The 133,059-nt window shown below is 51.4% G+C and overlaps 2 protein-coding genes, 1 long non-coding RNA gene and 2 other non-coding genes across 8 annotated transcripts; 3 read left to right on the top strand and 2 right to left on the bottom strand.

The window, feature by feature from the left end:
• Positions 1-28,091: 28,091 nt before the first annotated feature.
• Positions 28,092-61,135, bottom strand: MDM4 (MDM4 regulator of p53). The gene is made up of 11 exons (XM_006273883.4): positions 61,004-61,135; positions 51,013-51,117; positions 47,217-47,291; positions 44,635-44,768; positions 43,841-43,890; positions 40,728-40,795; positions 39,845-39,941; positions 38,547-38,707; positions 37,832-37,966; positions 36,958-37,038; positions 28,092-35,160 (listed from the first exon to the last, which is right to left on the bottom strand). The coding sequence occupies exons 2-11, from the start codon at positions 51,082-51,084 to the stop codon at positions 34,609-34,611; spliced, it is 1,425 nt and encodes a 474-aa protein (XP_006273945.2). The 5' UTR covers positions 51,085-51,117; positions 61,004-61,135; the 3' UTR covers positions 28,092-34,608.
• LOC109280574 (uncharacterized) lies at positions 49,304-59,638 on the top strand. Its single transcript, XR_002086949.2, has 2 exons — positions 49,304-49,511; positions 59,131-59,638. It is a non-coding gene; the product is annotated as an uncharacterized LOC109280574 (long non-coding RNA).
• A 243-nt stretch (positions 61,136-61,378) lies between the features above and the next one.
• Positions 61,379-61,451, top strand: TRNAK-UUU (transfer RNA lysine (anticodon UUU)). The gene has a single exon. It is a non-coding gene; the product is annotated as a tRNA-Lys (tRNA).
• Positions 61,452-61,715: 264 nt separating this feature from the next.
• Positions 61,716-61,788, bottom strand: TRNAK-UUU (transfer RNA lysine (anticodon UUU)). Its single transcript has one exon. It is a non-coding gene; the product is annotated as a tRNA-Lys (tRNA).
• A 6,498-nt stretch (positions 61,789-68,286) lies between these two features.
• On the top strand, positions 68,287-131,151 carry PIK3C2B (phosphatidylinositol-4-phosphate 3-kinase catalytic subunit type 2 beta). Of its 4 annotated transcripts, XM_059717606.1 has the most exons (34): positions 68,287-68,594; positions 91,965-92,102; positions 92,468-93,496; positions 98,426-98,526; positions 99,571-99,725; positions 100,005-100,125; positions 105,433-105,544; positions 106,577-106,656; positions 106,856-106,919; positions 109,585-109,731; positions 110,397-110,430; positions 111,073-111,268; positions 113,892-114,014; positions 115,491-115,658; positions 115,992-116,103; positions 117,916-118,058; positions 119,948-120,136; positions 120,551-120,644; positions 120,763-120,857; positions 121,089-121,269; positions 121,776-121,883; positions 122,126-122,218; positions 122,983-123,112; positions 123,810-123,946; positions 124,466-124,635; positions 124,972-125,128; positions 125,649-125,758; positions 126,012-126,213; positions 126,820-126,944; positions 127,475-127,592; positions 127,969-128,050; positions 128,401-128,507; positions 128,613-128,741; positions 128,992-131,151. In XM_059717606.1, the coding sequence occupies exons 3-34, from the start codon at positions 92,555-92,557 to the stop codon at positions 129,178-129,180; spliced, it is 4,914 nt and encodes a 1,637-aa protein (XP_059573589.1). In that variant the 5' UTR covers positions 68,287-68,594; positions 91,965-92,102; positions 92,468-92,554; the 3' UTR covers positions 129,181-131,151. The 4 variants fall into 4 exon arrangements, with proteins under 4 accessions (XP_059573589.1, XP_014464631.1, XP_059573591.1 ...); XM_014609145.3 differs by lacking the exon at positions 91,965-92,102; XM_059717608.1 differs by lacking the exons at positions 68,287-68,594; positions 91,965-92,102 and adding an exon at positions 76,627-76,819.
• Positions 131,152-133,059: the final 1,908 nt, after the last annotated feature.

Here is a 133,059-nt window from a genome sequence, read left to right as displayed (position 1 = left end):
TACCCGCTTCCCTGGCTAGGCTAATAAACCCTTCTCATCTGAAACAAAATGTGTCATCCCAGCAAATAAATATGATCCGCAGACCAAAGCATACGAGGCTCAACCTTGCCTCTGCGTCTGTGAAGGTGATGGCCTCTTTCCTCACTGGAAGAGGCCTGGAGTTGATTAAAGGGAAGAAGGAAAAACTATTGCAAAGTGTCCTTCACTGGCTTTTGGGAGCCCTGGCCGAGGTGACAATAGCAGACAGCTGCTTTCTGTGCCGGGTGTGCATGAAGCAAGGCTCTCATCAAAAATTAAACCGGGAGGAGAGTCCCAGCCTCAGTACTGAGCCAGCCTGGTTGCAGCGAACAGCTGGGAGAGTTCGGAAAAGTAGCTGTTGTAAATGCGTACACATGCCCTCTTCTCACTCTCCCCTCTGTACGAACGCATCTGGTGGCGGTCAGGTTAAGGGGGTGCCCAGACTTTGCTGCATGTGGGTCATGGTTCATTTGCATATACATCTGCATATATTTGCATATGCAAAACTAAGCACGTGACATAACAAAACTCTGGAGCCTTGATGACCCTTGGTGCAGGGACAGAAACTGTGTGTCCCTGCCTGTTCACCTGCAGCTAGTTGGCTTTGTCCTTGCCCTGCAGTTATGGGGGACCCTTCAGAGCGTGCTCTACAGTGCTCTGCAATGCTCCCATATTCTCCCATATTCAATGAAGCAGCCAGTCAAATGGAGATGTCAAGACACCTCCTGATGCCAAGCCTCTCGCATTGACAGTTCCCTTTGTTGCAAACCTTAGGAGAGATGCCAAGGACTGAGTAGGCCAGTAAGACTGATCTCCCCTTCTCCAGCCTGGAGAAGCCTCCTGTCCTCCTGGCTGGGAGCGAGTGTCTTGAAGGGGGGTATGTTGGTGATGCTTATGGTGTCCACTGTTGCTAGATCCCTTGCAGAGAAAGACAGACTTCCACACATGCATTGGCTCTGCTGCTCTCTCCTGGAAAACGTCCATCCCTTCTGCAGCAAGACAGCCCTCCTCTGCCACTCCTCACTGCCGCTCTGACAGCTGCACAAGCACTGCCGTCCTTTCCGGAGCCACAGCTCCCTCGGGCTGTGCACGTCACAAGCACAAGGGGCTATTTGACCTGGTGAAAGCATACCAAAGAAGTTAGGTCCTTCCCATGTGGGGTCCCAAAGCCCTGTGCCCCATGCCCTGCCTGCCCCAGGGTCTTCAGTGCAGAGAAAATCCCAACACCTCTCCCTGACCCCGAATACCGCATCGTGTGAGCACCAGGTGCCACTCCCGTGACTCAGCCCCAGCTGTGTTTTAATGCTAGGGGGGCTGTTTTCTGGACTCCTCTCTTCCACACTGAACATCAAAATAACAGATTGTCCCCACCATGCACTCAAAGCTAACAATTACTGTGTCCCCTTTCCAGCTGGGAGCTGTGGGCAGACGTCTTCCCTGCAGTCCCAGAATAGCTCTTCTCACGCTAAGCATGACCCTTCTTGGGCTGGCACCGCTGTATCGAGGTTGCCTCCTTCTAGCTGACATAAATACCGAGCCATGCAAAGAGCGGGCAGGTTTGGCCAGACCTTGACATCACACCTTAGAAGTCTCTGAAGGGAATTATCCGGCCTCATTATCACAGGGATTTAGCGCCAGGACATGGGCCCCATGAAGATATGATTTATACCAGTGCAAAATGGTGTAAGAAGGGCTTTGACAATGCCATAAAAATGAGAGGCAGTAGAGATCTATTAGAGCTCCTCCCAGCCAACGCACGATCCCAGCCCTTGCTGGTGAGACAGTCGATCGGCACAGGAGGTTTGGCTGCCTCCATTGGGAGATTCTTCTGTAAGACATTAGCTGTCAGTTCATCAAGTCATCCCCTTCCACCAAACCAGTGCTTAGGACACCGGGGAGATTTCCCATGGACTTCAACACAGCCATAATCACACGCACCCAAAAAAATGCTCATGAGTGGAAATGTAAGTGCTTGTGTTAGGTCCAAGGCTGACAATGTCCCTTCTCTTTGGCCACTTTTACACTGGGAAACATGCCAAAAAAGCCTCTTTCCCACTGGCTCAGCTGGAATCAACATTCGAATCAGCTGAGATAGACTTGCTTATAAATTTCCCCAGTGTAAATATGTCCTTAATTTAGTCCCTTTCCTCCCTGGTACATAAGCAGCTTGCTCATTAATCACTCAAGTGGTGATATTTTCTTTCCTCAGTCTCCTCCGACATTTGAAATGAGCTTGCTCCCACTTCCTGCAGAAATGTAGCCAGCCCTCAAGCAAAAGAAACGCCAAGCGCTTTAAAAGGCTGTAATTTTGTAAGTGTAGAGGAAAGGCATCTGTGATCGGTATTATCATTACTGCTAATGTTACACCAGGCCCGGAGGTGAGGGTTTGGGCAATCACCTGGCTTGTTTGTTTTTAATCTAAAAGTGATTCCTGCCAACTGGAGATTGCACTGTCCTTCCTGTAGTTCTTCAATTGCCTCTGGAGCTCCTGTGATAGCTCAAGCGCTCTGGAATCTGAATTAATGCAAAAAAACACACCCTGCGATAATTGGCAGAGCTGACACTGAATTCTTAAGTCCTTTAGGAATGAGTCTCTCCCCACCCCTTCCTTATCTTTACTCTGAGATCACAGCTGCACTAGCTACAGTACAACCACACTCACTCCAGCTGTGTTTTAAGCGGCATTGTCTAATATCTACAGCAGGGCAAGGGAGCTGGACGGCCTGTTCTGGGCTGCCACTGACATACTATATGACCTTGGGCAAGTCACTTAGCCCCAAATTCCCCAAAGTGGCGGGTGGTTTTGGACACTGGAGGTCTCAGTCGCTCAACTGGCTCCTGTCTCTCTGAAATGGGAGCACTGATTTTACTCCTCCTCTCTGAAGGGCTTTGAGATGCTCCAACAGAGAGCATTAGTTGACAACATCACAGGCTCTCCCGAGCGTAGCAGCCCTCACGGCTGGTGCGTTTTCAGGCCACGCTGGTTTCTGTAACCAGCAGCACCCAGGGGAGCAATGTGGCTAACATCAAATCCAGCTGCATTTTGATTCCCCAGACAGTGCCCAGGAGCCCCCTTACAGCGAGGTGGCCTGGTGGCATGAAGCTGGCATAGAGCTCGAGCCCATATCTCAGGAGCTATAGGAAGAGGCCACTGGCCTGTGCCAAGAGGTTAATGGAATACACTAACCCTCATCATCACCATCACAGTTTTTCCAACCAGCGCCTTTTTTTTACTGATCACTATGCTAGATAAAGTGCATCCCAGACCTTGTCCATCCAAATGTTATAGGGCTTCAGCACGGCCTAAACTCAGCCACAGTAAAAGCCTGTTCTAACCAGATTTCACTCTCCAGTATAGCATGAACTGTTATTTCATACTGGTCCATCTAGCCAAGTATCCTGCCTCTTACCAAGCTAGAACAAACCCACAACAGCCGCCCAGACGGCTGTCCCGCCTCCTACTCAAATTCAAAGGATCCATCTGCTTTGGGCTCTTCTCCGATAAGATTCAGGCCTTTGGAGATGGATAGAAAACCAGACCGTTTTGCCTTCTGCTGCAGCATCTCACACAAAGGGAGCTGGGATTCCTTCTTGCAGGTGAGAGCAATCAGGCAGGTGTAGCAATCCTAGCTCATGCACCTACAGAAGATACTTTCCCAAAGGCAGAAGTCAACTCTGAACAGCAGGGCTACCGTGAAACCTCTGCACCACGTACAGGTTCTCGAGGGGGACCTACCTGCTTTTGTGCTGTCTCTTCTGCCCTCAATTCCTCCTAACCATCTCATGTCTTATTTGGGATCCTTCCTAAGCTCTTGGCTTCAGTTGCACCACCCAGGGGCACCGATTCACATGCCTGCTACATCCATGTTCTGTTTTCACCTTGCTCATAAATGCATTTCCCTTCCACCCCTTAAAATGCCTTTGCTTTTAACTTGGCAACCTGACTTTTTTTAGAAGACAGATGGGGGGGGGGGGGGGGGGGGGTAAACAGTGTAGCCAGATGGCCTTGCTTTCCCCTGTTCAGTATTTGACAGTCTTCAGCCCTTCTTGTCTCCTTCCTGGAGCAAATTTTCCTAGTCTCTTGCAGTGACTCACCTAGGAAGGGGCAGCTTGATTTATACGTGGGAAACCTTGAATCCGATACAGGCATTGCAGTGATTGCAATGGGACAACCAAAGCTGGTGCCTGTCTGACATGGGCTGAAGCACTAGCATCCGTGTTGCATCTGAGCATGACTCCAGCCTGTTCCCTCTCAATATCTAGCACCAGCAAGATTGTAACCCTAATTAGAGCAGAAATTAGGCATCACTCACCATGCAATGGGTTCTGCCAACACACTTGAATTTTGACTCGGCACATGCTGGAGCTCCCAGCTCAGCTCTGTCCAGGCACCTCTGAATTTCCAGTCCTGGATCCCCAGACACAGCTTTCCCTAGCATTGACTTACAGTCCTCCCTGATCTTTTAGCTATGGTTCCCCCATCCTGCTCTGATGCTCCTCGTTGCTGACCTGAAGAACACGCATCAGTTCCAGCTCTGGGGTCCCTTACTGGTGACCCAGAAAACTCTTTCAAGGTGCCTCATTCATAGACTCATAGGGCAATGAGGGTGGAAGGGACCTCTAGTCCAACCCACAGCTCAGAGTAGGACCATCCCCATCTAGATCATCTCAGCCATTCCAGGGTCTCAGAGAGTCAGGAGAAGGCAGAGCTCACTCCGCTTTGGATCCCCAGCGGAGAAGGCCCATGTGTGAGCGGTGGGGGGTCTAAAAGAGCCTTTCAAGCTCAGCTGTGCACAAGAGAACCAACTGAGCATGAATCTCTGAACCTGCCATTAAAACAGCCCAGCTCTGCTGCCATGAATCACTGCCTTGGAGGTGGATGGCAATAACTTTCCTAATCAGGAAGGAAGAGTCAGAAAATGAGCCTTGCTCGGTGAATTATAACAGCTGCAAAGTTTTATAGGGCCTCGTGATGGGGACTTATGGGTTCTCAGCCCCTCATAGGCTACATCCTGCGAATGAAGCAGTAATCCAGAGGTACTGGTGGGCGGGTGGAGGGGAGGGTGTTTTCTTCACTGCCAGGCATAAGTCATGGAGAGAGTAAATGGCTTTTCAGAGCCAAGGTCACCTGCTATTCCTCAACTTCCTTTGCAAAGCCCATCAGCTCCTGAGTGAGCCCATCAGAAGGGGGATATCTAATCCAAGTCCCTTGAACTCTGGGACATGCCAGATGTTAACACTAGGACTTGGACCTGGTCTCTAAAAAATGAGCCAGGTCAGGACATTATCTCCAGTCCTGCATTTGATTCCAGGGCTTGTTTGCAACCCCCGAGCTTGGCTCTGACCCCCGTAGTGGAATCCAAGCCCCTCCTGAAAAGTAATTAAACTGGATAGAAAACCCCCACAGCCATAAGTGCTGCTTGTATTTGCCTCTTCCCTGGCCTCATGGAGCACAAAGGACTTGGACTGGCCAGCAGGGAGATCCCATACGCTCTGTCCGCTCTGTCCTCCTCATCCTGAAGCTTTTGGGAATTTCACACCTGCGGTTAAGGTCTGGGCTGGCCACGTTGGTGGGCATATGTGACCATTGCCTCAAATCAGCTTTCTTGATTTATGCCTTAGCATGGGGCTGCTGCCAGCCATTCAAAGAGGGAAAAGGTGTCTCCGGTCCTAGTTCAGCCCTGGCATGCGAATGACACCCTCTGACTCCATTTCATGATCCTTTATTTCCAATGCAAGTATCAGAAACAGCGACCCCTTCCACAAATAATGCCTATGGGAATTTAGCTTACTCTGAATCTATATGGAGGCACACATAAGCAGCAAGAAGAGACTCTATGTGGCAGCAAAACCAACTTGCTTTGGCTGATTCCCTAGATTACTCGTTTCACAAGTGACTTAGGCACTGAAATTGCTCAAGTACTTTTGAAAATGTTTCCTCTGGCCTTTCTGGGAACTCTGAGCTCTTTGGAAAGTCTGGCTCCTTGTTGAATGCCTTTCTCTACATGAAAAGTCATCCTGGCTTTTAATTAAAGGTGTGATCCAATATTGATCTTCTTACCCGGGGCAAAAACTGTACGGGTACTCTCAAGCGATGTCCGCTTGATCTATATCGACTTAGGTTGACATTGATTAGGAACGGGTGCAAATTACACTGAAGCAAGCGCCTTTTAAACCTAACCAGAAATGTCTGTACAGGATTTGACACTCAAATGGCTTAAGACCTGATTTAGCGTCGCCTGATCTACCTTCTGTGCAGCGTTGTTCTCTAGGAAACACAGGATGTGGAAGGTCCTGTGACATAGTCTGCTGTGTAATTGCGCTGGCTGTATAAATGTCCCCATTGATTTCAAGTGGACTGGTTTGCAAGTAAGTATTAATAGATCAAATTCACCCCTGTGCCTTTGCACCGTTTAACTCCTACTGAAGCCCTTCTCCCCTCTAGGGGACATCCGACAGAGCGTGACACCATCAATAAACATCAAGCTGGTATCTTTACCAATTTTCCCCACACTAACCTTATTCAGAAGCATCCAAGGAAGGAACTGATGGAGCTGCATCCCCTTCCTGGAGACAAAACTCCCCCCGCTTTTACCTGTAGGCATTTCTTATATTAACGTTATGTTAGCTGAGGTCTTATTACTAAATGCAGAGAAAAGTTTAGGCACCGCAGATTCTAATTGCATCTTAAATCCATTTCAAGGTCATTCCCTCCTGACGGGAAAGCATCCACCCATTGAAAAATAAAATGAAGCCATACTTGTTCAACAAGACTTTATCCTCCTCATTTATTTGGGGGACCAAGGATTGCAGAATGAAACTGTTACCGAAGATATTTCCAAAAAAGAGGGAGATTTGCTGAATAAGCATCTTGATACATGAGGGCTCTTTCATAAAGCACACAAAGGCATGGCAAGATGCAGACACTGGGGGATGAAGGAAAAAACTGGAAACAAGGTGCACGGTTTTCAGAGAGAGGGTAATTAACTGCTGAAATAGCTGCCAAGGGATGCGGGGGAGGTTTCCATCACTTGAAATCTTTTACGTTTGGTCTCAATGTCTTTCTAAAAGAGATCCAGTGGGGTGCAGGATTTTCTGGGTGATGCTGTCTGGCGGGTATTATCAGGAGGTGAAACTAGATGGTCTGAATGGCTACTCTTGGCTTTCGAATCCCTGAAGACAATGGGAGAAAGTCTTTGAGTCTGTCTAAGGGAGCACAGGCGGAGCAAGGAGGGAGGGGTCCATCTGTGAAAGGAGCAAGGATTTCCTATTCCACCTACAAGTTCATTGGCGAGGTACAAGGCTTGTTCGGAAACAGTTTCTCCCCCAGTCAGGCCGACCAGCTGTGCTGTGATTCCTTTCCCGGGACCCCTAAGTCCTTTGCTGCTCTTCAGGTTGATTTTATTTTTTTAAATCTCTCTTTTTAAGTCCATTTGCTTTGAGAATACCAGCGAGGCACCCGGCCCCATTTATTCTGCCCTCCTTCTCCTCTCGCTCCTTCTCAGTGTAAACAGCATTTGTGGATTCATCTGCACTCGGCTTCCCGACCAATCCAACCGAGAACATCGTGTGCCAGATTCTATTTTAAGCACCTAATAAAGCTGGTTTTGGAATGACTCCGTTGTCGTGCCACTTCTGTTGCGAGAGCCTTGCTGTTGTTTGCATTGCCGAGACCCCCCCGAGAGCTAACATGGAGATTGGGGGTCCTGTCGGCGCTGGAGGCTTTATAGGCCCCTAGTCGGAGCCCCAGCAGCTTGCAGGGTAAACACACAGAAGGGCGAAGGAAGGGCAGTGGATCAGAGGAGGTGAAAAGGGCGGTCTGTGGCAGTGTCAGGGACAGCAGCCAGGTCTCTGGCTTTCCAAGGCAGTGCCCTACCCACTGAGCCAGGCTGCCACTCGCAATAGTGATGCTTCATGAGCCAGGGGTGAGGCCTGATTCAGTACTAAGACACATTCTTCCAGTCTTGGCTTCATCAGGGCCTGGTTTTGAATCTCTCCAGGCATTAGATGATCCCCCACCTTCCTTTTTATGCATCTTGATGGTGAACTCCTGTGCGCCTAGGGGCAGCGACTCTCCCTTGCACTTGGATCTCAGCTGGGGGCTCCGTGAGTGACCCAGAGGCTGTCTGGCATAGCACAGGGGACGCTGTCATGGGACCAAGGCCTGTTTGCAAACCTGCTGTGATGGGAAGCCGTGCCATTAGCAGTGACTTACATGCACCAGTGTGCTCAGCTCTCCAGTTTAAGCTTAAAGGGCTTGAAGGGTTCAAGCTAGCCCCAAAGCACTACACAACAGGATTCCCTACAGACGAGTTTCCCAGGGGTGTTTCAGAAGCTGCCTGCCTACAGAGCCGTGAGCTGCGCTGGCACCCTGGGGTCTAAGCAGAGCGGGGTGCAGGAGGTTTACCTTGCAAGTACTGAGAGAACCGTATCCCCTCCCTGGAGACAAAACTTCCCCCTTTTTACCTGTAGGCTTTTCTCATATTGGTGTTACATTAGCTGCAGCCTATTACTAAACGCAGAGAAAAGTTTAGGCACTGCAGATTGTAACTGCCTCTTAAATTCAAAATGCTAATTGCATCCTACTGTGTAGTGCTCCGGGGTTACTTTGAACCATCCAAGCCCTTTCAGCCTAAGCGGCAGAGCTGAGCACACCGAGGCAGCTTAGTCGCAGCTAATGGCACGGCTGTGAGCCTCCCAGGATAAACGCTTGAGGAGCAGTGCTGGGGATGCAGAGACAGGCCACTGCCCACAGCTGCACCTGGGGGTAACTGTGGGCAGGCTGAGAGGCAGGGTTGCCCTTTGCAAAGAAGCCCTGTGGGTGACATTGAACCAGCTGCGGGTGGTTCATTGAACAAGCTCGGATTTGCAATGAACCACTGCGAGTGACATCGAACCAGCCATCCACTCCCCGAGGCCTCATCCAGGCCCCTCTTAGGGAGCATCCATGCAGAGTGATGATAGGCAGCACGGGGTGAGGAGAGGCCTCTCTGGGTAGCAGCCTCCCGAAGGAAGGACGACTCCTTTTTATGAGTCCAGCCTTCTACCTAATGTTAGGGGCAACAGGCTGGGATTGCAGTGTGCCCATTAAGGACTCTTCTGGATGCTGCCAGGCAGCTCGGAAAGGATGGTGGGGAAGAGGCTGGACTCTCCACTGAACTGGTGGGGCCAGGGGCCGATCCAGGGGTTACTGCCAAGAGCGCCGGTCTCAACCGGCAGATGCACATGCAGTGATATGGCAGCTGCCACCACACCCCTCTTTGCAGCGTCCTGCATCCTTCTACCTCACAGCAAAGAGGGCCCAAAGCAATGCTCCCACGGCAGACATCCCGGCCACATTTGTCCCAAAGGGCTTGACCTGGCCCCAGCCAAAACCCCAGGTCCATTAGTGCATGGAGTGGGGCTGATAGGTCAGGGCCAAGCCTTCATAGCACTTATTTACTAGGTAAAACAGAATCAGGTATAATTAAAGCACTACCCCCCCACGTCCCAGCTCTGAGCAACTTCCTGTAGTGCGATTTAAATAAAGACAGCCGATCCCTTCGTGAAACGTCCGCAGCATTATGCTTGGGTTCGATGACATGCTGGTGAAGCAGGTGCGGCTTCAAACAACCTTTGGAAGAGCCATCGATTAACTTTTGTCTCCAATGTGCTTCAGAAGCCTCACCTGATGCTCCTCTTCTGCACCTGCACGGTGATCTCCAGTTTACAGGGGGGCGTGGGGAGGCTGAAGCACAGGGGTCCAGTGACTTGCCGTGTTCACACAGCCAGTCTAGATCACCCCCGGGGCCAGAACCCAGGAGTTCATGACCTCCATCTCCCCCATCAGCTGCATCCTCAAGCCACTTAATAACCATTTCTCTAGTTTTCCATGCAGAAATTACTGAAAAAGATGTGAAATGGGAAATGAAGGGGAAATCATTTTAATGCACTTGTTTCCTTTTAGGGCTTTAAAGCTAAAATAGCATCTGTTCTCCACTGGAAGGCAGGCTTTCTCCAGCTTGTCCCAATTAAGTGGATGCTCTTGCATTTGAGTGGGTGATTTACCTTGAAATCAAGCTGCTGGAAAGCCAGGCAAGGGGCACAGGGGGAGTTGTCTGTGGCTGGGGATGACAACCCCCTCCCAAGCTCGGATTTGCAATGAACCGCTTGACACCTTTCCAACTGCACTGGTCTTGACTCTGCGAAAACCAGCCTGTCAACTCTTCTGTGTCCAGCTAACTGTGTGCCAGGCTGTTTCATGCCCAGAGGGTATCACAGCTCCCAGACTTTGCCATGCTACGTGTTTGCTCTGCGCCCCAGGGCTGAGGTTCGACATGTGGGTGAGTACCGCAGCGTGTGACATGCTTCAGCCTTTAGTACAATAGCTCTGTAGGGATGACTGCAACCACAGGCAGTCATGCAGCCAGCTCTGCAAGGGCCTTTCAGGAGAACTGCCGTGATTTTCATTTCAGTGGCACCTTACAAAGCTCCAAAGCTGGCGCAGGGCCGGGGGGCAGCATTTGGACCCATACAAAAGGTCCTGAAAAGGAAGATGCATAGATACACAGACCCCTGAGAGCTATTCAGAGGAGACAGACCATTTTCTAGCAAGAGCAAGTGCTCACAGAGCAACCTTCCAGCGAAAGGGCTTTACCGCTCACCTGTGGAGCACATGCCCCACCCCTCCAGATGCAGCCACCTCTGGGGAGGAGCATAACACCCTGCTGGCCTCCTGGCAGGAGCAGGGAAGGGGTACTTTTTACCAGGGGCAGGAGAATACAAAGCCTCCCTGGGATCTTCAGCAGAGCTGAGGTCTGAGGACATGAAAGACTCCGCACAGGGTGAGCTGCAGAGACTTCCCTCCCCTGCCTTGAAAGACAAAGGATTACGGCTACCTGTGCTGCAAGCTGCATTGCTGTTCAGGGTCCAGATACAGAGGCCATGGCTATGAGCCAGCAATGACCTTCCCACATGGAGCCCTGACAAGTGTCATGGCCCCCCAGCACTGAGATGAGGCCCTGTCTCTAGTGCAGGTGGCAACTGGAACCTGTGCATCCGTGTCACCTGTTCCCTCCTCTAGCTGGAGCAGCTCAGCTCTTCAGGCGCACACTTATTCCTCTGCCAAGCACATGCCCTGCGTGCTGATGAGCTGTCGCTTGCCTGTTTTTGCCTAGCAGACATGGAGCAGGGCTGGAGCATGGGAACAGCGGGAACTTCAGAGTTTGCAGCAAGCTTTGGCGGGGGCAGAGGGGGGAAAGGCAGAGAAGTGCTGCTCCCCTTCCATGGGAGCATGTGTGTCCAGACGGGCTTGGGGAGATGTCTGCTCAGGTGCAGAATGAGCTGGGGGTGGGGTGGGTACATATACAGGTGAGTGTTGGTGTGCACAGCCTCCAGGGCACTTGAGTGTGGGTCCTTTGGCCACTGGCATCCTGCTGTGGTCATCCCTGCCCTGTGAGTGTCCAGCCAAGGGCAAAAAGGACTGGGTGACCCCCACGACTCCCCCACACTGTGTCACTGCCATGGTTATAGTCAGAATTTGCACTATCCAAGCTCCTTTCTGGTAGCGTTACAGAGACAGTATAGCCATGAGGGCCCAGGAATGATGTGAGAAGCAAGGATTTCTTAGGGCGATACCTTTTATTGGACCAAACGCCTAATTGGGATGGAGTTAGGCGAGCTTAGGGACACAAGACGTTCTTCATCAGGTCACCTTTGGGCACCCTGCAGCCTGCTCTTTGTGGCAAATGCTGAACTCTGCAGGGGATAACTTAGTGATTAACTGCAACGATCTTTGCTAGCCTGGAGCCTGCCCCAGGTTGTGTTCCTGAGCTCAGTGCCAAGATTTGTCCATGACAGCAGAAATGTCTCTGGGCTTCTGCCATGAGCCTCCATGCAGAGCAGTGCTGTCTCTAGGCTATAGTGACTGTCAGGGGGAGGGCACCTTGCAGAGTTGGCAAGTGCCCCATCACTCAGACGGAGACCTCATCAGCCCTCAAACACGAGGCGGGCAGGGCCTGCTGGCAACAAGACTCCTAAACTTTGAGAATAAGCCCCATGCACTGAGCACACAGGACTTTTCCTCCTGCCTCGAAAAAGAGGAGCGAGACAGATGCCAGGACGCCGTCTGTCAGCGCAGCGCGGGCATCTCCTGTGGAATTATGCTGCATCTCCCAGGATTACAGAGCCCGCTGACAGATCACCTCAGCAGGCAATTTTCAAGCTCTTGCTAGGAGCTGACAAATGACAACATAATCCAGGACATATTTCTCCAGGGGGTCATCTGACTTGCTTTCCCACCAGGGAAAGCACGAGGCATTGGAAGTTCTGCTCCGGGGGTGGGGACCGAGACAGGGCTGCCTACGCAATGCGTCCCCGATACCGAGGTCTGCAGGCGCGATGCCTGCTTCCTTTCCAATTGAATTAACCCAGGGGCTCCTGGGAAGCTCAGGGTCAGGGTGGCTCTGTGTAGCCAGGGTCACTGGGACTCTGACCTCCATGCAATACACTGTTTCTCTCTCTAGCCAAGTGCAATGGCATGGTGAAATCCCCCGTCCAAACCGGCCTTCCGTGCAATTCAGAGCAGGCATGCCCGCAGGCTGATTTACAATGTGAACAACCCCCTTGTGTGAAGTAAAAAGGGAAAAAAAATCCTTGTCTACAGCAGGGAAGACTCCCCCAGGTGCACTCACCCTGCTAGCTGGGGAGACGCATGGGCTGGTGCCTCTGTGCTAGTCTCCCCATCCTGAGCATAGCCCACTAGTGTCCTGAGTGTCAGCTCTGAGTGCAGGGGGATAGTACCTCGTCCCAGTGAGTCGGGAGGAGATGCAGAGGGACATCCTCAGCTGAAGTCCCCTCCTTACTCACTCACATCAATCCGCTTACCTGCCCCTCACCTCCCACTTGTGACCAGTCACGTTCCTGGTACATCACTTCTGTACATCCCTGCTGGTCTGGTCGCTGGTCCACTCAACAGGGCTCTTATCTGCCATAGGAATTATCTCTTGCATCTTGCAGCCGCTGAATTCCAGTGACATGGAAGATGATTAATAATATATAATGCCACAGCCCCCAAGCTCTCCAGTGAGAGCTGTAGTGTGTAGCTGGCCCCTCCTGCCCCATGGCAGTATTGCTGCTTGGCCCACAGCTGGGTCTGAATCATTTATGACCCGGCTCTCTCCATCAGCCGTCCGGAGCTGATCCCACCATAGATGCTTGAGGCATGTTCTGCCTCACTGGTGTTTCCAGAGGAAAACTATTTCAGCAGAAAAACTTGCCTCAGGGATAGCTGGAGCTGGGCGCTAGCCAGACAGAGGGAATCTCCACAGCGGGGCACGGGCCCCAAAAGTCAGAGCAGTTGCTCTGTCTGCTTTTTCCCAGGCTCACAACCCCCCTGCCTCAGCCATGCCATGCTGTTTCCCATGCCATTTTTCTCCCCCGGTGCTGCCTGGGACTCCAAGTCAAGAGCAAGGGGCATTGGCAGACCGGCGTGGAGGACCTCAACTGGAGTGTCCTAGGGTGGCTGGGCCCAGCTTTGTGGGTGACAAAGACACTGCCTCCCAGGAGAGAGCTGGGAGATCTCCTCGTCCTCTTCAAAGCCAGCGAGTAGCTCAGTGGAGGGGGAAAGCTCGAGGGAGCGGGTGGGCACAATCCTGCGGAGACCTTGGAGGAAGGGACAAGAACCGGATAGATGACGCTCAGGGGAGGGGGCTGCAGAGCAAAATCCCCCCAGGCAGCATGCCTTGAAGTGTAATCCTGTGGGACGGCAGGGGTCTGTGGCTGCAGCAGGAAGGACGAGGATTGTGTTAAGCTGTTTATGGATGTCAATGGCTGAAGGGACGGGATTGGCATGCCATGGCAGGGCGCACGGCTTGGCGAGCCAGCCCGCTGGCTTACAAGGGGGTCAAGACATTGGCCCAGCTGCCTTGGTCCCCAGCACCTGTTTCCACGCTGCCTTGGCGCTCCCTGGACATGGAGAGCAGTGGCCGGCATGGTGGGACTGAGCTGCCGGGATGGAGGTTGCCTTGCAGGCTCTTTCTCCTGGATCTGCTCTCAGGGTGCTGATGTCATGAATCCCCGCTGCACTTTGTTCAGTGCTCGGCTGGCACTAAAAAGGGAAAGTAAAAGCAAAGGCACAAAGAAACCGGAGTCAGGAGCTGTCTGCTCCGGTGGAAATTGCACTGTCACACGCGTAGCAAGAACTCGCTGGTCCTGCCTAACCCCCCTCCCCGAAAGCCGGTGATCTCCAGCGCGAATACTAAACAGCTTTGATCTTTACCAATCCCTTCTAAATCGCGAGCGGTGTCTTGTAAATCTTTAATTACAAGAAAATTGCAACCTTAACAGTGAACACACAAACTGCGCTGATAAATATTTAAAATTGCTACAGCGACAGATCTGAGGGGATTAAGAAAAGATATATTGGAGTGACAGTTATTAAACACTAAATCCCAGTAAATGTTACAGAGTGGATAAATAATGCAGGCCTCTGACAGCCATTCCACTGCTGACAAACAGGTAGAGACATCTGCTTTGGGGGGAAAAGAGAGAGGGCTTGGTGTGTGCTAAATGATTGGCAAGCTCCAGGAAGCATAAATCTGGGGGTATTGGAGAGGATAAAGAGAGCTGGGGGAGTAGTAATAACCTGTAGGTTCCCATATGGAGCAAGGGGTTTGAAGGCATCTCTTATCCCCTTAGGCACATGGGGTAAAGCTGGAAATCTAGCAAGATCTCACCCCTTTGGAAAGGTTTCTGAGACTCGTGGGTAGACTGAGACCAAATGTGGCCTGGCTTCTCAAGGCGGTGGGGACTGTGGGCTGTAATTATAGCGATAGTTGTTCCTACAGGGCTCTGCAGTGTAGCGAACCAAGATGGAGTAAGTACCAATGGCTGGGAGAGAGGCAGCTGAGCTGCAAAATGGAAATACAATGCACGTGTTCAACGGCCAGAGTTATCAACCATTGGAACAACTTCCCCAGGGCACTGCGACTTCTCCATCACCTGCAATCCCTGCCTCCAGGCTGGAGAAGAGACACTGTGGTTTGCTCATGAGTTACTGGGCTGGATTCAGGCATCGCTAGGTGAAAGTCTCTATCCTGTGTTATGCAGGAGTCCTGAAGGAGGATAAAATCCAGCTTTAAAATCCATCTGCGCATCAAAGAAATCACCTGCCCGAGCTTTCAACTGTCTCCTCCTCTCAGTCTCCTTTACCCAAAGTTGCCTCTCACCCTGAACAACTCCCAGCCCTTCACACAGCCCTTTGCACAGATCCTCAGTGACTCCTGCTATGCTGGGCACCCCAAGGCCAGCGGTCCTAAATCCCAAAGGTCCTGCTTTGCTTCATGCCAGCTGCCCAGGGTAGAAAGGACACCTTCTCCTGGTTGCACGTGTGCACTATGCCTGGCACGAAGGGGCCTCGTCTCCAGGTGCAGTTGTGATATAAGTGATCATTATAATAACCCATCCTGGTGGAGAGAAGCAGATTTCAGTGGTTCCAATTGTGTCCCGAATCTAGACGTTCAGAGGCTAAAAACTAATCAGAGAGAAAAGCAGAAGAACAAGATCTGAAACATCCTGCCACGCTGGGTTTGCCTGGAGAGCTGGGTGGAAAGACTGTTTGCACGGAGGGCTATTCTTCCCGTAGCAATTCTCCCATCTTTAATTAAAGCACATACCGAGCAACCGGAGAAGGACCAAAGTATGCTCCAAGCAGATTGGAGGACATGCTGACCTCTTTGTGTTTAGCTTTCGAGTGTATTTAGCACTGCTGAGAGATCCCAGCCTCTCTGATCCCTGGAAGATCAAACATAGAAACAGCACAAAGCCAATCCCCAGTGAAAGATGTAAGGGAGAGAGGAAGCTGCAAATGAATTGGCATCAACTAGTTATGGGGAGCAAGGAAGAGGGAAGGTCATGGGTAAGAAGAAATTAGGGAACCAGGGAAGGAGGGAGAGAAGACTCGGTGGAGATGACCCAACGGTCTGATAAAGCATGTGCCCTGTGGAGGCCTCTGGGGTGGCTTTCCCTACCAGTATGGGCAGGAATGGGTTTTTTTCTTTTGAGCACTGTGCCTTGCCTAGGCAGTGGCCCAGCTGGGTGGCAGACTGTCCCCCTGCCCACGCTGGCCTGAAGCCGACGTGGAAGTCAGGACCTTGGATGTGGCTGGGAATATACTTAAAGAAGGGGAGCAGGAGTGCTCCAGACAGGGTTCGCTTACAAGTTGGCAGCCAGACCCCTTCTCCACCAGGCACACAGCTCTCTGGGGGTTCAGAGCCATTCGCCGTGCCCCCAGGAAGGACTACACCTGGAGCTGGGGCTCCTGGAGGAAGCACGACTGCATGGGTAAGGCACCAGGCTATGACTCAAGAGATCTGAAGTCTCCACTTGGCCAAGATCATGTGGGGAGATTTTTGGCAAAGTCACATAGCTCCTCCGTAGCACAGTCCTGCCTCTGCAGCTTGCCTGGATGGGAGCTCTTTGGGGCAGGGACTCTCAAGTCCCTAGATGGGGACTAGTTGGCGCTGGTCCTGCTTGGAGCAGGGGGTTGGACAAGATGTGACCTCCCGAGGTCCCTTCAACCCTCATTTTCTGTGACTCTTTCAGTATAAGCCCAGCCCCTGGACTCAGCTGGGGCCTGAAGTGCGTCTTCACTACAAGCATCAATAGGCCTGGGTTTTATTCCTCAGTCTGCGGTGACTGATATGAGATCAGCTGACTGCTTGGCACGTGGGTTCAGAAGCAAAGCCCTTCTCTTTTGCAGTGGGGAACATTTACCCAAAACACACACCTCCAAAACCACTAGCTTCCTCCTCTCCCTTACCTCCACACTTACAATTAGCAAACTTTTTTGAAAAGAAAAAGAGTTTCTGGATCAATATTTTATTAGGCAGGTAGCGGGGGTAATTTTTGCTTATGGCATCGTTGCTTCACATGGCTGCAGTCTGGGCTATTAAGAATAATTAACTTTTTGCTAGTTACCTTCAGTGAACTAATGAATCTTTAATGTTAGCTGGGAATTTAATAATGGAGATCTAGTCAATGACCTCAAAACTTAAAAGGAAATGTTTCGGGGGGGGGAAGAGAGGAGAAGTGGGAACAGAACGGCAGACAGGCTGATGTTTGGGGCTAAGAAGTAATGAAATTCGACCAAGGGTGCTTGTGTGATGAGAAACATTTATATAGGAATGGAAAATAAGTCCTGCTGATGAATGACAAGGGAGTCTGGGTGTCTAATAGTTCGATGTCTTCTCTTCACTCTCTTGCACTAATTAGCAATCATTAATAATAATATAAATTAAAAGTGATCACTTAATAAAGGCAAATGGATTGCCAGGCCCCACTGAGAAGCAGCACAATCGGGTAGTGACCCCAGTGACCCAGTAGGCTGGTAGGGGGTTTGATCTCAGATGAAATGAGCACTGCATTGAAGTCTGGTTTGGGGGCCACTTGTGACCGACTGGAGGAGTCTGGCTCTGATTTGAATAAAGAGCCTTCAAAGGACACTGCAATGTGATGCAAACCAGCATATGTAGGATTTGAGGAGAAGGGGCACCAATTGCTCACAGCTCAAATGTGAAAGGAAAATTCTTCCCGATATTAAAAAGGAGGTGGTGAAAATGTTTGTGTTCCAGCTTTTCCCTGCAACCCTGGGAACCTGCGCGCAGCTAACATCCGGACCGGGCAGGCCAGGGGACAAGTGCCTGAGGGCGCCAAGGATGGAGAGACCAGCAGAGTGTCCCCATCCCAAGCCCAGCCCAGTGCAACTATGAGCAGTGCTGTCTCTTTAAAATGATCCTCCCCTGATAAATCTCTTATCATGAAATGACCCTGCGCCTGGAGGAGGAGGACTCTCTGCAGTAGGACAGGAGGGATTTTAAAGGACCGGTCCTGGAGTGAGAAGTGCATTAACTGTAATAACCCCAGGAGCTCTGCAACACTGCACAGGATGGAGCCCGCGAGCCCTCTCCTGCATAAATTATTGATGTGCCCTTTTACCGCACAGTAAAAGGAGTCCAGGGGATAATGATAATGACCCTGATGAGGGGGGAAGTCAGGGAGCCAAGCAACCCTTGAACCGAGCTTCTGGCTCTGGGTCTGTGAAAGCATCAGAGCGAAGGAGATGCGGCAGCTTCTCCATACTTGCTCACGGCAGCAGGGACAGCGCCAAGGCCTCCGGAAAGCTGCGGTGGACCCCTCACTTGGCTTGATCTTCCTATCGGTGTGTGTCCAGAGGCAGATTGTATGGTCCAGACGTACTGTGGAGGGGTAGGAAAAGGATGTCCACCTCCAGCTTGGGGCCTGTGTCTAAGCTCCTGTATGAAGACCTGGTCTCTCCCAGACTAGAGAACTGACTGGGAAATATTTCCACCCCTCACTACCACCTTCAAAATATTTTCAGCGAAGAATCGGTAGGAATCCAAAAACCCTGTTTTCTTCATTAAGCCCATTCTTCTTCCCTGGACGTGACTCAGTTAGCTGGGACCCACATGCTGGGAGCAGTCATTTGACCTTGGGATGTCCAAGATGTAGTTTCTCTTCCTGGCTCCCTTGCAGAGTCGCTGCATGGACCCGAAAAACCATGGATGCGGGGTGCTGGGGGAGGCAGTGCACGTGCAGAGCTTTCGGGCTGCGGCTGCACCTTGGCCTTGTTGCTGGGTGTTGCCTTGGAGCAGCGGGGTGCCAGGCCCGCCCCTCTTAGGGGTTGCCAGGGACAGAGGGAGCCAAGAGCTGGGAGATAAAGGGGGAAAACCTGGGTGATGCCTGCAGCTGTGCAATAGGTGTGGGGAGGTGGCGGGGTCTGTGCCCCTGATTTAGGCCCTTGCAGCCTATGGTAATTATTCAGATGAGGGGTTGGGTAATTATTCAGATGAGGTGCTGGGTGCAGTGTCCTTCGTTGCCATGGCAATGAGTCCGGTCCAGGGGAAGCTCAGGGTAGCAGCACCACCTCCTGGCTGAGCCGGAGACCAGGGCAGGGCGGATGCTGGCAGGGATTGCGCCAAGCCGCAGCAACTCCAAAGCCGGTGACTGCATCCAAACTGGGGCTGAGCCCGAACAGATCTGGGCATCCTACGTGGGACTTGGCTGAGGCCCCAAATACAACAGGCGGGGGTGGAAGAGAGGCCAGCCAGCACCCCCAGCACAACCCCCAACCGTCCAGTCCAGCTGTCCTGGGCTGCATATACCTCCCCTTTCCCCCACCTGACTCCCAGGCATCCCAGCAGGCAGTAGCTCCCAGGGGGCTTCCAACCACCGAAAACAGGACATCCAGCTCATGCTCTGGAGCAGATCACAGCTTGTCCTGGCCCCCAGGGAGGCAGAAAGCATACAACAACCAGGACTGCTGCGGTTCATGCCACATCACGGCGGTCCCAATCCCAGCACTGACCCCCTGCATGCACCCCCTCCCTTGCACACAGGCCTGCGTTGGGAGGACGCTTGTGACCACTGAACCCTCTTTGGGGAGAAACACAATCCAGAGCTGTGCCTGCAGCGGGGTAGACGTGAGATCGTGAGCCCATAGCAGCATCGCCAGGCAGCAGGGAGCTTGGCCACTGCTCAGCAGCTGTGCTGGGCTCTCCAGCATACCCAGCTACGAACTGCGCAGCTAACATGCAACCTGAGGGCAGGGGAACCTGGCTCCCTGCCTCCCTGGAGGCTCACGGCTGCCTCCCCAACCCTGCTGTTCCTCAACAGGGGTTCGTTTCCCTTGTAATTCATTCCTGCTCCTCTCCATCCATGCACGCATACAGGTGTTAGCCTGCAGAGCCCTGCTTCATGCCTTTGCCGGGGTCTCAGTCTTGGCAGAGCCCTGCCTTTGCTGGTTCATGTGATTCAGATGTTCACAGGCTTGCGTGGCGTCAGCAAGGCTGCGTAGGTATGTGTGTGTTAGGCCTAATTTACGGCTTGCCCTGTCAAACTCGGATAACAAAGTGCTTCAAGAAGGAGAAAGGCCGGTTGGAAAGTTCCCCCTCCCCGAGAAGTGCCAGTGCCCACGTCGTAAATCTTTAATTAAAAGAGGAAGAGATCAGGAGAAGCAGGAGTAGAAACAAAATGTTGTAAATATTTAATCGGGAGGCAGTGATTACACTGCGGAGAGGGGGTGGAAGATGGAGGAAATGGCACCTATAGGACACAACGTCCTGATAAAGTCACCAAGGAGATAAATGCAACATCCCGCCAGCAGCCAAGGCAGGAGGAAACGGCTTTCTCTCAGGCAATTGAGTGCAGCTGTCTGTGCAGCTGTGTGTAGGGGAAGAGTTTGCCACCACTCCTGCCCCTATCCTCTCTTCAAAGGGGATGGACTTTTGCTAGCAGCAAGGGCTTGGAGCTCACACTAAAACAATGGACCTGTGCTCTGATCTGCCTCTCTCCTGGCCCCAGCTTGCAAATAGATTTAGAGCCAGGGAGATGCTGGTAAAGGGAACAGAGTGTGGGGGGGGGACAATGGGGTCTTATTTGTGTCGCACCTGGCTCCCTGCAGTTTCGTTTCCCCCTGGAAATGGGTGCACGCACCGCACTGCCCAAAGGACCAGCTGGGAGCAGGGGCCCCTGGCACCAGACATTGCACATGCACAAAGTGAGACAGTCCCACCCCATCAGGCACACAAAGGGTCATTGTCCCCCTTCTGCAGGTGGGAAGAAAGACAGAGAATCGTAGAAAAATCAGGTGGGAAGGGACCTCAGGTCACATCTAGTCCAACCCTCTGCTCCAAGCAGGACCAGCCCCAACTAGAAGTGATGGGGTTTGCCTGAGCTCTCAGTGGGAACGTGTGGCAGAGGCCAAAATGAGCTCCAGATCTCCAGGGTCCCAGCCTGGTCTCGCGAAGCTCCTCGGGGCAGGTGTCTATCACCAGACAGTGCCAGGCCCCAGAGGCCCCAATCTCAACGGGCGACTGGATGTACCATCCCAGCATCAACACTGGAGTTGGTGACACATCAACGAAGTGCGGTGGGATGTGGCTCTCAGCAAGACAGCCAAAGAAATGCCAGGAGGAACTCAGCCAGGAAAGCAGCAGCCAAGCAAAAGGCATTGGCCCAGGTTCACTGGAAACCTGGAGGACCATTATGCATCCAGCTCTGACGCTTTTTAAGGCAGGGCAAACCAGCTGAGCCCCGGCTGGGGCGAGACTCCTACCCTGATGAGCCTTGCTGGAGATGGCTGCCTCCACCCCGGGGCAGAAGCAGCATTTGATCAGCCCCAACAACTGCTCCATTTTGAGATGCTGGAGCACTGGGGGCGTTGAGGAGCAACTGGGGGGGGGGGGGAGAGCTCACCTGCCCCCACCCCCCGGCTTCTGCATGCTGATAGCAGTCTATTGTCCACACCGATGCACACGCGTGGATCCCAGAGCCTCGCACTAGGGCGCATGCTCCCACCTGTGGGTTCTGGTTCCTCGCACACCCACCCCTTTCCACACTCACGCAGTCGTATGGGGGGTGAAATCCTTGATTTGCTCAGTCTGGGGCCCTGTGAAGCTGACCGCCTGGTGTTTAAGGCAGAGGCGAGGCCACATGTCTGCATGCAGCTTCAGACCAGTCTCTCCCCTTGCTGGGCCTGGTCTCTCCCTTTTACCATCCTGCGTGTGTCTAGTCTAACTGGATTGCAGAGGCATAACTGAATGGGGGATGCAACCAAGGCAGCAGCCCGAGGCACTGGCTTTGCTGAGGGTGTGCAAATATAACGCCTGCCTCAGTAGCACCCCCTGCTAGCCCTTCAGGCCAGTGCCTGTCTTATCCTGTCCAGTGTATCTGGGGCCCCTGGGATCCAACAGCTCCCCTCCCAACCCTTCGCGGCTCCCCCCTACTCATTCTGCTATGGGATTCAGGCGGTATCGCTGGCTACAGTGAAAATCACTCACCAGCTGATTAGGAAAGGTCAGTGCGCCAGGGAGAGTTGTGATGGAGAGGAAAGCGCGTTCCACCCGCGGTCTCCAATTAGCCCGTCCCTGCGGTGGCAGCCTGCTCCGCGCTTGTGCCCCGAGCCGTCACACAAGTCTTTTCCCGGGGTGCCCAGCTCTGCTATCCTTTATCCACAGAGAGACTGGGGGCTTTGCTGCTGGCTGAGATTAGGTATAATACCCAAATCCTCCGTTTTTGTTTGGGCTCTGGAGGGGAGCCCTCCTTGCTACCTGCGAGCCTGCATGCAAATATTACCTACACATTCCTAGATGTTTGGGTCGGAAGAGACCTTAGCCCTGGGCAGGAAAGAGCGCTGGGGTCACGTTTGCCCTGTCTTACCCAGGCCAGCTGAATAGACATTACCCACTGGAAATGGCTAGCCATGGTTTAAAACCAGAGGCAACCAGCTTCCAGCACACACCACACATACGGGGGAATGGAGGGGAAGGCCTCCAGATCCAGCATGCCAGACCCATATGTTGCAATGTGGTTATGCTCCACTGCCAGCGAAAGCATTAATCTGAACGTCACAACCGTTCTTCAGCCATGGAAGGAAATCTTCCACCTGTGAAATATTAGCATTCGAAGGCAATGTTTCAGCTCATTGCACAGGCGCTGGATTCAATCCTCACTCATCCCTTCCCCCATTGATATTATCAACACCAAACACAAGAGCGTAACATGGGATCCTTGGAGATAGAGATCCTAACCTGCATCCAGCCAGGGCTGAGAAGTCAGACAGGAGCTGCAGCTCTCGACAGCAGGCGGGTGGAAATGTCTCTGAAAAGACCAAGGCCTGAATTCAGCAGAGCGTTGAAGCCGGTAGTAAACTTCCACCGCAGTGGTTGGGAGGCGCGCAGGCTGAATCCGGGCCAAAGACGGCCCTTTCAAACATCATCCGTCAAACCCGGTTAAGGTTGCTAAGTGACAACAACAGTTACCGATTCCAGTCTTTACACCAAATCGAATAATTAAGCACACAAATCCTGCACAACCCACATAATGAACACACGCCCTGTTCAGTTCATAAATGCTGCTGATTGATGGCAAAATTATGGATGCGGACTTGCCTTTGCGGCTGATCGATGAGTTCTTTGTGTGCTGGGATATCATGATTAGGTTTCTTTTTCAGAAGGTTTGCATGTGGCGTGTTCGTGTCTGACAGTGTTTGTGAAAAATAACGTTTTGTGTTTGGGGTCAGAGTTAAGGGTACCGTGCCCTGATGCAGACAAGCATTTGTCCTAAATGAATAACCTGCGCACGTAACGGAGTGGCTGTGTCTGAACAGATTATGTTTTTTTGCTCTGAAAGCAATAATCAGAGGATCACAGTAAGTGAATTACGTGGTTCATAGCATTATTGTGGGATGGTTTAGTCAGGGCTGATCCTGCCTTGAGCCAGGGGGCTGAATTAGATGACCTTGTGAGGTCCCTTCCAGCCCAACGTCTCTATGATCCTGTGATTCTTTGTTGATTTAAATAAAAACTGAATTTCCAAAGAAATCCCTGGGTTTTTGGTCGTAGCTGTGTTGGTCTAAGGCAGAGGTGGGCAAAATGTGGCCCACGGGCCGCGTGTGACCCACCAGGCCATTCTATCCGGCACGTGGGGCCCCTAAAAAATTTAGAAAATTAACATTTATCTGCCCTGAACTGCCTGTCATGCAGCCCTCAACGGCTTGCCGAAACTCAGTAAGCGGCCCTCCGCCCAAAATAATTGCCCGCCCCTCGTCTAAGGACACAGACAGGCAAGGCTCTTTGGGTAGATGTGGTATCTTTTATTAGACCAACTAAATAGCTGAAAAAAAGTTCTTGGCAAGCTTTCGGGCACTATCACCCTTCTTTAGGCATTGGGAGTCTCTGCTGTTCTGAGACTCTAAGACATGAAAAAAGCTAGAAGCGTGACAAAGAAATCCGTGGTGTTTATAAAATGTTGCATGTGCTCAAAGCGCTGTACAGCATCTCTTCAGCCACCCCAGTGCCTGGCAAGCTTCGCCAGTGCATGCACTCCCCAGGTCATAGCGAGATATACAGCAGAGCACAGAGGTGGGGTGACCTGCAACAGTCCCCAGCGCTCCCATGGGGGAGCCAGGCAAAATCCTGGGGTTCCTACCCTTGAGTCTGGGTCTCCAAACCGCAGAGGCAGGGTGTATTGGAGACCAAACTGGAATCTGGGGCTAATGCTATAACCCCGTTCACATGCAGCTCCCAAAGCAGAGCAGGCAGCTCTCTGTCCTGGGGGAAGGTACTGCACAGGCCTTTCCCACCCAGGGCTCCCCCTTGCCTTGGAGAATCCCTTGTGATACCTCTGTTCCCTCTTCCCACCCTTTCAGGCCTCTGCTGTCTGGCAAAGATTACAGTACTGATGACAGCCATTGCAGCGTGGGCTGAGCCAGCCCACCAGAGCCCTTCCTGCTGGCACACCCACCACGGGCAGCTCTGCCAAGGCACCAGTCGCCTGGAAGGCAGTTTCCTTCCCACCAGTGCTGCACTGTTCTCAGGACTTGTGTTGAAGGGCAGAGGACAGGAAAGACCCCTACAGAAATTTCGCCCCTTGTCTCACTACCTGGAGGACAGGGCTAAGAGAGGCGTGACCTGGTGGCGTTACGCCAGGCCTTCCCTGGGTCTTGGGGTAAGCGTCATGAAAAAGGTCCAAGATCAGCTTTCAGCGGCCTCCTTGGTTTGTGGAGCAGGTGGCAACGCATTCATTGTACCAGCACAGCCCCTTCCAGCAGTGCCCCACTACAGTGAGTGGCCTGCGCTCTGCTCTCAGTTCATCCTGCGTGGATCAGAAGCAAAAGTCCCTTGACTTACTAGCACAACTGGCTTCTCACCAGGGCACTTAAAAGCCAGCTTTTAAGCGATCTTTATTGCTTTGCTTAGTTATATGCATTAACCTAGAGGCCCCAGTGTAACCAGCACTTCATTGTGCTAGCAATGGCACGTGCAGGCCCAGGACATACAAGCAAGATGTCCTGATGCAACTTGCAATGTGATCAGGACTACCCTGCAGTAGCTCACCTGATGGGCAGCGATTACCGTGCCTCATTGCTAGGCAGCAGGGGAACAAGCAGTAGCCCCGTTGCAAGGCTAGCCTGAGTTGGATGTGGACAGACGTAACCTAAACTGGTGTCATTCGAAACCAGTACAGTTTTACCACTGATTCGTTCAGGGTAATTCTCCACTGGCTTGGGCAAAGTCACTGCTGTTCATGGCTTTGCATCTACTGCTTTTTTTTCCCACTCCAGTCTGAAGCAAATTATGCAAGGGTTCATCTTATACAAGGGTTGTATAACCCTTGTATAATCTGAACCCTTGTATAAGGGTTCAGATTCTGCAAGGGTAAATGTTCGACCTGTGCCATAATCTGGACCATGCAGGAAGCCGGTTTTGTTTGGTAAGATCTTTTATTGGACCAAGTACACGGATGAGATTTGGGGAACAAAATGCCCTTCCTCAAATCTGGGAAAGGCAGAATAAACTCAGGGTAGAACAAGAACGCTGATTTAACCCCGTTGCGTAAGTGGAAGTGGTCAGTTAAGGGAAGAGGACAGTAAACCTGTGGAACAATGGAAGTTAACAGGAGTATTCACAGACCAAGAGAAGCACAATTGCAATAGCTAAAGCTACTAATGCAGAAGAATAACACTGTTCAAGAGAGAAGAGAGTTGTTGTCAGGGGCGGGCCAGGGAGGTTAGCAGAGGGCCATGAAATGTGAAGTGGGTGGGTTTTAGTGACCAGTAAAATTGGGAATTTTATTCCATTGAGGTAGAGCAGCCCTTTCCCTAAAGAGTTTACAATGGGTGCGTCTACACAGTGCACATTAGTCTATTTTAATGCGCATTAAAGCATCACAAAAAGACCCAGGGTCTGTAGCTAATGCACATTAAAATAGGCTAATGCACCTTTTTCTAGTGCCTCACAATGGAGGTACTAGACTTAATGTGCGTTAAAGTGCATTAATGAACAATGCACCCAGTCTTAAAGAGGCAAGGGGCAGAGGAATACAAGGCCTTGTCCAAAGCTGCACAAGACGCCCGAATCTAGGCCTCTCAGTGGGATGAACTCCCCATTCTTTTGCTAAGCTGCAAAATAACTGCTTTTTCCCAAGGGGACAGAGCCCTGGCTGCAGCTGAGAAGGCATCAGATGCAAGCTGTTCCCCTTCCCTAATGCAAGTGAGCGCCACGAGGAACTGGCCGTCTCTTTACCAAGCTCCCCCTCGAGAAGTCGGATGCAAAGGTGAAGGGCTCCAGCTTGTTTTAATAAATCTCCTCCTTTATTCAAAATGAAGAGAACTCATCTAGTCCGTGGGGCTCTCTGGTGACAGATGGCTGCTATTCAACCAGGGGCATGTAGAGAAGGGAAGGAAATCTTACCCGCAGTGCATAGCTGCCAGGGAACAAGACTGACGCAAGTGCTCTGAAGCAGTCTCCCTGCCTCTGGCCAGCCTGCACCAAACATCTGGACAGCTGTAGACACAAGAAGGGCAAAAGCAGCACTATGGCACAGCTCCTTGCCAGGAAATGGGATGCAACAAAGAGGATGCCTAAGGAATAGCTGGGCTTGTTTTAAAAGCGGTTGAGATGGCTGGGCTCTGCTGTGGAGGGGCCACAGGGAGGGGATGTGCCTGGGCCAGGGAACACAATCCTGCAGTAGGGACATGTTTAGGAGCTTTCTGCTGTGATTTGCAGGGACAAAGGGGTGTTGAAGCAATAGTAGTACATGGGGAAAGAGAGTTTCTCCTTAAGGATGGTCTCCCATCGTTTTCTGGGCTCGTTGCACACAGCTACCATCCCTCCTGCAGAATCCTTCTCCACGTTCAGGGATGCTCTGCACACCCAATAAGGAGAGGAGGTTATCTAGCGTGCCCAGGACACGGGGCATTGAAATGGGCAAAACTACCTTGCCTGTATGTAAGGCAACCATTTCTCTGGACTAGATGTGCGTGCGGGGCTCTTGGTGACTCATCCCCTTGACCTTGGACCCTGACGTGGGTGGGAAAGATCTCTGTGGAGGACGTGTGGATTTTGCCTACCTTCTCTCTGCTGCAAGCATGGCTGTTACACATTTTTTGGCAGGTTGCAGAAAGAGCCTCATTAGAGAGACCATGGAAATGGATCCAGCGGCTCTCCTATATAAATCACCAGCTTGAATTTGGCCGAGACCAGCCATGAGCTTAATTACCAGTCTTTGAAAGCTGTCTAGGGGCAGCGCTGAAATGGCTGGTGGTGGTTGTAGCCCAGATGCTAACCAACAGGTGTTCATCAGGAAGCCATCACCATAAACAAGATGTTCTTCTGGCAATGGCTGAGGGATAAATGGCAGCACTGCATCTGAACTCTCATTCCAACACCATGGAGTGGCCTTCTAGCAGGGAGAAGGCAGGTTAGATTTGCATCCTATGGAATAAGAAAATTGGAGAGGTATAGCATAACCCCCCTAAGCAGGAGGCTTCATCAGATGCTCTGCAAGGACAAGATTCTGTCTTTGCACCATGGAGAAGCAATTCCCCCTCCAGGTTTCATATTCCTCAAACGCTGGCAGCTTGTTTTCTATAGAGAAAAAAAAAGTGTTGTTTGTCATGAAGTAGCGCCCCAGGTGACAAATCACTCTGAGTTTTTTACGATGCATGTGTAGCTCACAACCCACTGCTTGCACCCTGCTATTTTGTGAAGCTGCTCTCGATTTCCCTTTCCTGACCTGGCTGCCCTTGGACTGCGAGCACATCACAACAGGGGCCTGCCCTTGCTTGAATGTCCAGAAAGCACAACAGGGATTGTGCTACCACCAGCAATGCGGTGCAGTGAAAAGCTCAGTGTGTGCTACTGCCGGGTTAACAAGCATGGCTTTAATCAAGTACACGGCATGCCCCTCTGGTCAGACTCTGGCAGCGGTAGATTGATGATTCCCAAGTACATCCCCTAAAGTCCGTGAGACAGCTGTGCCATGAAGTTGGACACTGGGCTTTCTACAAGTTTGAGTGTGAGTTACTAGTGCCCTCTAGTGAGCAGCTCAGCAGCAGAACCCACCCTGCAATGTTCCCCAGAGAGGCACCCCCCCACCCCCTGGCAAAGGGTAGGGACAATACTAATAACCCAGTTCCAACCATGCACTCTCCCACTCCCTCCTTAGTCCCAAAGTGCCACTCAGGTCCCATCCCTGACCCACACGCTGAGCAGAAATCAGAATCAGTAGCATGGTTCTTTAGGTAAATTTAGAATCTTTTATTAAAACAACTCAAATAGCTGTTAAAATTCTAGTTTGCAAACTTACAGGTACAAATCGTCACGCTGAGGAAGCACGGCTACAATCTATACCCTTGAACTGGCAGCACTGCATTTGCTGGAGAAGGGGAACTGGGGTACGAGCTGGACCTTCTGGCCCTCATATTCTGCACTAACAGCCATAATAGTCTGTTTCTAAGTAATACTCTGTATTGCACATGGTAGTACCAAGTCTTGGTGACTTCTAGATCAAGATCTCAGAAGCAATTGGATTATACTAGAGCTGTCTCCTACAATCACAAGCAAATAAGCTAGTCTGAGGATGTGTCTGACTGCAGTCAGAACTGGGACTACTGTATAGGCTCAAGACAGCTTGCACAGATCTGGCTTGGGTATTAGGAACAACGAGAATGGAGCAGGGTGAGGACTGAACTAGCTTTGGAAGTACTGAGGCAGCTGAATGCTGTGCTACTAGGCCCTCCCTGCTGTTACCCACGGCAGCTCAAGGAGAGCTAGTGTGGGTACATGTATGCACGCTACAACTGTCCCTTTGCAAACACTGTACAATCATCCCCACGGGGCAATGGGTGGCAGCTTTTTCTGAGAGAAATGACCCAGCCCAGGCACTGGGACCTGGTCACTGCTACCACTTCCCCCCAGACAGCCTGGCTGTGTAAGAGGCAAAGCCCCCTGACTCCACCAGCCAGATCCAATGGGCTCCATAGGTTGCCAACCCCTGCTAGAGGACAAGGGAAGACAAAGAAAGGAGGGAGATGCCTTGCTGGCAATAAAGGCTCTATTCAGTTTTCACAAACCTTGTGCAGAGTTAAAGTTTCTGTATCACACACTCAACTGAGTTAATTTCAGTGCAAATACAAAGAGATTTGGCTTACAATAATAGCACAGGGGCAGGGAAAAGTGTCTGAAGAGATTTAAGGAATGACCCTTTTTATTCATCGCTGTCCAAGAGCACAAAACATTTCCATCATTTTCAAGCCTCCAGTAAGAGAGAAGTGTGACGTGTTTGTGCCTACCCCAGGGTCTGAACACAGAATTTCCAGGTGTAGCTTTCCTAGAGTCAGGCTTAGGACACATGTGAGACCACACACGTGTGCTAGGGAAGTGTCTAGATCTTTACTGTGTAACGGGAGAGAACCTATGGCTGCACCCACAGATAGCACTTACTGGTGCTGATCAGGAAGTAGGATATTGCCCAGTTTCACTAGAAGTGTAACCCACAGACTGGCACTGGGGTATTTTGCTGGTCAACCAGGAAATCACAATGTCCTGGTGTTGGGTTCTGCCGCCTTCCACTTTCAAAAGAGGTAAAGTAAATTCTAGCTTCTGCTATTAAATGGCAAGGATGTGCACCACAGAATTCTCCAGGACAGAGAAGCAATTGTCCCAATACTTCCAAGGCTCCTGAAAATACCATCAGCATAGGCAGGTCCTTTCCACTCTGAGATCTGGCTGCAATTAATTCACATCTTTTCCCCTTACTCCAGGGAGCTGCTTGACAGAAGCTGCCGAGTGTCTTCCTCTCTAGGATCCTGGTGCTCTTCAGACACGAATGTAGCCATTGAGCATGCCTGAGTTAGGGCAGGGCTGCAACCCCTCCTTTACAAAACCATAACAAGAAAAGGAAGTGGCTTGCTCAAAACAGTGAGCCAGGGCCAAGGCCAAGAAACAGAACCCAGGTCTCCTGTGAAGACCTGTCTTTAGTCATGTTTCTTTCCCCTATGTGAAACGTTTAATGCAAATAACTGGCACAGAGATTTGTCCCCTACTGGATAGGAAAAGCCAGAAGCAGAAGAGGCCAGCTGCAAGGTGGGAAGCAGGGTACTGCATTCTGCTGGGATGTGTTTTTCAGGTGAGGGCTGGAGAAGCCAGGCCCAGCTCAGGTCTACAGCAAAACTGTGATCTGTCCAATCTCTTTCCCTTCAAAGGGAGCTTTGCAGTGGTGGGCACCACCCACCGCCATGGGTAGATGCTGTGAGAAAGCCAGGTTGGAAAAAAATCATGGCTAAACTGCACCTCTTTTTTAACACCCCAGAACTATGCAGCAGCATGGTGAGCACTGAGTGCAGACTGAGGCAGAAGGGACAGGGCATTCTGCTGGAGAAAAGACATCCTGCCCTGTCCCCGCGTAGGGAAGGAAGCTTTCTGGAGTGTTTCCAACAGCTGGGATAGAGCCAGGCTCTGAGGGACAATTTTTAAAGTTCCTTCACCTTGAATGGGTGGCAATGAAGTCTGGCTTGGGAGGGATGCTGAGCTGTGGGACACAGGAGGGAAGAGATTAATGCGCAGCAATATGGTTCAAGTGGTACTGCCAGCTTAGCAAAGAGGCATCAACCCCATGGGTAAGGACAGAGGGGAGGCACTCAAGCAAGGCTGCACTTGCACTTCTATACCTCTGGCTACCCCAGTATCAGGAACACACTCTGATAATACGTGCACAGACCTGGCTCTGTAATGCACAAGCCACTGTGGGGAAGCATTCATTTGACTAAAGCTGCATTGAAGAGCTGGTGGCTACAATAATGCATTTAAGTATCAGTCAAGATAAAAAACTTTCCTCTCCTATGTGGGCTTTGAATGCAAAGCGCTCTGGCTGGAGGGTTAGCAAATACATTACATATAAACTACTTGTCACCACTGATGCTCCTAGCATGTTCCACAACTGCACAGAACAACTCTGGTGAAGAACACCTAAGGATAGGTACAAACCTTTCTGATAGTAATAACGCTGGGAGCAGAAATAGTAATTTAAATGTTTGCACCGCATCTTTGCTCTCATATTGCACGTCGTAATAAGATAACCATAGAGAAAGAGGCATCTTCAGTATCTTAGAAGTAGTCTTATAGGCTGTCACAGCAAAGGTAGCATGCCGTGGCAGTCAAATTGAACCTCCAAGGCACAGGTCCAACACAAGATCCCATATGCTGCTTGGCGACATTTTTTTTTCCCCTTGTGTTCCCAAAGGGAGACAGCTACACCAGTGCCTTCATTTTTTCAGAAATGTTGAGCATCTGCAACTTGTACTTGTAGTCTATGCGGGACTCATGCCACTTAGCTTTTACTTGACTAGTACAGTTAATGTGCCCCCAGCAGAAGCATTTATAGTCTAAAAGTGCTGGAGTAATGATTTCAACAAAAAAATCTCTGTCCCAACAGAAGTAACCATATCAGCACGCTAGAGCAGGCCTCATATCAGCACCTGCCTCAGGCAGGGAGAGAGCAGAAAGCCAACTAGCAACCCCCCAAAAGCGTTTCTGTAGACATATTTTATCGCTTTAATATTACACTAGCAACTCGGTGCAAACCTCCGTCATTCACAGGAAAACCAAGAAACTCATAAAAACAGAAGAGAGGCAAATACAGCAACTTAAGTGTGAACTGAGCTTAACAGAGTTTCAGTCAGGATATTCCAATCCCAAATGACTCAGAACTTTTGTTAGCAGTATTATAGTCAGTGGTGTGCGCGCAAAAGTTATGGGCACAGCGGCTAAGTGCCTTTTTTTTTCCCCTTTTTTTTTTTTTCTTTTTTGTTGCTTTTAATTTTGTTTTCTGGTTAGCAAGAACCGCACGCTGAACACACCAGCACCTAGCACCTACCAAACTCAAAGAGAAGTCTTAACATAGGTTTTATAAGCAACAGGATGGGGGGAACAATTCACAGTATCAGGACGAGCACTTGCAGGCTCCTCCCCAAGATCACCTCACCAAGCGCACAACTGTTCAAAGGGACAGTGACAAGAGTTCCCCTCTTGTGCTGCCAGGAGCTGACACTGTTCTGCTTCTGTATCTCGGGAGCTACGGCACATCATCTTCATTTTAACAACATTACGTCAAAGAAAGAAGAATCACACCTCAAAGATGTATCCAACTTCAACAGAATAAAGGCCAGCCACCATCTGGCATGTATCTGCTACAGAGAAAAATGACATTTTAAAATGGTATCTCAAGTAGAACTCGGGAACTTTGCAAACAAACACTGACACAGAGCAAATAAAAACCAACACAGTAAATATAACAACACATGTGGAAAATAAAAAAATACTCTGGGCAGTGATAGCTCTGAGTCCACATAATCCGGTGTCCCGGCAAAGAAATTAAGTTCGAAGAAGCTACTGTCGCTGTGGTTGGTGGTCTTCCATTATTGAGTTACATATAAGGTAGCTGAATAGGACTGGGTGTGGGAGACTTTACATAATGAAATTCAAGTTCAGTTAAACTGTGTGTCCTTGGTAGCTGCACAAATGGCACGAGCTGCAATGATTAGTAGTGATGGCTCCGAAGAGGGCAGTGAAACCTTTGAGATGATGACTGGTAGACACACGTTCTACGCACCTACAACTGGCTTCCCAGTGGATTGAGCCCATGCAGCGGGTATACTTTTGTACATAAAGAAAGGCAGTGGTGGAAGAAAAGCAGTTATTAAACCATCCTTATCAACGCCCAGGCAGGCTGCTGGGAGCACTACTACACAGGCGACAGACTAGGCAAAATAGCACCTACATCACACTCTGACGCTGTTATTTTCAAAAAATCAAAATCCTAAAGTGCAAGTTGCTTCCCAATTTCAGGGAATCGATGGGAAATGAAAAAAAAACTGTGGGCAGTATTTAACTGCTTTAGAGGGAGGAGGAGGTGGCAGGGAAACAGATTCCCTTTAAGCACTCAGCCATGTTACCAACTCTTGTTTAGCAAAGGAGAAGTTGGCTGCAGGTTGGAAGGGGCTATTTACCTGCCTTTATAGTTTAGCAAGTAGCTAGATCACACTCAGACCAGCATAACCCGGAAGGTATTTTTCAGCTGTGGGTCCTCGCTGGCGAGATCAGCTGCTTCTCCAGCACAGCCTCTTTCCTCACACTAGGTGTGCAGTGTGCGGTCCATGCTGCAGAAGCCAGAAGAGAATTTGAGCAAGGCTGACCCACTGTCATGCCAAATGCTCCGTGGAAGCCATTCAGACCCTCTGGGGTTCTCAGGCTAGCTGTGATGAGACAGGGCAGGAGGGTGGATCTAACGAAGCTGCATGTCAGTAGTGCGGTGCCACCAGAGGCTAGTACCCCCAGGAATATTCTTTCCTTCCCACAGATTCCTCCACAGCTTTCACCACAAGGGCAAGGCTAGAGCAGCCTCCATGGGAGACAGGCTGTGATGCTCTCTGAGAGGGAAGGGCACTCGCAAAGCTTCGTTTTTTCAAATTCCATGGTCGAGTCCTTAACAAATGTCTGTGGCACTCTAAACAGACTGAAATGAGGGGCCGGGGCCAGGTTCAACAAGGCAGGTATGTAGCTGTTATACGATTTAAGCACAAATGACAGGTTAAAATCATCAAAATGTTCAGATACAAGCAACAGCACCCGCCTCACTTAGTCATATAGCCAGGGCCAGATGGGTGTCTGGCTGCACTAACTGACTTGGACAAAGCTATGGCAAGGGACAGAAACTAAGTCAGACTCCTGATCCCGGTATTACAATTGAAGAGGGCTCAATATGGATTGATAATGGATAAAAGATATGCTGTACACTACTTTCATAGCACCTTAGGCATACTTCTTGATTGAAAAGTGGATTTGGGATGTTCTTTTGTTTGCTTTACTGGGAACTGGGGGAAGGAAGAGAAGGGGGAAACTCAAGCTAATCTTTACCAAACTACTACAGTGTTAGAAAAGCCAGGATACCTCATTCCTCCCTGCTCTTAACTGATTCTTACAGAAACTGTCCATCCATACACAACTCTGCACTGCACAAGGTTTTCCTTATCACAGAGCAAGATTTTGCTTTTCGTAGAACTGCAGTTGTTTCTGCAAGGACCAGTTCAAAAAACCTGAGGAACCTTGTGACCATCCTCATATCCAAAGCTCTGAAAGTAAAGGGCTTAGAAACTAGGAAGCCCAGAGCACACGCTACCGACAGGCCTCTGGACTTTAAACCAACACTAACAACAGAATATCACTTCATTCTATTTAGGGGATTATTCAATTTCCTTTGGCAAATGTTTGGATGCCACCTCTTTGGCATTTCCCAGATGAGCTGCAAAGTTAGATTGCCTTCCATCTTCACAAAGCCCAGAATGAAGTCTTTTGTCAGTAACCCTCCAACTAGTATGCATGTCCTTGCAGCACCTTAATATTACAGCAGGTGCTGAAAAACACACACACACACACACACACACACACACACACACACACACACACGACGACTAAACACGTATGTTGATTTTACCACGCTCCCCCAAGTCTGTATAGATCAGGCACTTCAGCAGGGCTTTTTGGTGCTTTTATCTAATGCACTTTCAATCAGTTGTTAGATAAAAGCGCCAAAAAGCCCTGCTGAAGGGCCTGATCTATACAGATATATATTAAATCTACACAAATCTAATATGATGCTTCTTCTGGGCATGCACTGCACTCAGCACAGGGGTGTCCAGATCTGAAAGTAAAAAAACCCAAAAACCTATGCTTTGTCTGTAAACAGCCAGCATAGTTATGCCATAAAGACTTTGATCACTCCATGGATCTCTTTCTTGCAAACTGGACAAGGTGATCTCCCTTTTCTCAGCATTTTTGCACATTTGAAACAGGCCACTAGGTGAGCAGACTTGCCATGGACAATATTCCCATTTCGTGGTCTCTTCTGGCATAAGAGGCAGGGATCCAAGAGTTGTTTGATATTGTCAAACGATTCTTTTTCCTTCTCTTCATGCTTGCCAAAACTCACCAATGTCTCTTGGCTACTGCAATCCTCTGCTAACTCCATGGATTTGATGGAACTGCAGGGATCCATGTGAGACTTGCCTTCTACTACAAATGGGTGTTTGGCTTGGCCAGCTGGAGCAGAAACAGTCCTCCTGCAGTCTGGAACATCAATCCCCTTGTCATCATTTTTATCTTGCATAGCATCAATATTGGACGTGGATAAAGAGTGAACCAGTTTGGGACAATCCGAGTACCAGTTCTTCCGTAAGGCCCAGCAGCGGTAACAGTACCGTTTGACTGGAGAGTTAAACTTCTTGCACTTGCTGCACTGCCAACACTCCTGAGAAATGATGGAGGCAGACAAAAACAGCGGCATGTTAGGGCATTTGTGCACGTGGCTGACTCCCTCTACATTGGGGAAACAGCAAGGGGCCTCCATCCAAAGTGGCATAGTATCCCCAAGTCGAGGCCAGCAGTTGCATGGCATGTAGCCTGATCAGTGGTTAATACGGAAAGCTTCAGATACTCCACTTGACCCACACCCCCTTCTGCACTCGGGCCTTCTCAGGTGTTTAACTCTGTCCTCCCTCTCAACCTTTGTATTGTAAAACGAAAGTAATGGTCTTATTCTGAGCAGTTTGCTGAAATTTAAATGCCTCAATCTAAATTCAAGGTGGATACCCTCTTTGAATTGGTTAGGAGTGTATTCTTAGAATCAGTAATCATTTAGCATCTGGTGGATCTACACAATTGATAGTGGCTTACTTGATTACCCTGAGATACCAAGGACAATGGCTGCCCAAGTTTAGAGTTATAATTCAGTTGTCCAGGGACAACCTAATTTGTCAAGCCAGCATAGTCTAGAAACAACACTCAAAGAGTTTTGGCTCTGCCAGTTCCATGGAGCAGCATAATGTTATTTCTTCTGACATACACCAAAAGGAAGCCTGGAAGGGTTGGTGGAGGTGAGGGCAGGGAACACAGATGAAAGAATGCAAATCTGATGTTCCTCAAGATGTACTGCAAGAACATCTCTCTGGGAAAAGTCAAAGACAATTGTTCAGAAACAGAGGGGGTTAATGGGAGGGAAGGACAGGCTAGCAGTTAAGTGCCAGCCTGAGTTGTGGGAAACTCAGGCTGAATCTCTGTTTTGTCACAAGCAACCTGTGTGCCCTTGGATGGGTCACTTCAAGGCCCAGATCCACAAAGGCTCCCAAATACTTAGGTGGATCTGGGCCTTAATCTTTCTGCCTCAGTTCCCCTTTTGCACAATGGAGGAACAGCACTGCCTCCCCACAAGAGACTGGTGTAAGGCAAATGTTATATGTCAGGAGCTCAGATACTGTAGTGATGAGGACCATACAAGTACCTCAGCCAAAGGGGAGTGAGAATTGGATGCTCTCACCATTTTGGAGACCACCAGAGGCATCCAGCAGTTTAAGAGTTGGCTTGGAGCCTGGTTGACATTTCCAAATCACCATCAAAGATTAAATCCCAGAATTCCTCTCAAACTGCAGTTCAGAACTGGGTCTAAGAATGCGTGCAGACATATCCACGCTTTTTTACTTAATTTTTTTTTAAATGATTATATTAATTCAGTGTTGAGTAGAGGGCACTGGAAAATGAGGGCCTGGTCCTCATTCCATGGGGTTCAAGCAGCATAAAGGGACCTCTAATCGCACATAAATATAGTTCACGCTCATCCATTTTATACTGTCTGCAAGGGGACTTTTGTGTGAAGAATAAAGCCTTTAATCTTTTAGACAAAGAGCAGCGGAGGCAGGTGCAAATTCTCCCACTGCCCAGCCCTGAAGGAGCAACTATGGGACAAGCAGGGTGTTTACTCTCCTTGGTCCGCTCAATACCTGACCATCCTCAGGCTGCCAAAAGTAGGTTGTTGATGCTAATTCTTGTGTTGGTATTTAAACAGACCCCTGTCGAAAGCAAATTCAACTGAGACAGAACTGCTCTTCCAAACCTCTTTGTGTAGGTCCCAAAGAAAGGAAGCGCACTTTCTTTGGGTTAGAAGAATCCATGGGAAGTGTTCTGTATCACAACCTACAGTGTACATTGTAGTTGCTAAACCTAGGGCTGACGTGTACTCAGGGCATGGAGTGCTGAGCTCAAGGATGCATACCTCAGAGGGAATTTCTGTATCCATGTCATCATCTAAGCACTGAAAATCTTCAGGGTCATCAGAATATGTAGTCTCGGTCCCCTAGAAAAATTCAACGAGTTAGTAGAACTGTATGCAAGGAATCCATATTCCAAAGTGCCCAGCCTTGTACCTTGACATTAAAATGGCCCCATCAATTTGCAACTTCATCCACTTCCAGAAAGGAGTAAGAAGTGGTTTAAAGTATGGCAGCTGCCCCCTGAATCCTCCTGACAAGTGCTACGTTCTCTTCACTGGTGTGTGACAAATTCAGGAAACTAAAGCCAAATCCTGCAAACCCCTGCTCACCTGAGGAGACTTACAAATGTCAGTGAAAGACCCATCCACTTAATCCTTCAAATGTACAAAGGGTAGCTTTACTTATGTAGTTAATCTGGCTGTCTACTGCTTACGCGGGTAGGACCAGGTCCAAACTGTAGCACTGATGGTAAAATAACATACTCGCCAAAGTACAGATAAAGTAATCTCAGTTCACCCTCCCAATTATTTTCATTTATTAACCTTAAGGTGATGCTGTAGTGACAGTAAAAACAAAACACTGACGAGACGTCACCCTTCACTCAGTTGTGTGCCTTTAAAAACTACCTCAGCGTGGAAAAAAGACAGGCAGATTACTCCTTGCAGCAACAAAGAGAATACGAAGTAGAAAAGGTCTGTCAATTAAAAGGGAGACGACCTTTACCAAGCAAAAGTTTCAAATCCTGGTTGGTCACTGGACTGGCTAATGCAGGAAAGCGCAGGAGAGATGAATGGTGAAGGGGTCTGCAAGTAAAATCTGATCAGCTGACACAGCCAACCTGCATATCGTGTGCAATGTGGTTCTTTTGACAAGTACCTTTTTGTCACCCTCTTTCCCTTCTTCACAGTCAGCTGTCTCTACTTCGGCTATGACATTTAGCTGGTCCGGCGCAGGTTCATTAAGGAACCACAAATCATCAGTAGTATCTGAAACAATGGCAGTGTCTATGTCCTGGCAGAGAGGAGATGGGAGAAAATACTTATGCATCGGCATATTGGCGACCGTGGAGGATTAAGCTTGCTAGATCCTGGTGTCTGAGTGACTGCAGCTGCAGCCATAACTTATGCTCTCCCCTTCTCTTAAAACAGACTCCTCCCCACTTAAAAGATCCTTCAGTTCCAGTGAAGTACAATTCAATAGACCAGGCTGGAAAACAGACCTATTTTCTCTAAAGCATCTCTTTTTTCTGACAGGTTCTACAATTCAGTCTTCTTGTTAATGGTTCTCACAAAGGCCACCATCATACTACATTCATCTTATCCTGAAAAATTCCAATGAACTTCATAAACTATGCACGTGGCACCACAGAAATACAAACAATCACTGCTCTGGCATGGAGAAGGACACCCACTTAGAAAATGGGATAGTCTGTCCAGAAACACCAAGCTTAACCCACAAAAAAAAAAAAAGACTTTTGATGGGGAAAACTGGATAGAGCGCTTAAGTCTTGAATGGAAGCCAGAGCAGTATTTCGCTGGTACACAAGAGAAGAGAAGAAGAAAAAAATCAAGCGTGTCAAATGTCTGCATACCTGGTTATTCTGTATGTCTGTTGATCCACTACTTCTGGCCCCGTAGTTGTTTTTTAGATTGCCTATAAACCACCATGGAAGACCAGCTACATCCCATTCCTCAAACACCAAGTCAGGTTTAGGGCTCCTACTTTTTAGGCTGCTTTCTAGTAAGTCTTTTTCTGCAGAACCAAGTGAAATCTAGGTCATGACATGTCTCTAACTTGAAAAGAAACCAATCCCAAAGTTCAACACGCTGTGTATTATTTAAACACTTACATCTATACCTTTCTGCTCAGTTATGCTAATGAACCCTTGTGTATGCTTGTCACAGAAAGACACCAAAATACTGCGCTGTTGGACTTTCACGTTAATTTGCAAAGCAGTTGATGAGTGTTATTTAAAAGTTGCCACACAAACGCAGAATACAGCAGACATCCCAATGCCTCCCCAACGTCACCAACTGCTTTTGCCATTCCCTTGACTCCAGTACTGCATTCCAAGACTCAATCTAATGCTCCTCTAAGGGCCAGGTTTAATTTTGCCTAGCCCTAGCACACTAATATACTTTGGCTCCCTTTTCACGTCAACAGCTCCAAAGACACAGACAAGGGGGCTCTACCTACTGTGGCTATGTGATCTGAAAAATATCTGTCTATCCTCATTTGATATGACAGCTATTTGGGCCTGCAAAGAAGCACCAGTTTTAAGAATCTGACTCATCTATAGCAAGACAGAGAAAAACATAGGAAAACCCTCCAAAACACACAACTTGTATGCAACTGACTTATCTTTTAATGTTGCTAGGGATTTCTTGCTAGAAATGTCTAGCTACAAAGGAGATGGAAGAAAAAGTAGAACTGAACTTAAGAAAAGAGCTGTTGGCTTGCGGGGAATGAGTGAAGACAGCTCAGTCTGTATTCTATGTAATCAAAGGACAAAGTCCATAGAAGGATAAATTGATACAAGAATAATTTCGGTACTTCAAATATCCTTCAGGAAGGTCTGCAAGATTTTTGGTGGCATTGCTTTATGATAGATGTGCTGTTTGGGCTTACCCTGTCGTTGCATCCAAGTGTTTGTTTATTTATGAAGCCAAATATACAGGCTTTCTAGCCTGGATACCATAAAATACCTTTGGCAGATATTTATGGTCCTCTAAATCCTTGCCGTAAAATCATGACTTCGGAAGATTATTTTCCACAATAGGATTTTTATTAGTCTCCCAGCATCCTAGCCTGATTGTTTCGTGCCAGGCAGGGCCCCCGAGTGTCATGAATGCCCAGGTGGATTTGTTTGCCCCCACAACTTTTACTCACCTTCACAACTGCCAGATTTGTGCTCTGAGGTAGACAAAGCAGGAGCATTGCTTTCACCCTCTGTACTCCCAGCGTCAGAAACTCCCTCTGTGCTGCTCTGCTTGAAGAAAAGGAAACGAGAGCCATTAGCCCAATCAGAGCTGATAGGGACAAGGGGATGTAGCACTTCCACTCTGAGTCACCAGCTGCAGTGCAACACTGAGGAGTTACACACTGAAATAAAGGTTTACTGAACACATACCACACACTATTAACCGCTCAAGAAAGCTGCTATGGATCTGTTATCAGCACACGTGACTTACTTTCAACCCAGGAAAAATCTTCAGGTTGGCAACAGTTCAAAAGAGTTGCCATCTTAACATTGCAATACTGTGAACCTTGTCACCCCCCACTCCTCCCGGCTCCAAAATGTATAGTCACCTCGCAGATCGGATTGTGTTAATCCCAATCTACATGTCTGAAATAAGCTAAGACTGCCACAAGATTTTTCCTGGGTTTCCAGATTCTGCCTGAAAGCTTCTGAAAATGATCCTACTAAGCAAAACCAGTTTAATCTTTTAGGAAGGTCAATTTTTTTGCTAACTCCATTGTACAAGAAGGCAAAGGGGATTAAAAAAAATACCACACAAAAAGACAGTGCAAGCTGGTGAGACTGAGGACAAGAAGTGCTACACCCCAGAGAAACGCGCTCAGAGAATGGAACTCTGTAATGAAGAGAACAGAGAAGGGTCACTCTGTCCCTGGTCCGTGGACTCCCAAGAACTTTTTAGGAAGGTGAAGACCTGCCAGCCAAGCCGCAAAAAAGTTCTGGCAGTCCACTACGCACAGGTACAGAGAAGGGGCACTCTGTACAACAAAAGAAACCACCAGGCAGTGGGTTTACCTTCGGCTGGTCTTGGCTTGCGTTATCGATGCTCTGATCCTTTGCGTGAACAAGAGTCTGTGCAGCATCTAGATGGCAGGTAAAACAAAAGAAAACACCTTCCCTGGTAATAGCCATTCTCACAACACAGAAGGCCCTCAGCACGCAACCAACGAGCCAGGCTTGGCAGACAGGCTTGTGCTACTTTAAGGAGAAACCAGAATCTTTTCTTCTTTAGGGAGGTGGCCAGTTACCGATGGCTAATACAGGCAGACGAGGGTTGTTTCCTTGGTTTTGGCATAGATGCAAGAGGCAAGGTCCTGCAGAGTAAGTAACCAGGGTCTGTGGCCACTGAGAGACAAGGCTTGATGGAATCTCATTGTGGGGCAGAAACCTGGCTCTTCCCAATGCCAAAACCTATCCCTCCAGCTCCCATTGCAAGTTTCCTTCATGCCTTACACAGGAAGCCTGCTTGAGGATAGGAAGCTCAGAGCAGCAGCAGAAGTGGTTAACACTGAACTGGAACCAAAAGCAGTTCCCTGTTGAAGACTAAGGCAACAGAGGAGAGAGTGGGATTCCTTAAGTGCTCTTTTAGTGGCCCAAGAGACACTGAAGAAATGTCATTTTGAAGAGGGAAGAACAGAAACTAGACTGAAGTGGGGAGGAACATGGTATAGGCAGGTGCCTCCATAGGCATCTTGAATCGGTGTCTCTTCTATACAATTTATTGCAGACAAGTACACCATACATAAAGGTTAGGAGAGTCCCATCTAAGTAGCTAGAGCAACCAGCTTAACAAAAGCTGATCCTGCCTAACCACGGAGACAGATTTTAGAAGAGACTGCACTCTGTGCAGGAAGGCTTGTAATAGAAACAAGAACACGAAGTGTTCCTTCCCTCTTTTCATTTCAGTAGAAAACTCCCCCTGCTTTCTGTGAGCGCAGGAATGGAGTTTTATGCCCGGTACACTTCACAGCACAAAGACGACGTGAACTATAGTTGTAGCGTGAAAAGTGGCTGCAATGTGACCTTGCTGGGTTCCACATTCTTTTCTACTCGGGTCGGCATTGAACATTTTTAGTTTAAAACTAACTGTGCTTTTTTTTTTTTATAACTTCTCAACAAAGCAACTTTGAAAAATCCAGCTATTTCCATCATCTCTACTAGTAAATATTCTGCAGCCACTGATTAGCTTACGCCTGAAGGAAAAGAATCTGTCTAGCTCATCTTTAATTGCTTTGGCTCTCCGCTGGCAAAGCGGAGGAGAAAAGGGGCTTTATGATTAAGACGTACTCCCTCCCTGTCTTTTAACATTATATAAATAGCACGCACTATTCTTGGAATAAGTGAAAATATACCTGTCATATTGGATTTTTTTTCTGAGTATAGAAATGAAAAAAAAAAACCCAACATTTTTCAAGAAAGAAACGTACTCCTAAAGAGATGCTGTATGACTCATCTGTGTGGTGAACAGCTGGGCAAGGACAGCACCTGATAAAAAACACTATGTACGAGCCAGGCATTATTACTACGATGTGTTCTTGTAACAGACACTTTCCTTTCTAGGAGTGTGTGTACTATAAAGAAGAAGTGACCAGAATACCTTGCGAAGTGATATGTCGGTAAGGACTGCGGCCACTGAATATTGCTGTTACTAAACCTCAAGCATGACAAGTTTTTGAGCACTACAGGATTTATAGTTACCCCCTACATGGAAGAAGGAAAAAAAAATCCACAGCCACTTTTCTTAAACATGTTTCAATTTAACATTAATTGGAGGTACATCTTCAGAACCTGGTCTGCCAAGCTTGTTCCGCTTTGTAGTCATATGCACACAAACACACACACGCTCAACACTGGTATAACCCATTGATCCAACTCACTAAAGGAATAGTATTTCCTTTGGCAGGTTTAAAAATAGTTACACCATGTCTGTCACACACACAAGCACACAGATGTACACCACATACTCACACCACAAGTAGAGGGAAGGAAAGTAAGGGACTAGAGGCTGTCCTTGAGGTCCTTTGTTTTCCACATATGCTGCTCATGGGTAAGTCAGGGAACTGCCAACAGACGTTAGCATTCACACAGTCATTTTGTGGGAACAGGAAGGCATACAGACAAGAAAGGGCTCAAGCAGGTTCTCCATGACAAATGGGAAAGGGTGATCTTTGGAAGCACTGAACAATGCCACATCCTGCTAAGAGCAGAGAACCTGGCAGTGTGGGACCACATATTCTGAAACGCCCTCTGATTTTGCAAACATTACTACTGGCTTAAGCAAAGTTAGACTAGATTCTCCTGAAAACCGTGCCCTTTGTAGCTGCTTAGGGCCTTGAGGAAGCACGATGTAACCCCACAACTACCACCACCCTGCACCCATACTTGTTGCAGTGCAAGTTTTCTTTTAAGTGGAGACTAACAGCTACACAAACTGAGCAGGCTTCCAGGAAGCCAGCAGCAGAGATTAGATTAGAAATGAGATTTGTTTCAATTTGAGATCTTTTGATGTACAGGGATTTCACAGCTTTCCTAAGGGGGCAACAAAGAGGGACTTTCAAAAGTTTCAGAGATTTGATTACATGTGAATGATTAGTATTTGAATGGCAGAACTGGGCTGGATATTCAGGGAAAAGTTTATCCAGCATTTTCTATACTTGGTCCTAGCTAAGAACATGAAAGCACAGAACCAAGTGAGAATGGGGAATCACTCAAATACAAAAAAAATCCATGAAGGTTATGAATGTAAGAAGATACTGAACAGATGGGGAAAGGTTTCAACAGGGTATTTTTAGCCAAACCAGCTCACATACAACTAGAATGTAATCCTGTCCAAGTTGTGCCTCTACATACATTCTGTCACCTATCCTACTCTAAGGTACAGCCACAGCCACACACAGGTGTATCAGGCAAAGAGATAATTGATTTCAAACCACTGCTAGTTTGCCAGCGCACACAACTTGACATGTTTTCAAAAGACTATGACATCTTGAAGCCTTCAACAAGAGTTTATTTAAACTGGAGAAATGCATTTTCCTGGATACTGTTACTTACCCAAATCAAATTGTACTGTACTGAATATATTTGTACAACACTACTGAATATATTTGGCCATACTGAGAGACACCTACCTGTAACAGTAGCTGAAAGCAGGTTCCTTCTCAACATGTCATAAACTGGGCTGCAGGAAAAAAGAAGACCGATAAATGTGATTGCAGGGATAAATAAAACAAAACAGCCTTGCGCCTTTTGATATGAGCAGCCAGAATTCCAGGCTCTAGCTAACTGATCCCATTTCGGAGAAATCAGTGATGGAGTCAAGTATCCATTACTTGCATCCTGATGGATCACAAAGTTTCTGTTTCTTTCCACAATGAAGGAATCAAAGAGTAGAGTCTCCTTGCTCACAGTCAGTACCCTATCCCAATAAATCATCTCACTGCTCCCATTCCTCCCCTAACCTGTTTCTTCAGGGTGATATTGCCAGGGCTTGTGTTCCCAAATTACCTGATGCCTCATAAAGACTTCTGTATTTCCCCTTTGTGAAAGCCCGAAAGCTTGCAACTGTGAAGCAACAAGCCCTCATCTCTACCACCCAGAAATGTGGTCTCCGCAGTGACCCGAAAAAACAGATTGGGAAATCACAGAGCCTAAGCATCACAGCAGCTGGTCCACTGCCTCAACAGTGCAGTGGGGAAATTGTGTTAAGGCACTGCCTTAACACAGATGAAATAAAGATCAAGTCTGACCAATGGAATTCCACAGCACTAGTGAACCCACCTCTCTATAGAGATCTTCACAGAGGTCTCATCTCCTCTGAAAATAGGAACACTATACTTGGGTGACCTGCCAAAGCAATCTCTTTAATACAGACGCACCATCCCCCCCTTTAAGGCCTGCACAGCAAAGTCCCATCCCTTCCTACCGTGGATTTGTCACTGAAAAGCTGTCCAGTCCCATCAGTTCTCTCAGCGGATCCCCTCCACAGTGCACTATGTGTTGTTCTTGCTTATCGTATAGCTCCCTCACCATGATATACTGTCCTAGGTAATGCATGACCTGTGGATACATAAGATAATATTAGTCACGTCTGCAGTTGATACTAAGCCAGCAAGGACTCTAGGGTTTGTTCTGGTAATGTTTGCAATGGAGGCACAATCAAATACTCCCTTACCAACCTTACAACATATTTTCCTAGTGCTTTCTACCCATACTCTCAACCATCATCAGCGAACGCATCTTGTGGCAGCTCTGCAAAGCGCTTAGATGTTAATGCTTTTACAGATGGGGAAACTGAGACAGAGGGGTCAAGTGCTTTGCCTGCAGTGTTACAGGTAGTCAGCAGCACAGCCAGTACTAGAGCCCTGGTTTCCCAGCTCCCAGTCCAGGTCCTGCTTTTCCAGATCCTTGATCACTATGGTCATTTTCCAAGCATGCTTTGAAAACATTTTGTCAGGCCTATGCTTAAAGATCACATATCCCTTCTCTTGTACCACCCTTGAGACCCCTGGAGCGAGTGTACTCAGAGTTCCCAAAATGAGATGCTGTTTCATTGTTGAAAGGGAAGTTTGTTCTGCTCTGGCATTAAACCAAACTACTAGGTTTCATGCAGCCCATCCAAAAACAGAAAATGGAACCGTGGCCAATTTACAATAATTCCAAGTTCTGCAGTTAGTTAAAAATCTTTCCATTTAATTAACTGATACTCTTTCATTAATTCCAGCCACTTAGGAGGTCAGCAAATAAAACAGAACTCTCTTTGCTGTCTGAGATTACAACAGGGAACAGGACAAGGTTGAAATTATTTACAATCTATACACAGGCCCCTTTCTCAGTCAAATGGAAGCCAGCTGGCTGAATCAGTCTGTTGAGGTACTACGCAGTAACCTAAGATCTACTCAGAATAACCCTGGTTTTGACTCCTGGTAGTTTGAGGCAATGCAGCGGGCCCGAAGCAGTGTCTGTTGGTACCACTCTGCAAGTATCCAAGTGAAAGAGGGAAGGCAATCTGGTGAACAAAGGAAGCAGGGCAGGAAGCACTACTCATCAGGGAGGACGAGCTCAGTCATGCTCTTGGGTCTGATGAGGAGACACTTTGCTCGGCAAAGGCAAGAATAAAGATAATAAATGCAGGATAACTTGCACTGGAACCATGGAGAAGTGCAGAAAGAAAACAACGTTCCTTAAGGGCTAAGGCCATAGAACAACAATCATATCGAGATGAACCCAAGTGAGACGCTCCGAGGATAAGATAGTCAAGTGTGTATGTGCCATGCAGGCAGGATTTCTTCCACGATTAGCAGAAAAATGGATACTCTTGAACAAAGATGTATACAACCTAAAAACTTGCCAACAGTGCGTGCTTCTGTTCACTGGAAAAAGATTGACTCCACTTTGTTAAAATGTCAATCCGCAGTAGTAGCTTGCATTTACCACTGAACCCCCTTCCATTTGAACCATCCAATTTGTTTTTGCAAAAATTTTAGAAGCTAAATAAGTTATTTAAATGCATAAGTGTTTAAACTAAGTCACGCGGCTCTGCAGGGGTATCTGACACATTCATAATGAAAAAGCACTGCATTTAATTCTTTGCAGACAGGACACCCCTGTAAATCACAGGCAGTGTCATTTTTTTAATCTTGTACACATTTTGCATTTTAATCTTAAAATAAATGAATTCAGAGTCTCTCGGGTTTAGCTGACAAGTCATTTCAAAGAAAACTTAAGAGAAAAATATCAAATGGAGTACAATTTTTTTAAAAAACCTTCCGAGTGTGGCAGAGACAGCAAGACAATCACAAAGTGTCTTCTACAATCTTACAGGTGTGCAACGATCTATTAGATCTTTCCTCTCTCTCAAGCAGTTGCTGAATTCCCCAAATAAATGATTTCCATTCATATTTTGCACTCCTATAGCAATTCCCACAGAGGCTCTCTCATAAAGCAATTTATGATCAATCAAGTCTCAACATCCCTGCATGTAAGGTTCCCCGTTTCACAGGTGGGGCACCGAAGCGCAGACAGATCCAGGGCCTGATTCTGCACCCCCAGGAGCTACGAGGCCTGGAAATCATTCTTGGAAAATAATCTCCCCCGGCGAGTCCAAGTCCACAAGGAACCCCGATTACTTGAATGGAGGCTACACTCCAAAGGAACAGCTTAAAAAAACAAAGATTAAGCGATGCATGGCCTGGCCATGCATCACTGACCAAATTGGTCAGAAAAGCTACTTTTGCCACCTCCTAAACCCCAAACATTTTAGTGACTAGAACAGTTTACACACAAATAGCTTCAAAATTTCCTGTAGCATGATAGAGATCAGGCTATCTGTTCCTGTTCGTGCAGCACCTAAAACAACGGAGCGGCTAATTCAAAGAGCGGCAAAATGATTTTCCACCTTTCAAGTTTCTGAATTTAAAATCACACAGTGGCACTCTGATCATCTCCCAAGGGAGCACTCCAGCTCCTCCTTTAAATTTAACCAGAAAATGGGAATCATGGGCTCACCTCCTTCAATGTGAAGGTTTCACCTTGTGCACCTGCAGCTTGCAGAATCCTCAAGAACGGCAGTCTTGGTCGTACCTAGGATGCAAAATGCAGTTTGGAGTGAGCGCTATGGTGTGGTGAGCTTCCAAGAAGACACAAGCATTTGTGAGATTCATTTATGGGCCCCAAGTGCATAGCTAATAAACGCCTCTGAGAGTGCCTTGTACCAGGGTATCACATTTAATCAGTAGAGCAAAATGAGAAAAGTGGCTCTGCAATCCGAGTTGCCAGCCAAGGGGAACATTGCTGGCCTTTCAATACCTTCCTGATGGCACGTTCACATTTTTCTAGAATCAACCTGCATTTGATGAATGCCTAAAGAGAAGCTAAATCCTGACTATAGCCTCAAGCATATCTATCAGCTCCACGCAAGTAGACCCCTGTTCAGATGGCTCCACAGCAAACAACATGGGGCCATCCCAGCACATCTCATTGCAGGACTGCAGACTCAGTCAGGATGCTTCACTAGTTAGAAGAGCTGAACTCAGTCTGTGCAGCTGCTTTACCATTCTGAATCCGGCACAAACTAAGCACAGCCACCAAACTAGGAAATCCAAACTTAGAGCCCTTAATCATCTATATTGCTCCATTAACTTTAATAGAATTATTCATGTGAGCAAGGACTACAGAATTAGACCCTTGGTGAGGGGAATCCTAGATGGTGAATAACTCCACACATTAGTTGTAAGGTCTCAAGTGATAATGGAGTGGCTATGTCATTAACTTCAATTATGCCAAGTCTGAATCTGGGTCACTGAATGGAATGAATAGATGGGAGTCCATTAGACCAAGCTGGTGCTTGGCTACAGCAATTTGTGAATGGAGACAGTATCACAAGAATGCAGCATATCAGCATTCTTCTGTAAGTAACTGTTGCTGAGGGTCTGATCCTGTAATCTTTGCAGCCGCTGAACTTCCACAGGCTATAATGTATCATGGGCACGCACATGAGAAGGCAGAACACAATAATTCCAGTTTTACTCACACTACACACAAAATCAATGGTCAAAAGCAGTTAAGATAGTTAATGGTACACGAGAGCAGCAGACGGTTCTAAAACAGCCCTGATACCACTTCAGCTAACCTACATGCACCACAGAAAAGTAACGAACAATCCCAGGCAGAAGTGCTGCTGTGCAAATCAATGTCCTTTCTCCATAAAAATGTCAAGATGCCCCACTCTTATTATGCTCGGGCTGGAAGCTGAATGTTACGGTGCTTTATTAGTATAACAAATATGTGCTGCACTAAACCTTTCCCTTGGATCTCCTCCTGCATCCTTCAGAACTTAATACCAGGAAGCCAGAGGTGATAGATTTAAACGAGGCGTTATGTGAGGGCTAGATACAAGGGCACCGTGGCATTTTTCTCAATGCATATTGATCGAGTCCAGGGTCAATTCCTGAACTTGGACACACACAATGCTTCGCTGAATCTCAGATCAAAAAATCGTTCGTGTAGAATTCAGCACTATCTGCAGGCAGACCCTGGCTCTTAGCATGCAAGCTCTGTCAGAGCTTCCTTACCACTCATTAACAAAACCCCAATTAGGGCTACAATGATGCTACAAGTTTCAGTTTCATAGAAGGCTTATAAGAAGCTGAGGCCAATTTTAGCTGTCACTTCTGAAGTGGCTTCATAAGACATGAAAAGGTCTGAAAAAGACAGGCAAGATACACCTTTTCCAGCCTGGCTTGTTTCTTCTCATAGAAGCAAGCTGGAAGCATTGATTCTGTCAGGCTGGTATTAATGTTGAAAGAAAATAAAGGATTCATATGAGAAGAGAACCAATGGCTCAGCTACATCCTCATGAGGCTAATAGCATCATGCTTCTTAGCTGGAAGTAGCAGGGTAGGATACAGATTGGTTGCACCTGTTACACACATGCTCTGTTTCATATTAGGGTTGGGGAAGAGATCACTCATTGGTTTTAAAGGCATCACTCAGCAAGATGCTTCAACTGACCATGAGGCAAGAAACATTTCCCCTGTGCATTTATATAATGCTCCTTGCTGTTGCTCTAGTGTTTATAAAGAGCAGGCAGCTGAGTTCCCTTCCTGCTAAAAATGGCCCTTGATGGCTTCCCTCAAATACTAAGTGAACTCAGCTGTACCACAGCAATCTTACTTTATAAATGTAATTGCAAGAAGCTTCTCTTTCCCTGGAGGACAAGGCTACCCAGAATCCCAGGCTTCACTATAAACCATGGCATGTCTTCGGAAGCCTTGCTACCACCTTTGTTTTTTCCTGCTGGAGGTAAGCGGAGTTTTACTACTTGTCACCCAGCCATTAGTCAGGTAGTGGGTTCCCAGACAATACCCAAACAGGGATTTGTTCTCCTCTGTGTATTTTTCTCAGGTTCAAAAAATCTATTCATCTTTGCTTTGAACCAACTTACTCGCACACTGCTAGATGCAATTTTAGAAGACCAAGATGTCAAGTAGAGCAAAGAATTTCCAACCTCAAACCACAACTCTACTTCCCTGTGTTAACCATTTAGTTCATATTAGCCCACACCCAATAGGTGTACTTCTTCAAATTAAGGATTATGGGCAAAGTCCTTTGTGTAGATGTGATATCTTTTATTAGACCAACTGAGTAGCTGGAAAAAAGTTCTTAGCAAGCTTTTGGGTGCAGTCACTCTTCTTCCAGCACAGGGAGTCTCTGCTGGTTGCTCGGTGTTTATAAATGGCTCCTTACCCAAGTGCCCATCTGTGCCTGTTTCTTTAAAAACAAGAACCAAAAAAAAGAGGTGCCCAAGTTAACTTGGAAATGTTTAAGCCTCAGCTAACATAATGAAGTCAAATGGGGGTAGGGTGGGGAGGAGTCATGGCTCATTCCTTATTCTGTGTCTCCCCTGGATAGCTGTGTTGACAGGAAATATTTTGGTACTGACATCAAAGTCTGCTTATTTATTTATAACTCTTTTCAGCAGAGTGAGTTGAATAAATAAGCATGCTAATCAATTCTGCATGGCACTGGGATGGAATTTACAATTTATAAATTAAGCTGAGTGAGTTGCTTTAGAAGCTAATTTCCACTTCTGCCCACTCCCTCGACACACAGATACAATCTTCCCAGTGAAATTAGCCTGAACAATATGGCATCATTCTTGTCCAAGAGAACCCACTTGTCTTCATTTCTAAACTGGATGTTTTTAACCACAGCCCATATTTTCAGTTGTTTTTCTGACTGGCAGCCAGCATGTTGATTCAATGCTGGTCCTCCAGATTTCCACATGCTACTGAACTACCATGCTGGCCTTGGAGGGATGAAAGTCTATGACATATTGGCACTCATTACCACTTTATTCCCAGGACAAGCTGAAAAGGGAGTGCTGAGTGTTCACTGGTTCCTTGGGCAAATGCCAATGGAAACAGAAGGTGCAATTACTGACTCTATAAAGTAAGCTAAACTTTCCAGAAGTGAGTTTCTTCTGGGAAGCTGTCTGGTGGACGTATCCCATGCTGTTCAGAATTTTTCAAATGAACCCTTTAGTATGGGATGTGATCCCTGGGAATGAAAAGATTAGGTACTTTCACATGTGGCTATTTTAAATAACCTTTTCCCACTGCTTCAAATATCAGTCTGTTACCGACTTACTATCCATCCAAGTGGCACTGCTTGTTAAAGTTCGCAAGCTGCCGACTGGATGAGAGATTATTCATTCTCTGCAGTACAAAAGGCCACATGTCGTGAAATCAAAGCTGACCTGCTTGCTCTTTTGTCCTACTAATTTTTAAGGAAAGAAGAGTACCTGTTGGGGCTGTTCATGTGCAATTCTGCTGGCATTTTCAAATGCTGGATATTGTGTTGAGGTTGAAGACATTGTGGCAGTGAAGTAGCTGTCAATGGTACAAACCTAAAAAAAAAAATTAATAAAAAAAATTCAGTGTCTAGGCTGATGCAACTGGTGCTGACTTCAACACCTTCTAAGAAGAGGAAGTGGCTAAAGTTGCTTTTAAAAATAAGTCCCAAGTGCTCATCTTGAACACAGAGAATCTAAATGTGTGCCTACTCGGGCACCTGTCTGCTAGGGAACAACTTGCATAGTCCAATGCCAATTCTTTTCCATATAAATTACACTTGTCTGCTCATTCACTTGGAGAAGCAGATGTTTAACAGCAGCTGGGGAAAAACACTTCAGTGACCAAGAACTGTTTACATTTTGATTTTTACAGAATTTCTAGGCTGTTCACTAGACAACTCGGTCATCAGTGCAAATTGATCTGGCCCCTTTTTTACTCTAGAAAGCCTTGCAAATCGTTTTGAAAAGAGGCATGCCAGGCTGAGGTATTCCCATGCTAGGCTGTGAATCCTAACTAGCTCAGAGAGCCATTAGTCCCCTGTGACATACTGAGGCAAATGCTTCTAACTCTGAAGTTAATGAGTCAGATTGTACTGTAAGAATTGACTCATGGTTAACCCCAATGGAATTTCCTTTAGACAATAGCAATCTCTTCCATGGAAAAAGAACAGGACAGTGGGTTGTTGATGATCACGCCAGCTCCTGGAAGAGGTGAAAACTTGTTAACCAGCACATAGATCACTGGAAGCCTCATTTCACACCACACCAAATTCCAAATCTCCTCTGTATGAGCAGCGGCCTTGCAGCTGCACTGTCATTGGGAAGAAATTATTCTACTCTTTGGTGCCTTCAGATGCTTGGAAAAATTATACGGCAGGCCTCTGAATGCTAAAGCAGGAATTTCATAGTGAGGAGTAATAGGGCAGTCCCTGAAGTTATCTGTCTGGTGCTATCTCTGTTTCAATCTCTGCTCAAAGCTCTCTGATATTTTTCCATATGAAGCTGTAATCAGACTTCACCACCATACTGCAGCTCTGTCAGTGCATATGGAATAGGCTATTGCAAACTGGATGCTTTTTCAAGAAGTAAAAGGCTTTTATTTTCAAGTCAATGGCCAGTTCAGCATTAGTTGCTCAGATCTGTATTGGAATATTTATGCTCCTTGGTCTCTCTTCTGTCTTATTCTTTTGCCCTTGTACATTAATGAAGTCCAAGTCCCTTGAGCTGGAGTCCTGCCTACACCAGCAGAAACAAGCTGTTCCCAGACCCAGTTACAATGCAGTTAGCCTTCATGATTTAAACACTGGTCACATTTCTTAAGGCATGACCAAACCACATTACTGAATCTTGCTATAATCTTGCCAGGTCTAGGACTCTGCATCCTCTTTGCCACTTTATTTCGCTTCCAGTATTTTTTAACAGGACTAGGGAATTCTGTGTTAAGACTTGACCACTGTAGAAACACGTGGACCATCTGTACACTACAAATTCCCTCGCTGCTACCCAGCAGTGGAGAAACCTGGATCCTGCAACTGCCGGAGCAGATGCAGCCATGAAATGGCCTCTACTGTGTGGACTCTGGAATGGATGGATGTCCTTGTTTCATCTGCTGCTGATGCCAAGTGCAGATCACTGAAAACTGAAGGTTTTAAAACTCTTCAGCAGCTTTCCAATTAGAAGCCTTAAAATGACTGCTATTTTCTCAGACTATGGCATAGATGCATTCACTGAAGTTTTCCCTTATTACTGTACAGTTGGAAAGAGTAAGTCAATAGTAGGATAACCAGATCACTGCCTAACAAGCATAACCAAATGCCCAGAAAGAGCAAAAACCAGTTAATTCTAGATGTACTTTTCCAGGAATAAACTACAAAAATGATCCCTGAAAATACTCTGAGACAGACTCACTGTGATCTTCTTGGGTGATTCACACTCTGCTCAAATTACCCATCTTCTAAAGGGGAATACCTACTAACCTCCCTCATGTGGAAGGGATTTCTGATCTTGCTCTTATGAACCAAGTTTCTCAAGTAAGGCAACCCAGAATTAAAACTTACTGAAAATCAGATGCAACAAAACAGTTGAAGCAAAACATGGGTATTTAATGTGAATTAAGCAATCGCCATGTAGGCTGATTCATTATCAGAGCTGGTCTCTTGTTTGCAAGTAAGTTTATACCCTGCTGGTGGACAAATCTCAATCATCAGCATCTGAGGCTGCTTTTCACCAATACACTGCCCATATTTGCCATGTGTATGCTAAAGAGTCCCTATGTTCTTTGACATGCTGTACCTAGACAAGCAACAGATTAACCTGCTAGCATTACTTAATCTAAAGGCATGGTCTCACCTTTCCTCCTCAGGTTTAATTGGTATTTTTGGTCTCAGCAGATGGCCTGAGTTCTGGCTAGGAAGAACCTGCAAGTCCTTGCAAACAGCAGCTTCCAGCAAGTCCCTCCAGCTGCACACAGGCAATACTGTAGTTGCCCGTTTCTGGGCTTCTGAAGTGATGTCTAGATTTCTTGATTTGTCAGATCTGACTCACGGCTTCAGTGATGCTAACATTTCCTTCAAAACCCTGTGGCTGTTCCAGGCAGCAGCACTGTCACTACTGATGACTTCCCTGCTCTTAACTATTCTTCTAGTCCTCAGAAGAGGGAGTATCTGGAAAGAATACCTTGTGATGTTAATGTCTGATTGATTGGTATGAAAGAAGGCAGACTAAGAACAGAGGAAAGCAGTGTTTTTTCTTTTTACAGTCCTGAAAAGGGGCAGGTCTCCAAGCTCTCTCAAGGGTATGTTAAAGATGTGTGGACAGCTTGGGATTTAATCATTTCAACAGTCTTTAGTTGCGTAACCCTGGTTACAGAAAGCAGTGGATCACCTCCTGCCTGTCTGCACCCAACATAAATTCACTTTTGGATAGACTTGTGAAGAGGTCCTCTGTTGTTTGGAATCAGATCTGTACCTTAAACCCTTTGATTAAGGGCTTGTCCATGTGAGCAATTCAGACTAATTAAAACAGGGACATTAACACATTAAACCATCATGTAGGCTCCCAGGCAGAAGGAGAGTGAGCTTACCACTGCAGCTTTTGTCTCAAGCCTTCCCAAGTGTTCTTGCAAAGACTAGCTGTAAGCTGTTTTTAATAGGGAAGGTTCAAGATTTAATGATAAACCAGGTGTAGGAGAACTGACTTAAGAACCAACTCTCTCAGTACTTCTAGGAAGCAGATTTTAAGAGCTTGTTTGCATGGGAATTTATTGCCCACTAAGGTTGGGTATGAATTTACAGTGCGTTAGCTATTTTCCACTGAGTCTTTCATTGTTGCGTGCCAGAAAGCTCACTCCACTCTGACAAGCCTGTAGTGCTTGCTGCACAGAAAAGTTATCCTAAAATAATCTATGGAGTGAATTTACAGTGCAGTAGGACAAGCTTCAACTGTGAAGCTCCCTCATACTTGCAGAGTGCAAGGCAATTACTTCAACTAAGAGCAGAATAGCTGGCGCACTGTAAATTTACACTGATGCTCATGTTGTGTTAACTCCCTTCCACAGACAGGCCTTAAGATAGTTTAGACTAGGAATGCTAATAGAGCTAAAATATTCTGCCCCAGCACAGACAACGCCTGATGGCTCATCTGCATTTGTACCCCTGACGGTGGGAAACTTCAGAGACAGCCTTTTCAGTGTAGACATAACTAAGATTATGGGCTGCCCCCATAACAATCTTTTCTCCCTGTAGGAAGTCCTGTGTGCCCATTTACACTGCACAGCTGTCAGATCAGTATGCTTGTAAGGTCCTAAACTCGAGACTTCTCATTTCCTTTTTGAATTGCCCAATGCAAAGGATCAGTGATTCAGAGTGATTTCCCTCTACAGCTATCATCTGAAACAGCACATAGGAGGAAAGAAATGGTTATTTTTGGACTGTTCTGATTCATGTCCCCCTTAGAAGCCTCAATACAGTTCCTGCTCTGAACACTTAATATGGTCATTTCTAGAAGACAGGATCTCTTGTGACATACCAGCCTTGTGAGGCAGCAAGTTCTTTTGCTTTACAGACCCAATAGATCAAAGCCCAGCTGCCATTACTGGGGGAAGGCAGAAAACTCCCCCCATGGCTAAGTGTGAAACTAAGTACCTGATTAAAACTCCAATTTTAAATAGATAATCTCTTTAATGTATTTCACATTAAAGAATGTGGTTTCTGTTTGCAAGGGAAGATAATTTTTGGAATGCAAACTCCATGACAGTTCAGCTCCGTGGCCTGTTAATGAAGCTTAACAGGCCCCATCTCCAAATAAATTGTTTCTTTCCATCCCTTTTTTTTTTTTTTCTCTTCCTCAACTTCTTAACAAGCATTACTTGGAACAGGTAAACTCCTAGGAAAGGCAAAGCAGCTAGGAGCTTTTATCTGTGTGGGTTGTTTTTTGTTTAGTTAGCAGTAACTCCAGTACAGCAATCAAGGTGGGGGGCCAATCCTATTCAACTCCATCAGTGCAAGTCCCTACATGCCTCTGCACTTCGTCAGAAGCGATGCAGGATGAATGGGAGATATTCCCAAAAGTGTACCCATCTATTTATGCCTGATCACATGCCAGCCAGGTAACTCCCAACTCCTACTTCCTCCTCCAGCACTAAGTACCTTCCACCATTATCCCAGAGCTCAGGGCTGCAAACAGAAGAGCGGGCAGTGGGGGGCATGCAGTCCACTTATCTACATGTAGACGGTGTTGCTGATATAGCTACACGGGCAACCCCCTCTTACAGGAGAAGCAGATGGGTGTCAAGGCTCTTACTGATGCATCCTATGTTGTCTCCTGCCAGAGATCAATGGGACCTGTAGAAGCAAAGACTATCACACTCTGGAAATGAAATGCCTGCCTGCTCTCAGCATTTTGATGCTGGCTGTAGCATTTTGTTGGTTCAGGAACATATGAACACTACAGAGCCTGCAGGACAATGCATGTTACCCTGGTCCCCTAACTGGATGTAGACAAGACTCTTGTTGCGTACAGCTTCTGCTTAGCTGACTTGCATGCAGAAGTCCTAAGATGCTTGGAGAAAATGCTACCAAGTCTTTGGTGTTGGAAGAGGAGGGGGGGGGAGGGGGAAGCTGTCCTGCTACATCTGACCCCATTTGATAAAGAGCATCCAGTGTTTTCCATTATACAATGGTAAACTGACCATTTGCATTTTTTTTTTTTATTTTATTTTATTTTTTTTTTAATCTTGCTTGCCTTCAGGTTGGTTAATTTTTGCTCTTCTGTTCTCGCTTAGAGTTGCACACTAATGCTGGCTTGATATTCCCCCAAGAACAGTGTACAATTGCAGAGCAACATTTGTAGTGCACAGAAGCCTTGTATTGCCTACCGCAATAAAGGTGGCGGTACTACATTGAAGACTTATTTTATGTGCTTCAAAAAAAAAAAATCTATTTTGCAAATTGTAGCGTGGAAAATTCAGAACCTCCATTTAAAAAATCCATTTTAATGGGTCCAACTTCATTTGCAGAAGTTTTATTTTTCACTTGTGATATATCTGCCATGTTATAGGAGCGTTCATTCAGTCTTTGGAGATACTCAAAGAACTGCCAATAATGAAACAAAAACAAGCCAAACTTTGAGAGATAAATGTTAACAATTAACACTTGCAAAAAAAGTATGCAACATTCTTTTATTGCAAAACCAATTTAAAGGGGGGGGGTGGAAATCCATTTCTAGTTTTAAATTGATTGCTTCAATTTAAAAAGAAAAAAAAATGGATCATTGGCAAATTGCTCTGTAAACCTCCTTAAATCAACCATTGATGGCAGTGTATTTGTCACAGCTGATGTGTCTAGAATCCTGGTGCAGACAAACTTATTTGCAATGGGCCCATCTTAATGGGCTTTTCCTTTTCAAAGGCATGCACTGCATAAGGTGAGCTTCTACTGATAAACTACTCCTTACAATTTACTGGATTTTTTTTTTTTTTTTTTATTTCAGAAACTTTCCTTCCACAACAGAATTGATTTTTGGATTCTAACTGTTAAAGGGAGGGGAAAACACAAAACAGGGTACCACAGAAATCATAGCAAGTTCAGGTTGGAAGGGACTTCAGGAGGTTGCATGTAGTCCAAACCCCTGCTCCAAGCAGGACTAGATCATCCCAGCCAAGGCTTTGTCTAGCTGGGCCCTGAAAACCTCCGAAGGTGGACAGTCCTTCACCTCTCTGGATAAACCTGTTCCATAATCCAATACCACACTACACTAGTAATGCCTCCACCCAACTTGTCAGCTGTTAGATTAGCATCAGAAAAACACCTGCTTTCTCTTGTGTCTATCGACCAATTTCTTTCCACTGAAGAAATTCAATCTTATTTCTTACTGTACAGTAGCTGAATCTGAATTGGCACTTGGGATCTCACCTGACTTTTAGGGAAAGATTTGGGCAAACCAAGATAAAAGGGTCTAAGAGCTGCTAAATAAGAAGTAAAGATATTTAAGACCCTTTGAACTTCTTGGCTTTACTCCTGCTGCAGAACACTGTAAAGGTATGTTCATCTTAGAGTGATATATTGTGTGCAAATGTCAGAGTAGGGATAGGGCTGGAAATCTCAAGCTACAATGGTGCAAATCTACCCTAACTAAATCACAGCTGCACAGCATCAGCAAAGGGGTTGCTTCATCATCAGCAGAAGCTGTGAAGGGGCAGATATCCCAAACAAGTTTGTGGGGAAGGGAAGCTCTGTTTTAATATAAACCGAGCACAAATAAGAATATAAGCAATGCCATAGGGGGTCAACTCACAGGTTGATCATCTACCAGGTAGCCTGTTTCACAATGGCAGAAAGAGGCCCTGCTCTTGGCCTTTTATAAACTAACCCAACCTCTGACCCAAGCCCCTGACAGCTTCCAGCATTTTGGAGGCCAGGGAAGGATACCTTTTATCTTACAACACCTATTACAAAAGCTGATATTGATTGAGGGGCTTTTGTATGGGCAGAGGCATCCAGTTCCTTATGATTCAGAGGAACTGTCCGTGTAGTGTCCGGCAGCCCCAAATAAAAGGATGCAAGGCATAGAAAGAATGAAATCTAGTCCCTACCCTGAATTGGCTGCAACCCAGATAAGGTTGTACAGAAGGGGAAGTGCCTCGCCCAAAGCCAGCAGGCACAGCAGATCAGTGCCTGAGCTAGGAAAAAAAAGCCACCGCCCAGTGTCTTATCCACTAGTCCCTGCTGCACCCCCACTTCCAACAACAAGGCAATTTACCAAGAGAGAAAAATGTTTTGTAGAAACTTATGCTGAGGCTCTTGCCAATCAGCTACTCAGTGGCAGAACAAGGAACAGAGCAATGGGCAGTTGTGTGCTTTGCACACTAAACACTGCCTCCCTTTGTAAGGACAGCAAACAAGACTTATCAAGAGTATCCAAGTTTCACTTTCACAACCAGCCTGTCTTTAGCTGGCTGTTTTTGGCTGGCATGCATAATATTTGTTTGCTTTTAGATTCTAGGCCTGTTTTTCCTGTTTCTTAAAAATCATAAGCAAGCTTTCTTCTGCTTTTGCTACAGGACTCAATTTCTCTTTGCCACTTGTTTCCCTGACAATTGGCTCTAAAGCATTTGGAGCATTTCTTCAGGGAAAGAATGATGAGACCTGCAGTAAAAGATATCTAGATTTGTTTTTTCTTAACAAGTCTGTCTTCATCAGTTAAGGGGTTCTTGTGGAGTAAGGTGACTGAATGACAATAGTTGTTTTGGGTTTAGAGAGGCTGTTGGCTATGTTAGCCTTAAGTTGGGCAGAAGGCAAGACGAGGTGGCACCAACTTGTTCAGAGTCGCATGAGCTTTCATAGGTGACAACCTACTTTTCTTGGGTTGTATAGCTTTTGTTACGGTGGTTTCATAGTGTCCCCCTCCGGTGCAGTGCCAGAGTATTTAATGTATAAGCTAAAGCAGTGGTTTTCAACCTCTTTCATTTGCAGACCCCTAACAAATTTGCATGGAGCTACGGACGAACCCCTCTGAATTGCAAGCGTGGGTATTCACATGCTTGTGATTTCTCACTGTCATCTTTTGCAGATCCCTTAGACATGTTCTATGGACCCCTGGAGGTCTGCCAGACCACACATTTAAAACCACAGATCTAAAGGAACCTGAGACGGAGAATGACACACATCCTGGCAGCAGCGATACAGAGCAGTACAAGAAAGCCTGTTCTGCTGTAGGCATGACTACCGCTTGCATAAGGATGAGAATCTGCACGCCCCATTACTAAGGGCTTTTTGTCCAGACTCTGGAACAGTAATGCAGTTTATCAATAAACCCCCAAGCACATTCACCAGTACATCCCACCTACCAAGCCCAAATACACTACCTTTAACAGATTTCCGAAAAATGGTGCTGCAATCGGGCTGTCAACACAATTTCTACTAAAAATTTCCACAATGCAGCTTCAATGCTGACCGCTCTAGTACAGCTGTTACTCAGCTACTGAGCAGGTCTGCACAAGAATGGCTTAAATGCCAGCTGTCACCTGAAAACTGCATTAGCAACTGGGGAGATGCTATCCCTGGCAGAGCTGCACAGGCAGTAAGATTTAGCACGTTAACCAATTCCAGAACAGAGATGCTTGGACCAAAAAACAAAGCCCTTAACTAGGAACAGCTTGCCCTCAGACCCCCGAAATCCGTACAACACAACAGCATTCCTTACTTCCTAGCAACGTGTCCCTAACCCTTCCCTGAAGAAGACGCAGGGTTCAAGTTTTAAATTTGATCTCTGCTTCATCAGCCTGAAGCACAATTATCTGGATATCTGCAAAGCAGTCTTTTCCAGTTCTGTTTTAACTAACCTCAATGCGCAACACAGCTTCTTGCCAAGTTGGCACCAGTTTACCCATGCCAACCACTTTGGGGAAGTAAGTGAATCTCTGGAAAATGAGATCACGCTATGCCGAGGAGTGCGCTTCTTCTAATAAAAATGTTTGGACCCGCACTCTTCTGTTGCTCCCGAACACGGGAGCTGCTACTCCAGCCGGGGCTCAGCCAGCATTTGGTCCTGGGCGGGCGCGCTGGCTTCTGGCGTCAGACTATTGGTGCCGCAGATGACGTACGGACCCACGCGCCTCCTATCCTAATGCTCCCTCCTAAGAGGCAGTCGCAGGCTCCTCTCAGTGCAGTCCAAGGCACCAAGTAGCGTTTTAAACTCTCAAGTAAGCGCACAAAAAGCGTAAAGAAAGAGGAAAAAATGTGCTCTCCAAAACAAGAGTACAGGCATATGAAACACTTGTCAACGCATCATCTTTTATTAATGGGACAGGCACCGTACCTGTCCGCTAGCTGAACACCATGTGCTGCCAGATGACTGTGAAGTACACCCCAAAACATATCCGAAAACTAATCTAACCAGAGAGCTGGGGGAGGGGGAAACCCAGGAAGACACCGTCACCGCCACCACCGCTTTCATGGCAAGGCCTCGGGTTGCAGAGTCGACCGCAGCTTCCAGCCCGGCCGGAGAAGCGCGCCGAGGGGCTGCGGGAGGGGAAACCGTGGCAGCCCAGACATGCTACTGCTTCCTTTCTGAAATGACTGTGCTGACAGCAGGAAGGATACAGAAGTATGAAATGAGTGTGCGCGCACCTGCATGCATGCACGCACTTCCTATATATTATGCACACACGCAAGTGCGCATACCTGCACGCATGCACGCACGCACACATGCACGCACACCCCCGGACATGCACACGCACGTGTGTGTGTGTACAATCTAGAGAAGGAGAGAGGGGCCTAGCTATCGCGAGACGCCGCGTGCGCGGATCGCGAGCCCGGGCCAGCTCCGCGCGGAGCTCTCTGTCCCGCGGCGGTTCCGTCTCTTGTACTCCCCGCCCGCCCGCCCGCACGGACCCAGTGCTCCGCCCGCGCCGTGCGGGGAGACACGGGCCGGCCCCGCTCACCCTAGTGCCGCTGCATGGCCCCGGCTGGGCCCGCGGCCGCACGGCCCCTCACCCCCGGCGGGCGCCGCTCCTCCATCTTAGGGGGCTCTGGGCCGCCGCTTCCCCCGCGGCCAACATGGCCGCCGGCCACTTCCGGCGGGGAGTCCTCCCGCAGTTGCCCGGACCATAGAGGAGACCGGAAGGCAGGTCTAGAAAGGACTCGTCGGAAAGCGGGGAGGAGGAGGTGGAGCATCGAGACGGCGCACGGAAAGGGACAACGGAGCATCGAGAAGGCGTGGAGAGAGCGCCTCACTGCGCTCACTGCGTGGAAGACTGTACAGAAGGGCGACGCGCAGTGCACTGCCTAGAGCGCTGGCAGGCAAACTGCAGTACGGAGCCCGGATAGCTCAGTCGGTAGAGCATCAGACTTTTAATCTGAGGGTCCAGGGTTCAAGTCCCTGTTCGGGCGGCTCCTTCGTTTTCTTTTTTGTATTTCCATCATCATAATATTCCTCTTTTCTATCATTATTTTTCTTCTTTTGATTTATTTATAATTTTATTTTTTGCATTTTTGCCTTTCGTCTTTTCCCCTCTTTTGCCTTGCAGCGCACCCCACCTGGCCCCTGCCCCTCCTCTCCCTGCACTCATTCAAGAGGGATGCAAAAAAGAAAAGAAAAAGCTCTTGTCAATTGAAAACCACACATCCCACCCCCTGCGCCAGGAAAAAGCGACCCGCCCGAACAGGGACTTGAACCCTGGACCCTCAGATTAAAAGTCTGATGCTCTACCGACTGAGCTATCCGGGCGCTCTGCAAAGCTGTCTTGCTCTCCCATTCATGGCTCTGTGCAATCACCCAAGGACATCCCTGCCGGAGGCTCCTGGAGGGGAGAGGGGCTCCCAGATGCTCCCTCTTTCTACCCTGATCCTCCTCTGCCCTGCACTCTCCCTTGCTCCGCATGGACAAGCCCCTGGTGCACCCCAGGCTCTGCCCCCTGCCATGAAGGACCCTGGTCCTGCCCCTCCTTGCACCCCCTTGCAGTGGGTTGAATGTCCAGGGCAGGAAGTAAAAGGGCAGGTGCTGAGAAGCAGGCAAGGAACCGGTGTCTATGGGTGCATCTACACATCTTTATTTAATGCGTATTAAATCTAGTACCTCTGTTGGAAAATGCACGTTCGCCTACCTTCATGCACGTTAAATAAAGATGTGTGTGTGTTTTTGAATGATGATTAATGCACATTAGCCTATTTTAATACGCGTTAGCAAAAGCACATGGGGTATTTTTACGCGGTGCTTGCAGTTGTATCAGCTGTGAAATGTGTGTCGGTGCCCAGAAAATGGCAGCGGTGCGCATTTGAACTAAAACGCATCAGAGGTGTTTTAGTTCAAAAGCATACCGCTGCCATTTTCTCCACACCGGCACTTATACAAGTGGAAGCATCACAGCGCGGTACGCATCGGCTCGCCTGCAGAGCAGACTCAATTAATCGAGTCCGCTCCGATGTGTCAGCAATGCAAAAAAGTATGCATATAAATGCCCGTGGTTTTTAAATGATACTTTAAAATAGGACACGTGGACACACGTGCTTTAATGCACGTTAGCCTACGTAGGCATACTTCTGCGCTCCCCTAGTTATAGGGGAGTGTGAGTCTGAGGCCCCTGCTATACGTTACATGTATTACACAACTCACTGGGGGATCACGCAATAAATTCAGGCCTGCCAGGGCTGCAAAGTAAGGCAGGCCGATGATCACATGATAAAGAGGACTCTGCAGCAATAGAGAGCTGACCAGCTCTGAAGTGAATGCTTGAGGGTGTGTAGCAGCTCTACAGTGGGTTTCTATCAGCTTTCATCTGAATAGGTAGCAGGGCCCTCAGGGGCCCTGGGGATCAGATGGGCTGGCACTTGTTGCTGGGTCGGGGCCTGGGTCAACACGGTGTTTTGACTATGAAAATGACAGCCTAGCAAGTGCTTGGCCTTAATGAACCATTGCAACGGAAATCCAGCCTCGCTTGCTTTGAATGGGCATTGGTGATGACGAGAAGGGCTTGGCCCTGTGCAGGGGACCTGGTCCTGTGGCCTGTCCCCAGTAGAAGCTAGCTCCACCTGCTTCAGAGGAATGGGCCAGAAACCTCCCCAGAGGCCGTTGTGGGTTGCTGTGGCCCCAAAAAGTCTCCCCCATCTGCTTTGCATTCATTTCCAGCAGTAGGTACAGGGAAAGCCCTGGGGAGGAAGATGCAAAGCGTCCCTGATGGCGATGAATGCCTCTAACAAAGCTATGCAAACTGCCTTCATTTCCCCAGCAGCTCATGCCACTCATAGTTTCATAGTTGGCAGGGTCAGAAGGGACCTGAGCAGGTCATCAAGTCCGACCCCCTGCCATCAAGTCCAACCTTTGCATGTTTAAAACCATGGCAGCCCTGGGTAAGGCTTTGCTAGGGCTCTTTGGGGCAACAACCAGATGCTAACTGTTCATGACGGAGGGGCATAGACAGGCATAGACACCATGTGGCTGCACCTGGGTACAAGGTTGCCTATGGGGGCTGCTGCTTCTTTCGGATGCCTGACTTGGAGCAACAAATTCTAAGTCCAGGTGAAGGTTAGCCAGTCTAATGCTCTTGCGGAAAGGGAATGTATCTCTGCAATGTCACCATCAAATTTGTATAGAGGGCAGAGTGTTGTCACGTGGTCCATAGTTTGATCAGGATTGCCACAGCCACATGGAAGATGACAGCCTGCTCATGGCCCACCCTGCTTCGTGGAAATCCAGAACAGGAAAATCCACAATTAATGTCATCACAAAGGTGACCGAATGCCCAATGGCCTCCCCGTCGATGGAGCAACAACCATAGACAAAGTGCTTAATGCGCACCGGTCATTTTAAGAGATGAAGCTGCAGTGAGGGCTCAGGTGACAACCAGGGGAGTTACCTGATCAGCAAGGGGCCAGGCTAGTAGCATATAAACCCAGGGCCTGAGCTGCCCAGGCAGTCTTACCATGAAAGCAGCAGAGAGAGGAGCTCCTGGGCAGTAGGGCCCCCAGGTAACAGCTGAGCTGGGGTAAGTAGCACTGGGGGCTTATGGAAGGGGCTATGGGGCCAAGGAGGTCTTAACTGCCCTGGGGGCAAGCCTGGAGCCTGGGAACAGGGTAAAGAAACCTGGGGATTGGAGTAAAGGAGCCCAGAGATTGCAGCCTGGTAGAGTGGGACTCAGTGCTTGGGAGTAGCCCATGTAGGAGAAGCACCTGGCTGGGGAGTACAGGCAGGGAGGCTGCACTCAAGGGTAGTTATAAGAGGTAAAGTGCCTGGGAGGAGCATGGGTGCGGTACAAGGGGCAGTCAGACATAATTAGCCCTTAAGGCAATGAGTGCAAACACCTGTCACTAACATAAGAGGAGATGTGGCTTGGGAAGCCCTCACATCAAGGGAGTGATGGGGAGTGCCCACAGAGGCAGGCCAGGCAAGGGTGGGGCAGCCACCCTTGGGAGGAGGGCTTGTTGCAGGTGCAATGGTGTTCTGCAAGTCTCCTGCCTGCTCTGCGGGTTCTGGCAATTCTGCACTGCTAGACAAGGCAAGGAAGTGTAATTTCCCTGCTGCAAGGGGATGGGGACGGGGTGCCCCAAGCAGCAGTTGCATTTATGCTGCTGACAGCTTGGAGGATGGGGAAGTGCCATCTGGCACCACAAACATAGCTAAAATCCTGGCTATGCCCCTGACCCCCACCATCGATTATGCATCTCTTTTACTAGGAATCGGCTGATGTTGAATGAGGCTGGATGACATGGTTAAAGGAGGCACAAGATGGGTACAGCCGGACTAGGGCCAAGCTGAGCTTTCCTAGCCTGTCTCCTCCACAGCTCGGGAACAGCCCTCCAGCATGAGATGGGAAATTGGGCTCAGTAAAACGGGATGGGGGCTGGCAGGGAAGGCAGAGCAGGCCCCCCCCCCCCCCACCCTTTTTTTTTTTTTTAGTGTCAGTAGTGCAACTTGCTGCCTGCAAGACCCTCCGGTATCTGCTTTCCATGTCTCTTCAGAGGAGGAAGCCCCAATGCTGCTGGCAAGGTTACTTGCTCGATGCTGTTGCCCACAGGCCCGGTGAAAGTGGGACACTATTGCTCTGAAAGGAGTCGTCTTGCACTAACTGCGTATCTCATTACACCCACCTTTGCTTAGGCAAGTGTGCTATCATCAGGGTTATGCTGGTGTCACTCAGGCCTGCCCGGCTCAGGGGCTGCATGACCAGGATTAACCATGAACCTGGACAACAGTCCTGGTGCAGCTGTCACCCAGCGCACCACCCTCCTCCTCACGAGTGATGGCACATTAACCATCACTGACACTGATGGCTTCCATGTCATGTTAGTCAGGGAAGACAGATTCAGAATATGCGGGGAAAAACCTCCAACTCTGATGATCATTTTCAAGCAAGGCCTGCAGGTCAAAAGCTGAAGTGATGCTTGTGGCTTGAGCTGCTGCTTGAATACCAATACTGATGCCCTATATTGACACTTTCCTCCTCCAAAGCCCTAGGTTGAGGTCTGGGGTGGGTGGACCAGGACACTGACAAAAGGAGACACATATGGCTATTTGGGACTTGCCTGCTACAATCCTGTGATGTTTTTACCCAGCCCCTTCTAGGCTAAAGAGGTACCTGAGAGTGATTTTTCTTTTTTTAAGAAAAGGGAAAAAGACAACCTGACTGTCAATAAAGAGATCTCTCAGGCTGGGGAACAGCCTTCCCGAGGGCAGTAGCTGGTGATATTTCAAATAAATGAGATGCTAGGAAATAATCTGCTGGAAAGGATTTCTCCCCCCGGCCCCCCAATAAGGATGGGCAATGAGACCCTTTCTAGGCAACATTGTTTCTCTGGCTTTGTGGCTTCTGTACTGGAGCGCTGACTCGTGCAATCCAGGTGACTCTAGCAGTGTGACACGAATTAATCCAAAACCAGCCCTGGAAGCAGACCTGTCCTGCAAAACCTGTTATGGGTATTTCTTTCCCCAAATGCAGTTGTGATTTTTCTCCATTAGAGGGCAGGTCTTACCAGCAAATTTGGGGATTTTTAACTGCTTGGAAGCAAGATCCCCTTATAAAAAAGGGCCTTGTAATGACTGGGGCAACTACTTGACATGCAGATGTCTAATCCAAGACGGTAGCACTGCTTCTAGAAATACAGAGCATGTGGAAACCCCAAGGAAGTCCATGGTGGCTGTGGGTGCTCAGCATCTCTGAGAGCACGAGGGGCCACAGCAACACAGGAGGTGGCAATTTGGAGGCAAGGAGGTGCAGGTACGTGATGAGTTTGGCATTGGGGAGAGGAGTTCAGAGGAGCGAGGGGTTTTGACTGATCTCATGGGGATGCAGTGTTGGGTGTGGATTGGCCCATAAATCTATCAGAGTGGTGACAGCAGCCTCAGCTGGCCTGGAGTAAGATCAGGGAAATAAATGCCCCACTTCTTCCGAGCGCAGGCTGGGAGCGGAGCACATCACTTCCTAGCACGCAGGATGCTTGGGGACTCTCTCTCATTCCCCTATCATTTGTCTCTAGTTCTTCTCTAGCATCAAGGGGGGGTTGATCTCTGTGGTCTGTTCAGTCCTTGGCCTTGTTGCTAGAGAAGGGCAGATCCATGCCAATGGGGGTTGGCTCTGTTGCCATGTGGGCCCTGTTCCACCCATCTGGACAATACTTCTGTCATGTAAACTTACAGATCCGGTTGTATCCTGCAGCAACATCTTTATGGGTAACATCTTGACCGCCGGAGCCGTGGCTGGCATGCTAAGGACAGCTGGCTCTTCAAACGCCGGGGAGAAAAGCCAAGGCTCCCCAGGGTGGGGATCTGGGAGGGTCACTGGGTTTTAATGAGAAAAAGGATGCACACCAGGAAAACACAAGGGCACGGTTCATGTTTCGGGAACAGCAGCCCACGGGGTTTTAATCGTGCATGGTACTGAAGCACACATCAATGTTGAAGCACTAGCCCCAGCATGAATGATGATCACTGCAGAACCAAGTGGCAGACCATGGTAGTGTTGTTTAATGTGCTCTGATTCTGTGAGAGGGGCAGTGTAAAGCCTACAGAGACCAGAATACCGTACATACACAACAGAGGACGCTAAGACTACTTTGTTAGTCTTGTAGCATCTGGGGTTTTTCCTAAGCTGCAGCTCCTGGGGTCTTATGAATACAAGTGCCACTCAGTTTGCCTTTGCAGAGCAGAGTAAGTTTCTAGCCCTCGTGGGCAGAAAGGAAAGGGTAAAGCTCAGAGTTGCAGACCACCTCGAAGCTAAGAAGATGCACGAAGGGAACCCAGAGTGTGATGGGTTTTTTGTTCGTGGTGTTTTTTTGTTTGTTTGTTTTAAAGACTAGGCTTTTTAGATGAGCCTCGTGATTAATTTTTTTGGGTCTGATTCGTGGTTTCTGAGCTCCTGTGCTCGGCACCGTGGCTCTGACGTTGGCTTGCACTATGGACCAGAACTTCAGCTCCTTGGAACAGGCACATCCTTGCATCCTATTTACACAGCACTTTGCACAGTGGGAGCTAGGGGAACCAAGGCATTGCAGTTATCAAGATGAATGCTGCCAATAACCTCCGCAAAAGGCACTGTCAATGCGCTTGTTTTACTGTTTTTCCAGACCCCGCTTCTATTGCTGCATCCCAGGATTGGATCTCTTAGGATACTACCTTAGATGTGACATGGGCCCTGCTTTTGATCAGAGCGTGGCTCACGGGGTGCTGTACAGAGCCATCTGGTGACACAGACCTGATGGGCTTCCCAAGAGTGAGGCTAGGAACCTGCACAGGTTTCCATCATCCTCGGTGGGGTATCTCTGGGGCAAAGCATGGAGCTCCTGGCAATCCCCGTGATAAGGCTCAGATCCTCACAGGTGTTTAGGCACCCTGCACCCATCTGTTTCAGCTGGGCATCTACATCCCATGGCGAGGGTGGGGCACAGCACTTTCTGTCTAGTCCATCAAGCACTTCACAGGGCACCTTACAAAAGTCACAAGAGGAAGCAGATGCTGGTGCCCCTGGCCAGGCAGGAGTTTTGCAAAGGGGCAAAAAGAAACTAGAGTTTCTTTTTTGCAAGGATCCCTGCAAAGCCTGGTGGTTGCTTGGATTTCATTGCACCCCAGCCAGGTTTCAGCCAAGGAAGGGTTGACATCCCTGCTCTGTGCTGCCGGTAAAGAGCCTCTCTCCTCTTGGTGCAGGAGGGGGAGCAGAAGGCTGGTTTGCTTGGGGCTCCTTCAGGCCCTGGCAGCCTCTTTACCGGGAAGAGTGCAATGCAATGCCCGAAATCTCCAGGAGATGGCACGTCCCCTTTCTCCTCCTCTGCCCTATTGTCTCCCCAGCTGCATCGCTTTCTCTCCCTGCCTAGTTCGCTTTGCTCTGGGGCTGCTGCAAGCCGATGGCTTCACCCCTTCCTGCTGCCGGCCACCCCAGGGACCTTCCCCTGCCTGTCCGCCTATGATTGCACACGCGGCAGTCGCACAGGCACGAGGGTTGGTTTTGGGCGAGGATTTTGTTTTGGAGGAGCCCCCCTGATCCCATCACGGGAGGTGGAGCGGGGAAGGCACCCGCACCCCCCTGGAAATCCCGGTGCACCCGGCAGGTAAGAGCCCGGGCGGCTGCTGCAGGGGGGCGAGGGGAAACTGACGGGGGGGGGTGAAATTGACCAGGGGGGGCTTGAAATTGACGAGCCCGCGATTGCCCTTGAATGCGCCGCGGTGCAGAGCTGCGCTGCCCCGCACCCGCACCCTCGCCCGGGATCGGGCAGCGGGATGCCGGTGCAAGGAGGATGCCCCGGTGCAGGGGGCCTGGGGTGGCCTTGGAGGCGTTTGCTTTGCACCCCTGCTCTCTGCGGAGCCGAGGGGCTGGAGGCAGAGCGGAGCAGCTGGGGAGGGGTCCCCTCTGGGCCCCCCCTGTGGGCTGGGGGGCATCTCGGCTCCCATCTGCTGGGGTTTCTTCCTCCCTCCAGTTCCCAAGGAAGCAGAGGGGTCTCCAAGGGGTGGAGAAGGGCTTGGTGCACTCCAGGGAGTTCAGCCTGGGGGGGGGTTGCCTCTGTATTGGGGGAATGTGGGGGCAGATAGAGAAATTTGCACGCACATACACATATGCACACTTTCACACACATGCACGCACAGACTCATGCATCCACACATGACAGACTCATACACGCACACATACACACAGAGACTCATACACACACACAGATGCATATGCACACACACACACACGCTCGCACACACAGACTCATGCACACACACACTGTTAGGGGGACTGGTGCAGTTCACCTCCAGGCTGGAGCATCCCCAGGGTCAGCCCCACTCCTTCCCTTTGTCTGCTTTCACCCTGCCCCTCTCATTCATGCAACAAGATTAAAAAGCGGGGGCCCTTTCTCTGTTGCATTGCAGGGGCCCACCAGGCTCTCATATGCCCTGTCTGGAGTGGGGTTGCTCTGTAATTGGTCGGGGTCCTCCTATAGCCCCAGTTCCAGTGATGTTCAAGAGGCACAATCCCTAATTAAAGCAAGTCTCCTGTTTTCTCTCTCCCTCCCTCTCTCCAAAATTTGACCTAGTGAAGAAAGAAAGTGCTGGTGCTCCATTGGACCCTGGACAGGAGCATTGTGACTCATTTCCTGTGTGCGGTCCAAAAATCAGGCCCAGCCTTGTTTTTTCCAGAACTGAAAACCCTAAATATAATAGCGAAGCAAAGCGGGGTTTGGGGAAAGTTGGGCAAGGCACTCCCTGGCCTGATCTAATGAAAACAAAGTGCTGGAATGCTTGTCTCTCTACCAAGTACAGTCGGCTCCACAGACCTGCATTATTTTTATTAGAGCAATAAAACAGTCCACATGAAACTGCAGAGCGGCCTGTCAGCAAAGCCTTTGCTGGAGAAAGGGATCCAACTCTAGATTTGTTGCTCTCTTCCATGATGTCAAACTCCTGCTGCTCCAGATCTCTGCTGGCTTGGAGCAGGAAGGAGGGCAGATCAGAGATCGGCAGTGTGGAGGCTGCTTGCCTAGGCTCTGCATCCTACCCTGCACATATAAAAAGAAAGCTCATGTGATACTGACTGTGATCATGCCCTGGTGCATTGAGATGTTTCTGTTCTCAGAAAGGAATATCCAAAGCCTTGGTATTGCAGAGAGAGAGGCTTATCCAGTAAGCACAGGAATTTGAGTTTAAGCCAAGTGGGTGAATGTAAGCATGTGCTCAGCTGTTTGTAGGATCTGGGCTATGGGGAGCTAACACTGCTGTGATCACTAGATCCAACCTTAAAAGTGAACCGTGAAATAGCTCGAGCAGAGAGAAAGTGCGTGTTGGAAAGAGAGCAAGCTGACTGGCAAACAGGGCTGTCCACCAGCCCTTCTGGGATCTGTACAGGGAAGGCTCCCACCTGCCTGATAGCGTGTGTGTGGTGCAAAGGAGAAAGCAAGCTCAGGAACAGCATCCACAATTGTTCTGGAATCTCCTTGGCATACCCCTGCTGTCCTGGGGCCCAAGGCTGTCTGCTGGTGACCCATCCCATGGACCTGGTCCTGTGGCAAGCGTGTAGTATAGCTTATAGGGCCTGTGGTTCTGGGTTTCCCCTTCTCATACCAGGGCATCCCTAAGGGGAGAGTCCATTCTGCTGAGCACAGTCGGCTTGGGAGTGTGAGGAGCTGCGTCTAGGATGGATGGATTCATCTCTGGCTTATCCTGATAGGAACTGGTATGTAGCATCACAGCCAGTGCAGTCATAGGCAGGGGACACAGCCTCTAGAGACATCTAGCAGCCCCTAGGTCCACCCCTAGGCACAGCACTGCTGGGCTGGGTACCACGCTGTGCCCAGGATGCTTGCCATGATTTGGGCCTGGGGGGCGGTGGCAGGGAGACAAGCAAAGGGCTCTTTTCTCTGCAGCCACCGCCAAATCCGGGAGCAGGAGGGATGGATGTAATGGTTGGGAGTTCTCCAGAACATCCTGCTGAGGTCAGCTGCGGGAGTGACTGTGCCAGGGAGAGCCCGTCCAGCATGCCTGGCAACGTCGCTGAAGGGGGGGGTGGGGGTGGGAAGGGAGCTGATGGGTCTGGCTCCATTTCCCTGTGTCTGTGGGGTTGAGCTTGCCCTCTGCTTTTTTTTTTTTTCCCCCTGCTCTTGCGTTGCTCAGTTCAGTCCAGGGCCTGTCATCCAGCCTCACAATTCCTGTGCCTCAGCTCTTTCCTTGGCTCGATGTTGATTGTGCCCTGCATGCATCAGGGGAGCAGAGGGGGAGAGGAGCAAGGGGCTGTGCTGTTAGCTGACACTTGGAGGGGGGAGAAGGAGGGGACCAAGACTGGCCGAGTCCCGCGTCCCTTTTCATGGTACTTGTTGCATGTGACGTTGCAGCCTGATCTGTGATGCAATAGTGTGATGCAGGTAGAGAAGATGACCCTATCATTTTACTGGCACTGGGCTTGCACACAGTGTGGGGAAGGGGAATTTGCTGGTACGCCTTTCCTGTAGGAAAGGGGGATTCTCCATGGCGGAGTGGAGAACTCCACCCACCTGAAGTGGAGAGGATGGAGGACATGCTGGGCTGGTAATGTTTTGGCTCTTGTTCGATGCCTGTTCTTAACTGTTAGGTCCTGCGATCTTGCACAGAATTTCACCTACGCTGGCGTAGCCCAGATAGCTCATGTGCAGCTGACCTAATGCTGCTGCTGATTACATAGCTAATGGACTGCGGGAGGTTTGGCCTTCCTCTGTAGCAGGGGGGCACGGATCTCTTGCTTGGATCTCTCAGCTCTGTTTTAACCATCTGGCAGTGTTGGGGCATTGACAGTGCCCTCCACCCCTGCTTTATCTGTCACCAAGAGTGGATCCAGAGTTGTGCAAAGCGGGGTGCATACGCAGCAGCCATCTCTCTCCACATGTCTGCTGGCTGAGACTGGAGCTGTCAGGAGTGAAGGATGTGTGACTGTGCCACTGCACCCACCTGGGTCCACCCTGTCTGTGGCCATTTAGGGTGCCAGTGGTGTTTCAGAGTAATGTGTCTTGTGCAGTTTCAGGTTTAGCTTCAACAAGCGCTTGTCTGGGGATGGTTTGGATAGGACTGACCCTGCCTCGAGCAGGGGGTTGGATAAGATGTGACCTCCCAAGGGCCCCACCAGCCCTGCTTTCTTATGAGTTTAAGACTTTATGTTGTATGCACCTCCTGAATATACAAGGACCCAGATATTTCACTATCCCAAGGGGCTATGGGAGCAGTTACCATGCTATGGAGATACAGCTGGCTTGTGTGTGCCCTGATACAGGTCCATGCCGAGATCTGCTTGCTCTTTGGAGTCAGAGGAGAGGCTGATCATATATTTCTTGATGGTTTTCTAAGCTGCAAAGGCCCCATTTGCATAGGAACCCAGAACCGAGCATGCTGAGCTGCCGATCTGGCTGTGCGTGCCATGAGTGGCTTTGAAAACCTGGCCTCAGTTTTATGCAGCGATCGCTTGAGAAGACGGCACTGAGTGATTCTGATACCTGACCGCAGCTGTGCCCTTGGTCTGGGCCCCAGGGAAGTCGAAGGTGCCTTCCCCTGCTGTCTAAATTGACACGCGCCGCTGAGCTGCAGCGCCCAAACAGGAAACGGAAGGCTTTTTCTTCTGCAGAAAGTTCCTGCATCGTGCAGGCTTGCACAGCCCATGGCATCACCGCACCGGTGCTCCTGAGAGCAAGCATGTGAGAGCGCTGGCGTATGCGATGCTCTGGGCTGGCTGCAGAGTGAGCACTGCCTTGGTGCTGCTTTGGGAGAAGTGGATGCTGGGCCAGGTTTTAAGTCTTTGCTTCTTGATCTGTGCAGATAGGCATGGGAGAAGGTCACACCCCAGCCTCCTCGGAAAGGGGGAAGAGCAAGGTGTAGCCCCTGCTCAGAGCAGTGAGCCATGAGCACCAGCTGCACCTGCTTCCTTCCTTGCAAGACAGCACAGTATGTGCTGCCTCTTGGGTGGGGTACAGGGAGGATACGGCTATTTCTCCAGCCTGGTTCCCTTTTCCCTGTGGTCCCCTCCGGCTGGAGGCAGCAGGGCCCTGATCACCCTGCTGGCTCAGATCCCCTGTGCTCCCCGCCCGACTCATGTGCTTTACCTTGCCCCTGGCTGTGCAGCGTTCTGCACCTGCGTGGTAAGAGGACATCCAGCGCTTCCTGGGAGCTGACAGCCAGCTGACCCTTATTGACTTTTAAGGGCTGCTAGGGACCATCGTCATCCTGCAGCCTGGGGTCCTGCGAGGCATGGGCCAGAGACCCTCTTCCTGCACTGAGCCCCCTTCTCCGAGTTGGGCTTGAGCACATGCTTTGGGACTGCCTGAGCTCTGGCCCCCCAGCAGCAGGCAGCATTAGTTGCCCTCGACCTTGCAAAGTTGGCTGAGCCCATTGCTAGGACATAGCAAGGTCTCACATCCGTGGCCTGAAGAACACACCTGCACCAGGGCTCCTGGGACATGGCCTCATGGGAGGAGTAGCCAAGAACTGGGCTATAGCATGAAAGAAGCCGAGGCTTTGGTGCCCTGCAAGGCCCCTGGCTGCACAAGCCCAACTCCATTGCAGCTGTTTGACCTGTGGGGGTTTCCCGTCCTGGCCTGCTCCACCTTCCCGTGGCAGGATTTCCTCCCAGAGTGGAAGTGCGCAGGGGAGTAAAGAGCTTCTGGCACCAGCAGCTTTGCATCCTGCCTTTTCCACAGGGCCTTGGATGAAGCTGGACTTAGCTCTGCTATTAATAGGAAACTCGTTGGCTTCCAGAGGAAGAAAGCTTCATGCATCTGTAGGGACCTGAGAGCTCCCGGCTGTCCTGAGGGTGCCTTAAGGTGTGTGTATCAATTAGTGTCGGGTGGGAGATGCTGAACTGATTGGCGTAACACTTCCCAGGCTGAGATCCAGGCAGTATGACCCTAGTACCTGGGTCCTTAGATGATGCTGGTCCTTTTCCTCTTCCGGTGACATGATTGATAAGAAGCTTGAAGGGTTGCTCTAAGCAGTTTGGGACTCTTCAGCTGGGTGTCACTTTGTCTTTAGCTCCAGTTCTCATCCTGCGAGGGACTGAGCAGTCGTGATGCTTGTCAGGATTCCTGGCAGATTACTGCCTTTCTGGCCTAGCCACATAGCTCCCTAGATTCCTGCAGGTAGTGGGAGGCAGTAGCACCAAATTGGCTGAGATTCTCAAGTGATCTTGGATGCTTTCATATGTGGGTGCCAGAGCAGAGACCCTCTTACTACAGCGTGATATTCAGATGGTATCCATGTGCCTAGAGCAGAGGGAAACAGTGCCAGGGGCATGGATCAGAGAAAGGAGGGTTGTTGAAACTGGCTCTGTTTTGCACTGATACAAGTCTTGGAAATGCTGTCATTCTTCTCCACTAGCAATTAGCACTTTGACACTGATAAATACCTCCGATTTGCAGATCCTGTGGTTGATTTCCCTGTTGTCAGGGGCCGAGCTGTGCGAGGCCTTTACAGATCTACACCCATGCACTGCTCTGCGGATTTAGTAAGCGTGGGGAGGGGAATTGGTTGTAGCTGTGTTGGTCTAAGGACATAAGCAGACAAGGTTCTTTGCGTAAATGTGATATCTTTTATTAGACCAGGGAGGAAAAATGTCCAGCACACCTACTGCCTAGGGAATGACCTGCTGGGTGGCACGGAGGTGGAAAGGGATCTTGGAGTCCTAGTGGACTCCAAGATGAACATGAGCCGGCAGTGTGACGAAGCCATCAGAAAAGCCAATGGCACTTTATCGTGCATCAGCAGATGCATGACGAATAGGTCCAAGGAGGTGATACTTCCCCTCTATCGGGCGCTGGTCAGACCGCAGTTGGAGTACTGCGTGCAATTCTGGGCGCCGCACTTCAAGAGGGAAGCGGATAACCTGGAGAGGGTCCAGAGAAGGGCCACTCGTATGGTTAGGGGCTTGCAGACCAAGCCCTATGAGGAGAGACTAGGGCACCTAGACCCCTTCAGCCTCCACAAGAGAAGGTTGAGAGGTGACCTTGTGGCTGCCTATAAGTTCATCACGGGGGCACAGAAGGGAATTGGTGAGGTTTTATTCACCAAGGCGCCCCCGGGGGTTACAAGAAATAATGGCCACAAGCTAGCAGAGAGTAGATTTAGACTGGACATTAGGAAGAACTTCTTCACAGTTCGAGTGGCCAAGGTCTGGAACGGGCTCCCAAGGGAGGTGGTGCTCTCCCCTACCCTGGGGGTCTTCAAGAGGAGGTTAGATGAGTATCTAGCTGGGGTCATCTAGACCCAGCACTCTTTCCTGCCTATGCAGGGGGTCGGACTCGATGATCTATTGAGAGCCCTTCCGACCCTAACATCTATGAATCTAGACCAGCTAAATAGTTGGAAAAATTGTTCTTTGCAAGCTTTTGGGTACAAACACCCTTTTTCAGGCATAGGAAGAGTCTGGGGACTGGGGCACTGTCTGGTACCTGGGGGCCAACCTCTTAGAATTGCCTACACTGGTCAGAATAGAGCAGGGGATAGCAGAGCTCCCACTCTACCTGCCTTTGGTGTAGGTGGGAGCTGTAGTTTGGCCAGTGGGGCTTTTATCAGCACAATAGCCCTCTGCAAGGAAGGGAAGCCAGGTAGCACCAGTGCCATCTAAATCTGGTTGCAGCTGGCGTGTCTCTGAGCCCATCAGAGCAGAGCTGGATGGGGCTGGAGCTGTGCAGTTCATTGTGGGGTGAGTTGGTTGGGACACTTGTTTTCCCTGTTAAAGCTCTGGATACAAAGGGAGAACTTTCTCCATTCCCCTCCAACTTCTGGGTTTTCACCAGAAGCTCATTTGAAAACCGTCATGCACTGGAAACCAAATGAAACCCTCGGGTTTTGCTTTTCTGATGCAAAAGCTGGGGATTGTCAACAAAACCCAGAAGGTTCAGATCTTCCAGTTTTGTGGCAAAAGCCTCTTTCAGTCCACGATCAGATCAGAGCCTCCGCACGCTGCCCTCCCCCACGCTGTCCTCTGTCTGGTCCGCGCTGCTTGTTCTGTTGGATGTCACCCTTCCCATTCAGGGCATGACCGTAACCCACGGATGGGAGCCTTTCCTCTGTCTTCAACAGGCTTTGAGTCCAGCCCATTCATCCCCCACTTGCTCACTCTGTCGCTCTCTCCCCACATACACAATACACCTCTTGTTGAGCCAGTGATGCAGCTTTTCCATGTGGCACTAAAACAAAACACATCTTGCCCTTGCTCCCAGATAAAATGCAGGCGGTGCAGAAGCCGAGGCTGCCTGGGTGCTGTGCAGTTGCTCTGCGAAGCCGGGCTCCTCTCGAGCTGCCTGTGTCGGCCTCCTCTCCAAACACTGCTGCTTCTCATTGATGTGGTTGTTTCTCTCGGGGGTCTGGGAGCTGCTCTCTCTGTTGCAGGAGGAAATACACCTTTCTACCACGCTGCCCCTGCCCCACAATCTCTCATTTTGGAACCATGCTGGGTTTGAGTCCTGTCTCTGCCACAGATTGTCTCTGTGACCTCAGGCAAGTCGCTTGACCTTCCCATGTTTCCTCTCCCCTCTGTAACACAGGAAGAATAATCCTTCCTTTCTCAGCTTGTCTAGCTAGATTGTTCTCTGTATGAAACAGGGACTGTTTCTTTCTTTATATTTGTACAGAGCCTGACACAGCGAGGCCTTGATCTCAGCTGGGCTTCCTGTGCACTGCCGTATGCAGAGAGCAACTAACAGTGCTGGTCTGTCTCATGGGAACCCAGGTTTATCACCTGTTCCTAAATCTACTCGTCCGGTCAGGAGAATGAGAGTGTGGAAAACACAGCTTCTTCTGGAGGAATGAGTCACGGCACAACTTTTTCGGCCCTTCACTGGAGGTATCAAATGGAACTGGGTGGAGATTTTCCCATCAAAATGGACGGGGGATAGAGAAAAAGTCATTTTCATGTCAAGCAAAGCACTTCCCCAAAGTTTCAAGGCACTTTTGATGGAAAAGGAAGCATTTTGCTAACAGTGGCACAACCTGCTTCCGCAGTTTCAGCCTGTGCTTTGCCTGGAAACACCTTTCAGAGTGAAATTCACTGTTTTGATATTCAGGAGGGAGAATTAGTAGAGTGAAAGGTCCGTCAATATGGGAATGAAATCCTGATTCTGATGGTGTTGTGATGGACCCAAACCAAAGTGGGGAGTTCATGGACTTTCATTTCATGGGAAATATCAGCGGGGTTTTGCTTTAGTTCTGTTTTCAGTATTTAAAGAAAAAATGGCAATAGCTGAATTTCCCACAACACTGGGAACTATCAGAGCACCTAGGACTTGGTGAGACTTGGTAGCTGATCTACGTGGCTGTGGCCCCAGTAGTCTTGCCCCCAGTAGTTTTGTGGCAGGTGAAGGCATGGTGCTGTCTGGGACAGAGGAGCTCGATTTATTTTTCCAACCGTCTTCCAATTAGGGATATTAATTGGCCTCCAGTGGAACCTAGAGACCAGAACCTCGCTGCGCTAGGCGCTGCACACAGGAAGAGATAGGTCATGCCCTGCAGAGCTTGAACCTGGCACAGATCAGATGGGGAGCAGAGAGGCGAATCCCTTGCCCACGATCAGTCAGTAAGTCAATGGCAGAGCTAGAAACCGTTCCCAGGACTTTGGGCCCGTATCTGATACCCTATTCAGGACCCTCGCAGGCCCTGGGAAGGACCTTTAGAGATGCAGAGGCAGCTTGTTGAGACAGACGTGGCCAGCCCCTGGTTCTGGGCTGGGAAGGCGGCTGCTTGTACCTAGTTCATTGGGGTGGTGTGAGGATGGATGGGACCTGCAACCCATGGGGTGAAAGCTGGTGCTTTGTCCTGCTCAGGCCGGCCCCTCCCTCTGCCTGATTTTCAATGGGTGGGAATTGTCTCCCCTTTATAGGCATAGCCCCCGTCTCCCTGGCTTGCACAGCACTGGGAGGTGCCTCCACGGCCTCTGTTTGATGCCCTCCCAGATGCTTCAGACCATTTCTAGCTGCCTCTGAAAAGCAGCTGGGCAGGGGGAGGGGAGCAAGCCCAGACCCACACCCATGCTTCAATTCCCTCTACAAGGCTGTCTTGGCTCCCCTCTTCCTAGCCAAGCTCCATCGGCAGCAGCTTCATGACAGAGCCTGGCGCTGCCTCCAGTTCAGAGCCAGGGCTGGGGCGAGCAAGGGATGGGGAGGGGAGAGTTTGCTCTGCTGTGAATTCCCGCAGACTGGAGCACGATTTTCTGCTTGGCTTCCCTAGTTGCTCCCCAGAGTGGAGCAGGTGGCACTCAGCTGTCGGGAGCAGAGCGGCATGCAGCAGGCTGCTCGCGTTTGGGGTGGGGTAACTCCTCGCGCATGCAGACGCAGGTCCTCCTGGCGCGATGGGTCACCCATCCTCATCCTCCCCCAACCCCTCCTGGTAACTTCTTTGGCTTCTCTCTAAGCTTTGTGTTCACGCTGCTGTCCCTGGTTCCCTGCCAGACAGCGGTGAGCCAGGGAGATCAGATCTGCCATGTGGAATGCTGCCTCTGTTCTTGTGGCTTTGCTGCTGTTATAGGGGCATAGGAGTGCTTCCAATCCCCCCATGTCCTCTAAGGAGCACACAATGCAGTCCTGGGCACAGCCAGTGCAGCTCGCCGGTGGTTGCTGAAGGCCTGTGGATGAACACAAGCTGTCGCCAGTGCTTCCCAGTTGTACCTGGCTCCAGGCACTGGAGTGATCAAATTGTGACCAGAGCTTGTGGGCTTGACATGTGGAGAAACAGCTCTGGTTTGGTTGTAGCACTAGCTAGAAAGGGGAGCAGGGAGTGACTTCTGAATAGCCCCTGGGTTCCCAGAACCTGGTTGGAGCTGAGGCTGGTTTTGGGGGAGCCTTGGGCCGTACTCGTCTGTGTCTGAGGATCGCCAGGGCAGTGCTGTGCTCCTCAGACGTGAGGCTTCTCGCTGTCAGGGGCTCTCTCTGCCAGTTGCTTTGGGAAGGGAGATTGTGTGAGAAGCCCCAGAGGCAGAGACAGGGAGGACAGGCCCTGATAGTGCCCTCAGCCAGGTCGGGATGGATTTGGGTGACAGGGCAATGTGCCTGGTAACCTGGGTCCATGGGGCAGGGGGTGCAGAGGTGAGCAGTTCCATGCAGGCCTTGCTGCTCCACGCCATGGGGCAGCCCCACTGCATGCATCCCTACATCGGTCCAGCCACACATGACTAAGAGAAGAGGAGCTTGGAAGGGCCAAGCCAGGCCTTGGTGCCTGTCCTCCTGCAGATTTGCAGCCGGCTTGGTCTGCCTGGCTGCCTGCCGCTCTGGCTGTGACCCCAGTCACCCCTCGACTGCATCTGGCTGCTAATGGGGAGCATTGTGTGGGCTCCTACAGAAGCCTATCTGCATGGGGGGGAAGTGGATGTTCTGTGGCACAGAGCCACTGCCAAGCCAGGTTGGAGACCTGGGTGAGTGACTAGCACCAAGCTCTTCATTACCGAATTCGCCGGCCTTTTGGTCTGTTTGCTGATTATCCCCAAATGGACGTGGACCAGATCTTCCTACGAGCTCAGCCCTTCTCATGAACAGCGTTGGAAAATTCCCCCCCATCCCTGCAAGGGGGAGCAATGGGAGCTACTAAGTTCTTCCAAAAACCCGCCTGCGTCATGCTGATGGCTGCATCCCTCCATGGGGGGTGCCCCTCATGTGTCTTAGCCCCTGAGCCATCATCGCAGTATCATCTCTTCCAGTCTCCTCCCTCTGGCTTACATTTCCGTGAATAAAGGCAATCTCCACCATCACGTGGGGCAGCCCTTGCCTATCTCTTCTTTCGTCAACCCCATGCTTCAGGGCTCAGCTGGCCACAAAGTGACTGAGGGATCAGGCACCACTTTCCCCTATTCCATAATTGCTCATAAAGCGGTTTCGGGAGCAGCAGATGCTGGAGACAGGATATTGGATTTGAGTCAGCCTTTATCGGTGTGGGCAGCGCAGGGCTCATCTGTTAATGGAGAGACTTCACTGGCTGTGTAATCAGGTTGTAGTTAAGCAGCAGCCCTGCTGGGAGAACTTAACTCACGAGAGAGAGTCCAGTAACAATAAAGCACACCTGGAGCACTCCGTAATGGCCATGGTCAGCCCAGATGTGGGAGGTGACCTTGTGTTTTGTGGCTGGCAGCCAGGGCTGCCTTGTTTTTAGAGGATCACCTGGGCTGCCAGGCTAAAGTCCCTGATAACAGTGAGCTAGCTGCAGCACTCCACTTCCTGTCACTCCTAAAGCAGTCACCAGAGGCTGATCTCCCTTCCTTCAAGCATTCATGACTTCCTCCTTCATTAAATCAAGGGTAATTTTTCTATGGACTTGAACAGGCTTCAGATCAAACCCTCGTTTTTCCTAACTTCACAGCGGAGATGCGGAGTTGGGAGGGTGTCAGGTACGTTCGTGCAGGCAGCTCTATATCACTTATTGCTGGTCAAAGAATAGCTACTGGGAAGCAGTGCCTGGGTGTTGGGTCAGGACCTACCAATTTTCAGTGCAATGCAAGGCGCACAAAATAATAGAGCAATTCAAAGTGGGGTCTTTCAGGTATCACAGCCCACTCACAAACTGTCCTTAAAAGAACAGTAAACCTGCTTTCTCTGAGTCTGCTGGGACTTAATAACTAGCATCTGGTCTCTCTAACCCAAATGAGAGCCTTGGACCTGGTCTGCTCGCAGACTTTGTGCTGATGGAGCCATTTCATTTAAGGCTGTGATTTTTTTTCCCCCACCTCTGGAATTATACTCCTACAACCCCTAAGGGTAGATGCGGTTATACCAGAATAAAGATTCCTTATACTGGTTTAGTTTATTGCCCTTCCCATAGAGGAGGGGAACCTGTTAACGCTCTTCTGTACCAGCATAACTGAGGGGAAGTGGCAGAGGGGGTAAGGCAATCCAGGGGGGGTGAGTTTGAGCCTTGGGCTGGACTTGTGCTATAAGCTGTCCCCGCTCAACTACCCTGGGTCCCTGGTCACTCCCTGGCCACTGGTCATTCTAGCTGGAGGATGTCAAAGGCAACTGGGGTAATGGTGACATCACGCCCTTGTGTGTGCTGTTGGCTGCAGAAACTGGTGTGCTAGTGTGATGGGCTATTGAGGCTCAGGCAGCCCATCATACCAGTATAGCTACATTCATGCAAGGGGGGTTGTATTGCTTAATCTGTGCTGGAAGGTGAAAGTGGAACAGGTTTTGTGCGCAGTCACACCCTTAGATGGGTTTCACTTAAAGCTCCTGGGAATCAATTCTGAACCTGAAGGGCTGTGGCCAACCAGGCTACAAATAAACAGAACTGCACAGCTCCCCTGTTTACTCCAGGATCGGATTTGGCCCCAAATATCTAAACCCAAGTAAGGCCAGTTGACAACAGCTCAGGCTTTGTTGCTGATCAGTTGAAAGCCCAGCTGTTTGTCTCAGACCGAGAGCTGCTGTGGATTGTTTGCAGCCATGGGAGGTTGTGGGCGAACCAACCGCTCTGGTATGTGAAAAATAAAGTCTGTGGGTACTACCAAAATCCAGAGCTTTTCGAGACGGCGTATTGAAAGTCCTTCCCAAAAGCTCCCCTTCTCCTCATCCTTTGTGTTTAATTCTGAGTCTTTCCAAGGAGCGGGGTATAATTTTCTGTAAAAACGTCATTGGACACCCTCTGAGACAAACCCACAGAGAAACCCTGGCATGATTGACTGCGTTGTGCTAGCTGTATAGCTATATACTGGACTCAAGTGACTTAAAAGAGGGAAAAAGCAAAAAAATATTGTCAAAGGGGAGTTCTGGTTCAGGGATAGGAATGTCGATATTTGGTTTCTCCAGACGTCCTGGGATGTCTCTGTTGTCACGCCCCAGCCCTTCTGTGTGCTTTTAATTGAGCAGATTTGCATTGTTGCTGACCACAAATGTTCTAAAACTCATAAGATTGGCTGAAAAGTCATGTTCCAATTTCTTTAAAAAAATCAGCGTTAGTTCCTTTGATTGGCCTCACTGTAGCAGGAGGCTCAGGTTTTGTGTTCTTCAGATCCAGCTCACGCACAGGAGCAGAAGCTGCTGCTTTTTTTTCCCTTCCTAAATGGACACTGAGATTTTTCACCTAAATCACATGACTCCAGGCCCTGGAGCTCTAAGGAAGGCATCAGCTGTTCTGAGAGTTTACAGTAAAATCAGGAGAGCTGGCAACATTGGGCTGGGCTGAAAGTGGATGGAGAGACCTCAGGCTAAGGATATCAGTTGCCGGATTTGCAAAGTACTTAAGCATGCATTTAATTTATAATCCTGTGAATGGTCCAGCTGAAGTCACAGGGCTCCTCATTGCTCTTGAGTGTTTTGCAGCTTCTCAGTCCAACTCCTGTTAGCAGGTTTGGTTTCAGTGTCTTTTGGGCATGGCATGTTGGATGTGGCTTCTTGCTTGCAGCAAAGTGTCTTTCCCAGGTGGTCCAGGAGACCCTGTGTGAAATCTCTGCCTGTCTGTGCATGACCCCCTTGCTGTTTAGTGCAGGGCCTGGCAGGAGGGGAACATGCCTGGAAAGAGGGAAGGGAGTTAAGGAGCAAACCTCCTGTCTCGGCAGGGGATGATCCTCCAGAGCCCACCACCTTCATGATGGATGTTCCTCACTGAGGGGCCTCAGGTCAGTTCTGAGCCCCATGGACATCAGAGCCTCTGCTTGTAGGGGGACCTCCACACCCAAGGGCACCCAAGGGTGCATTGTCATCATCTTCCTCCTCATTGTGGTTGCCTTTGTTGGGGACCAGGATCCATTGCGCTGGAACAAAAAGGGACAGTCAACACCTGTCTCACTGGCTTGATGAATATTTGTGCTCTGCATTGACCATGGGAAACGCTGAGCAGCAGCATCCTCTTTCGGCCTGTGCTTCCCTATAGTTGTTGGCCAGTGCAAACCGAGAGCCAAACGCCAGCGGGACATCTCGGTGACCGAGCACTCACGCTGCTGCTACAGATAAGAGCTCAACTGGCTTGTTGGGCTCTCTCTCTCCCTCCTTGGACTGACAATACCACGTGGGAGATGGGGTTAAACTTTAACCCCTGGGAACTTCAATGAGTCTCAGTTCCCTCTCACCGAACCTCCTGCTTGCAGATTAATAGATGAGCAAAGGGAAGAAGTCCTCTGAAAGCGGGGCAGAAAATGCTCATTTCACGGCTCTGCCGTGACCCTGACAAATTGCCAGGAAATTCTAAGTCAGAAAATCCTTTCTATATGTATTGGAGACTTTTTTTTTTTTTTTAAGGAGGAAAATATTATTCTCATTTTTGGAATCTGGTTCCAGCCTCTTCAGCTCCTGGGCTGGGCTCTCCTCAGCCGAACGTCAGCCCTATGTCACCTTTTTAGTAGTCTGTTGGGAAGAGAGGGGTGTTTCAATGGAAAGACAGGCGGGTGCTTAGCTAATGCTCCAAGCATGGCCGGAGCAAAGGAGGAGGCAGGTGTTTGCAGCACTGCGGAGATGGGAGGACAGACAGCCTATGGAAACTGGAGGTGCATCCTAAGTCGGGCGCAGGGAAGCTCAAAAGCTTGTAACCAGTATGTTGCAGCCTCGCCATAGGGAGCCTGGAAGACCTGAGGGCAGCAGTAGAGTCCCTACTCCCATCTTCAAGGTGGTGAGCCTGGGAGCCATAGCACGGCCGGTGGTCCAACAGTCCACCATGAATCCAGGCTGGCTTCCATGAGAGCCCTGCCTTTGGCTTGCCCAAAGGTCCTCACACCTGAGATGTTCTGGACAGGGAGTCTGTTTTGCCAGCCTATTTCTGCCCAGTTCCAGTGCCCGGACCCCGCGCTGGCCCTCTGCACAGTAGTGGACTTCACCCCTTGTGCTTGGCTTTTGAAAATTGCCCTTGTACATGGCATTCTGCTGCCTGGACATTGGATGTGCCACCTGAGTCGCCTGGTGAAACAGGAGCAGGGACTGTGCCAGGCCATGCTGGGCACCTGCTGGGATGGCAGGCATGAGGGAGGGGCGCAGGTCTTGCTTTTTCCTTTTTGCAAGGTCCCTGAAGGCCTGATCCAAAGCCCACTGGAGTTGATGGGAGCCTTTCCGCTATGCCCAGCGGGCTTTCGATCCATCCCACGCTGCTTGGGCCAGGTTGGAAACATCCAGGTAAATGCTAGAGGCTGCTGCAGATGCGGTCTGGAGGGTGATTGGACCACACGCCAGGGTAGCCACGATTCATGTAGAGCTTGAACAGTCTTTCATGTGGCTTTGCCTCTGCCTTTGATCTTCCTCTGCTGCCTACGCACGAGCCCTCACTGGCTCGCCAGCCTCTGGAGACGGATGGCAGCTCTTATACTAAGTGAGGCGCAGCCAACTAGGCCAATTTTTGCCTCCACTCTGAGTTTGCCTGGCAAAGGCACCAAGACAGCCAGAAAGCCACTCGGTCCCCACTTCAGTCTGTGCACTGGTCAAGACCCAGGCATCACACAGGCATCCTGCATAACCGGACTGCTCCAAAACCACTGGCTTGAGGAGAGAGCAGGCGTCCTTCGTCATGGTAGAACATGCCGTCCTCCCTGCTATGTGGTGGCTAGGGTGGTTTGCTCAATTCTCCATCCACCCAGGCTACAAACATGTTTCAGATTAGTATCCAGGTTATGCCTGCTCATGTGAACCACCTGAGTTGGGCTTGCTCGCTGTTTCAGAGCTGTTCAGCTAGAACTGGCTGCAGAAATATTTTCCCCATCCATAAAAAAAAAAAACAACCCAACCCTACCACCCTGAGCACTTTATTTTGTTATTTTTTCCTTCATATTCTTGGGATTATTGTCCAAAGACCCAAACTGATGATTTTTTTGTGTGTAATATTGGGAGTCTCTTTTTTCAGTTGCCAAAGGCCCCAAATTTTCAGCCGAAATGGAAACGGAGTCCATTGAAAATGTCCACATTGTTGCAAAGCCACTTTCAATTTAAAAATATGTCTTGACTGAAAAGCAGCATGGTATTGGCGGAGAGGAGGGGTGGAGTGTGTTGGGGGCAGAGGGGATAAATGACCTCTTGGAAATAGAAGTGATGGAGGGTTAATCTAGTGCCCATGTGTTGTGGGGGGGGCAATCCTGAGTGTGGGGCAGGCTGGGACTAGCCCTGCATTGCTGACTAATTGGCTTGGTTTGGACGGCTCGCTGCAGCATTGGCAATAGTGTGGCCAGAATATTGCTGCTGTCTTTGGTTCTGCTACTTGCTTGACTTTGATAAACCTCCCTAGTTCCCCTGGTTAGCGCTGTCTGGAGGCATTGGCCGTCACTGCCTGTAGACTGAGTTGTTTTTGGCAGGGAACTGGCTGGTTTGGGTGCCTGGGAAAGGGCTAGGAAGTCATCGTCTCTGGATTACTGTCTGAATGGAGTGCCTGGTGGTGGTGACTGAAAGCGTTCCCTTTAGAAGGCTGTTGGGTGTCTACATGTGGAGTGACTTTGGCAGGTCTCAGTCCAGTTCCTAGTGGACTGGTGTCCCTGTCCCTCTCCAGGGTCTCAACAGACAGTCTGCATTGGTCATGGGGATTGAAGTCCCCTCAGATACCTTCAGGGCATCCTTCCAGACCACTGTTGACCCACACAGGGCCAGCAGCACATGCAAAGGAGTCTTCCCCTGATGCCCTTGCAGTACGTGAGCCCTGCAGCAGCCCGGGTACGGAGCTAAGCCGGGCTGTGAGGCAGCACTGCAGTCTCCCGCTGTGGCCATGTTTCTGTGGGTTTCTTTGTTTAGGCCGCGCAGAAGTCTGGCCAAGCTGGGTCAGCCTAGCCCTCGGTGTGGTGACAGCAGGCCACCGATCAGCCGGCGGAAATCCTGCTGGTGCTGCACTAACCACAGCAAGCAAACTTGTGGGAAGCCGGGTCTGCTGCCCAGGGGGACAGCTTCGGCATTCCCACAGGAAACTGCTTCCCGGGCCTGGAGTGATGAGAAGCAGGGCTGGATGAGGAAGGAGCCCCTCCGTGCAGCTCTGTATGGACGGAGGTGCACATGTGCACACATGCACGCACGTGCACACTTTACCTGCAAGTTTGCCCACGCACGTCCCACTCTATCTTTCTCTTTTGCTTTTTACTCCTGTGTTGTTTCCTTTCTTTTCTTTCTCTCCCTTTTTTTTTCCCCCTTTCTCTCTCTCTTGCATCCCAGCCCATCCCACAGGACAGCACAGTCTATATTAAATTACCACTGGGGCAGGTTTTCCCACCCGCACGCCATTTCTTTGCTGTCCTGCTGGAACAGGAGAGTTTGTAGCGCCAGAAATTTGGGCCATGTCCTCAGGCTTCTTTGGTACCTTAAGGACATTGTGGCAGCTGGTCTTACCCCTCCCCTCCCCGCTTCCCTTGCCTTAGCGCAGCCTCTCCCTCTCCCCATTGCCCTTAAGGAGGTGTTAGAAGTTCAAGGTGGACCATTTCCAGAAAGGTGACATCACTGCTGCGCTGGGTCATCTATGGGGGCACATCTCCAAGCCTCCCCCTTCCCGAGCAGACCAGACACAGCTTGAACAGGGTGTGATACCGCTCCTCTTCAGTCCATGCTTTCCATTTTCCTTCTGGCTCTAGCAGGTGTTTGCCTCGCTTTTCTCCTAGCTGTTGATCCCGGGCTGGCTGGGTTTCTCTGGGCAGAGGCTGCGCTGAGGTTTTATTGCCTGGTATATGTGCGTTCAGAGTTTGGCACCCGCAGAATTATGGTTACTGTATTTCCAGTGCAGATGGTCGCCCGCCTCTTTGCTCAGCCCTGTCTGCTAATGTCAAGGTGCCTGGGGCTGTGGGCAGCTGGAGAAACAGGCTCTGGAGGGTGCAGCTCAGCCATTTCTAATGGAATAAGAGCTCTCAGTTGCATGGGGAACAGCACCTGTGCTGGGACATGGGACTCCCAAGGCCCATCCTTTTCTCATTGACAGTGGTAACTCAGGAGTGACTTTCTCTGAGGTGACCGGAGAGGCACAAGTATAAGCAAGCAGAGAATTAAGCCCCTTACACCATTAGAAATCATATCCACATGAAATTATCTGAATTATACTGTGTGATGCTGCCCCCTAGTCTTTCAGACTTGCTTTCAGCATCCGGTTTGGAGGCCTGGATGCAACAAGGTGTGTCGATGCAAAAAGGACAGGTCGGGGAAGAAAGGGGGGGGGGGGGGGTTGCACTTTGTCAGTGAGCAATATACATCAACCCTCATCAAAACAGAAACCGAGGTTGAGGAAGTAGAAGGATTGTGGGTTAGGCTACATGGGGGGCAAGGAGAAAGGGATTTGGTGGTAGGGGTCTGCTATAGACCCCCACACCAAGGGGAAGAAATAGATGCGGGGCTCCTGAGGCAACTCTCGGAGACCATAAAAGCTAAAGAGGCGGTAGTCATGGGGGACCTAAACTACCCAGACATCTGCTGGGAGACGCAGACAGCAAGGTCCCACTGCTCACGCAGGTTTCTAACTTGTGTACAGGACCTCCACCTGACACAGGAGGTGCATGGTCCCACTAGGGGGAATGCCATACTGGATCTGGTATTGGCGACGGGAGATGACATGATAGGGGACCTCCAGATCGGTAGCCATTTGGGAGACAGTGATCACCTTATATTAGAATTCAACATAAGACGGCGAGTGGGTAAGGTAACTAGTAGGGTGAAAGTGCTAGACTTTAGGAAAGCTGATCTCAATGCATTCAGGCGATTAGTCAAGGATGCACTGCAGAGTAGGAGTTTTGATGGGATGGGTGCCCAAGAAGGGTGGCTGTGCCTAAAGGAAACGATCCTTCGGGCACAAAGCAAGACGATCCCCGAGCGAGGCAAAAGAGGGAAAGGGGCCAGGAGGCTTCCATGGCTGACCAGAGAAATCCAGAGCAGCCTAAGGGCCAAAAGGGGAGCACATAAAAAGTGGAAACAGGGTGAGATCACTAAAGATGAATATACCTCCTCTGCTCGTGCTTGTAGGGAGGCAGTTAGGCGGGCCAAGGCTACCATGGAGCTGAGGATGGCAACCCAAGTAAAGGACAACAAGAAATGTTTTTTTAGATATATTGGGAGTAAAAGGAAGGCCCAGGGAGGAATAGGACCGCTGCTAAATGGGCAGAAACAATTGGTGACAGACAGGGGGGACAAGGCTGAACTCCTCAACGAGTTCTTTGCCTCAGTGTTCCTAAGTGAGGGGCACGACAAGTCTCTCACGGGGGTTGTAGAGAGGCAGCAGCAAGGCGCCAGACTGCCATGCGTAGACCCTGAGATGGTGCAGAGGCACTTGGAAGAACTGGATGCCTTTAAGTCAGCAGGCCCGGACGAGCTCCATCCGAGGGTGCTGAAGGCACTGGCCGACATCACTGCAGAGCCACTGGCAGGAATATTTGAACGCTCGTGGCGCACGGGCCAAATCCCAGAAGACTGGAAAAGGGCTAACGTGGTCCCCATTTTCAAAAAGGGGAGGAAGGAGGACCCGGGCAATTATAGGCCGGTCAGTCTCACCTCCATCCTTGGTAAAGTCTTTGAAAAAATTATCAAGGCTCACATTTGTGAGAGCCCGGCAGGGCAAATTATGCTGAGGGGAAACCAGCACGGGTTTGTGGCGGGCAGATCGTGCCTGACCAACCTAGTCTCTTTCTATGACCAGGTTACGAAACGCCTGGACACAGGAGGAGGGGTGGATGTCGTATACTTAGACTTCAGGAAGGCCTTCGATACGGTATCCCACCCCATACTGGTGAACAAGTTAAGAGGCTGTGATGTGGATGACTGCACGTTCCGGTGGGTGGCAAATTGGCTAGAGGGTCGCACCCAGAGAGTCGTGGTGGATGGGTCGGTCTCGACCTGGAAGGGTGTGGGCAGTGGGGTCCCGCAGGGCTCGGTCCTTGGACCGATACTCTTTAATGTCTTCATCAGCGACTTGGACGAGGGAGTCAAATGTACTCTGTCCAAGTTTGCAGATGACACAAAGCTATGGGGAGAAGTGGACACGCCGGAGGGCAGGGAACAGCTGCAGGCAGACCTGGATAGGTTGCACAAGTGGGCAGAAAACAACAGGATGCAGTTCAACAAGGAGAAATGCAAAGTGCTGCACCTAGGGAGGAAAAATGTCCAGCACACCTACAGCCTAGGGAATGACCTGCTGGGTGGCACAGAGGTGGAAAGGGATCTTGAAGTCCTAGTGGACTCCGAGATGAACATGAGCCGGCAGTGTGACGAAGCCATCAGAAAAGCCAATGGCACTTTATCGTGCATCAGCAGATGCATGACAAATAGGTCCAGGGAGGAGATACTTCCCCTCTATCGGGCATTGGTCAGACCGCAGTTGGAGTACTGCGTGCAATTCTGGGCGCCGCACTTCAAGAAGGATGCGGATAACCTGGAGAGGGTACAGAGAAGGGCAACTCGTATGGTCAAGGGCCTGCAGACCAAGCCCTACGAGGAGAGACTAGAGAAACTGGACCTTTTCAGCCTCCGCAAGAGAAGGTTGAGAGGCGACCTTGTGGCTGCCTGTAAGTTCATCACGGGGGCACAGAAGGGAATTGGTGAGGTTTTATTCACCAAGGCGCCCCCGGGGGTTACAAGAAACAATGGCCACAAGCTAGCAGAGAGCAGATTTAGATTGGACATTAGGAAGAACTTCTTCACAGTTCGAGTGGCCAAGGTCTGGAACGGGCTCCCAAGGGAGGTGGTGCTCTCCCCTACCCTGGGGGTCTTCAAGAGGAGGTTAGACGAGTATCTAGCTGGGGTCATCTAGACCCAGCACTCTTTCCTGCCTATGCAGGGGGTCGGACTTGATGATCTATTGAGGTCCCTTCCGACCCTAACATCTATGAAACTATGAAGCTATGAAAAGACTTAGGTGCCTAATCCCCTCTCTGCCTGATTTGTGCTCACAATTGTATGATTTTCTCTCCCTTTTTGGCTTAGAACAGACCGCTGCAACCTGCCTGTCTTCTGACATGCAGCATCTTGCATTTTTGTTTGCACTGACTCACTGCAAGGAGATTTTCATGATTTTTTTTTCCTTTGTGAGCCTGAAGCAACCCGAGGGAGCAAAACATGCCACGGAAAATGTGGATTTGGAGGGTAGAACCTACTGACCTTGCAATCAGGGAATCCCCCTCTTCAAGTTGGTTGTATTTCACCTGCCAGTGGTCCCACAGACACCTCTGGGGAGCAGTGTTGGGGTGAGGCAGCAGGGACAAGGTGCTGTCCAGGGAGAGGGTCTTTCATGTGACCATCTAAATGTCCAGTTCTTGGGGTGAGGTGCTGAGTGACCATCCTGTGGGCCACTGGCTCTCTGAGCTGTGAAAATGATGGCAGCTATAATACTGCACCCCCACCTGGGACAAGGATGTACAACTAGGATGGGCTTGCCCAGCAGCAGTGCATCATCGATAGGTAAGCAGCTCAGAGCATCATGTCATATCCTGAGTTAGGCTTTTCACCGTTGACCCTAGAGATGCCAGCAGGAGCAGGGGGATCTTGGAATCGCAGAAGGGAAATCTCTATTAGCCGTTACCTGTTTGAGTCTCAGGACCCTCGTGGAGAGTTCCTGATGCCATGCAGTACAGGGCACCTTTATGTCACTAAGCTGTAATACCCGGTCTGATTCTTCTCCTACACTTGAAACAAACATGATGGGGGGAAAATCCGATTCTTTCCCTTTAAAAACTGTATTAATTGGCCTCCACTCCTCTGTTCCCAGGATGGTTGTGGGTTTTGGGATAAAGAACAGCTCTATATCAGTGCAGCCTGAATGATCCCATGCCTCTTTCCCTTCGGAAGCCCCAAAACCTAGACTCCGAAGCAAAGAGAGCAGATGTTGAGCTGGCAGGCAGCTCCAGGGATCCGACCGTACCCTGGGCTCGTGTCCTGAAGCTTTGGGCTCATTCCACCCTCCTGTTTAACATCCACTTAGTTATTTATTTTTCTAGGAAGGGAAAAGGAGGTGAAATATCCTTCCTCAGAGCAGCATCATGTAGGCCTGGCAGGGACCTCGGGTGTCTATGCTGCTGAGAGCTGAGTTCCAGGAAACAAGATCTATCGGAGGCAAAGGGGAACCTGGCTCTATGTTCTCGAGCCCTGCGGTCACTGTGGTTTGAATGCTTTGGTTCAGGGCCAAGGAGCAGGAAGGCAGCTTGAATCTCTCTCTCTTTTTTTTTTTTTTTTGCTTTGCCTTTTTTTTCCACATCTGAATCCCAGAAAGTAACTTGCCGTTTTGAGGCTCCACATGGCAGGGTGCACGTGGCTCATCTTGTCTGGCATGTACTGGATCAGCCCATGCATACTCGTGCCTTGATTATTCTTTAGTAGTGTTCAGCATTTCAAATGCGCCCGTGCTTCCCAGCTCCACAGCAGCTGGGAGTTTTCAGGGCTCCCTGAAGGAGAGGAAGCCCCCGTTCTTGGTCCTGTAATGGAGATGGGGCAGCCTGTAGGTGTTTTGCAAAATCTCATCTGTGCTTAAGCATCAGGTCTTAAGTTCACAGGACTGCTTCCTCCCTGCCTTTCCCTTTGCAAACATTTTGAATGGCTTTGTGATACCACCAGAGGAGCACGAGGCCAGAGATCAATGGACCAGAACTACCGTGCCAGAGATTAAGCTTGCCTGGTGCAATAAGAGGATGTGTTGTTCAGCCCATTGCACCATTTGACCTTGACATCAGGGGAATGGGGTGACTGACAAGAGCAAGCTTGAATATGAGCATGGCCACCTCCACCACCTCCTGGGAGTCTGGGACCCTCCTGTATCACCTTTAGGCCTTCATAGTCCTGCTCCTAAAAAATGACCTGACCAGACTGAGCCAGGGAGAGGTTCAGCCCCATTTTTCTTTGGTATTTCTGCCCTGCCTCATATGCAAAAAGGTTCTACTTTAGGTGATCAGGACTATCTTTTTCAGTAGTGCCGTGACCCTGGAATCAGACAGGCGGCTGAAACTCAGCGTCTGTGGTAGCTTAACACCGGTACAAGTTTGCACAGTCTTGAAGGGGCTGTAGCTGTCTTTCTGCAGCAGTAAGAGTCAGCACTAGAAGCAGAAGCTGAATTTGCTATCTTTGCTGTTCTTTTCTCCTCCTTTATCTTGTTTTGTCCTCAAGGAAACCTGATTGGACTTCAGCAGCAAGATCAACAACCATGGCTCCAGTCCTTCTCCACTCACCCTTCCCCTCTTCGGCAGAAAGGACACGTAGTACCATTGTCAAGCCTATCTAAAAATTCAGCCTCAGGGATGAGAGGTGGGAAGGGTTCTTCACAAAAGGCTCTCTAAAGCGGATGGGAGTGGGCCTAAGGCGCACGGTTCAGATAGAAGCCTTCCTTCACGCTCTGCATTTCAAACCCTTTAGCTGCTTTTATTTTTGTCTTTTCTGGTCTCTTTAAAAGGTTAACACACTTTGTGAACGGTGACTGTTGGCCATGGGACTCAGCTGGCTGAGGTTGCTAGTCTGAACCACGCACCTTGCTTCAAGGTCTATATTGTTTAAGTTAATGCAATGCGTTCTTGTGTTTCAGGTGTTCAGCAGGTCCAAAAACCTGCATCAGCACAAGGTCTCGACGGGGTTGGGGTGTTGGTTCTGATGGTCCTTCTTGCTCTCTCCCGTAGGTGCTCGGCGGGCCAGCATGCCTTTCTTCCTAACGCCTGAGCCCCGCAGGAAGTAGCGGCCAGTCCCTGGCACTTGTTCCCGGAGCGATGTCTGCTACCAGGGGAAATGGAGAGCACTGGAAGTCCTTGGAGTCTGTGGGGATCAGCCGGAAGGAGCTGGCGCTGGCCGAGGCCCTGCAAATGGAGTATGATGCCCTGTCCCGCCTGAGGCAGGACAAGGAGGAGAGCCAGGCCAAGCAAAACACTGACCGGCCCCTCATTTCCTGGGACGATCCAGATCTGGATTACAACAAGCCGTCCGTCAGGAATGACTGCAACAGCATCAAGATCATGCGAGGTCTTTCCGGCTCGGACCCCACCCTCAATTACAACTCCCTTGCAGTCCAGGGGAGCTCGAGACCTCTGGGCACCCACAATACTACCTCATCCAGCCCACTGCCTGAGCCAGAAAGCCAGCCTTGGCTGAAGGGGCCTCTCTCCAGCGACTACCTATATATCTTTGAAAGCTCGGGAGGAGACTTCCTCCCCGAGCCGCTCAATGGGACCTCGCGCCACGATGGCAGTGGCAGCTCCCCCAAGAAGCTCTCTCCTCCTCCGCTGCCTCCTCGTATCTCCATCTGGAGCTCTTCGGAGGTGAACCACTCCTCTTTTAAGGGCTCCCCACCATCCTACAAAGGGTCCCAGCCCAACGACATCAATATGTTCTCCTCGGCCCATGAGGAGGCTGACCGGAAGCTGCTGGGCCGCAGGATCTCGGAGGAAGACCCGTATGGCCTGGTGGACTATGACGGCATCAATGATGCCATCACCTGCCTCAATCTGAAGTCTACCTATGATGCAGCGCTGCTGAGGGAGGCGACCTGGGGCTGGAAGGAAGGCAGGAGCTTCTTTGAGAAGGAGACCACTGGGAAGCCAGTGGCACGGAGCAAGACCATGCCGCCCCAAGTCCCACCCAGGACCTACGTCTCCAGGTTCGGCAACCGGAAGAACGTGACGCCCAACAAGAACCGCAGGATCTCGGTGGATCCGGTAAGAAGCTTTCTTTTTTTTCTCCACCCCCATCAGGGGCTGGGGATGAGAGGAGTGGGTGATGTACCCTACCATCACCACGCCCAGGTGGCTTCTTCTCATCCTCAACCACTCTCCCCCTGAGCTGGACCCTCCAGGGCTCAGTTGAGAAGGGGTTGCCCCTATTCTAGGAGCTCTGCTCCATATCCTCACCCGACCCATAGCTAGCTCACCAGGGGGATGGACCATGCTTGCACTACACGAGAAAGGGATCAGTAGAAGAATCGGGCAGAGCTGTTGGGCACAGAGCAGGATGGGAGGAGGGGGTGGCGGGGCTCTATAGTGCTCCATTGGGAGGGGAGGTGGCACTGGCTCCAAAATGCAGAGTTCATGAGTGTTTGTAAAACAATGCTGTGTAAAGCCGCTGCGCTGAGCGTGAGACCCGGCTAGCTGGCAGACAGCTGGGTTATGTGGGGGTAGTGATGATGGGGGAGAGGCAGGGAAGCAACAGGTGCTGGATAAACCAAGATGTGGGTTTGCACTGAGGCAAGTGCCTGACATGTAGGCCTAGAGATATATATATGTGTGTGTGTGTGTGTGTGTGTGTGTGTGTGTGTGTGTGTGTGTGTGTGTGTGTGTGCACGCGCGCGCGTGCATCTCCTTTCTCCCATTGACAGCTGGGGAATCGTGATTGCTCCGGACGGTTTGCTGGGTTTCCTTTGCTCCCCAGTGCACCGTCACGTGTCTCTCTGTTAGGGGCATCTGTGCCCTGACTTAGTCACCACCCCCTGGGGGCTTTAATAGGATCACTTTCCTGAAGGCACCACTACCCCAGGGGTGTTGGATCACCAGGCCATGGCCCTAACCCTTCGGGAGGGGAGCATCAGCCATGCCAGAGGCAGCAGGGGAAGAGGGGGGAAGAAATGCAAATCCTGTCCCAGCTCAGTCAGCAGCTGGTTGTGATCTTGCTGCAAAATGAGCAGCCTGCACACCAGAGACCTCGTGCTCGCTCCTCTCTCTTCTCATTGTCTCTCCCTTCCTTTTGGGCTCCACCCCAGGCCTGGCTGTGCTTCTTGGGGGGGCAATCGCAGCCACCAAGTGCTTAAGTTGAGCGCTTAACTGAGACAAGGTCTTAAGGCTGCCTGTCCTCCAATTTGCCTTTGTGCGGAAGCTCTCCTGTTCGCTCACCTCTCTGCAGCAGCTGTTGCTGGCATGGCACTGTAATGCTGGGAAGTGTCTCTGGTGCTTGCAGCAGTTCAGAGCATGGAGGAGCCTCCAGCACAGTGCTACACGAATGTAATTTGAGGTCTGCTGGCCTAGGGACACACACAAGTTCTGAGATCTCTTCTCTATCAGGCCACCTCCACCGCCAAATGAGCTAATAGTAACGAACCTTTCCCTCTCTGGGGCTCCGTACATTGGGATCTTTATTCTAGCAAAAAGGGCCAGGGCACCTTTACCTGCTGTGGCCTGTCAGTTCAGAACTGCGCTCTCCTGCCTCTGCCTGTGGTCGCTGGGACTCAGACCTGCAATGCCTTTTAAAACCTGCCCAAACTCGGTTCTTATTGATCAGCTCTGACTGCACAACACTCAAACCTCCAAGCGAGCTTTGAGCCCTGTGCTAAGCGAGCTTTGAGGGCACTCAAAGTGAGGCCTGCGCTAAGTCTGATGAGCCCCCGCTCCCCAGCCCGTTGTGACACACGAGCTTCCTCAAACACCGGCTCAAGAGTGTGCAACGGCATGTGCTATTTATAAGGACCAGGCTAAGGTCCAAGCTAAAGGTGGTGTCCAGCAATAGCTTTCCCAGCTCAGGACTGAAGCTGCATTTCCAGCCCCGACGGTTGTCTCTGGCTCCTCCCGGCAACAATGCCAAGAGCTTGTGAAACATCACAAGATCCTCCGGAAAGAGCTGTGAGTCTCCTTCTGAAGAGCAGCGTGAGCTTTCCTGTTAGGAGTGTAATATCCTTTTGCAGCCAAGTTTGCGAGTTTTTCTTCTGCGACACCCCCCTTAGAAAAGCTATTTTGAGCCATGTTGCAGCACTGTCCTGGCTGAACTCCTGCTTGGAGGAGAGGTACAGAGTCCCCCCCGCCGGTGGGGAGCTGCCACCCCCACCCCAGCACATGGCACTGACAGCTCCTCGGGAAGCGCGTGCGTGCAGGCGTGCGTGGGGAGGAAGCCCTCTTGGATCTGATGGAGGTGCTCGTGCCTCCAGGAGGAGAAGGATCTAGAGACAAGTGAGGTCGAATTCCCAGCTCAGCCCTGCCGGACCCCTCTCCCCGGTCAGCGGAAGATGCAGCCGGGGGCCTCCAGCAAGGGTTACGTAAGTCACTCTTTCCTCGGTGCCAGCAACTAATTAGAAAGAAGCATTAAAATTGTCCTTAGCGGCTGCTGTGTTCTCTCCCTTTTTGCCTCTGCTGTTTGCTATTCTGTGGGTTAATTGGGCTGACAGTGGGAGCATTGTGTGCTCAGAAAGAGTGATTGAGGCTCTGAGACCCCCCCCCCCTTGCACACCCACTCTCTCTCTCTCACACACACACACTCTGAGCCTGGCGCTCCGAGGGCTGCTGCGTGGCACTCAGGAAAGAGGGGATGGGGGACAGGAGAATGGTGGCTGGGAGCGAAACCCAGCAGGGTGCTCATTTTGATTCTTCCGTAGAAACTCAGAAATGGCGGCATCTCTGCCTTGCTCTCGGTGGGCTTCTATTTCCATGGAGCCGTGTGGGCCAGGGGGAAGGGCTGTGTCTCAGATGTTCACAGATTCGGGGTCTGTTTCCGGCACTGACTTGTTGTCTGACCTTGGGCAAGGCCTCTCTTCCTCCATTGTTTGTCCTCCCTGCGTAAGCGGTGAAGGACACTTTCCACTTTGTATATATGCAGGTCCTAGCACCCTGGGGCCCTGATTGCAGCTGGGGCCTCCAAGCACTTCTGGAATATAATTAGGACTAGCGCGTGGTTGAATAGTCTCTGCGAGGGAAGGGGTGGATGCCTCGTGGCTGGGGCCTTGTAGAAGGGGCTTGCCAGCATGCTGGAAAATGAACCGCAAGAAATGGTCTGCTGTAGACCAGCTGGGACCTGCTAATGCTTCTCCAGCTCTGCTGCCGCTGTCTCTGAGTCTCCCTCCTTTCTGTCTTCATGTCCCCTCGGGGGTGGAAAGAACTGCCTACAGCTGCTCCCGGCAGCTGTAGGCGTTGCATTGGTGCGGAGGCTGGGCTGCACTGCCTGGTTTGCATAGCTGGACTCTGAAGCCAAGCCCAAAGCAGATTCTCAGGTGTGTGGGGCAGGGCTTGATGACCCTGGGGAGGGTAGAGGTAACTGCCTTTCTGCCAAGTATCCTGCCCTTCCCCTTGCCATGGTGGACAAACCCACCCCTGCAGCTGCAGACAGCATGGTCTCAACCCTGTTTCAGTGGTAGCAGATAGTATTTCAGCTCATTAGCTGGGATTGCTGGGGCGCCCAGCAGCTGAGCACCCCCCTGGGAACCCTGTGAGATTCCTCAGCTGCTGCCTGCAAGCAGCTCCCCCCTAGTGATGCAGAGGGATTTTCAAGGGGCTGAGGATCTGCTCCCCCGGGTGTGATCTATATAAAGAACATTACTAGCCGTAGAAGAAGCTGGGGGAGATACTCCATGTGCTGCTTAGTAATCACATCCTGAATTCCCTAACGCCCTCCAGCTGAGCGTCCCAGAGCTCATTGGTGGAGAAGGGCCTGTGGCTGAGCTAAAGAACTGGGATTCCTGAGCTTAGCTGTGCCACTGACTCACTAGCAGGGCCATCTCAGCCAAGTCTTGTAGGTTTGAGCTCCCAAGTGTCTGCCCTCTTGGGGTGTCTTTGTCTTTGGAGGCAGCTTAGAAGTTTCTTCCTGACCCCTTGAGTTAAGGGATGAAGCATGCGGGTCAGAAGATGCCCATTCTCCTCAGCAGTGTTGGATCAGACGCGTGCCCTTCTCATCCTTTCTTTTTATGCCGTTGTAGTCTTTGGTCTTTAGCATTATCTTGCAGCAGTGAATTCCACAACTAGCTGCTATGAGAGCAGGTAGAGAAACACGGCCCATTTTGCATGGAAAACGTGGAACAATTTTCATTTCATTCACAAATTCTGCAGCTTTTGTTTTTCTCCCAATAAAACAAAAACTGAACCCTTTTCTGTTTTTCACCTCCCTCCTTCTCTGGTTTGTTTCCACTAGAAAACTTGGGGGAAGGGAAAGCAAAAGCAATTGATTCGGAGCCTTTCAAGCCTGTGGGAAATGCTCATTTTTTTCTTGGGGAAAAAAAAGTCTTTTGAGAGACATTTAAGTTGAAAGAGAATTTTCTTAGCTCTACCCACTGGCTCCTCATTGGCCTGCTGCTTTTTATTTTGTTAAGGGATTTCTCTTAATTTTCGCATGTAAGGGACATACTCAGTGGAACATGCCCCAGTAGCACTGGAGGTAACAGCACCCAGCTTGGGTCCAGCTGTCTCATAATGCCCCGGGAAAACAAGCAGAGTGGCACAGTGAGCTGTGATGCTATGAACTACGGGACACGCAGCTTGCTGTCTCTCTCACGTGAACTGTGGTTACCGGTGGGGATATGGGCTGTAGCACCAGTGTAGAATAAGACAGCTAATCCGGTGGTCATGCTCTACCATGCATGGTGGCTGTGTGGCATTCGCCCAGCCTAGGTTTAGAGTCCAGTGAAGAAATAGGGGGAAGTGGGACTGCTGTCTTGTCCCGTATGCGGTAGGGTTGTCTCCCATGGGGAGCTTTGCAGCTGCGGTGTGCAAGAGGGGCTGGAGTGGATGGTGTTGTAGACCCTTTGGGATAAATGTTGCCTCTGAACCCAGGGGGCTGGACTCGCTGGCATGGCAGTTTCTATCAGAGGCATTTCCCTGGAAATTGGTGCCATTGCACAGCATGGGGGCTTCAGTTTGTGAGAGCTTCATTGCTACTGTCTCTCCCTCTTTCTTTGCTAGGTCGCCTCCCGCCCGCACTCCTTGGCCAATGGCTATGAACTGTTTGAGGTCTCCGAGGAGAGGGATGAAGAGGTGGCTGCCTTCTGCCACATGCTGGATGTGTAAGTGCCCTGTCGGGATTGGAAAGCGCTCACACCACTTCTCCAGGGTTTCTCGTTGGCCAACCTGTGTGGTCGAACAGGGGCTTGAGGGTGTCTCAGTGCAGCAGTGGCTGGAACGGCCTGGGGATTTAATTACTGAGGTTTAATTAATGCAGACAATGAAAGAACTGTCCTTTGTTGTCTCCACTATTTGTGCAGCTTTGCGGCTATGCATCATCACCAGGGGAAAGAGTTATTCCCATGGAGCTAGCGGTGAGGAGACAAGCCCATTTCTCCTGGGCCTTGACTAGACTCTTTGGCTCAACCCAGTGCCAAGGAGCTCTGGGGAGGATGGGGGAGGCCATGTCTTGTTGGCATTTGAAGGTTATAAATAGAGGCATCCAGGGAGACAAAATAAAGATGCTCCTTTCAGCCCAGTGGCAGGATATCAAGCTGGGAGAGCTTCTCAGAGGGGCAGAGAGGGGAGACACTAAGGGTCTTGAGAGAGTCTGGGCTCTGCTCCATCACAAGCAATGTTGGGATGAGGTTGGGCAGGGTGGGGATTAGTCCACACAGGATGTTCTACATGTAAAGAGCGGCTTGCAGGGAGGCACAGAGGCTCATGGGGAAGTGGACACAACAGCGAAGGCAGCTGGTATCTGGGCTAGAGAGAGGATGGAGTCCAAGACAACACTCCTCTGTGAGCTTGAGTGCTGGGGAGGAGCGAGGTGCTGCCGTCAGGGGCAGGGGGCGGAGGGAGAGGATGAGGCTGGTGGCCAGGAGTTAAGAAGCTCAGGTGGGTTCCCTCAAGCTCTGTTTGGCAAGGAAACACCATGGAGCCAGGCTGAGGTGTGGAGGGAGACAGGAGGAGAGATAGATATGTGCTTCACTGGTGTTGGAGGCCATGTGAATGGATCAAATCACTTGGAGCTTGGGTGTAAAGACAGGAGGAGCCAGGGGCAAGGACAGAGTCTTTCTGACACTGTAGGGGTACAGCCCTTTGTGGGCTGGGTGCAGCTGGGCATCCCTGATTCCTCGTCCTTCCCCCTCTCATCCTTCCTGCAGCTTGAGGTCTGGTTACAGCATCAAGGACTACTCCCTCACCGGCTACGTCTGGAGTGCCGTCAACCTCAGCCCTGAGCACCTGGGCCATGGCATCAGCCTGAAGGTGACCGTGGTGTACGACAGCCTCCAGGAGCCACTCACCTTCACTTGTGACTGTAAGTCTCCTCTCGGGTGGTAAATGCCTGTGCTTTCCTCCCCCCGTATCTGCCTGTGAAACCAGCCTCCTTCGGGCCCTGAGAGATCCGCACGGCCTCAGGTCACCGTGACCATGCGAGTGGTGTCTTCTGCCTTGTTCCTGCCAGCTCCGCTCAGTGCATCAGTGGTTCCTCTCCTAGAAGATGGCTGCCACGTTATAAAGTGTAGCAAGTCTTGATCACTGATGCTCTGTGGTCTAATGCTCACTCTGCTGGTTTTGCTCCCTCCCTGCCCTGCAGGCTCCTCCACGGTGGATCTGCTCATCTACCAGACGTTGTGCTACACCCACGATGAGCTGCATGACATTGATGTGGATAACTTCGTGCTCAAGCTCTGCGGCCTGGAGGAGTTCTTGCAAAAGTGAGTTGCCTGAGTGGTGGCCAGCTGCTTGTACATGTGGCCCCAACCAGCCTGCCCTGACCTGGCAGGCCTGGGGCATCCAAGCCCCGCTGGGGTTGGGGGAGCTGGGGGTGCTGGAGAGAGAAGGACCCTGTGGTGTGCTGCAGTGGGAGAAGAGGAGGCCCTGAGTCTCCATCTTATCTTCTTTCTTGCATTCTTCTTTCTTTCTCCTTTGCACGTTCTCATGGACAGAGTCCTACTGCAGCCTCCAGCCCATCTACCCCCAGTGCTGTGCTGTGCCCAGGAGATGAGCTGTTTCCAGTAGTTTGGTCATTTCTCTTAATTTGCTCATGCCTCCAAACGGCCTGGCACCCAAGGGGTTTCTGTTGAAGGCATCAGTACTGACCAATAACTGGGTTAAGTGGACACAAGTTTGAACCCCACCTGGGCCACTCCATCTACTGCCTCCTGACATCAGAGAGAGAGGCACTGGGAAGCCCCAGTCTCCTGCTGCAGACTATAAGCAACCCCAAGCGACTCCATGTGCCTAGGAGCTTGGAGAGAGCTATGACTATGAAAGAGCACCCAAAATAAGCTCTTTAGAAAAATAATATAAGCAACAAAGCTACTTAGGGAAGTGGCTGAGGCAGACAGTCAAGTTGAACTTAATTTTCAGTGTCTGTTTTTAAGTGGCTGGGGAAAGCTGCCAGCTGGGGCCAGCTGATGGGAGGTAAGGTTTGGTGTATGGCCAGAGCTGGGGGAAAAAGTTGAAAAATATTTGGGTTTTGTTAAATTTTGTGCCTGTTTAGAAGGAGAGAATATCATTTCTATCATTTCTGTTCTTGCTTTTAGCTTGGAACAACCAGGAGTGTGTTGGTGCGTCCTTCCCACCCGTGGGAAACCAAAATGTGTTGCACAACATACATCTTTGTCTGTCTTGGGTGTAAAAGAGCAGTCTGTTTTCATTGCAGCTGGGGAATATCAGTCCAGTATTTTCTTGGCAAGTGGGACAGCGATAATGGGGCCAGGGGTAAAGGGGAGCAAACAAGAGACAAGGAGAAGAAAGTCACTGCCCCAAAGAGTCTGCAATCCTATCTTTTTCCTCTATTTGTTGTACAGCCCCTAGCACAAGAAGAGCCTGGTCCAGGACTGCAGCTCTCAGATGGTATTGCAGTACAAACACCGCTGAAAATCCTAGAGTGAAAGGTGCCAAGGAGCTAGGCCCCCTTTGCACCCACCGGACAGCTGGGATTGCAAGATTACCCATGCTGTCCTGTTGGCCCTGGTGGCACCAGACCGTGTGTTGGGGGAAACAGATTTAGGGTGGTCTCTGGCTCATTCTTGCAGCATTGCTTCTCCTGGAGCTACTAGTTCATGCCAGTAATGTGGAGACAGGCTCTGGGAACCAGTCCCCCTTACTGATTTTACAGAGGCCACAAAACTGTCTTCAGCCACTACCAAGCCATACTGGATTTCAAGCAGTGAATATGAGTGACAGGCTTCTGGCCTCAATACCAGCTCAGCTGTTCTCCCACATCTACTGTTTTTCCATCTATCATTTTGATAGGTGAGTCCACCCCAGTGCAGCTATTCAAATGCAATCTTGTGTTGGAAGCGAATAGACAAGCCTCTTCCTTGGCTGGTCATCAAGCAGTCAGGAGCTCTGTGTGCACTGTGGTACTAGCAAATGCAGAACATACAGGACCAATGGCATGCTTATGGGCCAGCTCCTGAGGTCATGTGGCTTGTCATTCATGACCAGTTGCAGGAGAGTTGCTGGTGAAGGTGGGGCTTTGATGATAGGCAGACAAGGATCTTTGGGTAAATCCAATATCTTTTATTAGACTAATTCAGATAGTTGGAAAACTTCTTAGCAAGCTTTTGGGCACAAACACCCTTCGTCAGGCTGAAGAAGCATCTCCAGATGTTCTGTGCCCTTCCTGGATTGAGTGGTAAAGCAGCAGGACTTTGACAATGCTTTTAGTTTTTGTCTCTTAAGATGTGTGGCCAGTAACAAAGACTGAGAATTTGAGTTGGCAGGTGAAAAGCTAAATACGACTGCGGCTTGGCTGTCAGTGAGCAGAGCTCGAAACTGCTTGGAGCCCTTTGCTGAGGTTGGTTTGGAACAAGGACGAGGCTCGGTCCACGGGGCTACGTTTCCCAGATAAGTTTTGGTTTTCCAGCACAGAAGGCCATAAAAGCTTGCTATGTCTCCGGGCTGTTTCCTGTTCCTAGGCAGCCCTGGCAGGGTGTACTGTAGCTTCAGCCACAGGCTGGCTTTCTCCACCATAACGGGAGGAAGAGCCTGTAGGTCGATAGTCTTGATATGTAAGCATCAGGCTTGGCAGCACTAGACAGCAAAACCAGAGGATCTAACCTCAGCCTTCCCAGGTGAAAGAATCACGCGCCATTCTGGTCCTCATCTGCTGTATATGGGCATTAATGACTGTCCAGTGTTTCTTGTAAGAGCAGGGACACTGCCTAATGCTTTGGTCCATACTTCCCTTCCTTGCTGCTTTGCATTGTTTTCAGCCCAGAGGTGGCTGGGAGAGGAAGCAATTTTCTGTGGGGAATCTTGCTGTAAAGCACTTGAGGAGGAAAGGGTCCAAATTCATAGCAGTAAAGCATACCTAGTGCATAGGCACAGATGGCATTTCCTGGTAATTATGTATAATGAGCCAGAGCCAGTGGCTGGAAAACAGTACTGAGGGTCTGGTCCCATTTCTTGAAGCCAGGGGGAGCTTTGCCCTTGACTTCGGTCACCACAGGATTAGGCTTGCAAGGGGTAGCTGGGACTCCTCTTGCGCAGGGGAATCTCTTGGGTGGCTTTATTGCAAGCCACTCCTCACCCACTGCATAAAGGGGCATGGCCAAGGCAAGCACAGCATGGAGCCAGAGCTCTGGGGTTTTGGCGGGGATGACACTCCAGCCCTTTAAAACCCCACCTTTCTCCACATCTGCATGGAGCCCACGTGGCATGGAAGAAGCAGTCCGAGACCTTCCGAACTCTTTGTATTATAGATGCACATAAGTGTTTCAGCCTCTGTGACCTATATAGCAGAGCTGCTGCTGCTGCAGACACCTAGCCAGAGGGTGAGCTGAGCCAGCCTGGAGGGGAAGGTTTCTGCAGGAGGAGAAGGGCAAGGACGTTCCAAGCGTGGAGCCCAGGGGATCCAGACAAGCTGCAAATTCTTCTCCAGGTTTGGGGGTTGGTTGTAGTGTTGCTGCCACCGTCAGCAGAAAAATGCCTGCCTTTTCTTTTACATGTAATCAACCATAACCAGAAACAGCCTCCCTCGGAAAAAGTAATTTATATCAGATGAGGAAATAATGCTCCAGACTTGTCATTGTAGGCACTTTCTCTTTCTCCTGTGGGGCTCAGGCTCTATGGTTACCAGGAGGGAAGGATTGAGATTTTCTCTTCCATGCAGCCGTGGTTGCAAACTGTTTGTCTGGGGGGCTGCAGAGAAGGGAAATGCCGCAAATGTTTCCCAAGCACATGGAGCATGTGGTAGCATCGTTGCTTTTCTGGAGGGAGGAGGATGGTCTGAGGATGAAGGAGTGCATTCAGGCTGTGGGAGAGCTGGCTTCCATTCCTGGTCTTTCTGGGCAACCCCCTTCATCTCTCTGGGCCTTATCTCTGAGAAACAGGTTCTCACCATTTCTTTCTTCCACCCTCTTATCTTGCCAGGGGAGAGACTTTCTCTTACTCTGTCCATGTGTGGGGACCTGCTCGTGGCTGAGCATCTAACTGCTACCGTCCATCAAAGACTGTCCCTGGTGCACTCCGATGGCCCTGCTCCCCATACCTCATGCCAAGATGGCACGTCTTTGCTGTGCTGTGTGCCTTGGGCATGTGGACAGAGCATGCTGGGCACAGAGCAGAGACAGCCCCTGTGTCTCCTCCTCCTTGCTGGCCCATCCGCACAGCAGGTGCCTTGAGGAACTGCAGTGGGAATGCTCTGCTGGTCTCCCTAGTGCCCTCCGATGACCTTGCATGAATAAAGCCCTTGGGTTTCTGGCCGTTCCTTCCCCCCTTTTCCCAAAATGGAGCCACTGCTGGGGGGGGCCAGAAACCTCCTCTCATGGCTGGGAGGGCTGCTGAGCTTTCAGAAAACCCCAGGAGCTAGCACGTGGCTTCCTGCGATCTGTGGGTTTGCTTCTCTCACCGATACCCAGTGTGATGCTGGGGCAAGAATCAGCCAAAGGCCTGGACACTTCTGACCCCTCCTCAGAGTCTCGCCCTCCCCACCAACCCTGAAAAGCACCCAGTGGTGCTCCAGCAGCTAAGCTGGCTCCCGTGGCTGCAGGTCAGGATACAGGCTCTACTGAGATAAGAGCCAGCTGTTCCTGCTGGAGTAGCCCATAGAGGGTAGGGCTTCCTGCTGCAGCTTCCCCAGCTCCTGCATTGTTCCTCTGCTGGAGGAGCTGCCTGCCCAGAGGGCAGGGCCTGGGGTCAGGCTGGGTGCCCAGGCCTGGATGGCAGTGGTGTGCAAGTGCCTTCTGTTAAGCTCCTTGCCTTGCTGCCCTGCTCCCCATCATTCCCTCATATCCTGCCATATCGCGTGCATCCTGCCAGGGAGCTTGAAAATGTTCAGGCTTCATTATTTCCCCCTGGCACCAATGCTCTGCATTTTGTGTGACCAGTGAGAACTGATTTGGTTTATTGTCTGCTGCAGCTGAGAGGAGGAGCTGCTGTATCCGAACTGCCTCCAGGGCACATTAGCTCCTGATTGCCAGACAGATCTCTTCAGCCTGACCTGGCAGACCTCGATCACATCTAAGCTTTACCTTGACCTAGTATGCAATACTCTGACCACCCCTCCGCTCCCCACAAAGGACTGATTTTTAAGTCCCTGCACAGCAGTGTATCCTGTGGATGCCAGTGTATCCTAATGGCTGCCCTTTCCTCCTCTTAATTTAGAGCAGCCTTTTAATCGGAGCTATTGATAGGGCTATCTTGTCTGGGTCCTGATGCCTCCCTCTGCATGCATTGCCCTGGGCAGCTCTCCATTGCACCCTTCCAGCCTGCCACACGGAGTTGAGCTCTGCCATTCAGCGGTGCAGGGGCAGAAGGGACACCTCTCTCCTAATAACTCTTTTTCCAGCATCCCTTTAATTGACTAACAAATCCCCATTTTACAGATGGGGAAACTGAGGCTCTGCAGCAGGGAGTGACAGGGTTAAAACTCAGGCATCCTGGCTCCCATGCTCTGCTCCAACAGATACAAGCCCTAAGATGCAATGGAGGCCTTGAATTTCCAGCCTGTGCCCCAGGGAGGAGCAGGGCCTTGTGTCACAGCTGTTGTGTTGTCTCCATCCCTGCAGCAAGCACGCCTTGGGCAGCCATGAGTACATCCAGCACTGCAGGAAGTTTGATGCCGACATCCGGCTGCAGCTGATGAAGAGGAAGGCCGTACGCAGTGACCTGGCCAGGACGGTGAGCCATGCTCTCGAGGGGAAGCCCAGAGTGTCTTGAACAGCCCGTTGTCAGGATAGGTGGGCAGGGGGTGAGACCAGGCCTGTGCTTCCCACTCCCAATATGCAGCTACCATTGCTGAAGACAGGTGGTAGGCCCCCTACTCCATGCCTTTTCCCTTGCAGCCAGGGCTTGCCTTGCTTGGTCCAGCTTTCAAAGTCCAGCAAACCACCCTGGAGCTCTTCCAAAAGCTCTCCTTCCAGAGTGAGCTGCTAGGTGTGCCTGTATAGTGAAGCCATGGGGGTTCAAGATGGGATCTACCTAGTCCATGTCCCCCACAAAGGTGCAGTTCAGGACCTGGATCTATTCCCCAGGATGCTGCAAGCCTTCGCAAGGTGATGGCATTCCCACCTTGTCCCCAGGGAGACCATTCAGCACTAGGAAACCTTTCCTGATTACCTTTAACAGGAGGTGCCCTTTGTGTTCGCACTGCTCTAGGGCTCCAATATTGGATCCTTGTAATTCCCAGGAAGCCTGGCACTGCCTACATGCCCAATAAGACCCATGGCCCCTGCCCCAAAGTGATGACTGCCAGGGGTCCTCTTCCATCTCCAGAGCTGAGCTTGTGGACCTGCTCCTGCCCCAGCTCAACAAGTGCAGGGAGGTTGCAGGGTATGGATGGTGCATTCCTGGGGCACGTAAGGACTGGGCAGCGGGACATGGTTCCCTAGGGGTCTCGAGTCAGATGCATCACCAGGTGGCCGTCAAGGTTTCCCCTGGATAGGCTGAGGAACAAGGAGCTGAATGGCTTTTCCTGAAAGTCACTCATGGGCTGTTGGTGGTGCTGGCCAGGCTCCCTTGGAAGCCAGGAATATAGGAGACACTTCCCAGTAGGCCTGAATTAGCAGCTGAGACTCTCAAAGACCCCTGAGGACTTCCAAATTGCTGATCCATTGAAGGTGCTGGCTGAGGGCTGCAGATCGCTCCAGTAGGTAGAGCCAGTGTCCTCGGCCAGGTGTATTCAGCACCTGAACAGGCCTCTTCCTTGCCCAGGTGAATGATGACCAGAGCCCTTCCACACTCAACCACTACATTCACCTTCAAGAGAGGCCAATCAAGCAGACCATCAGCAGGTGAGGACGTGTGGTGGGAGGAGGATGGGGCCCATACACCTCACTTTGGAAAGGGACTGCTCTCACTTCTGGGGCTGTTGGAGCCTCTTCAGGACCTTTTCAGGCAAGAGGCATGGGCCTGAGAGCAGCGATGTCTGTGCCTACCTGTGTCTCCTCTCTTGCTCCTCTCCATGCTGAGCTCTGTCACCTGATCCAACAGGCAGGCCCTGAGTCTCCTCTTCGACACCTTCCACAATGAGGTGGACACCTTCCTGGCAGCTGAGGTGAGTGCAACCCATCTCTATCCATCAGGGAGGGAGTCTCAGCTCTTCAGGGGCAGAACCCCAGCCTTGCTACATATCCATACCGGTACAGAAAGCAGACCCCTGGCCCTGGGGACAGGAGTGTGTCTGGGCTCATGCACACGGGACTTCCACCAGCTTAGCACAGCTGCTTAAAAAATGTTTTAGGCAAGCCATAGTGTGAAGGCAATCACATGGGTTTCTGGCCGGCTTCTAGACGTGCTGCATGCATTTGTAGATTTGGCTTTGTCTACGTGAGAAAGTGGCACCAGTTCTATCATTTTTAAACCGGTCTCATTGAGTTGGGCTAAGAGGCTCTGCAGACACCCGGTTTGGTTTTAACATGGAATAGACGGCTCTGAAACTGAGCTTGGAGTGTCTGCAGCATGGCAGGAGCAGCCAACATGGTTTGATGTCTTTAGATAAACCTTCTGTATGTGGACTCTACACAGGGCCAGATTAACACATAGGCAAACTAGGCACATGCCTAGGGCCCTAAGTGAAGAAAGGGCCCAGTTGTGCTTATTTTACATATTATAATTATTGATTGAAAAAAAAGTAGGGGCCCGTGACTTTGTTTGCCTAGGACCCAGTAAAGGGTTAATCCAACACTGACCCTATGTGCGGGGGGGGTATTGGCTCCCCCACACTCAGTCTTAGCAGTCATAGCAATTTTTTACATGACAGTAATTTTATGCCTGGATCTCAAAGCACCCTTTGGGTGCGGGCCACTGTGTATGAAGAGGAAGGAATGGGTCTCAGAGGTCCTGACCACCATGTCCTCTACTCTTGCCACGAAGGAACCCTGATTCCTGTAATAGAGACTCACTGGGATTTTCCCTTCTTGGTTAATTGCTGCCTTGGTTGAGACCCAGCTCTTGGCCTGGAGCCCATAGAGCCAACGAGCCTCTTTGTTTTGCTATGACTGAGCACACCTGTAAAGGGAGAGCCGGCCAGAACCTGAGCTGAAACTTCCCTTCCCCCTTTCCCCGTGCACTCAGCCTCCTATTTCCTTGTTCCGGGCAGGGATCTGTCATCAGAGGCAAACTTCACCAGCCTCACAGACAGAAAGCTGCAGCAGCTCTGCAAGAGCCAGTGCAGCAGAGATGTGGCTCTAGTCAGCTTCCTCCCTTGCCTCTGCTTGGCTCTCTGTGCCTCAGTTTCCCTGTCTGTAAAGTGAAGGAGCTAGAGCTGGCCCTCCGGCTGCAGTGGTTGTGAGGACAAGGCGTTAATGTGTGCAAAGTGCTTTGAGAGCCCCTATAGAAGGAGTGGCAAAATGTGTATGATCCAAATGCAGAGCCAAGCCTTTGTGCTGGCTCTTAATATATTAAATACAGTCTTTAATTAATCCAGGCACTGGTCATTGGCTCTGTGTAGCTCCTGTCATCTGTGGATCTCAGAGCACTTGGGCCAGGGAGGGTAAATGTCCCTGTTTTATGTATGGGGAAACTGAGGCATGAATTGAGGAGACCTGCCTGGCGGTGCCTGGTTGCAAGCTGGGTCTCCTGGGCCACCACCCCATGCTCAGACTGTCCTGACCTAGGCCAGTGTCCATAGTCTGTACAGCATCCTCCCCTAGTGGCAACTCCAGGTCCGTCAACTGGGGGCTACACATGGCAAAACGGTTCTGGCAGAGCTCGGTGCAAGACCCACTGCTGCCCTGGAAGCAAGTGCCCGCGTTTCCTTCAGCCCACCCATTCCACGACCCACCCTGAGAACCAGGACTCAGTCCTGCTGGTCCAGAATAGCCGCCAGGCCAATTTGCTGATGAGTTTGGCCTCCCTGCCCATCACATGTGCTTGTGCTGGACAGAGCCACAGATGCTGGTTGGTTTTGGAAGAACCGCAGGCTTCCCCTGTGCCAAGCCCACATGCAGAAGATGCCATCGTTCTCCCTACTTGGCTGGAGCTCTGCCCACTCTGGGAAGAAACAAGGAGCTGGATGAATAGAGGGCAGGCAGATGCTGAGGAGAGGGGTCATTTTCTCCGGGGTGTCTTGGGGACGAGGGAAGGCAGGTGCTGGTGGATACATCCAAGACACTTCCCTCCTACTGCTGGCTGCTTGTATGCGGCTTGATTTTGATGCACACAGACTCCTCCTTTTCCCCTGCCCTGCCGGGTCTGGGCTATATCCACCTCCCAAGGCTGGAAGGTTTAGACAAACAGGGAGAAAAGGGCTTGGTGCCCAGCACTGGAGACAGCAGCCTTCCCCAAATGGCAGCTCCAGGTCTGTGGTGTGAGGTACCCCCCCAACCTTCCCCTCTCTGCTTTGTGGGGCTGGAGCAGAGTGAAACGTTGGGACCCCCCTCTCCAGCTCTTCTGGGCAGGTCCAAGTGGGAAGCTCCCATTCCCTTTCTCCTGGACCAGACACATCCCTCTGTCCTCCTCTGTGCCCTGCACACCTTGCTGCCTGCATTCCCCTGGCAGGGAGATATGGGCTCCCCCAGGTTGTCAGAGGTGGCATTGGCTGGCCTCTGAATGCGGTCAGTGCTGCATGGAGCAGCCTGGACCAGGGCATCGCAGCCCCAGCAGATCTCCTCCAGGCCCTGTCAAGCAGCGGGGTGGGTGGGAGGCCAGGCCGCTGGGCTGGGTTGGTGCTTTGTGCGTGGCTGTCTCAGATGCATGCCTCTCCCTGCTGCCTCTCCCAGGGAGACGTCCAGCCGAAAGCGGAGCGAGTGATCCAGTCTGTCATGGCCATTTGCAATGCCCTGGCTGCCGTTGAGTCCCAGGAGATCACCCGTGCCCTGAACCAAATGCCGCCCTGCCCTTCTCGCATGCAGCCCAAAATCCAGAAGGTGAGATTTTCCAGCTGGGGCTGAAGTCAAGGGGAGATCTAGGCTGATCATGAGTGGTCTAGTGAGGCAAGGACTGGTTTCTCCCAGAAGGTGCTGGGGGGCCCCTCTGGACATCACAGCAGGTACCAGTCTGTCTTGGGCACTAAAGGTGGGCTTGATTCAAGGGGTCTAATCCAACATCAGCAAGACTCCTTCACTGGCTCAGACCCAGGGCTTTCCAGGCCGGAGACTGCCCTGTGATCCCACGCAGTCCCAGTAGCCCAGGCCTGGGTACCTGCCCCGTAGCCTCTGCTGCAGCCAGAGCTGGCCTTCTCTGCCTTGGAAGTGCGTGGTGTTCAGCTGCTTTCCAAGGGACTGTTTGCTCACCCATGAGATCCTGGTGCCCCAGCTCCAGAGGGCACCTGGACACGGTGACGGGTGCAACCAGAGGGAAAGCAGTGGGCTTTTTCACCAGAGCCCATGCCCTCCCTGCCACCACACCATATGTACAGCTCTGGGGCAGCTGAGACCAGGCAGTGCCTCCATGGTATTACTCACTCCCAGCGCCCTGGTGCCAGGGATGCTGGTTACATAAAGTCCCTGGCTTGGAGGATTGCTTCCAGCTGTGCCTGATGGCACTGGACTCACCCTCCAATTTGCTCTGCTGGTTTCTTTTTCCTCTGCAGGATCCAAATGTCTTGGCTGTGAGGGAAAATCGAGGTAATTTTGCTTCTCCTCCTCCCGGTCTGCTGCTGAGCTCTTTCAAATCCTTCCCCACTGGGCAGACTTTTGCATTTGAAATTTGTATGTGATCATTTTCAACAACAGCAAAAAAAGATTATGCCCCCCCGCCCCCCACTCCTCCAATTTCAGGGGTTTCTTTTCCTTGGTTTTATGGTGTTTTGGTGTCTGTTGGGTTTTTTCCTTTTCCCTCCAAAGCACCCACATGCAGTGTGAGGTCATCTCCAAATGGCTTGAAGCCGGCCAGCAAATTTCAACCCCTGGAGAGATCATGAGAAGTGCTGGAGGGCTCATGGAGGCAGCTGTGAGCACCTCCTCAGGCACATGGATCCTTCCCACATCCCAGAGCCCTCTGCCCTGCTTTTGTCTGCCAACGAGCAGCTGGGCACATTGCTCCTGTCCTGATCAGTCTCTGGCCAGGATCCCATCAGCAGCCTTGGACATGTGCAGGAGGCACAAGGGTGTGAAAGGGGAAGCAGTTGGTTGCTTCTGATATGGGTTGGCTTGAGACTGCCCTGCCAAGGCCCAGCTCCATATTCTGGGCGTGGGCTGGGGGGAAAAGGCGGCACTGCTAGACTGCTGGAATGCCCCGTCTCACACCCCCACTGCCTTCCCTTGCAGAGAAGATTGTGGAGACCCTGACGGCCTCTATCCTGGATCTGGTGGAGCTCTACTGCAACACCTTCAATGCAGACTTCCAGACCGCGGTGCATGACAGCAGGAAGCACTACCTGGTGCAGGAGGCCTGTCTTCTCCCTTGCCCCCTCTCCTTCACTGTCTACGCCACGCACCGTATCCCCATCACTTGGGCTGCCAGGTAAGAGCCTAAACCACTGGTGTGCCTCTCAGGGCTTCAAGGGACAGTGAAATGTCCCCATTTTGTCTGAATCTTCACTCCTGGTCTGTCTGCAACCAGGTAGCCAGGGCAAGGCTTCCCTGGAGAGCAGAACCTCTTCGCCTGGTATTCATGCTTCACAGGTGAAAGCCATCTTGAATGGCTGAGGGTGCACAAATCCCTTCCTCGTCCTGGGGGCCTCTGCCTCACCTTTGTTTTGCAAAGAGCAGCTGATGTTTTGCTCTCTGTCCTGACCAGCCTCTGGCCCACTCGAGGCTAGGATCCCACCAGCAGCAGTGGGGAGGTACAGAAGGGACAAGGGCCAAACTGGGGTAGCATCATGGTCTCTTAGTGTGGCTACCCTTGTGCTCTGGGATGTCACTGGTTGAGGGGCAGGAAAACATCTTTTCTCCAGGCAGGGTGCTTGGCCAGCTGAATACCTTACACCAGTGGTCATTATGTCTTTCTCTGAGCCCACCTCCAATGCTGGTCCCTCTTGGGACAGAATGTGCCATGGATCTGGTCTGTCCTGGCAGTTCCTGCACTTTAGGGACATGTAAAGGAATGACTTGTCTCCAGATCCATCAAAGGCAAAAGCACAAACAGCTATTGACTGCCAGGATCCTCATTTCTGTCCCTTTGTGTAGTTCAGAGCGCTTGCCCCGAGGGCATGTTCGGAGTCCTGGTAGCTGGAGTCCATAACACGTATGTGGGTGTCTCAGAAAGCAGCACCACCACACGTCATAGAGCTCAGAGCTAGGAATGGCCCATTGACTTAGGTCCTGTCCCCCACCCGGCCTGCAAGCATCACCCTGATGGGGGCACATCTCTGAGCTGACTGATGCTTTGCCAGTGGGCTCGTGGGGCTAGTTCAGGGGAGGAATCAGGGGCTGGCCAAGGGGTTTGCTCCTGTTGAGACCCAGACAGGAGTTGTTTGGCAGAACTGGGAGGACCCCAAATGAGAGCTTCCCCTTCAGCTCTGCGTCCCTTCAGGAGAAGAAAGAGCAAGCCAGGACTGCAGGCCTAGGCAGGAGGAGAGCTGGGAGGTTTGGGATGAAGTTGCCCCAGACAGTTCAGCACTGGGGGGCTATGCTGGTTGGCAGTGAAGGATGGAGGGATGCTCCGCTTCTCCGTGCAAGGAGACGGGACGGAGGGCGATGGCTGGGGGGTGCAGATGGGCTCTGCAGCCCTCTCTCCAGCTCAGCCCAGTGCTGCTCCTGCCGGCTGCACTGGAATTCCCTGCTGCAGCCTCCCTCCCCCGGCCCTGCAGACAGTGACAGATGGCCTGTTCCCAGCCAGGGCTCCGGCCCCGGCGGTCAATGGCTGTTTGTGCCTTTGCCTTTGATGGATCGGGAGACAATGAGGAGGGTGCGTGCGTGGGTGTGGGTGCCGGGGCTGGAGGGGAGGCGAGGATGCTCCTTTGTTCACGCCCGCGCCTGGATGCCTGTGTTTTGCAGGCCTGATGCCCATTGATAATCTGCATTCCTGGCTGTCTTACGGGCTCCGGCAGCAGGGCTATGCAAGGGAGGGGGGGAGGCAGCAGCAGCGGTAGCAGCCGCCCCTCCGGGGACCCCTCGCCTTTGTCCCATCCTTAATGTATTCCGATTGGTGATTGACTCCGAACAAAGGAGGTAGCCTGGGAAATCCAGGCATCCTCTGACCTTTGCCGCCCTGCGGCCCTCCTTGGCTCGGCGCTCGGCACCTGTCACATGGCCCTGCCCTTCTGGGAGACCCCCGTGTGATGGCATTCTCTGTGGCATATGTCGATCCGGCTGTCTGGAAGGAGCAGGGTCTCCTCTGCCTGCCCTGCCCCCATCCTTTCCTAAAGGGCCAGCAGCCTGGGAAAGGAGAGCCAGGAGGGGTGGAGGATCCCTCACCTCCCAGCTGGGCGTGGTGGGGCAGGAGTCTGCTGGGAGTCCACCCTTCTGTCTGGGGAGAGGGGCCATGCTGCTGGGTTGGCCCATTTCACCCACAGCAAGAGCATCATGAGCCCTGCACTCGAGCATCACTCCACCCTTTGGTGCCCTTTCCTTCAGAGGCCCCCAGGAAGGCACTAGCCATGGCAGAGGCCCTGCCTGCAGTGTGAGACCCTTCTGGGGAGGTACCAGCTCTCCGTGCAATTTTCTTGAGGCCCCTGGTTGCAGACCCAAGGGCCAAATGTTGGGCCTGCTGTTTTCCATGTACCCTCCCTGAGAATCTGGCCCATCTCCTGGTTCTGCATCACACCTGCTCAGTCACATGCCACTGCCAGAGGCAGCAAGCTAAGTCTGCCCTGGTCACGGGGTTTCACCTCTCCTCTGTATGGGCAGAAGTGATTCCTGGAGCTGATGGGGGGGCAAGGGAGATAACCCCCCTCTGAGCCATTACTGGCCAGCAAATAACCAAATAATCTATCTCTGTGGCCTGGTACTCCTGCTCTCTGGGGCTGGCAGGAGGGAGAGTGCCAAGGAGCCAAGAAAGGGATGAGGGACAAGGGCAGAGGGGAACAAACGGGGAGGAGACGCATGGAGGGGCAGGAGGAGGCAATATGAGGCCTGTTGCTCCTTTGCTGCGAATTGCAGGCCTGTCCTTACCCCTCTCTTGCTTTCCCCCCTTCCCGTGGCAGCTATGAAGACTTCTACCTCTCCTGCTCCCTCAGCCATGGCGGCAAGGAGCTTTGCAGTCCACTGCAGACGCGCAAGGCTCACGTGTACAAGTACCTCTTCCACCTCATCATATGGGACCAGCAGTAAGGCAGCTCCCTGTTCACCTTGGGCCAGTGGGATGCAGTGTGGGGAGTGGGGAACAGGCTGGGGGTCCTGCTCATGGGGATTTGGGTGCAGGCAGCCAAGGGGATGCAGGCTGAGGGCAAGATGACTAGAGCAGCATCAGGATGCACGGCTGCCTGGGTGACCCGGCTGAAGACCCCTGCTCTGTGTGCACTGAGCATCAGCCGTGGCCTGGGGGGGTCCAGCATGTACAGCTTCAGGGCAGAGCCAGCGGAGCTGCTCAGACTCTGCGTGTTGAATTCCCAGGCAGCATCTATTTTGGCGGCTGTCAGGCTCCTTCCTTGGACCCTGTGCTCGGGGGTGTGTGTGTATGTGTCTCCAGCTGCTTCAGGGAAAGGGGATCTCATCCAAATATAGCCCTGGCAGCAGGGAGCCTGTAGTTGTCTCCTGAGTCCCCACCATGCCTGGCGTTTTAACCATGCTGGCGGGAGGAGGGGAGGGCAAGGGATAATTTTAGGAGGTGACTGTCCCCAGGAAGGGCACAGGGAGAGACATAGCAGTGCCGGCATGGAGGGCAGCTGCTAGACGCCTTCCTTCATACAGCATTTTCCCTTGCAAACCGCCTCTCTTGGACCCACTGGTGCATGGGCTGGGCCCTGAGCTTGCCGGGCAGCCAGGAGCTCGCATTCTTTGCTGGCGGCAGGGAGAGTCCTCCGCCATGGGTGCCCCCCGCCGCTGGGGATATGGTGCTGCCCTGGCCTGGCACATTTCTAGACTCTGCTAGCCCTGCATGGCCGGCTTCTTGGATACCTGGCAGCACTTGCCTTGAAGGTGCCTGAATGGGCAGGGAAGAGGCCCGGGGACGAGGTTAGTGTGCGTGTGTGTGTGTGCGCGCCCATGCCCTCCTCCCCGTGGCGGAGAATCAGCAGGCTGCAGAGGGCACTGTGCCCAGTCCTGCAACTGGGGCGCTCACCAGGCCATGGAGGGGAGGGGATGGAGGCAAGGCCAGTAGGCCCTCTGAGCCTGGGTATGAGGGGTGGCCCCCAGAGCTGTATGCTTACTGTCCCCCTGGGTATCACCTTGGGGGAGCCCTGACTACCCAAGAGGGTGCCAGGGCTGCGAGGTTTCCTGCGAGCCTCCTCTGGTCTGCATCATGCTGGTGTTTGCAAATGGGCTCTGATGTTGGAGCAATGCACCACCGGGAAGGGTGGAGGATGAGCTAGGTTTTTTTCCCAGGGGCCTGAATGAGTGCTTGTGATCTGAGGTCACCAGTTCCAGGGTTCGGCCCTGTTGTCCCAGTAGCTGAGGGCTCAGCACCCCTGCGTTTCCCAGTTATGAATAAAGTGGGGAAACAAGGCCTTGGCCTTCTGGAGCAGCGATACCGGCTCCCTCTCCAGAGCCCTACGGAGCCATGGAGATGGCAAGCGGGACGTCGGCAGTGGCAGGGGGCTGAAGCTGGCACCCTGACTCCTGGCTCACGCTGCATCTTCTCCTAGGATCTGCTTCCCGATCCAAGTGAACCGGCTCCCGCGGGAGACGCTGCTGAGCGTTACTCTCTACGCCGTGCCCGTCCCACCGCCGGGCAGCTCCTCTGAGACCAACAAGCAGCGGCGGGTGCCTGAGGCGCTGGGCTGGGTCACCACCCCGCTCTTCAACTTCAGGCAGTGCGTACACATCTGAGCCCTGGGGGGGACCCTCTGCCCAGGGCTGGCGTGGAGCACACGTGGGCCTGTCCTTGCAAGAGGGGCAGGTTGGAGTGTGGTGCGTGCGTGTGCTGGGAGCTCCGGGACCCCACGCCAGCATCACAGCATTCACCCTTGTGCTGAGATTGCTGCTCCTGGGGACCCAGCTCTGCAAGGGGCTGCTTCCACACTAGTGGGGTCTGCAATGGCATCGCCTCCCCTCAGGGGACGGCAGTGCCCCAAGGTCTGGCACTTGCTCTTATCCGTGGGTCCTGGTGCCCAGGCTCTAAGGTCTCTCCCTGCATCCTCCTCCAGGGTCCTGACCTGTGGGCGGAAGCTCCTGGGCTTGTGGCCAGCGACTCAGGACAACTCCAGGGCTAGGTCAAGCGCTCCCAACTTCAATCAGCCTGACAGCGTTATTTTGCAGGTGAGTCCCGGCTGGGAGCAACAAGGTGCCCTGTTTTGGTGGGGGAGAAGAGGGGAGAATTGGAGCCAGTCAGAGCGTGGCATTCAGAGGGCATCAAGCATCTGACAGGTAGCCAGAGCTCAGCGTCCTCTTCTGTGTGCCAGCCCAAGGGCCTGGCACCGGTGGTCTGGTACCATCGTGGGAACCACTGCCCAGCATGCACTAAGGAAGGTGGCACACCTGGCCTGGATACTCTGTGGACCAGACCCTGGGGAGGTTTCCAAGGTAGGATGGGTGAGAAGGATGTTGGCCTTCCTCAGCTCCAAACACAACAGCATCCCCCATGGTAGGAGCTGCTGACCTACCAGCCGGGCACCTAGAAGTAGAGGGCCCTTGGCAGGTCCTCAGCTGCCTTTAACTACCCTTTGCTATGTCCTGCCCTGGCATGTGCTCCCTTCACGCATGCCCGGGCCCTTCTTTCCAGCTCCCTCTATCCCGCACCGACTTGGCAGGATTTCGGCAGAGCTCCTCGCTGCCTGAGAGGTGGAAGGGGGGTGAAGCATCGTGCTGGAAGCCAAGTACTCGAGCTGGAAGGGATTTGAGGCTCTTCTCCCCTCTGGCGGCATCTGCGATGCTTGCCCTGCTTTGGCCTTGGCAGGGGCCTGCCGATGCAGAGAGCGCTCGGGACTCCCTTTGTTTGTCCTCATCTCTCCTCGTCACGTCTCCTCCCCTGGCTCTGCTGCTGCCGTTTCTCTCTCCACTGATTTCCATGACACGTGTCCAAGAGATTGGGTTTCTCCTAGAGCCAGTTACAAATCCATCGAGGTTTTTGTTTAAGATTGGACGGCCAGCCGCCTCGGCACAGCCCGCTGCTAGCAGGATGCCGCCTTCCTGCAGTGCTTGTTCTGCTGCTATGCCTGCTCCCAGCACCGGCCCCCGCGCAGGGCTTTGACCTCCTTTTTGTCCCCTGTGGAGGATAAAAGGGAAGTGTCTATTAGCACCTCGGTGCTGCAGCCCTCCAGAAAGTGGTGGGTCTCTGGGGGATAGGGCCTGCAGATGCTGAGCTGGCCGTGACCATAGGAATCTCCCCAAGCCTCCCAGGCCAGGATACTTTCTATCCCACTAGGCTCCTAATGCTCCTTCTAGCAAAGAAGTGATTGGGGCAGGCTTCCCTTCAGCTGCATCCCAGCCTGGATGCTGGGGGTGCCCAGAAGTGCAGCCTGCTGCCTGTCCTGGGGTGCCTGTGGCATCCAGACCACACAGGAGATGGGGCAAGGAAAGGGGGAGAAGCAGGAGTGGTTCTGCTTGCTCCAGGGTAAGGAATCTGTGAGGGAGGGGGCCTGTGTCGGCTGGCCTGGGTCTCTGTAGTTTGAGATGAGGTGTGGGTGCCTTATTCCTAATGGCCCTTTGTGTTCCTGGGCTGGCAGCTCCCCAGGTCTTGGCTTATGGGCACGGCAGGGCCTGCTGATACATGGCCCTGGCATGGAGTCAGATGCTGAAAGCTGATCCTGGCTGCTGGGAAGGTGCTGAGTAGGCCTTGTGTGGGGCAAGTTTCACAGCCGTGGCAACAGGTTGCGGTGGAGGGTACAGGTCATGGCAGCCATGAGGTGGGCAAGCCTTCGGGGCACCTCCCCTGCCCCAGGGGAATGGGGCAAGGGGAGGGTGGGCAGGGGAGAGCCCCACTAGGCTTGTGGGAGCAGCAGTGTGGGTCAGGGAGCACCCCTTGGGGCTACTGCTAGGGCAGTCTGGTGTCCCTCGTGCCCTCGAGGGTGGCAGTGGCCCATCAGCAGAGTCTGTTGGGTGAGCTCTGACCCGTTCTGCCCCCCCCCACAGATCGACTTCCCCACCTCCGCATTCGACGTGAGGTTCATGAGCCCGCCGGCTGCCGAGTTCAGCCCCAAGTACGAGTTTGGCAGCTTGGGGGACGAGGAGCAGCGCAGGCTGAGGGAGGTGATGCAGAAGAAATCGCTCTACTGGTGAGAGCCTGGGCTTGCTGGGGGCTGGGGCTGGGGCTGCAGGGCAGGGGTCTTGCATTGGGGAACAGGGGACCTCGGGCTAGGTACTGGCTACAGCTCCTCGGGCTGTGCCTGAGATGGGCCCTCCAGTGCACCTGCACCTCTACTGAGGACATGGTGCCCCACTTGTATGAGGGATGTCCTGGACACTTCCCGTGGCCCCTCCTGACCTCTTGCCCTCCCAGACAGCTGGGAGGGAAGGAACAGCCCTCTCCAGAGGTGTTAACGCAGGGGGTGTTTCTCCAGCTGTTTTCTCTCCCTTGCTTCCCCCTGCCCAGGACAGCTGGCTGCCCCCCACCTGCCAGCAGCCAGGCTGCCAATGTTTGATGCCCTGGGCTGCCTGTAAACAGGAAGGATCAGGTGTCGCTGGCTGCGCTCGCTCGCTCGGGGTCAGCTTGCTGCAGGCTGTGCACACTTCTAGGTCATTACTGCAGGGTTCCCACAGGCTGGGCAGGGGGAGGGGGTGACATCGGCCCTCTCCTACCCACACTGAGGATCTGGGAGGTCCTGAGGAGCTGATCCCAGGTATCTAGAAGGGCCCAGGCTGGGACTTCACATGACCCCCCCAGAGTCCTGCCAGGCTGCCCAGTACCGAGCCCTACCCTGAGGTCTGTAGAGACTGTCCTTCCTGGGCCATGACTACTGCCCGCTCAGGGGCGGTGGAGCAGACCTGGGTGCCTTTGCTTTACTGGAGCACCCTCCCTCGCCCAGTGTGGGTGAGCAGTTGGGTCCAGACCCACCAGCAGCATTTCCCACTGCTGCCAGAGTCCTGATTCCCACAGCTTCCTCGCTGGCAGGGAAGACCCGGCAGGGACACAGCAGAAAACACGGGCTACTGTGACCAGCGAGTCCTGAAGGCCACCAGACATGTGGACTCAGGGTCTCAAACCAGAGGGTAAAGTGCTGGGCTGCCCCCAGTACTGCAGCGCTGCAGGGCTAGAACGGGCAAATCCACTGGCTCAAAACATGGCGTTTCCCGGGGTGCAGGGAGCAGGCAGCTTGCCCTTCCTGGCATCATGCTTCTGCAGGGCGGTGCCCGCCCTGCCCCAGGGCTTGGCAGGTTCACGCGCCCTTCTCCTGAGCTGGCAGCAGTGTGTTGCTCGTTTGCTTTGGGCCAGAGTGCTGAAAGGAGTGCCTGGGAACAGAGCAGGTCTCCCTCTTCTCACACGCACAGGCACACACCTCCTCCATCCTGACCCCAGCCCTTCCTCACACGCAGGATGGGCCACCGATGGAGAAGTGGCCTTGGGCAGTGTCCGACCCTGCCTCACTTGCTCCCCCGGGCCCTGAGCTGTGGCCATGCCATCCCACCCAGCCCAGAGCACAGGGTTGCCCACCAGGTGCTTCCTCGGGAAGCCATGCCCGCAGCCCGGGCAGCTTCCGCTCTGGGGCAGAGGCAAGGGCAGGATACACCTCCTGCCAGGCCCTTCCTCCCTGGGTTCAGGGCAAGCTCAGAGGTGGCTGGAGGAATTGCTGACTGTCCCCTTCCCCGTTTGCTGCCATTGTGATCCCCTGGCACCCTCTGAGCCCCCACCCCAGCCCCCACAAAACCTGCCCTTGGGGTGACTGTGCCCATGTGGGGGGGGAGCCAGGCAGCAGAGCCCCCCCCAACCTGCCCTTGGGGTGACTGTGCTGCCCCCTTGTGGCTTCTCTAAGCAATGACATCCTGGCTGCTGGTAGACTAGCTGAGGGCCCAATCCTGCTTCCCGCATGGTGCTGTGCTCTGCACTCTGGTCCCAGCTCTCCAAGGCAGGGCACCCCCTACATGCATAGTCCCCCCAACCCAAGCTTCATGGCCCCATGCACATGCAGTCCCCCCTCCCTGAGCTCTGTGCCCCTTGCTACTTTAGGTTGACGGACGCTGACCGGAAGCGGCTATGGGAGAAGCGTTACTACTTCCACACGGAGCCCGGGTCACTGCCCCTGCTGCTTGCCAGTGCCCCCAGCTGGGAGTGGGCCTGCCTGCCCGACATCTATGCCCTGCTGAAGCAGTGGACCTACATGAACCACCAGGATGCCCTGGGACTCCTGCATGCAACGTAAGACAGTGCCCGGGGCGTTCACCTGGGTGCGGGGAGATTGGGGCTGTGCTGAGAGCCAAGGCAGCTCCTTCTCCTTGCCCTTGCCCTTGCCCATTCCTAGGGCTCTTCTTTCTGCCCCTGAGCCCAGAGCTGGGTGACCCCGATCGTAATGTCCAACTGGAACCTCTAAACTCAGTCTTAACAGTGTGCCGTACCAGGATGAGGGTTGTGGTGGGTAAAGTGAGGACAGCAGAGGAGCTGGAGGATCCCCAAACCCTCCAAAAATCCCAGGGATGATTGCGGGGACCCAGAGGCTTAGGTCTTGGTGTCTCTGTGGCTAGCTGGTGGCACCGGTGGGATGGCATGGTTTGCCTCACCTCGAGAAGGGCCGTTTGTGATGCCCTCCTGGTAACATGTGTCTGGTGGCTGTAGGTTCCCCGATCAGGAGGTGAGGAGGACGGCTGTGCAGTGGATCGACTCCATATCCGACGCAGAGCTGCTGGACTACCTGCCGCAGTTGGTCCAGGTGGGTCACCCAGGCGAGCATGTGAGGCTTGCCAGGCCCACAGTGACCAGGACAAGGTCCCACCTGCCCATCTGTCCTGTCTGCTCATGGAGGAAATGCTCCATCTCCCCTCTTGCAGGCCCTGAAGTATGAGTGCTACCTGGACAGTCCCCTGGTGCGGTTCCTTATGAAGCGAGCCATCTGCGACCTCAAGATCACCCACTACTTCTTCTGGTAATGCTGGTGGAGGAGTCGTGGCCTTTGGGACGGCTGTGCCCCCTGCTGTGGCTTGCCCAAGGGAGGGGGGTGCTATCCAGGATCTCCCCTGGTGTCGGGTGCTGGGGTAGGGGAAATGTTCCCATGACCCATGTCCCAGCCGTGCCTCCTCCCCTGGGGCTCCCCTCGCCCTCAGACCTGCAAGCCGCAGCTCGCGTGCTGACTGCTGTGGTTGCGCTCTCTCCTCAGGCTACTGAAGGACGGTCTGAAAGACTCCCAGTTCAGCATCCGCTACCAGTACCTGCTGGCGGCCCTGCTCTGCTGCTGCGGGAAAGGCCTGCGGGAGGAGTTTGACCGGCAGTGCGCGCTGGTCAACACCCTGGCCAAGCTGGCCCAGCAGATCCGTGAGGCTGCGCCATCCTCGCGGCAGGTACGTGCTTGGCTGAGACCATGCCCTTTCCCCACTGAGTGTGTGGCAGGCGGCTGCCTCAGGTTGCCGACAGGACTCCTCTCTCTGAAGTGAGAGAGCAGGATGTGGAGCCCAAAACTTGACTCCATTTGAGGTCTCCAAGACAGCAGGAGCAGGGAAAGGGCTCTGGCTCTGGGAGGGAGCTCCCAACCACTCCAATCCCAGCCTCTTTTTTCAGGAGGTGCTGGAGGCCATGGGGGCCTGGCTACATTGCAGTTACTTGTGCTCCTCCTTTCCCCCCAGCCCACCTCCTGTGCTGGGAGACAACCCAGCAGTGCCAGTCTAGTGCTGCTTCTTGGATCTAACAGCCAGGGTGCCTGGGCAAAGCAGGTCCCCAGGCATATAGCGCTTCTGTGTTCAAGCTAGAAAGTCTCTCCAGGGGTTGGAGAGGGGAGCTGGTGGGGAAGGGGGTGGGCTGTGACATTCATGCCCTTCGCTGCATCCCATCGCCCCTCTGCCTCTGGCAGGCCATCCTTCGAGAAGGGCTGGAAGATGTGAAACAGTTCTTCAACATCAACGGCTCCTGCCGCCTGCCGCTCAGTCCCAGCCTGCTGGTGAAGGGCATCGTGCCCAGGGTGAGTGACCGAGCTAGGGGAAGGCAGAGACCAGGGGCCCAGGCAGCTGTTCCCCCTGCTGTGTTAGACCTACTTCCACTGGGGGGTGGTCCCTCTCTCCCCTCCAAAGCCCCTGCCCAGCAAGGGGGAAGAGGGAGGAATGCACCCTGGTGGGTGCCAGCCCCTCCTGCCCGCTGGGGTGTCTGTGGCTCTTGGCAGCATGGCTCTCTGACATCCTCCCCTTCTCTCCCTCCTGAGGGCAGGACTGCTCCTACTTCAACTCCAACGCTGTGCCCCTGAAGCTGTCCTTCCAGAACGTCGACCCCCTGGGGGAGAACATCCGTGTCATCTTCAAGGTGAGTCCCGCCACCGCCTCTCCAGGTTGGTGTGGGGCACTGGCGGTTCTGATCAGACATCTGTCAGCAGGTGCCTGCTTCAGTGCCGGTGGGGGAAGGAGAGCAGGTGCCCGGCACTCGGGACCTGGGAACAGAGCTCTTGGTGGAAGGAACCATAAGAGTGGTGCTGCGAGGCCTCTGCTGCATGACAAAGGCCATTTCCCTCAGTGATGCCTCCATTAGCATGAGGAGGCTGCTGTCTTGATGCAGCCTTTGGATGCCACATTAATAACAGCCCAACAGACTGCACTTGAGTCCAGTTCTTGACCAACTGGGCTTTCCCCATAGAAGCCAAACATTTATGAGCCTGTTAGGTCACTTAATCCATGGATGACATGGTTGCCTATAGCCTGTACCCTGAGGCAGTGACTGAGGTAGTTCTCAGCATCCCAAGTGTTGGGGTTCACAACCTTTCTCCATCCCATAGTGTAGGCCTTGCAGTTGGTGTGCGTCCCCTTACATGCACTCCTTTTAGGCTTCTACTGGGGCTCATCTCTTTCCTGCAATATGCAGATCCTTAGACATGACATGATCCTCCTGCATTTTGTTAGTCTGGGGGTTCACGTGAGCTGTGCAGGACGGCCAAGCACACAGGGGCCCCCACAACTCGAATGGCCTGTGTAGAATTGCATCAGATGGAGCAAGCTCCCGGGGGCACGCTGGGCTGCTGACATCCTGGGAACACCCCAGTTCTGACCATCCTCTTCCCACCTTGGGACTTGCAGTGTGGAGACGACTTGCGGCAGGACATGCTGACACTGCAGATGATCCGGATCATGAACAAGATCTGGGTGCAGGAGGGGTTGGACATGCGCATGGTCATCTTCCGCTGCTTCTCCACCGGCCGTGGCCGAGGTGAGTCAGGGCCCAGCTATGAATGTCAGGATAAGCAGGAAGAAGGCTTTGAAGGCGCTTCCTGAGGCAGCCTTCAACGAGGGGTCTCCACTGAGGTTGCAAAAGCATCTGCTGAGGACAGCTGTGCAGCTCGTTCATGAGAACCAGGCAGAATGAGCCCAGAGATGCAGGACATGAGGCTGGCAGCGTGGACTCTTTTCATGTCATTGCTATACACATGACCTCCCTAGACACACTGCCATCTTTAACCCCTTCATCCTGCTGGACTTCTGGTTGTTCACTAGGTGGTTATCCAGGAAGGGGACTACAGCAGACCTGACCTGTGGCTGCTTGGCCCAGCTCATGAGGAGGATAAATTGACATAAGCATGTGGGAGCAGTCTGGCTTCCCCTTCTGCATCTCCCCCCAGTTGCATCCACTGCAATTGTCCTACTATCTTTTCTCTATGTTCTGTGCCTGGGAATCGCATCACAGCTCTGCCCTCAGAGGGAGATGCCCCTGAAGGCACTTGTGGAGCGGTTTTCAGAGACTGACCTTGTCTGTAGAAGTTGCCCAGGGTTTGGCCTGAATTGGTGACAGACTAAAGTCTTGATGGCCTGTGCCAGGACCTGCCTGCACTGTCCTAGGTGGGAAGGAGTTTGCCTGGAGGGGCTGAAGGTGGAGAGCTCCAAGTAGCTGACTCTGCCCCTACTTCCAGGGATGGTGGAGATGATCCCCAATGCCGAGACCTTGCGCAAGATCCAGGTGGAGCACGGGGTGACAGGCTCCTTCAAGGATCGCCCTCTGGCAGACTGGCTGCAGAAGCACAACCCCAAAGAGGATGAGTACGAGAAGGTAGGGAGCCAGGGTGAGGGGGGTAGCTCTGGAAGTGAGACAGGCTGTTGCGGTCCACCTGGTGCAAGGGCATGAGGAGCTGGAATGGGGCAGAGCACCACAAGTGCATGCTCCAGCCAATGTGTCATCGGTTGCAGGCCCTCTCCACAAAGAGCAGCAAATGGATGGACCATGAGCCTGGCTCTCGCCAGTGCCCAGCCTTGTTTATACCTTTCAGGCAGGGAATCAAGCCTCAGTGCTCCCACGGTGGGGAGCTCACTAGCCCACCAGCACTTGTGCCTGGCCATAGACTTGCTTATCTGTTGGCCCGAGGGTAGCTGGATTTTTCTCTTCCATGAGAAGTAGAGCTGAAAGCAGGAGCTGCTGAGGGCTGGGAGGCTGAGCAGTACCCAGTGCCCACCTCTGCCCCATGGACTGGTGAATGAAGGGCTGGCTGTTCCTATGCTTTCTCCCACCCGTTCCTCTCTGAAGACTTGCTTTGCCCCCTGGGTGCCTCTAACCACCTCCTCCACCCTGCAGGCTGTGGAGAACTTCATTTACTCATGTGCTGGCTGCTGCGTGGCCACCTACGTGCTGGGGATCTGCGATCGGCACAACGACAACATCATGCTCAAAACCACTGGCCACATGTTCCACATCGACTTTGGCAGGTTCCTGGGCCATGCTCAGATGTTCGGCAACATCAAGAGGTGGGTGTCATCCACCGGGGCCAGGATCTCTGCCTGCCTTGCCTAGCCACTCTCATGCTCACCATGCTGGCTAGAGCAGGGCTTGGCCCCAGCTTCCTCTCCCTGCAGCTATTATGTTGGGGGCTGCTGCTGGGGTATCATCTGCCCAGTGCTTTGAGGCTGGAACAGCTGTAAGGAAGCTTGGCTGTTCTCAGCCCCAGTAGCATACATGGTGAAGAACCCACCAGGACATCTGTCTGCCCCCCTGGCTCGATCCCCGTCCATTGCCTGTTTCCCCAGGGATCCAATCCCTATTCTAAGGCAGGGCCTGCCTTCCTGTCTCCCTCTCTGGTGCAGGGACCGGGCCCCATTCGTCTTCACCTCGGACATGGCCTATGTCATCAACGGTGGTGACAAGCCCTCCAGCCGCTTCCACGACTTTGTTGACCTCTGCTGCCAGGCGTATAACCTCATCCGCAAGCACACCCACCTCTTCCTCAACCTGCTGGGCCTGGTGAGATACCCTTGGCAGGGGTTTACTGGACCTCCTTTCTGCCTGGCCCCTGCAGGCAGAGGCTCCATGGGGTGTCCCTAGTCTCTGCCAAAGGACAGCGAGGCCTTGAGGTGCCTCCTGGCCCCTTCTCCCTCTGCATCTGCAGTACCCCTCGGATTAGGGGCTCTGGCTGTTACAGCCCTGTGTGCTGGGAAGCTGGATGTTCAGCCCTGGGGTTAGAGTGGTGGGTGCTGGTGCCCCTCAAGTGCCTGCCCAGTCTATCTGAAGAGCGGCAATGACTGGCTTAACATAGGGAGCTCATCTGCCAGGCCAAAGTCATAAACAAGAGGTGACTGACACAGGCCGAAGTCAGGGGTCATATGTCTCATATAGAAAAAGCCTGCCCTTTCCTCTGTAACGAGGATGCTGGATGAGCCCTAATGGGAAAGCATGTCCACGATTCCCACAGGGCCCCCAGTGAGCAGAGAACCCCCCTAGCCAGTTGTTACACCCCCATTGACACAGCTGCCCTGCTCCACAGATGCTGTCCTGTGGCATCCCTGAGCTCTCAGACCTCGAGGACCTCAAGTACGTCTACGATGCCCTGAGGCCGCAGGACTCTGAAGCTGATGCTACCACCTACTTCACCAGGTAAAAAGATGTGGTGTTGGGTGAGAGCACCCCCCATGCCCTGCATGGGGAAGGTGACACCCATGTGTTACAGGTGGAAGATGGGGCCTCTGGTGGTGGCACACCCCACCTGTAAGGCAGGAGCCAGCCTCTGGGGTCCAGCAGCCCTGGTGAGGGGCCCTTGTGCTCTTGGAAGAGTCTGGCGCTCTGCACGGCAGGCGCCCTGAGCACAGGGTGCCTAGGATCAGCTAGACCCTGCTGTCCTCTGTGGCAGGTTGATCGAGTCCAGCCTTGGCAGCGTGGCCACCAAACTCAACTTCTTCATCCACAACCTCGCACAGATGAAGTTCACGGGCTCCGATGCCCGCCCCACGCTTTCCTTTGCTCCCCGCACGCACACCCTCAAAGCATCCGGCCGGATCCGCGACGTCTTCCTCTGCCGCCACGAGAAGATCTTCAACCCCAGCAAGGGCTATGTGAGTGGTGCCGTGGGGGATCAGAGCAGGGGAGGGGCTGCGCACAGGAGGGCGGCCCTGAGGGAGGCCTGGTCTCTGGCCCTCGGGCTTTGTCGCAGGAGAAGAAACGTCAGAGACCAGCCTAATCCTGCAGCAGCTTTCACTTCATCCTGGCTGGGCTGGGAGTGGTGAGGGGTTTCAAGCAAGCAAGCCCGTGTATACCCCTCAAAGCAGGGGAATATGCAAACAAACGCTGGATGGCAGCTCTTGCTCCATTCAGAGCCCATGACTGGAACTCAGTGCTCACGCTTTTTCTTCCCCGAGGTCCTTAGAGATGGTTTGAATCCTTTCTCCCTTCAAATCCCTGCTCCAGGCCTGAAAGCTTCCCCCAGCCTTCCCCAAGCTTCAAACAACATCAAAAAGAGCCCTTTCACTTTAATTTCTCAGCATCTTGCAGCTCAGGGCATGCATGGTGGGTCTGACTGGGTCTTGCACTGCGTGTTTCTCACGCTGGGTGTTACTTTGACTTCCCTGACATGGGTCGCATTGCTCCCATCACGCCTCCGTGTAGCAGAGCTTGTGGCGAGCTGCTCGGCTCACAGGTGGTTCTGCTTCCCGGTCCCGCAGATGTACATCGTGCAGGTGCAGCGAGAGAGCCCCCACGAGTTCACCTACGTCCAGCGCACCTTTGAGGAGTTCCAGGAGCTGCACAACAAGCTACGCCTCCTCTTCCCCTCCTCCCAGCTGCCCAGGTAGCCCTCCCCACTCCCCCTGCACCCTCCTTGGCACCACCCCTTTTGGAAGGGAGAAGAGGCATTGGCTGCTCTGCAGCTGCAGTGGGTGTTGCCTTTGCCCATGTGCCAGTGCATGTTGGGAGGGAGCAGACTGTGCCTTGCTCCTTGGCTTTCCCTGGCTCTAGGCTGCACCTGTGAATGCAGGTCTCCTCTGCAGACTGCTTCTTTCCACCCTAAGCACAGCCTGACCCAGTCTAGGCTTGGCCCACCATAGCCCTCCGTGGCTCACAGCACACCCAACCCACCTGAAGCCAGCTTGGTTCTCCTGTGCCTGCATGGCACCCATCAGATTCCAGCCCCCAGTTCTCCCCTGCTCCAGGTAGCACCCACCCAGCTTGGCATGGAAAGTCCTCTAGGCTTCTTGGCCACGAGAAGTGGTCCCCCTTGGGAACACAGCACGGAGGAGCAGGGCAGCTTCAGGGGTGCATTATGCAGCCCTCAGGTTTGCTAACTGATCTCTGTTCTCTTCCCCCTCCACAACCGGACAGTTTCCCCAGCAGGTTTGTGATCGGCCGGTCACGAGGGGAGGCCGCGGCTGAGAGGAGGAAGGAGGAGCTGAATGGCTACATCTGGCACCTTATTCATTCGGCACCCGAGGTCACAGAGGTATGGGCCTTGCCCTGCACTGGAGAGAACCAGGAACATTGACCTCATTGGGTGGATGGTAGGAGGGACTGCAGTCTAGAGATCAGGCAAGAGGCCAATGATCCTATTCCAGCTTCTTCTAGTGACTCAGGTGGACAAGATACTAGGCCTCAGTTTCCCCCTTCTCTAAGCAAAGGAGAAAAGCTCTGGCCTTGGTGGCAGAGTGTTTGCAGGCTGTGCTCAGTCAGAGCCTCCTGAAGCAGTGGTAGGTTGCCATTCTTGCCTGAAACGCTCCTGTGTGCTCTGTGGCGTGTCTGGCTCTGAAGAGTGCAGAGCTCGCTGCTGAGCGGAGAAAGACCTCCGGCATGTCATAAAAGCCTCTCTGCTTGCTTTGCAGTGCGACCTTGTGTATACGTTTTTTCACCCCCTGCCACGGGATGAGAAGGCTGCAGGCACCAGCTCGGCTCCCAAGCCTGCAGGTATTGCAAGTCTTTCTGTTTGTGCTATAATGGGGTCCATCCGGGGCAGAGAGACTGGTGTGTAACAGGGGTATGGCAGGAAGGGGTCTCCTGCTCCACTGCACCTGTCTTGTGCGGCACTTAACCACGAGGGGTAAATTCACTCGTGATGCTGCAAAGCAGGAGAACGGAACGGCTGGAAATGACCTCTTCAAAGAATACCATTTAAGTTCCTTGGTGGTGGGCGCTCACAAGTTGTCGTGGATGTGGTCTCGGACATGCTGAGGCCTGTCCGCAGCCCCTGTGTTGTGCTAGGCAACTCCATCCCTCCAGGAGCTCTGCTAAGTGATCCCCTCCTCTACCTCTTTCAGATGCCACATGGGCTCGCCCCATTGGGAAGGTGGGAGGGGAGGTGAAGCTCTCCATTTCCTACAAGAACAACAAGCTCTTCATCATGGTGATGCACATCCGAGGCCTGGTAAGTGCCACGCATACCCGCAGCAGCAGGCACCACACCAGCTCCGGCTTCATGTGCTGGTATGGTGGAAATAACTGGGATTTATTTGGTCTGTCTCTCCTACAGCAGCCTATCCAGGATGGGAATGACCCTGACCCTTATGTCAAGATTTATCTGCTGCCTGATCCCCAGAAGACCACTAAAAGGAAAACCAAAGTGGCTCGAAAAACCTGCAACCCCACTTACAATGAAATGGTATGGCTGACTGCTTGGAGCCCCCAATCTGGGCACATGGGTACAATGGGTACAGGCCATTCGCCAGGCACTCTATAGACAGGCCTAGCAAGGGGGTGAGAAAGTTAAGGGTGGGTTTGAAGGACACCAGAGCGCTGGCAGTAGGACAGGACTCTCCCACCATTGTGTACCAGAGAGCTTTGCTCTCCTCAGGTACTGAGCTCCTTTCAGGGAGGGCCTCCTTCACCTTGCCCTGTGCTGTGCCTTGCAGCTGGTCTACGACGGGATTCCCAAAGGTGATCTCCAGCAGCGGGAACTGCGTCTGAGCGTCTTGAGTGAGGAGGGCTTCTGGGAGAACATCCTCCTCGGGGAGGTCAGCATTAAACTCCGGGACCTGGACCTCACCCAGGAGAAGATGGGCTGGTTCGCACTGGGCTCTAGGAGCCACGGGACCATGTGAGAAGAGCAGGGGGCAGCTGCGTCGGTGGAACCACAGCAGCCCCATGATGCTGGTGCTCACCGTGCTAGGCCGTGGGAATGGGCGTGCATCCCAGGAGTTGTATCCTGGATCCAGATGGATTTCCTTGTCCACCAGCAGGAGACAGAGATGCCCTCTCTGTCAATGAAGGGGTTTTTCTTTGTCCTGTAGAAACTGGGAATTCAGAGTCTTGATAGGAAATCCTATTGTGACTTGAAAAGGCTGCAGTAGACATTTTTTTTTTAAGTTTACCTTGTGTCAAGGGAGCAATGACGGTGGGGGGTGGGGGGAAGGGTGGCAGGGGATATTGGGGACATTTCACTTATTTTTCTTTGGGATATCTTTATTTTAATTTTTTTTTTAATATTGAAAAGTAGTTTGTGCCCAGATGGGGCCTGGATGAAAGAAGAGACCTGGGAGGGCAGGGGGAGGTATGGGGTGCATCAGCAGTAAGGCTCTTGTTGGCCTTTCCCTAGGGGATTTTTTTAAAGGGATGTATATATAGGATTTTGGGGGGCACCAAAAGGCCCGGAGTCATGGATAAGGCCTCCTACTCTCTGGTTTAGGAGCTGTTGTGCTAATATACAAGCTGCCTCCTCTGTTCATCCCAGAGAATTTGCTTCCAAAGGAGAGCTGTGTAATTCGTACGCGTGTAGATTCTGGATTCCTGGTGGAGGGCCGGCAAGTCTGCGAACTGTGCTCCAAGGGGATGACAGGCAAGATTAATGATTCCCTTCTCCCCTGAAGTAATCCCTCCAGTACCCACTTTGATTCCAGCTGTGCTGCCTTCGCCAGGACTGCAAGGCCCCTGAGGCTGGCCTGCTAGTGATGCTGGCATTCATGCCCTTCATCAGAGCTCATTTACTGTCTGTACGTTGTCACTGGACTGGACTGATTTGTTCCAAGCAAGAAGAGACCCAAGGACTGTGCCAAGGACCTGGTACAGACTAAGCCTTGCAAGTAGAGGCAGTTGGATGTTGGAAGGGAGGGAGTGATCTTACGTCTCTTGTGAGACATTGCTGGAAACGCTTCTTCTGAGCGAGAGAATCCACCTCTGTGAACTAGGTGCTTGTAGCTTTGCCAGTTGTTCTGTACCAGGGGTACAGGGGGTATGCATCACAGGTATGGCCCATCGTAGAGGTGGGGAGGGGACTTGCTGCCAGATCCATGAAAAGATTACCCTGGCATCGAGCACTCACAACCTTTCTACTGAGGTTCCTCCGGTGGGCCATGCTGGGGAGAAGGAGCTGAGCACCAGGAAAGTAGTGCTGCTCCTCTCCCAACCCCTTCTTGTCAACCTTGTGAGTGAGAAACTTTGGTAGGAAATGAGATTTGGCTTGGTCCAATTCAGACCAGGGGGAACGAGTGCCTGTTTCTTAACCATGGCAGTTTTTAAATCCAGTTTTAAGAGAGGCCCTTTCCCACCCAGTGTCGGAGCGGGGAGCACGCCGCGTTGCCCCTCTCTCAGCAGTGCAGGCCAGATGGTGCGTGACCACGCTCTGGGGTGCTAAGCCTCCCATCCCGTCCCGGCAAGCCAACTGGGCGCCCTTGGTGCTTTGTTTACAGTGAGAACTCCGTAAACAGACGAAACGTTTCTCAGGATCGAGAATATGAACTTATCTTTATATTAAAAGTTTTAACTCTTGTATCTAGCAGGAGAATGGGGTTGAACTAAGCTGGGGTGGGGAGTGAGAGGGATTCTCCCCACTTTTCCCTCACCGTCTACCAGCTGCAGTTATGTCTGAGGGTGGCTTCTCTGCATCTTTGCAGATGGGTCTGAGAGAGGTGCGATATGGAGATGTCCTAGATCTTAGCCAAGTTGCCTCATCTCTTCAGTCAACTCTCTCCCCTGACCCACGCTCTTGGTCAGGGTGGGTGAGCTTCTGAAGACGGTGCCTGTAACTCTCTCGGTTGTAAAACAGTGGCATTCAAATAAAAGGAAGTGAATTGCAATGGACAGTGTGTGGACTCCTGTATCCCCAAAGGCTGTAGTGGAAGTATTAACCTGTCAGCTCAGCTATAGTTTCAGTCTCCCAGAGTTGCACTGCTCTATGAAGGAGGTGGTGGGGTGCTCTAGCCAGCTAAAAGGGGAGATAAGCAACATCCCTGTGGTTCTGGGACAGGCTCAGGGTGGGCAGGTGGGAGTGGGGGGCCTTGTGAATGGAGTTGTGACAGGAGCCCATCCCCAGGCCTGCCCCTCTACCTCTGGGCTACCCACCCACCCATCTCGTCTGCCATGCCTTGATGGAACTATAATTATGGTGTTACTCAAGTGAGAGGCTGTTTATTTACTACACCAATGCTAGGGTTCCTTATCCACCGCTCCAAACCTCCCCTACGTTGTGGCCCACACCTCACAGATAGTATATAACTGTTGACCTGCACCCTGCTCTGGCGCTGGGGTCTCATCAGCCCCCTGGCACTGTGCCCCAGCTGGCACTTTGCACAGTAATGTGCCCCAATGAGGCCTCCTCCTCCCCAAATAGCCTCAGCCCAGTCCACCAGATACAACAATAGCATAAATGAGCTCCTGGGCTGTAACATAATACAAGTCAAAAGCCACACTCTGGTTCCTTAAAACCCCAAACTGCTCCTCGCACATTCAGCACCCCCCAGTTCTGGGTACCTTATAGACTTCCAGAGCCTCATTAGTCACAGCATTCTTGGGTAGCTCTGCCATGCAAGAGCTCTTTTTCTCCTCACCATGGTCGAATGGTCACAAACTACTACAAGATCGTTTCAGGCTGGACATAAGGAAGAATTTCTTTACTGTCCGAGCCCCCAAGGTCTGGAACAGCCTGCCACAGGAGGTGGTTCAAGCGCCTTCATTGAACACCTTCAAGATGAAACTGGATGCTTATCTTGCTGGGATCTTATGACCCCAGCTGACTTCCTGCCCTTTGGGCAGGGGGCTGGACTCGATGATCTTCCGAGGTCCCTTCCAGCCCTAATGTCTATGAAATCTATGAAAATCACCACTTGCCAGAAACCTCTTCCTCCTGCCAGCCTTGGCCCTGGGGTTTATATGTGCCTAGAGGCCTATCCCCTTCCTGTCAGCTGACCGGCTTGGGTGGTTGGGGTATTAACCCTCCTGGTGCTTTTTCCCGTAGACTCGGGTCTTAATGGGGCAGCTCTGCCTCTTAGGAACAGGGCTAGAGTTCCCTGTTACAGAGATGTACCATCGTTCAGCTCTCGGACACTAGTTCTCGGACACTGTAGTGAGGGGTCTTGCTGGCATACTCGCTCTCTGGCGCCAAGGCTGGCACTTGGAAGAGAAGCCAAGGACAAGGTACGTTGTGGACACCAAACTTCTAGTCTCATGTCTTTGAGTCAGAGTTGAGGTGAGAGACGCTGTTGACTCACCTATCACAAAGAGGGGACTCAAGTCCCCTTGGTTTTCAAGCCAGTCCTTGCTAGCACTAAACCAAAGGTAAAAAGCTGTTAAGGAAACTATAGTCCGGGAAAGAAGATGAAAACGTGGTGCAAAGCATGGAGTACAGGAGAAAGGGCAATTATTCAAGATGTCCATTGCCAGTGGAAGGAGACTGGAGAGGACAGTGCAGTTGTCAGAGCTTACTTAGCTTGGTCGTGTTGCTGCACAAGGCTGTTGCAATGGGAATGTGAAATCCATGGTACAAACATAACTGGTGCTTAAAAGATCATATGTCGCTACAACAAGTTCAGGTGCTACATCACTTGTAGTTACAGCTTGTTCCCATAAATACCCTCTGAGTGAATGGGTGCCCCTGGGTCGCTATGATGGCACCTGCCTAGGGCGCAATCGGGCTGCTCAGCAAAGGCTGGAGGAAAGGACAGATCCATCTGCTGGGTTTGCTGCAATCCAAGTCAGAAGCTACTGCC

The sequence above is a fragment of the Alligator mississippiensis genome, chromosome 14, assembly GCF_030867095.1.
Source record: "Alligator mississippiensis isolate rAllMis1 chromosome 14, rAllMis1, whole genome shotgun sequence".
Lineage (NCBI taxonomy): Eukaryota > Metazoa > Chordata > Crocodylia > Alligatoridae > Alligator > Alligator mississippiensis.
This window is presented reverse-complemented; position numbering and strand designations above follow the sequence as displayed.

Excerpts from the sequence above, each read along its gene's own strand:
- MDM4 (XM_006273883.4), bottom strand. The coding sequence starts at position 51,084 with ATGTCTTCAACCTCAACACAATATCCAGCATTTGAAAATGCCAGCAGA. Across the intron at positions 44,769-47,216 it reads AAACCTTCACATTGAAGGAG|GTCATGCATTACCTAGGACA; the intron begins GTGAGCCCATGA and ends ATGTATCCACAG. Across the intron at positions 37,039-37,831 it reads GGAAAGAGGGTGACAAAAAG|GGGACCGAGACTACATATTC; the intron begins GTACTTGTCAAA and ends GAATTTTTCTAG.
- PIK3C2B (XM_014609145.3), top strand. The coding sequence starts at position 92,555 with ATGTCTGCTACCAGGGGAAATGGAGAGCACTGGAAGTCCTTGGAGTCT. Across the intron at positions 120,645-120,762 it reads ACCTGCCGCAGTTGGTCCAG|GCCCTGAAGTATGAGTGCTA; the intron begins GTGGGTCACCCA and ends CCCCTCTTGCAG. Across the intron at positions 124,636-124,971 it reads ATGTTCGGCAACATCAAGAG|GGACCGGGCCCCATTCGTCT; the intron begins GTGGGTGTCATC and ends TCTCTGGTGCAG.